Source organism: Scyliorhinus torazame, chromosome 5, assembly GCF_047496885.1.
Source record: "Scyliorhinus torazame isolate Kashiwa2021f chromosome 5, sScyTor2.1, whole genome shotgun sequence".
Taxonomy (NCBI): domain Eukaryota; kingdom Metazoa; phylum Chordata; class Chondrichthyes; order Carcharhiniformes; family Scyliorhinidae; genus Scyliorhinus; species Scyliorhinus torazame.
This window is the reverse complement of record NC_092711.1, coordinates 187,031,644-187,175,822: the sequence shown is the minus strand read 5'-3', so window position 1 is coordinate 187,175,822 and position 144,179 is coordinate 187,031,644. Positions and strand designations below refer to the sequence as shown.

At 47.7% G+C, this 144,179-nt stretch overlaps 2 protein-coding genes, 1 non-coding gene and 1 pseudogene across 5 annotated transcripts in view; 2 read left to right on the top strand and 2 right to left on the bottom strand.

The window, feature by feature from the left end:
* The window catches only part of trnai-uau (transfer RNA isoleucine (anticodon UAU)), a 95-nt gene extending 36 nt beyond the window's left edge, over window positions 1–59 (top strand). The window contains exons 1-2 of the tRNA in view: window positions 1–2; window positions 24–59. The exon at window positions 1–2 is cut by the window's left edge and continues 36 nt beyond it. This is a non-coding gene — a tRNA (tRNA-Ile). The remainder of the gene's footprint in view (window positions 3–23) is intronic.
* A 6,876-nt stretch (window positions 60–6,935) lies between these two features.
* LOC140420806 (uncharacterized) lies at window positions 6,936–10,003 on the top strand. 3 transcript variants are annotated; one of them, XM_072504854.1, is made up of 2 exons: window positions 6,936–7,047; window positions 8,799–10,003. In XM_072504854.1, the coding sequence occupies exon 2, from the start codon at window positions 8,901–8,903 to the stop codon at window positions 9,855–9,857; it is 957 nt and encodes a 318-aa protein (XP_072360955.1). In that variant the 5' UTR covers window positions 6,936–7,047; window positions 8,799–8,900; the 3' UTR covers window positions 9,858–10,003. The 3 variants fall into 3 exon arrangements, with proteins under 3 accessions (XP_072360955.1, XP_072360956.1, XP_072360957.1); XM_072504855.1 differs by having other exon boundaries at window positions 6,977–7,068; XM_072504856.1 differs by lacking the exon at window positions 6,936–7,047 and adding an exon at window positions 7,076–7,489.
* Window positions 10,004–38,919: 28,916 nt separating this feature from the next.
* LOC140418084 (uncharacterized) lies at window positions 38,920–143,648 on the bottom strand. Its single transcript, XM_072501506.1, is given in 7 exon segments — window positions 38,920–40,452; window positions 40,455–40,541; window positions 67,769–67,882; window positions 74,593–75,363; window positions 139,130–139,185; window positions 140,686–142,002; window positions 143,618–143,648. Coding segments are annotated over 6 exon segments (3,624 nt in total). The 5' UTR covers window positions 141,897–142,002; window positions 143,618–143,648; the 3' UTR covers window positions 38,920–39,067.
* Window positions 80,137–80,231, bottom strand: LOC140422857 (U6 spliceosomal RNA; annotated as a pseudogene).
* Window positions 143,649–144,179: the final 531 nt, after the last annotated feature.

The window sequence follows — 144,179 nt, the reverse complement described above, 5'->3', positions numbered from 1 at the left end:
TACAGCAGTGCAGACAGCGAGCTATGCCGAGGTTGTGAGTTCGATCCTCACCTGGAGCACAACTTTTGCTGGATCATGGGTGGGGAATGTACTGTTTGCAGCAGATAGCATTGCAATGGAAATGCACGGCAGACTTTGTATTGGTTTATTATAATCACCTATTCAGGGATGTACAGGGAAGTCGGGAAGACCAACAATGTGTCAGTTAATGTCTCTCCCATTGGCTGTAATTTGTTCTCGGTGACAGTAAACGTCAAGAAAAACTTGTGGGTGACGCACGGTGTTGTCTTTCAACCACAAATATCACCCGGCTGGAAGTGATTCATAAATTCTGCCGCCCAGTTTCCAGGGAGTCTGAACAGGCAGTCTGTTCTTTTAGGCAGTACTGATAAACCCATGGGGAAAGCCGTTACCAGCTGATGCATAAAACACACATGGAATAATCTGACCCTGAGGACCAAGCTGATTGTTTAGCGGCTCTGATTTCTCAGCACATTGCTGTGTGACTGTGAAACATCGGATTGGATTTGTTTATTGTCACGTGTACCGAGGTACAGTGAAAAATATTTTTCACATGGACCATTTACAGCTCTCAGAGAATCAGCTCAATCATTTCCATCTTGGATGTGTGTGCGGTGCATTGTGAGTATTCACTGACAGGACAAATTCAGGAATGAGGCAATCCTCTCAAAGGCACAACTTCCAACTAAATCTGTCAAACTCATCAGGTAGCTTCTTGGGTACGTGATAATCTTCCATCCCATGGACGGATCGGAGGAAGCCAGCTTCCTCCAACCCGTCCATGGGATGGAAAGTTATCACGTACCCAAGAAGCTACCATGTGCTGAGGTATCTGGAGGCAAACAACCAGTGCGATACCAGAAGATCCGCTTCAGTGATATTTGGAAAGTGACATGAGGGCGTAAATACTAATTTTCATACCAGAATGTTACTTACTGCACCCAGAGGAAAATGGCGACATTTCCTGTTGGCCATTGTGCATCCCCAGGAGGATTCGTGGTTACAGTGTCTTCATAATAGACACAATGAGGAAACATCAACCCACAACCACATCTATTAGCTTCATTCTGACTCTGACTTTGAGGCACAATCGGCCTCCCAGGGTTGACCTCCTCAGCCATCAGCAAAGCTGCGGAAAATGAAGACATGGAGCTATTTGCCTCACGTCCCTCATCTCATAAATAGAAGGAAGTCGGTCATGTTTATGAAATTAGTTTGCTAACAGTCTGATGTGTTTCACATTCACATAAGATCGCACACAGTCTGGCACACACACTCTCTCACACACAGGCGCGCGCGCACTCTCACACTCATACCGACACACACTAACACACAAACATATACACACTGTCAAACCGACACACATGCACAGACACTCTCTCTCTCACACACACATACACTCACGCACACTCACACTCATAGCACAGACAAATATGTCATCTTGTCTTAAGGCGGGTAGAACCTCATTTCAATTTACTTAACCCATTTTTGACGAGCTGGGAGGCTCTTTGGTATTTAAGAATCGAAGAAAATGTCCCCATTATCATTCCGGTCATATCATATGATCCAATAATCTCTCCCCACATCCTGTCTGTTGAGGTGTGAATTATAACTCACATGGTCCCCATAGAGTGCCCTGGCCAACATTCCACCCTTTAACCAGATGAGCAGTGACGGGAAACCAGGAATTGAAATTCTTTGCTCTATTGCTGACTTTGACCTGCGATATGTCTCGTTCATCTGGAATTAGTTCATCCGGCAATTTTGGCACTGGTTGCAGAAGGCGATTAAGCAATACATCAGCGGAAATTGATTTATGATCCATTAATATCACAGATAGTAACTGACATCAGCTTCACAGTAGCTGCAATCTCAATGTTTCGCCAGCAGATTGAAGTGAATCTTGATGGTTTACATCACACAAAACAATTAGTACAGCGATGGATCCTGTCTCTTTTCTTATTAATCTGTTCCTATCTATATCTGCATCAGACTGGATGGTATATTGGTTGGTGTTGCACATCACCCTGTTTCCACCAATATTGCATCAATCCCCATCTCTGATAAAATTAGGCAATCATGGTGGCGCAGTGAGTAGCACTGCTGCCTCACGGCGCCAATGTCCCAAGTTCAATCCCGGCTCTGGGTCACTATCCGTGTGGAGTTTGTACATTCTCCCTGTGTCTGCATGGGTTTCGCTCCCAAAAATGTGCAGGATAGGTGGATTGGTCATGCTCAATTCCCCTTAATTGGGGAACAAAAAATGAATTGGGTACACTAAATTTATATATTTTTTTAAAATTACACAATCACTTGTGTTCCCAAATCCAAAGGATCAGATCTAAGTTCTGCAACCTTGTAATGTCCAGCCATAAATGGCAGTGGACAAAACAACAAATAACCATAAGACATAGCTGCAGAATTAGGCCACTCGACCCATCGGGTCTGCTCCGGCACTCAATCATGGCTGATATTTTTCTCATCCCCATTCCCCTGCCTTCTCCCCATAACCCCTGATCCTGTTATTAATCAAGAACCTATACATCTCTGTCTTAAAGACACTCAGTAACACTCACTGGATGAGGCGGCTTTGCAAAATTCCCAACATCAATGATGGGGAGCCAAACCCAGCACAGCAGTGCAACAGACAAGACCGAAACATTTTCAACAATCTTCATCCAGAAATAATGAGTGGATATCCATCTCAGCCTCCCCATGAGGCTCCCAGTATCACAAATCCCTGACTTCATTGATATGGTAAGAAGTCTTACAACACCAGGTTAAAGTCCAACAGGTTTGCTTTGAATCACTAGCTTTCGGAGCGCAGCTCCTACCTCAGCTCAGAAAGCTAATGATTCCAAACAAACCTGTTGTAAGACTTCTTACTGTGCCCACCCCAGTCCAACGCCGGCATCTCCACTTCATTAATATGATTTACTCCATATGATTTCAAGAAAACGTTGATGGTATTGGATCTTGCAAATGCGAGAGGCCCAGACCATATTGTGACAATAGTACTGAAGATTTGTGCTCCAGAACTTGCTGCGCCTCTACCCAAGTTGCCCAGTACAGTTACAATACTGGCATCTGCCCGACAATGTGGGAAACTGCTCATGTATATCCTGTATACAAGGAACAGGGCATTTCTAACCCGGCCAATTACCACCCTCAGTCTACTCTTGGTCATCGGTAAAGTGGTGGGAGGGGGTCATCAACAGTGTTATCAAAAGGCACTTACGTAGCAATAAACTGCTCACTGACATATAGCTTCTATTCAGCCAGGGTCACTCAGCTCCCTATCTCAACACAGCCAGAGTTCAAACATGGATATGAACTCCAAAGCCGAGGCGAGAGTGATGGTGCTTGACATTAAGGAGGCATTTGACCGAGTGTGGCATCACTCCACTGAAATGGATTTCCTCATACCTGAACATAATTCAAGGCGGAGGATTGAGAGGAGATTTTGGAGAATGTTGCCAGTTGGCAGCTGGGTAAAATGGGAAGGAACCAAAAATGAAAACCTAGTCTCCAGCTTTGTGAATCTTTAGAAACTCTTTGGGAACCGGAATCCGAGGAGAATGAAGGATGATCTGTCCAAATGAGCAGAGACAGTCAAGGCACCTTTCCCTTCCTTAAGACGATGTAGCATTGACTCTGATGTTTCAGTGAAATTAACTGATCTGAGATGTTGAAAGATTCTCGCTGCTGCACACCAGGAATTGAAACCTAATATGAGCTTCGGAACTCAGAATTGGTTACAGATAAAGCACCAAAAGGCTCAAAGGGAGACGACAGTGGTTGTAGGAGAGCTGGTTCCCGGTGACATGGATGTGTCTGCAGTGGGGGGGGGGGGGGGGGGGGGGGATCACACTGTTCCCGTGTATCCACAATGAATTCCCCATCCTTTATTTTGGAAGAGCAAAACTGATAGAGAAAAATTGTCATTCCAGTAGAGGCAATCTGAAACTTTAATTGGCTGGCATCCTGGTTTAGGATATCTTCTGAGCTAAGTTTGCATCAGTCTCTGCTTCACAATTGATCAGCATGTTTGGGCCGATTCAGCAGCGTAGTTTTCACTGCTTTCTCCCTATGAGCATTCCTTATCTCACAGTTCAGGGTTGTTATTTACAAGAAACAATCCCAGACCTTTATCAGCTCACTTTTCCCAGACGAATTCCCACATGAATAACTTGTTACTTTCCAAATATTAATTTCTTAAGAATTAGAAAATAATTCGAGCTACCATGTACCTACATCAAACCCATTAGAAATCTATGCACCTTTTGGATTCAAACAAACCCATCAATTATTCTATTTTACCCAGCCACACAGTGACTGAGGCAGGAGAATGCAGCGATATTCCAGCCCCACACATTTTAAATACCTGCTGCCAGCAGAAAGCATGGACTACAGTTTCAATCAGTGGGTTACTGCCTATTCCTGGGACACAAAATATTCCAACCCGAGTCAAAACTCCCTGTTTCCAAGTGATGACAGTTTTCCCTGTGCATGTTAATTAACGAAATGTTTGTGAAAGGTAATGGTTGAAAAGGATTGAGAGATTTCAGTGCAGGACAGAAGTGAAATGGATCAACAGAGAAACAACACATTTCCAAACAGAGTACAAATTGACGGAAGCAGAATGACTCTCCCACATTTAGTTTGTTTACTAGTTCCATGCCCCGTCACTTCTGCCTTGCACCCTCAACCCTTTTGTTCTTTAACCTCTCAATTATTCACCCAATCAGACGCCTTCCTTCTCCCCCCCCACCCCCCCCATCCCACTTTCTTGTCTGTGAACTGTATGAAAACCTAGAGCATCTCTAACTTCTTTCCAGTTGTGAAAAGTTCACTGTTTCAATCTATATAAACGTGACCTGATCTGTTGAGAAAAGTTGTGGAAATTAGGGCGAAAGATGTATAGTCAATTACTCGCAGTTCAAGGGTTTTACAATTACTTCCTCAATGTAGTGCTTTGCATATCCTCTGTACAAGTGAATATTCCCGGATCCAATTCCAGGTGGAAGCAATGTGTTTTGAACTACGATAAATAAGCAATTGACAGAAAGGTAAGTTTCATGTGGAACAGTGTGTGATTGCTATCTTATTCTTTGAAAGCTGTGTATTTTTGTTCTTTAAACAGGGAACGATAAGTCAGAGAAAACTGATCTGCTGTGACCAAAAACAAGATACTGCAGATGTTGCATATTCCACCTCAAAACAGAAAATGTTGGAAACAGTCAGCAAGTCAAACAGCTTCTATAGCGAAGGAAACAGATTGAATGTTTCACGTTCTGACCTTTTATCCAAACTGGAAGAATGTAGATATTTAATGGTTTACAAGCAAGAACAGATTCAGGGAACAGAGATGAGGAAAGGAGGAAAGACCACCTTGTGAATGGATGGAAGGCTGGAGTGAATATACGTCAAAGGGGATGATCGTGCAAGGGAACACTGGATGATAATGAGAGAAGGAATTAAACTAATGGGACAAGAAAAGAAGCAAATGAAGGTGCAAAGGAGGGATGGGATTTGGATTGGGGTTTATTGTCACGAGTGCCAAGGTACAGTGAAAAATACTGTTCTGCATACAGTCCAGACAGATCGTTCCATACTTGATAAACATGGGACACATGATGGATACACAATGTAATACATAGACATCAGGTAAAGCATACGGAGTGCAGTACTACTCAGTGGAGAAGATGCGTGGAGAGATCAGTTCAATCCATAAGAGGGTTATTCTGGAGTCTGGTAATAGCAGGAAAGAAACTGTTTTGAATCTGTTAGTCTGTGTTCTCAGACTTTTGCATCTCCTGCCCGGAAGAGATTGGAAGAGAGAATAATCCGGGTCGGAGTGCTCTTTGATTATGCTACCCGCTTTCCCAAGACAGCGGGAGGTGTAGACAGAATCAATGGATGGAAGTCAGGTTCGCGCAATGAACTAGGCTGTGTTCACAACTCTCTGTAGCTTCTTATGGTCTTGAGCCCAGCAGTTGCCATGCAAGACTGTGATGCAGCCAAGTGGGATGCTTTCTATGGTGCATCTGCAAAATTTGTAAGAGTTAATGTGGACATCCTGATGAAGCATAGGCACTGTTGTGCTTTCTTGGTCTTCGTGTCGGCGTGGGTGGACCAGGACAGAATGTTGGTTATGGGCACACCTAGAAGTTTGAAGCTGTCAACCATCTCTATCCTCAAATGGGAGCAGTGGTTATGATCTGAGAATGTTGAAATGAGTTTCTTCTCTCGACAGACATCAACAGGTCTGCAGTGTACTTGCAGCATTTTCTGTTGTGGTTTCAGATATCCAGAATCTGCAGTATTTTGCTTTGATTTAGCTGAAAAGTGTTATGAATGTGGAAGCCATCATGATTGGTCTTTAGATTCATGTCTGAACTGGTAACCAGGGGATAAAATCCATCATGGAAAGAATGTTCACCGTTGAAAGTGGAAAGGGATTTACACGGTCATCCCATTTACTAATTAATCTATACAGTCACACTAGAGAGAGACTGTTCAGATACTTCATTTGTGCAGAGGGATATAGTCCCCCACCTGTTAATAGATCGGCTTTAAACATTCAAACAATTTGAACCACAATCGGCACATTCTAGTTCATAAGTCACAGTTTAAATTTTCCATGTGTCGATGTAAAAAGCCTTGTTCATTGCATAAACTGTGACTCCGGTGAGTTTACATTTAATTGTATAGGTTTGTTCTATTGTTAATTACGCCCAAACAGAATTGTGGTGTCTGCGCACTTTCGTGGCTGCATTTTAATAATTTTATATGTTGGTGGTATCGCTCCAATCGTAAATGACTTTCAATGGTGAGGATATGACCCAGCATTCGCAGCGGGTCAGAATGAACCCGATCCTCACAGCAGGAGTCGCTTGTGCAGACGCAGTGTCCGGTTGTGAAATGGGCATGCGCAGTGTGTGTTCTGATCTGCGCCTGTGCAGTGTTGGTGCTGCTGCGGTTATATCGGCTCCTGAATTCGAGGGAAACGGCTGATTCTGGAGGGTAATAAAGGCGGCGGATTAGGTGGGGAGTCTTTATAAACACCGAGTGGAGGACTCAAAACCCGAATTAGAACCGATCTGTCCCGCGATCGCACGAAACGGGCCTCGGTAGCAGCTGCTCAAAGGCCCTAAATTTCCGCATCTCCAGCAATGCGCAGGCGCAACCATCCTGCTCCAGGCAGCAGGAGGAGAGAATGTTGCACTTTCTATCTTCTACTGACACTGATGAATTTTGGAAATTCCTTTTACAGGGGATTAGAAGGGGAGAATTTACACACACAATTCAAATCCAGAAAAAATGTTTGTTTCCTCTCAACATCTATCCTGAACTGACACTGATCATATTTTTCTCAGGATATTAGAAGAGCAGAATTTGAAGGCGGAAAGCTCAAACCAAACATCGCATCAAAACCGAAAGTCATTCGATTAATCAGAACCTGAATGTGTGTGTCTCTGGAAAAAGATTCAAACATCTGTGTGACTGGAAATAAGGAAGAGCAAATTCATGGAGGGATTTGAAAAGGATGAGCATAAATTGAGCAGCTGTTTAATTGGGAGCCTCTATAGATCAGCAAGGACAGGGTGATGAATGAGTGAATGGGACTCAGTGCAGAGGACATAGGCAGCAGAGATGTCAATAACATAACAAGATTGTATGTTATGTCACTGGATGAGTTCAGTGGCCTGGAAACTTGGAGTCAAATCCCACTGCTGGTGGAATTTATTTAAAAAAAAAAATTTAGAGTACCCAATTCATTTATTTTTCCAATTAAGGGGCAATTTAGTGTGCCCAATCCACCTACCCTGCACATCTTTGGGTGAGACCCATGTAGATACCGGGAGAATGTGCAAGTTCCACATGGCCAGTGACCTGGGGCCGGGATTGAACCCAGGTCCTCGGCGCCACGAGGCAGCAGTGGTGACCACTAAGCCACCTTGCCGCCATAACCGGTGGAATTTAAATACAATTAATACTTTTAAAGAAATCTGGAAGTGAAACATAGTTTCATGATTGCCATTACGGAGACTATCTAAAATTGTCATAAAAACCCGAATATCCTTTAGGGAAGGATATCTGTCATTACTTGGTCTGGCTGACAAGTCACTCCAGAACCACAACAATGTGATTGACTCTAAACTGATATCATGGGATGGGCTACAAATGTTGACCTTGCCAGTGACGCTCTCATCCCATGAACAAATTTAAAAAAACCTTCTATTTTCTGCAGGGTTGAATGTGGGAAGCTGGTCAGGATTGTGATAGAATAGTTAAGTCTCGAGATAACAAAGAGATGAGAGTTCCAAAGACATGAACTGAGATGAGCAAAGTCGGCGACATTACTTAAATAATCACCCTCGCAGAGGACACAGATATTTGGTCGGAAACTCATGCTGCTCACATTAACCTGCTACACACGGACTTCAAAGTGGTGGAGGTTGAGGGTCTGGGTAATTTTTGCCTTAAAGTTCTGATCAAGTTATAGATTTATGAAAACGCTCTCCTTCAGCCACATTCACTCCTTCCATGGAGGCCAGTCTTGTGCAGGGCCAGACTGGGTGGCAGGTTCCCTTCCCTGAAGGATATTTGAGATCCAGTTGGGTTTTAACAACAATCGAGCAGCTTTCATGGTCACATTTTCCTAGTGCCGGCCCCACAATTGGCCAGATATGCAGCTCAATTTCACAATTTGTCTTTGTGTTTTTGTGGGTTCTCTCTCACTCCCTTTTTTCTGTTTTAAATCAATTTCACAGGATATTAGAAGGGGACGATTTGCAGTCAGGAAACAAAGCAAACCATCAGGATCTGACAGAGTTCTCCAATTTACCGTAACCTGAATATCATGGATTTTGACTATGGAAGGAAATAGCACAGTTCACACTGGGGAGAAACCATACATGCGTTCTGTGTGTGGACCAGGCTTCAGCCAATCATCTGGGCTCTTGAGACGCAAGTGCCGTCACACAGAGGGGGTGTGGAAATGTCAGGAATGTGCAAAAGTGCTCAGATCCTCAGTTGAGCTGAAAACATATCAGTGCGCCAACATTGGGGAAAGACCATGCACCTGCTCAGAGTGTGGGAAAGGATTCACTCATTTATCTCAGCTACTGATACACCAGAGAGTTCACACTGGGGAGAGGCCGTTCATCTGCTCCCAGTGTGGGAAAGGCTTTACTCAGTCATCCAACTTACGTACACACCAGCGAATTCACACGGGGGAGAGACCGTTCATTTGCTCCAAGTGTGGAAAGAAATTCACTCATTCATCTCATCTGCTGACACACCAGCAAGTTCACACTGACAAGAAACCTTTTAAATGCCCAGACTGTGGGAAGTGCTTTAAAAGTTCCAGAGAATTATTGTCCCATCAACGTGTTCACACTGACGAGAAACCGTTCAGGTGCTCTCAATGTGGAACTGGGTTCAGACAATCATCTCATCTAACTGTTCACCAGCGGGTTCACACTGGAGAGAGACCCTTCACATGCTCCGAGTGTGGGAAGGGATTCACTCAGTTATCCAACCTGCTGACACACGAGCGAGGCCACACTGATGAGAGACCGTTCACCTGCTCCCAATGTGGTAAGGGATTCACTCGATCATCTGACCTGCTGATACACCAGCAGCTTCACACTGGGGAGAGGGCATACATCTGCTCTGAGTGTGGGAAGGGATTTACTACCAAATCCCACCTACTGAGACACCAGAGAAATCACACAGGTGAGAGACCGTTCACCTGCTCCGAATGTGGGAAGGGATTCACTCAGTCATCTGACCTGCTGATACACCAGCAAGTTCATGATCAACTATAATGATTGGATTCTGATATTAAATACATCCAGAATGGACACTGTCCATTGGGGTCTGTTTGTGCTCATGTTAATCAACTCCAGCCCAGTTATACATGTTAATATTCAGGAAAAATGTGAAATAAATCAGTTTTGTCTTGAATACATAATGTGTGAGTCTTTATTATCATGAAAGCAATTTAGTTTAGCATTGCGCAGGTCAAGGAGACACAGCCTGAGTGAGTGAGACACAGACAGAGTGAGAATTTGGTAATTTGGTGCAGTGAGGTAATTCGGTGAAGAGTGGGAGAAGGTGCTTTTTCCCTACTGTTTTGTTCTCTCTCTTTCTTCGGGCCTAATTTCGGGAGCCGTTTGGAGGAGGAGCAGTCTCTGTGAGTATAAAAACCAAACGGTAACTTCCTGTTTTCCAGTTTTTTTTCCAAAAGTGACATCAGAGGGAAGCTGTGATCTGATTGGTTGATAGCAAATCGGCCCCAAATTTAAAAAAAACAGCTAAACTCGTAAACTTAAATTAAACTAATTAATTAATTAGTGATGGCTGGTCAGGTGATGTGCTTGAGCTGCTTGATGTGGGAGCTGGCAGATCCCATTGCGAGCTGCAGCGACCACATCTGCAGTAAGTGTTGGCTGCTCGAAGAGTTGATGAGCTGGAGTCTGAGCTTCAAACACTGAGGCACATCCGGGAGGGGGAGACTTACCTGGACACTGTGTTTCAGGAGGCAGTCACACCTGTCAGAGTAAGTAGTTTAAATCCTGCCAGTGGCCAGGGACAAGTCAGGCAGGTAAAGGGAACCAGCAGTCAGGAACTCAGGAGCCTCAGCCCTTGACCCTGTCCAACAGGTATGAGGCACATGCTCCCTGTGTGGATGGCGAACAGGGCAGCAGGAAGGATGAGTCAGCTGACCAAGGCACCATGGTTCAGCAGGTCATTCAAGGGGAGGGAGTAAATAGGCAAGTTGTAGTTGTAGGGGTTTCTATTATCAGGGGGATAGATAGTATCCTTTGTGAGCAGGATAAAGAGCCCCACATGGTATGTTGCCTGTCCGGTGCTAGGGTGCGGGACATCTCTGACCAGCTTGAAAGGATACTGGAGAGGGAGGGGGAGGATCCAGTTGTTGTGGTCCATGTAGGTACCAACAACATAGGCAAGCCTAGGAAAGAGGACCTATTTAGAGATTATAAAGAGCTAGGATTCAAATTAAAAAACAGGTCCTCAAGTGTCATAATCTCCGGATTACTGCCCGACCCACGTGCAAATTGGCATCGGGAGCCAAGAATAAGGGAAGTTAACACGTGGCTGAATGAGTGGTGTGGGAAAGGGGTTCCTTTTCATGGGACACTGGCATCAGTTTTGGGACAGGGGGACCTATACCATTGGGATGGTCTCCACCTGAAACAAGCTGGGACCAGTGTTCTGGTGAAAAGAGTAAATAGGGTGGTCAATAGGACTTTAAACTAAAGACTGGGGGAAGAGAAAGTCAGGGAACCAAGAGGTGAAGTAATCAGTGGGAAGCGTAGCTGCTTAGGAATACAAAAAAGCACGAAAAGACAAAACTCAGGAGAGGTTACGATAGTCCCCATCCCACAAAATATGATACAGTGTATGGAAAGGCTCAGTAAACCAAGGTCCACCACACTAAGAAAACAAAACGGGACGGTCAATAGAGAATTAAAGGTGCTATATTTAAATGCGCGCAGTGTACGGAGCAAGGTAGATGAGCTTGTGGCCCAGATTGTGACTGGCAGGCATGATGTGGTAGGCATCACAGAGACAGGGGGTTCAGGACTGACATTTAAACATCCAGGGATTCACAACCTATCGAAAAGACAGAGAGGTGGGCAGAGGGGGCGGGGTTGCCTTGTTAATTAGGAATGAAATTAAATCAATAGCACTAAACAACATAGGGTCAGATGATGTGGAGTCTGTGTGGGTAGAGTTGAGGAACCACAAAGGCAAAAAAACCATAATGGGAGTTCTGTGCAGGCCTAACAGTGGTCACGACTGGGGGCACAAAATGCACCACGAAATAGAAAGTGCATGTCAGAAAGGCAAGGTCACAGTGATCATGGAGGACTTCAATATGCAGGTGGACTGGGTAAATAATGCTGCCAGTGGACCCAAGGAAAGGGAATACATTGAATGTTTACAGGAGGGCTTTTTGGAACAGCTTGTGATGGAGCCCACGAGGGAACAGGCCATTCTGGACTTAGTGTTATGTAATGAGCCAGACTTGATTAAAGATCTTAAAGTAAGGGAGCACTTAGGAGGCAGTGAGGGAGCACTTAGGAGTAGTCTACAGGCCACCAAATAGTAACATTATGGTGGGGCAGGCAATAAACAAAGAAATAGCTGATACATGTAGAAATGGTACAACAGTTATCATGGGGGATTTAAATCTACATGTCGATTGGTTTAACCAGGTCGGTCAAGGCAGCCTTGAGGAGGAGTTTATAGAATGTATCCGCGATAGTTTCCTAGAACAGTATGTAATGGAACCTACGAGGGAACAAGCGGTCCTAGATCTGGTCCTGTGTAATGAGACAGGATTGATTCAGGATCTCATAGTTAGGGATCCTCTCGGAAGGAGCGATCACAATATGGTGGAATTTAAAATACAGATGGAGGGTGAGAAGGTAAAATCAAACAGCAGTGACAAAGGAGATTACAAGGGGATGAGAGAAGAACTAGCTAAGGTAGACTGGGAGCAAAGACTTTATGGTGAAACAGTGAGGAACAGTGGAGAACCTTCCAAGCGATTTTTCACAGTGCTCAGCAAAGGTTTATACCAACAAAATGGAAGGACGGTAGAAGGAGGGAACATCGACCGTGGATATCTAAGGAAACAAGGGAGAGTATCAAATTGAAGGAAAAAGAATACAAAGTAGCAAAGATTAGTGGGAGACTAGAGGATTGGGAAATCTTTAGCGGGCAACAGAAAGCTACTAAAAAAGCTATAAAGAAGAGTAAGATAGATTATAAGAATAAATTTGCTCAGAATATAAAAACAGATAGTAAAGGTTTCTACAAATATATAAAACAAAAAAGAGTGGATAAGGTAAATATTGGTCCTTTAGAGGATGAGATGGGAGATTTAATAATGGCGGATGAGGAAATGGCTGATGAACCGAACAGGTTTTTTGGGTCGGTCTTCACAGTGGAAGACACAAATAACATGCCAGTTACTGATGGAAATGAGGCTATGACAGGTGAGGACCTTGAGAGGATTGTTATCACTAAGGAGGTAGTGATGGGCAAGCTAATGGGGCTAAAGGTAGATAAGTCTCCTGTCCCTGATGGAATGCATCCCAGAGCGCTAAAAGAGATGGCTAGGGAGATTGCAAATGCACTAGTGATAATTTACCAAAATTCACTAGACTCTGCGGTGATCCCAGTGGATTGGAAATTAGCAAACGTGACACCACTATTTAAAAAAGGAGGTAGGCAGAAAGCGGATAATTATAGGCCAGTGAGCTTAACTTCGGTAGTAGGGAAGATGCTGGAATCTATCATCAAGGAAGAAATAGCGAGGCATCTGGATGGAAGTTGTCCCACTGGGCAAACGCAGCATGGGTTCATAAAGGGCAGGTCGTGCCTAACTAATTTAGTGGAATTTTTTGAGGACATTACCAGTGCAGTTGACAACGGGGAGCCAATGGATGTGGTATATCTGGATTTCCAGAAAGACTCTGACAAGGTATCACACAAAAGGTTGCTGCATAAGATAAAGATGCAATGCATTAAGGGGAAATTAGTAGCATGGATAGAGGATTGGTTAATTAATTAAAAGCAAAGGGTGGGGATTAATGGGTGTTTCTCTGGTTGGCAATCAGTAGCTAGTGGTGCCCCTCAGGGATCAGTATTGGGCCCACAATTGTTCACAAATTACATTGATGATTTGGAGTTGGGGACCAAGGGCAATGTGTCCAAGTTTGCAGACGACACTAAGATGAGTGGTAAAGCAAAAAGTGCAGAGGATACTGGAAGTCTGCAGAAGGATTTGGATAGGCTACGTGAATGGGCTAGGGTCTGGCAGATGGAATACAATGTTGACAAATGTGAGGTTATCCATTTTGGTAGGAATAACAGCAAAAGGGATTATTATTTAAATGATAAAATATTAAAACATGCTGCTGTGCAAAGAGACCTGGGTGTGCTAGTGCATCAGTCGCAAAAAGTTGGTTTACAGGTGCAACAGGTGATTAAGAAGGCAAATGGAATTTTGTCCTTCATTGCTAGAGGGGTGGAGTTTAAGACTAGGGAGGTTCTGCTGCAATTGTATAAGGTGTTAGTGAGGCCACACCTGGAGCATTGTGTTCAGTTTTGGTCTCCTTACTTGAGAAAGGACGTACTGGCACTGGAGGGTGTGCAGAGGAGATTCACTAGGTTAATCCCAGAGCTGAAGGGGTTGGATTACGAGGAGAGGTTGAGTAGACTGGGACTGTACTCGTTGGAATTTAGAAGGATGAGGGGGGATCTTATAGAAACATATAAAATTATGAAGGGATAGATAGGATAGATCTATCTATCAGTGGGCAGGTTGTTTCCACTGGCAGGTGAAAGCAGAACTAGGGGGCATAGCCTCAAAATAAGGGGAAGTAGATTTAGGACTGAGTTTAGGAGGAACTTCTTCACCCAAAAGGGTTGTCAATTGATGGAGTTCCTTGCCCAGTGAATCAGTAGAGGCTCCTTCATTAAATGTTTTTAAGATAAAGATAGATAGTTTTTTGAAGAATAAAGGGATTAAGGGTTATGGTGCTCCGGCCGGAAAGTGGAGCTGAGTCCACAAAAGATCAGCCATGATCTCATTGAACGGTGGAGCAGTCTCGAGGGGCCAGATGGCCTACTCCTGCTCCTAGTTCTTATGTTCTTATGTTCTCGACCACACTTGAAGTATAGTGTTTAATTCTTTTTTTTTTTTAAATCTTTTTATTGGCGTTTCCCATATTTATAAGCAGTTGTATATATACACATCACATTTTTCTCGCCCGCGCTAATTTCCTTTATTATACAGAGAGGTTTAATCTGTCCTTCTGTTGCCCTCTGGATCGGTTTTGCGCAGTTTTTTGGTACCTCATCTATATTGGTGTTTTTTGAAAAATTCTTATTAGGTTACTCCTCATTGCTGGCCTCGAACAGGTTTTGGAACAGCCCGACAAACTGCCCCCCAGTATCCAGGAAGCCTTTCTCTGACCCTCGGGGGGCATACTTAATCTTCTCCAGGTGGAGAAATTTTGAGAGGTCGGCGAGCCAGTCTGCAGCTGTGGGTGGTGCTGCCGATCGCCAGCCAAGCAGGATTCTCCGGCGTGCGATTAGGGAAACGAAAGCCCCCTTCCTCATGCGTAGCTCTGGCTGCTCTGATACCCCGAAAATTGTCGTTATTGGGCATGGCTTCACCCTCACCCCCACAACCCTGGACATTGCTTCAGAGAAGGCTGTCCAGAACCCAGCAAGCTTGGGGCAAGCCCAAAACATGTGGGTATGGTTGGCTGGGCCCCTCTGGCACCGTTCACATTTGTCCTCCACCTCCGGGAGGAACCTGCTCATTCGGGTTCTGGTCAGGTGCGCTTTGTGCACCACTTTGAGCTGCATTAGGCTTAGCCTTGCGCAGGAGGAGGTGGAGTTCACCCTGCTCAGTGCTTCGCTCCAGAGTCCCCATCCTACCTCTGTACCCAGTTCGTCCTCCCATTTTTGTCTGGTCTCGTCCAGTGGAGTCCGGGCTCTGTCCAGTAGCTGTCCATATATTTTCCCACATAGCGCCCCCCCTTCTCGTTGCTTGTGCCTATCAGGTCCTCTAGTAGCGTGTTTTCTAGGGCCACGGAGTACCCTACTGTCTCTTTGCGGAGGAAGTGTTTTCTTTGGAGGTGTCTCATTTCCTGTCCTTTTGCTAGCCTGCACTTCCTCGTCAGTTCATCTAGTGTCGCCAGTCTGTGCCCTATGTAGAAGTCCCCGACCATCAATGTGCCCCCGTCCCGCCTCCATCTTTTGAAGGTGGTATCCAGCATAGCTGGGGGGGGCGGGGGCGGGGGGCGGGGGGGGGGGGGGGGGGGGGGGGGAATCTGTGATTGCCGCATATGGGAGCCATGGGGGACATTTTGGCTATCCCGAAGTGTTGTCTCAGCTGGGTCCACGTTCTCAGCGTGGCCACTACCACTGGGCTCGTTGTGTACCTTGTTGAGGAGGATGGGAGTGCTGCTGTGGCCAGGGCCTGGAGGGTCGTTCCTTTACAAGATGCCTCCTCCATTTGTACCCAATTTGTATCGGGTTCTTGTACCCATCCCCTCACTCTTTCTGCCATTATAGGTTTGATAAGGACTGCCCCCCCACCCCGCCCCCCACCTCCACCCCCGCCGCCGCGCACACACACAAACGCCATGATTAGACTGTCTACATTTTGGAAAAAGGCCTTGGGGATGAAGATCGGAATGGATCTAAACAGGAAGAGGAACTTTGGCAGTACGTTCATCTTGATCATCTGCACTCTTCCCACCAGGAAGAGTGGGAGTGAGCCCCACCTTTGAAGGGCTCTTCTAACTTCCTCCACCAGGCTGGTCAGGTTCCACTTGTGGAACTGTGTCCAGTCTCTGGCTATCTGGATCCCCAGGTAGCGGAATCTGTTCTGGACTATTTTGAATGGGAGCCCCTCCAGCTCTCTCCCTCCCCTGTTTAGGCTCACTGGGAATGCCTCGCTTTTCCCCAGGTTACGTTTGTAGCCCGAAAAATTTCCAAACTCTTTCAGTATTTTCAGTATTGCCTTCAGTCCCTCCTGTGGCTTTGAGACATAGAGGAGCAGGTCATCTGCATAGAGTGAGACTCTGTGCTCTCTGTCTCCTCTCTGGATTCCCTTCCAGCTTTTCACGTCCTGCAGGGCTATCGCCAGGGGTTCGATCGCTAGCGCGAACAAGAGTGGGGACAGGGGGCAGCCCTGTCTTGTTCCTCTCTGCAGCTGGAAGTATTCAGAGCTGGTGGTGTTAGTTCGGACGCTCGCTTTGAGAGCGTTGTACAGGAGCCTTACCCAGGCGGTGAACCCCGCTCCTGGGCCAAACCGTTCCAGTACCTTGAGGAGGTATTTCCATTTGATCTGTCGAAGGCCATTTCTGCGTCCAGGGAGACGATCACCTCTGGTGTTCTCTCTTCGGAGCGGTCACTATTATGTTCAGCAGCTGCCTGATGTTCGCTGTGAGCTGCCTACCCTTGACAAAGCCCATTTGTTCCTCTGCGACCACCTCTGCTACGCAGCCCTCCAGCCTTTTGGCCAGGTCCTTTGCGAATATTTTCGCATCCACGTTCAGCAGTGAAAAGGATCTGTATGATCCACATTCCGTCAGGTCTTTATCTTTTTTGGGTATCAGTGAAATTGTGGCCTGCGCCAGTGTGGGGGGCAGGGTGCTGTCTGCCAGTGAGTCCGCTAAACATGTCCCTTAGGTGTGGGGCCAGGACTGGTGCAAACTTTTTATAAAAGTCCGCTGGGAACCCGTTGGATCCCGGTGCGTTCCCCGCCTGCATGGAGCTGATGCTGTCCATGATTTCTCCCAGGTCTATTGGTGCTTCCAGCTCCCCCTGTCTGTCTTCCCCCACAACTGGTAGTTCCAGTCCGTCTATGAACTGTTTCATCCCCGCGCCCCTGTTGGGGGTGTCGGAGGCATACAGTCCCCGGTAGAAGGTCACAAATGCCAGATTGACCTCCTTAGTTTCTGTTTTATTAAAAATATATTTATTAAAGTTTTTTAACACAATTTTTCTCCCTTACAAATAATAACCCCCCCCCCTCCTTTGGTTCTGTTACCAGTCTATTTCCCTTGTGGCTGCCTGCTTTCTCAGCTGGTGAGCCAATAGGCGGCCAGCCGTCTCCGCATTCGTAGAAGGCCCCTGTGTCTGGCGGAGTTGGTACACTGCTTTCCTCGTGGATGGCAGGCTAAAGTCCATTTGAAGCTTTTTTCTCTCCGCCAGCAGCTCTGCAGTCGGGGCCTCAGAGTATTTTCTGTCGACTTCCAGGATGGAGACCACCAGTTGTTGCCTAGCCACCCTCTCTTCCCTATCTCTGCTTGCCTTGTAGGCTATGATCTCTCCTCTAAGCACGGCCTTCAGTGCCTCCCAGAACGTGGAGGGTGAGACCTCCCCGTTTTGGTTGTTACTAACGTAGTCGCCTATGGCCCGCGATGGTTTTTGACAGAAGGCCTTGTCGGCCAGGAGGTCCGTGTCCAGCCTCCACGTGGGGCGCTGGGCCCAGCCAGTCTCCAACCTCACATCCATATAGTGTGGAGCGTGGTCAGAGATAACGATCGTGGGGTATTCTGTTCCCGTGATCCCTGGAAGCACCGATTTCCCCACTGCAAATAAGTCGATACGGGTGTATACCTTGTGTACTTGTGAGAAGTATGAAAATTCCTTCTCTCCCGGGTGCAGGAACCTCCATGGATCCATCGATGGTTCACTGCATTTTGTCCATTGTCTCCGCCAGCATCTCCCTCATTACTGTGCGGAGCTCCGTCCTGAGTGCCTCCCTCATGGCATATATCTCCGCTTCCTGGTTCGGCTGAACCTCCGCTTCACCCCGTGGGGTCATCTGCCTGCACGGCTGCAGCTCCTGCTTCTTTCCTTCGCCTTCGCTGCTGCTCCTTCTTACATCTCGCCGTCCCCCCGATTTATTATTATTTGCAGGCATATTCCTGTTATGTGCCTTTCTCTTTTTTTTCCTGGGTTTTATTGTGAAAAATAAATTCTTTTTTTCCCCCCCAAAGAAAAAAACCCCAAGGGTTTTTTTTCTCCTTTTAAAAACAGTTTTTTTTAATAAAAAGGAATTTTAAAAAAACAAAACGTTTTTTACATTTTCAGGAGAGGAAAAGAAAAGTTGAATAAATTTTTAAAATTTTTTTTTGTCTTAACCTCTCCGTGCTCCGACTTTCAGGCAGTTTCTTGTTGCGATCCTCACTCCTCCTCCATGTGCAGCTGCTCCGCTGACCAGGACCAGTCTCTCTTCTTTGTTTTGTCTTCAGCTCTGTGGAATGGAGCTTTGGCGCCTGGGCAGGGCCGATTTTGCAGGACTTTAATTTTTTTTTAAAAACCCGCCGGGAAACCCCCCCAAAAAAGGCGTGAGTTTGTGGACCTGCGGGAGCCTCTTTGCTGCGACCGCTCTGTTCGCAAACGCCACCGGAGGTCCTATAGAGTTCAATTCTGATCGCCACACTACCAGAAGGATGTGGAGGCTTTAGAGAGGGTGCAGAAATAATTTACCAGGATGTTGCCTGGTATGGAGGGCATTAGCTATGAGGAGAGGTTGAATAAATTCAGTTTGTTCTCACTGGAACGCCGGAGATTGAGGGGCGACCTGATAGAGGTCTACAAAATTATGAGGGGCATAGACGGAGTGCATGGTCAGAGACCTTTTCCCAGGGTAGAGGGGTCAATTATTAGGGGGCATAGTTTTAAGGTGGGAGGGGCAAGGTTTAGAGGAGATGTACCAGGAGATGTTTTTTACACAGAGGGTAGTGGGTGCCTGGAACTCGCTACCGGAAGAGGTGGTGGAAGCAGGGATGATAGTGACGTTTAAGGGGCATCTTGACAAATACAAGAATAGGATGGGAATAGAGGGATACGAACTCCGGAAATGTAGAAGATTTTAGTTTAGACGGGCAGCATGGTCGGCACAGGCTTGAAGGGCCGAAGGGCCTGTTCCTGTGCTGTACTTTTCTTTGTTCTTTGATGTGGGGGTGAGACCCACACAGATACAGGAAAAATGTGCAAACTCCACGGGGACAGTGATCTGGGGCTGTTTTCGAACCCAGGTCCTCGGCACCGTGATGGAGCAGGTCTAACCACTGTGCCACAGTGCTGTCCTTGGCACCAGCAATGTCTGACAGGACATTATCATTTGAAATTGAAAATATTCAATAGGAAAATTTGAGAGTTTTTGAAATAATTCTGAGGAGAAAATAACTTTGAGAAACACTTTCCAGTTGAAGTTTACAGCATGGGTAGTGAGGCCTGAATGCCATTGATTATATAAAAAACTCAGAATTTAAGGGCAGGATTCTTCAATAATGGGACTATGTCTCCCCGTCGGTGTGAAAAGCGGCGCCAACCACTCCGGCATCAACGATCATGGGCAATGCTCCCCTTCCTAGGGGCCCAGGTTGGCGCCGGAGTGGTCCCCGCAGCTCCAGCCGGTGTGGAACGGCCCGCGTGAGTTTGCGCATGCGCGGAACGGCTGGCGTGATTCCGCGCATGTGAGGGGCAGCCGCCGTATTTCTACGCATGCGCACTATGGTCACCATATTTCCAAGCATGCACGGGGGTTCCCTTCTTCGCGCCAGCCCCTGGGCAATATGGCAGAGCCCTACATGGGGCTGGTGCGGAGTAAAATAGGCCCCCACGGAACCAGCCAGCCCGCTGTTCGGTAGGCCTCGATCGCGGGCCAGGCCATCATGGGGATCCCCCCCAGGCATTGGATCCGCGCGTCCCCTCACCAGGCTGCACCCCGTACACATAACCTCCAGGTCCCACTGTGTGGGACCATACGTGACCCACCCACGCTGGCGGAACTCGGCCAAACTCATTGGCCACTCGGCCCACCGTAGTCCGGAGAATTGCCAGGTGGGGGGGGGGGGGGGGGCGTTGTCAACGGCCCCCGACCGGTGCGCCGGGAATCCCATGGGCGCCCGAGAATCAGCGCCGGAGAATGTGGAAGCTGGCGTCGGGGCAGCGGTCAGGGGCCGTTGGCTACGTCCCCCCAGGATTCTCCGACCCGCGCTGGGTCGGAGAATCCTGGCCAAAGTGTTTCACTTGAAGAACACTGATAAAATAACAGGAGATAAGGGAGGCACAGTGGCACAGTGGTTAGCACTGCTTCCTCACAGCGCAAGAGTCCCGGGTTCAATTCCAGCCCTGGGTGACTGTCTGTGTGGAGTTTGCACATTCTCCTCGTGTCTGCAGGGGTATCCTCTTGGTGTTCCGGTTTCCTCCCACAGTCCAAAGATATGCAGGTTAGGTGGATTGGCCATACTAAATTTCCCCCCTTAAGGAGCGGTTGCAGCAATAGGGGCAGGTGGGGTGGTCTTTTGAAGGGTCGGTTCAGACTCGATGGGCTGAATAGCCTCCTTCTGCACTGTAGGGATTCTATGATTCTGAAACGTGCAATAAGGCAATGAAATAGGAACTTGTTCCATTCGCACAAAGATAAAATAATGTAATGGTGAAAAATTCACTTTAATTCATTAAGGTATGCTAAAGTTACAGAATTCCTTAGTTTCTCATATCTGGATGAGTTAACTTCTGATATCATGGTGTAATGTGAAAACAAGTCAAAGGGGGAGAAAAATATATTTTAAAAAATATATAATTTTTATTAAGGTTTTCACAGAATACCAACAACAAAATGAAAAAGGAACCCAACAGGGTTAAGTACAAAACACAGTTCAAAAAAGCAACCCTCCATACCCCTGTAGCCACCTGAGTTGGCCACTTCCCGACTTAAAATGGCGAACCGCAAAGGCTGAAGGGAAATTCAGCCAACACAGGCAAAGACTAGCAAATACAGAAATCATGGGCGAGATTCTCCACTCCTGTGCGGTTGGGAGAATCGCCTGGGCCGCCAGAATTTCCCAGGACGCCGGTCCGATGCCCTCCCGCGATTCTCCCAAGCGGCGGGAACGGCCCCGTCGAGTTCCGCGGACCGCAGGCCGGAGAATCGCCGGAGACACCCATAATGGCGATTCTCCGGCAACCCCGCTATTCTCAGGCCCGGATGGGCCGAGCGGCCAGGCCAAAACGGCGGGTTCCCCCCGGCGCCGTCCACACCTGGGGCGAAATTCTCCTATCCGCCCCGCCACATTTCTGCCCCGACCGGCCGGCGGGAGTCTCCGTAACATCGGCCGGTCAATGGGGTTTCCCATTGTGGGGCAGCCCCACGCCGTCGGGAAACCCCCGGGCGCCGGCAAAACGGAGACTCCCGCCGGCGGAGAATGACGCCCCTGGTCGCTGCCGTTGGGAACAGCGGGGGAACGCTGGGGGGGGCGGCCTGTGGGGGGGGGGGATCCTGCACCGAGGGGTACCTCAAATGTGGCATGGCCCGTGATCGGTGCCCACCGATCGTCGGGCCGTCCTCTCTGAAGGAGGACCTCCTTCCTTCCGCGGCCCCGCAAGATCTGTCCGCCATCTTCTTGTGGGGCAAACTCAGAGAGGACGGCAACCACGCATGCGCGGGTGATGCAGTTATGCGGCGCCGGCCGCGTCATTTATGCGGCGCCGCCTTTACGCAGCGACAAGGCCTGACGCGTGTAGATGATGCGGCCCCGACCCTAGCCGATTGTCGGGGCCTGAATCGATCGGGATCGGGGCTGTTTCGCGCCGTCGTGAACATCGACGGCATTCACGACGGCGTGGGCACTTCGGCGCGGGAGTGGAGAATCCCGCCCCAGGTGTATTAAGACCTGTGGGGAACCAGACAGCACTGAAACCAGCAGCCATCTGCATAGTAATGTAGCAGCCATCTACATATTAATGAGCGATCCCCCTGGGGACTATAAAGCAAAGCCCCCAAGTTCAAATCGTCCTTCTTGACAGGGTCACTCAGCAACGCGAAGCAACCCCTGAGAGTGAACTGTCCAGCGGCCTCCAAGCAAGTAAGTCTCAAGTCAACGCTCGCTACGAGATAGACGCTCCTAGCTCCCAGTCCATACCAGCTTTTGAATCCCGTAGACTCAGGAACTGAACGAAAGGCCATTTGTTCCCCTGACCTGGTGGGCCAGTCCAAAGCTAAGTATAGGCCTGTTAGTTGTAGAGATAGTTTATTAAGTAGAATTTATGCATGAGTAGCGATTGACTGTGTATAATAAATGTGTTTTGATTTGAATCTTACTAATTGGTGTGTTGAGTTATTGATCATTACTTGAACTTGAACCTCATGGCGGTATCATAAAGATACCTGGCGACTCTAGAGCAAAGGTTATAAAACAGAGCAATTGAACCAACCAAATGTTAGCAACATATTACTGGCGACTCCGCCGGGACCCGATCTAGATGTGGCTTAACCACTCCGGGAGAACCCAAAATTTGAATTAGAAATCCAATTGGGAACAGAAAACACCCCACAAGTGTTCAAGCAGTTCTGATCAATCCTCATAATTCGGAAGTGTGTTAATGCATACATAATTAACAGGGCTATAAGGTAAACTGATAGATTTTTTGTTGCGACAAAACTGTCGGGAGTTTGTATTCCGGAAAATAGCGAAAGCCGTACCCGTAATTACAGCACCGCCTTAATACCCCTTGTTCCAGATTTTAAGAGAAGTATTCAGAGAGGAAAGATGGCAATGCAGGCAATGCAACGCCTCATGAACCCCGAAGAATTCGTGGTCGCAGTGACCAGCAGTAGAGTAGGACAGTGTCCCGTTTGGGAAGAGGAAATCAGAAAGTACCTCAAAGGGAAAGGATGGCCCCTTTGGACCGAATTCTGTGAAAATGAGGAAACAGGTCCCGGGAGTATAGGACATACTTGGTGGGAGAACCTGAGCAAAATTCATAAGAAGAGCTTGGGAAAAGCTCGCAAGCCAATGGCAATCGTAACCTGTTTGGCACAATTGCGAGGCACAGAGGAGGTCATTCGGACGCTCCGTAAAGAGATACAAGAGGCACATCGAATGAGTAAGGTTGATGTGAGCGAGATAAAGAAAGAGAACCTAGAATTAAGAAGGAAGTTAGAAGCAAAGAACGGAGAGGCTGATGATGCCAAGAGGGCACACCAGTCTTGTCTGGCGCACCTAAGCAGCTTCCAATCCCAGTACGAAAAGGCCTATCAGGCCATGCAACGTGCAGTCCTGGTAGGAGAGGAAACAGAGAAGCAGGTAGAGGCATTGCAAAGGCAGTATAGCGACCTGAAGGCAGCGTTAAGAGCACTCCATACTACCACCACGGAGCAAAGACAAAGCTCATTAGACCACGCAAAGTGCCGGAAGCAGATTGCAGAACTGCAATCTCTGCTTTCAGTTCAAAAAGGATTCCAGGAAACCTTTGGATCACAGTTAGATGAGGAAGACGGCCCTGATTGGGAAGAATTGAGTGAGACAGCGCAGAGATATGTTCAGGGAACATTTGCGCAGGGAAAGCCCCAGAAGAGAAAAGCACCCCAACCCCCCACAGAGCAGATAGTTCAGGCTCCAATGAACCCAGTCACCACCCACCGCACAGCCACATCGGACGACACGGAGTTTCTGTACACCACCCGCTTAACAGTGACCCAATTACTGGACGCGTGCGATAAAATCAAACCGTTCCTCCCCACCTCAGACCCCCACCACTTCTTTGCCAGAGTAAAACTGCAGGCTACCATGTACGGCCTGGATGAGCGAGAGCAAGTAAAGCTCACAGTTTTGAGTTTAGACCCTTCGTTCGTAGCAGCCCTTCCCGACCCACAGAATTTAGGACGCACCCTTGCAGAAATACATTCCGCGATCCTAAACGCGATCGGGTATAACAGGGGTGACCCTGTAGAAGGCCTCAATAAGTGCAGGCAAAAGAAAACCGAGCACCCCACAGCATTTGCTGGTCACTTGTGGATCCATTTCGCAGCAGTTTTCGGAGACTTAGACCGCGCCCATTTGTCCCCAGACAACATGGCCAAATGGACCCGCACCCTTATCTCCCATGCCACAGAAACAGGACAAAAAGCTTGTGCCAATTATGACCCCTCAGAGGAGGCTCATAATGAGAAATGGGTTGTAAAACGATTGTCCCGCGCCTGGGAGCAATCTGTTCAAAACAAACTCACGAATAACAATCCCAAAGACCAGCAGGCAGAAGCAGACATACACACAGTTAAGGCACACCAGAACCCCGCATGGGTAAATGAAGGCAGGAACAGCCCCCCACAAAAGCCACAGGAGTGTTACAACTGTGGACAGTTAGGACACTTTGCAAGAGAATCCAATGCCCCACGAAAGCCACAGAGAGCCCAGCAGGCAGGCACTCTGAATAAGAATAGGACAGAGCCCATACATAGTGTGAGCACCCGTTCAGATCAGACGGACCTGAACGGAATGGACTGATGGTGTTCGGGCTCCCCCAGTTGGGTCTGCGACACCCTTTGGGATAGGTCCGGCCGACCAGTAGTTGCAGCAAAGATACGGGGACAGCCCATCGAATTTCTCTGGGACACAGGAGGGTCCCGCACCACAATCAATTCCTCCACCATGTTTCAAAAGGATACGTGGCCCACTGCAGCCACCATCACCCTCAGCGGTTTTACAGGCCACTCACAGCAGGGTCACATCAGAGCCCCTGTACCCATTCAAATCGGCAACATCACCACCAGGCGCCCCATAGTTTTAGTCGATCTACCCCACACAGCAGAACACATTTTAGGCATAGATTTTATGAATTCCAACAACCTGTCCTTTGATCCAGTCAACCAATGTGTCTGGAAAATGGCAAAATCCGCAAGAGCCCCCGCAACGCTCACAATAGGCGAATACGCCAACAAGATTAGCGCAGTCGGCGAATTTTGGTTTGACCCGACCACAATTAGCACAGACAAGCAGGTTAGGGCAGTTCTGCAGAAGCACAGGACAGCATTCGTGACCCACAAACACGACTGTAGCCGGATGACTGGTTCCGTTCAAATCACAGGACCTGACCCTACACCCCAAAAGCAATACGGATTTCCCCAAGAGGCAGAGGGAGAAATCGCAAAAGTGATCCACAGCTTATTAGAGCAGGGCGTACTCAGATCAGTAGCCTCCACTAATAATGCCCCGATTTGGCCAGTGAGAAAGCCCGATGGATCATGACGACTGACCATCGATTACCGGGAACTCACCAAAGTCATCCCCGCAGCAGCCCCCATGGTAGCCACAAGTCCCAAGACCATGCTCAAACAGGGATTTAACTCACGATACTTTACGGTTTTGGATGTCAGAAATGGATTCTGGTCCATTCCATTGGCAAAGGCGTGCCAGTACAAATTTACCTTCACTTTTAAAAATCAGCGTGCCTTCCACAAGGGTTTCACAACTCCCCCTCCATTTTCCACCGACAGCTGGCAAATAGATTATCAACATTTTCTCGCCCCGAATGTCTGGTCCAGTATGTGGACGACCTATTACTGCAGACAGACACCAAGGCAGAGCACATCGAGCTTTTGGCCAAACTCCTGGAATTCCTACAGAAACATGGTTGTAAGCCGAACCCCAAAAAGGCCCAGATTTTGGAAAACAAAGTGATATATTTGGGTACAATTATCACACATGGTAAACGCGAGATCGAGCACAAAAGAATTGACTCGATTGCCAAATTGCCCCTTCCCCAGAATATTTCAGCCCTCTGGTCGTTTTTAAGACTGGTTGGCTACTGCCTAAACCACATTGACGGTTTCGCCAGCAAGGCAGCACCCCTCTCAGACCTCCTAAAGAAAGGAGCCCCCTGGGAATGGCTTCCACAGATATAGATAGCTAGCACCGACCGCACCCTTTCGGTCGTGCTCCTCCAGGAACGGCACGAACAGTTAAGGCCCATGGCTTACACCTCCAGAATCTTAGACGCTGTGGAGCAGGGATTTTCAGCCTGTGAAAGGCACCTGCTCGCAGTTTTTTGGGCAGTACGATATTTTTCATACATAACCGGACTGAACCCCATCACAATCCTGACGGAACACACCCCTACCCAACTTTTACTGGACAGACGACTTAAGGACGGTACAGTCAGTCAAATAAGAGCAGCCTAATGGACCCTTCTTTTGCGGGGACGGGACATCACTGTTAAAAGGACCAAGACCCACACTTTCTTAGCAGATACCCTACAGTACCCAGGCACCCCCCATGAATGTGAAATCATCTCACCTCACCACAACACAGGCCCCTTTATTGCAAAAACAACCCCCAGAAAGATAGGTAGTTCACCCCAGAGCCCCCAGCACACAGACGCGTGCGAACCTTTAAGAATATATGTGGATGGATCTTCCACAATATTAGAAGGGAAGCACATAACAGGATGAAGCATTTATGTCGAGGACGCGCAGGGACGCGCCCTAGAAGAAATATCACTAAAGCTACCAGGCCACTTAGGCGCACAGGCGGCAGAACTAGCAGCCATGGCGTACATTGTAGAACACCCAGATTTCTTTCCCAGCCCAGCAGACATATACTCGGACAGCCTTTATGTCTGCAATAACCTTACAGAATTCCTACCCCTGTGGAAAGCAAGAGGATTTGTTTCCGCAGATGGAAAGTCCCTCCCCTCAGCCCATTACTCCGTCACATTTTAGGAAAAGCCCAGGGCAGGACTTTTGGAATAGTTAAAGTTCGTAGTCACCATCGTTCCTCCACCCCCCCTGGAAATGTAAAAGCCGACGCACTGGCTAAGGCAGGTTCCAGGCATGGATATTTTTGGACACCCCCCGAAAGCGCACCAGTGAATGCAGTTCAGGTCTCACAGACTAATATTGAGGATTTAGTGCAGGTCCAGAAGCAGGATAACAATCTCAGGGGGATTTTGAAAGGAAAATTTACGACACCTTACGATAGATTTAAAAATGCTCTGACCACACATGATGGTGTGGTGTTAAAAGACACCCTTTATGTGGTTCCTGATCAGGAGAGGAATCAGCTCATTTGTTTGTTCCATGACAGTCATGGACATTAGGGAATTGATCCCACTACAGCCCACTACTGCAGCTCTATTGGTGGCCAAGTTTAAAAGAAGACGTAACGCACTACGTTGAGAATTGCCTTATCTGTGCCCAGAACAATCCGGACAGATACGCCAAGAAAGCTCAACTTAGTCACACCTGCCCCGTTAATGGCCCCTGGACTAACCTCCAGATTGATTTTATAGGACCATTGCCCCCTTGCAGGAATGGTTATAAGTATGTACTCGTTGTGATAGACACGTTTACAAAATGGGTAGAGGCATTCCCATACAGAACGAACATGGCAAAGACCACAGCCAAGATCTTAACCCACCACATCTTTACGAGATGGGGCCTCCCCCGCAGCATTGAATCCGACCAAGGTTCCCATTTTACGGGACGTGTCATGAAGAACGTCCTCACGGTATTTGGCATTACCCAAAAATTCCACATCGCATACCACCCCCAGTCAAGTGGTATCGTGGAGCGCATGAATCGGACCCTAAAATCAACCCTCAGAAAAATGGTCCAGCAAAACAACACCACTTGGGATTCAGTCCTCCCTTTTGCGCTGATGTTTTTGCGAAATACGGTTTCAACATCTACATGTTACACCCCACACACCCTCATGACCGGACGCCCCATGAAAGGCACAGAATTTTTATTGGGATTAGATTTGACCAGCCCCGAAGTGACGGCCCTCACACACGAGAAAGCAGTAGAACAACTGGTAGAGAATGTTAATACGGCTCAGCAAGCAGCCGCAGTACGATTAGGCACACGAAAGAAACAGAGCAAGGCCTGTTTCGATATGACAGTACATGCGACTGAGTTCAGTGTTGGACAGCAAGTCATGCTCTCCATATACAACCCCAGCACATTCCTGTCACCTAAATATTCGGGTCCATACTCCATTGCGGACAAAGTAAGCCCCTCCGTGTATAAAAGTAAGTACCCCAACGGAAAGACTGCGTGGTTCTACATTAACCAGCTTAAGGCATATGGCCCACAGTCCAACCACGCACATCACGTCATGCTCGACGCACCATACCACACCCCGCCCACAGCCAACATATCCCTACCCTCCCCCAACACGCCCACCACATCCATGGACTCAACCTCGACTCCACCCGCGAACTCTAGACTCCTCCCCGGAACGTCCACAGACAGCAGCAGCAGCGACAGCGACTGTGACTCAGACAATAGTCACAGCACGCCTCCCTACTATCCCCATGCAACAGGACCCACACCCAGTGAATCTGACCACGATTCGAGTGATCCCTTCCTCATCACATTCCTCAATAAACCCCACCAAAAACTACCGCCCTACGATTACGACCCCCATTCCATCTCCACAGAATTAGACACCACCTTTTGGCACCGCGATAACTCATACAGGCTCGTCCAGAACGACGCGATGGACCCCAAATTGCACCATGCAGCCCTATCAGCCCTGATACATTCCAGAGTATGGCATCCGGGAGAAGATGACGACTTTGAGTCTGACTCCCATAGCGAGAACCCCTTTGCGACCTTGTTCGCAACCGATAACTGAGGTGTCCAGATGATGTTTTAAAAAGGATCTGCTTGGGAGAAACGGAGTCCTTTCTGATGGAACCTGCCGCATGTTGTTTTATGTTGTTTGTTAGTGGTGTTGTTAAATGTTGTTTGTAAGATCAAAAAAAATTTCACGGCCCCAAGCCACCACCCTTCTGACGCCCACTGGTAGTCAGAGAAACCAGTTTGTCCCGGACGCTAGTTCAGAGGAACTAGTTTGTCCACAGAGACTTGTTAATGTCCCGGACGCCAGTTCAGAGGAACTCGTCTGTCGACAGAAAAACAAACCGTTCATAACTGCCCTTCAGGTTTAAAGGTAGAACCTTTACGGCAACCCCCCGCGATGACTACATTTTTGCCCATTCTTGCCGGTTGCTCAGGCAGTGGAGAAATGGCATTGGGACCCGCCCTGCCTGAGAACCCCCCTCTGGTCAGCTACGCTAGGGTAGAGCACACACGGCATTGGTCGCCGTCCTACCTGGTGATTCCATCCAGGGGCACCTGGAAGGACCCTGCTCCCATCAGCGAGTTCAACACGGTGAACACATAGGCTCCCACGTCCGGCCCCTCCAGCCCCTCCGGGAGGCCCAGAATCCGCAAGTTCTTCCACCTCGACCGATTCTCCATCTCCTCGAACCGCTCCTGCCATTTCTTGTGGAGCGCCTCGTGCGCCTCCACCTTTACCGCTAGGCCTAAGATCTCGTCCTCGTTGTCAGAGATCTTTTGTCAGGCCTCGCAGATCGCCATCCCCTGGGCCGACTGTGTCTTCAGCAGCTTATCGATGGAAGCCTTCATCGGCTCAAGCAGGTCCGCTTTAATCTCCCTGAAGCAGCGCTGGATAACCTCCTGTTGCTCCTGCGCCCACTGCAGCCACGCTGCCTGGTCCCCGCCCGCCGCCATTTTGTTCTTCTTCCCTCGCACCTTCTTCAGGTCCACCACCACTCTTTTAGTCGCCCCGCTCCTGGTAAAAGCCATATACTGTCGGGGAACTATTGTACTCTCCTTCCCACAGCGGGAAACGTCGATAAAATTCCGTTGGGGGCCCTGAAAAGAGCCCAAAAGTCCGTTTTTTGTGGGAGCTGCCGAATGTGTGACTTAGCTCCGCATAGCCGGAAGACGGGGAGAAAAATATTTGAACTGCACCAAGAGGGTGAATTTGAAAGATTTAGTCGACCTAAACACTGAGCTGGTGCAGATCATACCAGAGTCCCCTGTCACCATTTGTGGTGTGATTTTAAATAATATACACCTGTAAAAATCTGTGAACTCCTGACCTGAGCAATTCAAGAACCTTCTTTAATGAAGTGTTAATGCAACATCGAATCATCAACAATTCAATATATCCTCCAGCACATTAACAGAAGAAATAGGAGCAGGACATTCAGCACTTGAGTCTTTTCCAGCATTCATTGAGATCATTTACGGGGAGAATGTGCAAACTCCACACGGACAGTGACTCAGGGCCGGGATCGAACCTGGGACCTCAGTGCCATGAGGCAGCAATGCTAACCACTGCGCCACCGTGCTGCCCTTTCTCATTGTGCTTCCCACTGAACAAATCATTACTTTTCTTTCCTTCTGTTTATTCTCTCTCCACCAATCTATCCCTCTCATTGCCCAATCATTCTGTTTCCTCCCTGTCTGCTGCCCACCTGAAATATCACCCACAACGAACCAAGTGCTCTCTGTGACAAAGTCTACCTCCACACTGACCAGTCACTACTTCCTGTTCATTTGCAGACCTTTCCTGACAAGTCACATCGCTGTTCATTTACAGACCCTCCCTAACAAGTCACATCACTTTTCATTTACAGACCCTCACTAACAAATTTCATTGTTGTTAGTTTACAGACCATCCCTACAAGTCACATTGCCATTCATTTACAGAACTTCCCTAACAGTCACATTGTTGTTCATTTCCAAAACTTTCCGAACAACTCACATAGCTATTCGTTTACAGTCCATCCCTAACAAGCAACATTGCCGTACATTTGCAGACATATTTCTTCTCCCTTTACAAACGCTCCCTGAGCAGTTCCCATTGCTCCTCATTTACAGGCACTCCAGAATCAATCAAACTCTCTCCCTGATATCCCACTAAAGACATGGGAGATTCCAGTGAAACACATATGGTCACAATTAGTGGCTTCAAAATTCCAGTATTTCTTTCTGAAGAAATATGAGCTGTGCAGATAATCTGTCCTATACCACATCTTTACATTTATCCATCATTCAGGGAAAGACACAAATCCCGTGTGTCCACAGTCACTTACATGAGGTCAACCCATAGGATGGAACCCCGGGCTCCCTGAACTTGATCTCTGGTGTCTCCAGTCCCGACTTCCTTACATCAGTATCTCATCATTCACTTTTATATCCTCCAGCTCTGGCCCCTGACTTTTCTTTGTCTTCTCTGCTGGGTTTTGCAAGAAGTGAGGAAAAAAACAGCTGGAATTTCTCCAATCTGTGATTTACAAGGACACATTCCCGGGTTCCCAGCAGTTATTTTTCTTCAGGAATTTTCTCATTCTCCCTAAACTCTCCTGCCTGCTGTTAATTCTGATAGTTTCATAATTATTGGTATAAACATCACATATTATAATCTAATCTATTCTATTCCTCACCCTTGTTGTTGTTAACAATAGACAAACTGTCCTTTTCCCTGATCTGGGGCGAGATTCTCCGACACTCTGCCGAGTCGGAGAATCGCCGGGGGCTGCCGTGAATCCTGCCCCCGCCGGTTGCTGAATTCTCTGGCACCAGAGATTCGGCGGGGCGGGAATCGCGCCATGCCGGTTGGCGCCCCCCCCCCCCCCCCCCCTCCCCACCCAGCGATTCTCCGGCCCGGATGGGCCGAAGTCCCGCTGCTAGAATGCCTGTCCCGCCGGCATGGATTAAACCACCTCTCTTACCGGCGGGAAAAGGCGGCGCGGGCGGGCTCTGGGGTCCTGGGGGGGGGGGGGGGGTGCGGGGCGATCTGGCCCCGGGGGGTGCCCCCACGGTGGCATGGCCCGCGATCGGGGCCCACCGATCCGCGGGCGGGCCTGTGCCGTGGGGGCACTTTTTTCCTTCCGCCTTCGCCATGGTCTCCACCATGGCGGAGGCGGAAGAGACCCCCTCCACTGCGCATGCGCAGGGATGCCGTGAGCGGCCACTAACGCTCCCGCGCATGCGCCGCCAGGCAATGTCATTTCCGCGCCAGCTGGCAGGGCACCAAAGGCCTTTCCCGCCAGCTGGCGGGGCGGAAATCAGTCTGGCGCGGGCCTAGCCCGTCAAGGTTAGGGCTCGGCCGCTCAAGATGCGGAGGATTCCGCACCTTTGGGGCGGCGCGATGCCGGACTGATTTGCGCCGTTTTTTGGCGCCGGTCGGCGGACATCGCGCCGATTACAGAGAATTTCGCCCCAGATTTCCAATGAGTTGATTCTGTGCAATGGAATGTCTTATCTGTGTTGCCATGGTGACCTGTCTGCAATGAAGAGCCTGTTTGAGTTTCAAACTCAGACGAAACTTCTCTTTCCCAGAATAAACATTATATCAGACATTTTACGTCAGTATATTAACCATGTCACAATGGTTCAGATACACAAATCTTGAAATGTGAAGGACATGTTTAAAATGCTGTTTGAATCTGTTACCCCACTTGTCTTAATAACTGACTTGTAAATCATTAGTTCGGCCGCATTTAGAACATTGAGTCAAATTCTGGACATCTTACAACATGAATGATATCAAAGTCACGAAGAGGGTGCAGGAAAGATTCACAGATGATACCACAGATTAGAGGCCACAGCTCAAAAGGAGTCTATTCGGCCCATCATGCCGATCCTAGCTGTGGAAGAGCTATCTGAATATTCCTCTCCCCTGCTGTTTCCCCATGGCCTTGTCAATGTTTTCCTTCAAGCATTAATCCAATTCCCTTTTGAAAGTTGCTGTTTAATCTGCTCCTTCCAAACTTTCAGATTTGATAACAGCTGACTGGGGAATTAAATGTTTTCTCCACGTGACCTGTCTTGAACCTATTTGTGTTTCTACCTTAGTTACAACTTCTCTCTCCCGTGAGTAGAGACTAGAGAAACTGGGGGTCTTTTTTAAAATTAAAACAAAGCAGGATGAGAAGTGATGTGAGCAAGGAGTTTAAAACTGGATCAAGGACATGGTCAAAAAATTACAATCATTCTTTTTCCTTCAGGATCTGTGTCCAGGGAAGAAGGTGATCTGATCATCATCGAGGTGAAAAACTAGAACAAAGAACAAAGAACAAAGAAATGTACAGCACAGGAACAGGCCCTTCAGCCCTCCAAGCCCGTGCCGACCATGCTGCCCGACTAAATTACAATCTTCTACACTTCCTGGGTCCGTATCCCTCTATTCCCATCCTATTCATGTATTTGTCAAGATGCCCCTTAAATGTCACTATCGTCCCTGCTTCCACCACCTCCTCCGCTACCCTCTGTGTAAAAAACTTGCCTCGTACATCTACTCTAAACCTTGCCCCTCTCACCTTAAACCTATGCCCCCTAGTAATTGACCCCTCTACCCCGGGGAAAAGCCTCTGACTATGCCCCTCATAATTTTGTAGACCTCTACCAGGTCGCCCTACTGTCGGAATCAAACATTGTCCAATCAAATGCAACACGGTTTGGATACAGAGTAAATCTATCAGTCTGAGAATGCAAGCATGGAGAATTGGGACACCCGACTACAGATCTATCCACCGTGTTCGTACAGTTAACAATATCATGAATAGAACAAAGTTGAGTGAATCAGCCGTTTAGTCAGAATTCATGAAGCAAGAGGTGAGTCTCATGTACAAGTTAAGCATTGAGAGGACATGAGGAACTGGAGAAATGTGGATATGGGACTCATATAAGAGGAATATTAATGATTGTTAGACCCAGTGAGACAGGGAGGGAAGCAGCAGAGGCAGCTGATTGGATTGTCTCAATCTTAGTGACATAGAAGCTCCATGAGCTCCTCACATTTGATGTTGGAGGTGAGGATGGAGGAGACAGGGGAGAGGGTGAACCCTTCAAAATGAACTAAATTGTGTTAGAGATAGTAAAATGACTTGACACACAATGCTCATTTATTTGACTTTATCCAGAATATTAGCACCTATAACTGGGTTGGAGTTTATTAACATCAGCAGAAACAAACCCTAATGAACATGGTTCAGGCCTAAAAGTAATTAACAGCAAAATGAAATGATGAAGTTAATTATAGTAAGAAGTCTTACAACACCAGGTTAAAGTCCAACAGGTTTGTTTCGATGTCACTAGCTTTCGGAGCGCTGCTCCTTTCTCAGGTGAATGAAGAGGTATGCTCCAGACTGGGCTCACCCCAGTCCAACGCCGGCATCTCCACATCGAAGTTAATTATGAACTCGCTGGTGTCTGAGCAGGTTGGATGAAGTGATGAAACCCTCCCCACACTTGGGGCAGGTGAATGGTCTCTCCCCAATGTGACTCAGCTGATATACAGGTAGCTCAAATTATGTCTTGAATCCAGATTTGCAACAAGAGTATCTGAAAGGCCTCTTGTCAGTGTGAACACGTTGTAGGTTCCCTGAACTTTTAAAACAATTTAATAATAATCATCTTTATTGTCACAAGTAGGCTTACATTAACACTGCAATGAAGTTACTGTGAAAATCTCCCAGTCGCCACACTCCGGCACCTGTTCGGGTATACTGAGGGAGAATTCAGAATGTCCAATTCACCTAAAAAGCACGTCTTTCGGGACTTGTGGAAGGAAACTAGAGCACCCGGAGGAAACCCACGCAGACAGTGACTCAAGACAGCAATCAAACCCTGTTCTCTGGTGTTGTGAAGCAACAGTGCTAATCTGCCCATAGTCCGCGCATTTAAAAGGTCTCTCGTCAGTGTGAACCCGCTGGTGTCTCACCAGGGTGGATGTCTGAGTGAATCGTTCCCCACACTGGGATCAGTTGAACGGTCTCTCCCCAGTGTAGACTTACTGGTGGACAGATGATGTCTTGAACCCACACCCACAGTGAGAGCATCTGAACTGTCTCTCGTCACTGTTAACACGTTGATGGGGCATCAATTCACTGGAACCTTTATAGCACTTCCCGCAGACTGGGCATTTAAAATATCTTTCTCCAGTGTGAACTTGTTAGTATGGTAACAGAGCGGATAATTCAATGAATCCCATCCCACAGTCAGTGCAAACTCGCTGGTGCACAGTGAGCTCAGATGAACTTTTGAACCCAGACCTGCAGCAAAAGCAGCTGCCAAATAGGATGCTTTCTGTGGTGCATCTATAAAAATTACTAAGAGTCATTGTGGACTCTTGCCTTCAAGCCTGTTCGGCAGCTCCACAATCCGAAGATTGTTCCGCCTCGACTAATTCTCCAAGTCTTCAAGTTTTGACTTCAGGCATTATTGATTGTATGAACCCTTGCTACTTCGATTTCTAGTGATTCAAGGTGATCGCCATGTCTTGACAGCATTTCTCCCGTCCCCTTCAACACTTTTCCATGTCCCTGCACTGTCGCTGATGTCTTACTCAAAGCCTCCTTTATTGGGGCCTATCTTTTTTGCATTTTACTGTTCGTTCTTTTATTGCAGCACGGTAGCATTGTGGATAGCACAATTGCTTCACAGCTCCAGGGTCCAAGGTTTGATTCCCGGCTTGGGTCACTGTCTGTGCGGAGTCTGCACATTCTCCCCGTGTGTGCGTGGGTTTCCTCCGGGTGCTCCGGTTTCCTCCCACAGTCCAAAGATGTGCGGGTTAGGTGGATTGGCAATGCTAAATTGCCCATAGTGTCCAAAAGTGCCCTGAGTGTTGGGTGGGGTTACTGGGTTATGGGGATAGGGTGGAGGTGTGGACCATGGGTAGGGTGCTCGTTCTAAGAGCCGGTGCAGACTCGATGGGCCGAATGGCCTCCTTCTGCACTGTAAATTCTATGAAATTCTACTGTCCTTGTTTCTCTTTCCCTTGTCACCCTGCTTAGCTTCCCACAACCTGCCATTCTATTTATACTCTCCCCAAACATTCAAGCAAATACTCGCCCCAGGACATCAGTCACGGGCCTGCCCAGGTGCAAACTGTCCAGTTTGTGCTGGTTCCGCCTCCACCAGAACTGAACCCAATGTTCCAGGAATCTGAAACCATCCCCCTTGCACCATCTTTCCAGCCATGTATTCTTCCAATATATCCTGCTGTTTCTACTCTGACTAGCATGTGGCACTGGTAGTAATCCTGAGTTCACTACCTTTGGCGTCCTACAGAATCGGACATGACAACAATGGAGCAACTTTATTAAGAGGAAGAGCGGAGACACTGAGAGATTAAAGACAAAGTTTAGGCAGTGAGTTACAGAACAACATAAGCATTGTACTTCGCAGATCGTGTCTGGACAGCAGAGTGCATTTCTTTCCTCGTAGCTTCTGGTATTCTTACGGAATTTCAGCTTTCTTTCTTCTTTCTTTGTTTTCTTTCCTTTGTTCTTTTCTCCACCGCACCAACCCCGTGAGGACTGTTCTTACGCTGGTAACTCCCCAACTGGCTCCCTTGACACTACAATTAGAACTGTCAAATCATGTGACTCTTGACCAATGTCAATAATGTGTATTCAGGTGACTAATATTCACCTGTTAATGTGAGCTTTCCCAGTCCACTGTGATTGCATATCTCATGCACTTCCACTATTTCACAGTTCAACACTCATACAAGTTTGATCAAAGCAATGGCAAAGTCCACCGATTCTAATCTACAAATTAACACAATGAAAGAACACGGGCTGGATTCTCCGTATGGGAGACTAAGTCCCCAGGCCGGCGTGAAAACGGTGGTGTTTTACGGCAGGAAAGCTGGATTCAGTACTCGGGGGGGGGGGGGGGGGGGGGGGGGAGGGGGCGGCTAGCAGGGAGGCAGCATAGAGCTCCCAACTATAGCTGCCGATACGGCCCGGAGCATTGCAGGGTCCGTGGCCACGCATGCGCACACGCCGTGCTTCATGGCGGACTCAGCCCGCGGACCCGGACTGCAAAAATAATACCTCTCTTTGGTCACTCGTGCACCCCGGACCGCCCGCCACCACTTCCCCAGCCCTGAATGAAGCTCCCCCTGCCCGCGGATGGCCCTCCCCTGACTGTGGCGGTGCTGGACTAAGTCCGCAGCCGCCATCCTCAGTTCACGACGGGTGAGACCTTGAGAGAAATATTTTTCTTCAAATTTTTACATATTTTCAACAAACCCCTCCCCCTTACAGAAAAAAGAAAAACAAAGAACACATAAATAAACATCTTACAACTACATCACGAATTCCCCCAATATACCAACCCCCCATTAAGCAATAATAAACACAGTAGAAAACACAAACCACACACCCCCCCCTTTCCCCCCCCCCCCTGGGTTGCTGCTGCTGCTGACCACCTCCGCCCCGCTAGAAAGTCTAGGAACGGTTGCCACCGCCTGAAGAACCCTTGCACAGACCCTCTCAAGGCAAATTTTACCCTCTCCAATTTAATGAACCCTGCCATGTCGCTGATCCAGGCTTCCACGCTCGGGGCCTCGCATCCTTCCAATGTAGCAGAATCCTCTGCCAGGCTACCAGGGACGCAAAGGCCAGAATACCGGCCTCTTTCGCCTCCTGCACTCCCGGCTCGTCCGATACCGAAAATAGTGCTAACCCCCAGCTCGGCTTAACCTGGGTGTTCACCACCTTAGACATCGTCCTCGCAATACCCCTCCAGTGCCGGGCACACCCAGAACATATGGGTATGATTTGCTGGGCTCCCCGAGCACCTCCCACACCTGTCTTCCACCCCAAAGAACCTGCTCAGCCTCGTACTGTCATATGCGCTCTGTGAAGAACCTTAAATTGTATCAGGCTAAGCCTGGTGCAAGAGGAGGAAGAATTAACCCTACCCAGGGCGTCCGCCCATGTAACCTCGTCTATCTCCTCCCCAAGCTCCTCCTCCCATTTTCCCTTTAGCTCCTCCACCGAGGTTTCCTCCTCCTCCTGCATCTCCTGGTAGATCGCCGAGACCCTGCCCTCTCCAACCCATACACCCGAGAGCACCCTATGCTGGATCCTGAGTGCTGGAAGCAGCGGGAACTCCCTCACCTGCATGTACCTGAAGGCATTTCCAGGGGGGGAAGCCCAAATTTTTCCTCCAGCGCCCCAAGGCTCGCAAACATCCCATCTAAAAACAGGTCCCCCATCCTTCTAATTCCTGCCCTGTGTCAGCTCAGGAACCCTCCATCCATTCGCCCCGAAATGAACCGATGGTTCTCCCGGATCGGGGATCAAACCGAAGCCTCTACCTCACCCCTGTGGTGCCTCCACAGCGTGGAAATGTTGATGGGACATCAGAAACAGAGTTTTTATAATATTTCCCACAATCCAGACATTTAAAAGATCTCCCATCGTGTGAAGTCGCTGGTGCTGTGTGAACAGGTTCATTGAATTCCTTCCCACACATGGAGCAGGTGAATGGCCTCTCCTTGGTGTGAACTCAGTGGTGGTACAGCAGTATGAACAATCGCCTAAACCTCTTTCTGCAGTGAGAGCAAATGAATAGAGTGGAAACGGAGTGAATACACTGGTGACCCATCAGTGAATGTGGGTTTTCAAACCTCTTGTCACGGTCTCAGCATTTAACCAATCTCTCTGCAGTCTGAACTCACTGGTGTGTGAGGGGGCAGGATGTGAATTCAGGACTCAAGACAGGTCTAAAGGGGAACTTTAGAGACAGTTTGGCTGGTGGGAGGGAAGCATCAGGGACAACAAAAATGTTTCAAACTTAGTGACAAAGAAGCTCCTTGAGCTCCTCACACTTGTTGGAGGTAAGGATGGAGGAGACGGGAGAGCCCTTCGAAGGAAGCTTCTGTTAGAGATATTAAAAAGACTTGACACAGAATGTATTTCACACAAGGCTGATTTATGTTATATGTATCCAGAATATTAACACCTATAACTGGGCTGGAGTTTGTTACCATCAGCAGAAATGGACCTCAATGAACATTGTTCAGTCCTGGATGTGATTCATGGAAAAATGCATTTATTGTATTTAATGATGAATTTGTTGGTGTCTAATAAGGTGCGATGACTGAACGAATGCCTTCCCACACTCGGAGCACACGAGTGACTTCTCCTCATTGTGAATTCGCTGGTGTACAGTGAGATGAGATGATCGCCTGAATCCAGTGCCACAGTGAGAGCACCTGAATGGTCTCTCGTCAGTGTGAACACGTTGGTGGGACATCAGGTTCCCAGAACTTTTAAAGCACTTCCCACAGTCTGGGCATTTAAAAGGTCTCTCGTCACTGTGAACCCGCTGGTGTGTCAGCAGGCTGGATGACTGAGTGAATCCCTTCCCACACTCGGAGCAGGTGAATGGTCTCTCAGCAGTGTGAACTCGCTGATGTTCCAGCAGGTGGGATGATTGAGTGAATCCCTTCCCACACTCGGAGGAGACGGGTAGTGTCTCTCCATTGTGCACTTGCTGGTGTCTCAGCAATATGGATAATTGAATGAATCCCTTCCCACACTTGGAGCAGATGAATGGTCTCTCCCCAGTGTGAATTCGCTGGTGTGCGGTAAGCTCAGATGATCGCCTGAACCCAGTCCCACAGTGAGAGCACCTGAACGGTCTCTCGTCGGTATGAACACGTTGATGGAACAACAGTTCCCCGGAACTTTTATAGCACTTCCCACAGTCTGGGCATTTAAAAGGTCTCTCGTCTGTGTGAACTTTCTGGTGTCTCAGCAAGTTGGATGACTGAGTGAATCCCCTTCCACACTTGGAGCAGGTGAATGGCTTCTCCCCAGTGTGAGTCCGCTGGTGTATCAGCAGGTTGGATAAATGCAAGTATCTCTTCCTACACTTGGAACAGGTGAACACTCTCTCCCCAGTGTGAACTCGCTGGTGTACAATGAGGTTCGATGATCGCTTGAAGCCAGTCCCACAGTGAGAGCATCTGAACGGTCTGTCATCAGTGTGAACACGTTGATGGGACATCAGTTGCCTGGAGCTTTTAAAGCACTTTCTGCAATCTGGACATTTAAAAGGTCGCTCATTCGTGTGAATTCGTTGATGGGACATCAGTTCTCCGGAACTTTTATAGCACTTTCCACAGTCTGAACATTTAAAAGGTCTCTCCCCAGTGTGAACTCGCTGGTGTCTCAGTAGGTGGGATAACTGAGTGAATCCCTTCCCACATTCCGAGCACAAGAATGGTCTCTCCCCAGTGTGAATTCGCTGATGCTTTTTTAGGTCCGACAGGTCATTGAATCCCTTTCCACAGTCCCCACAGTTCCAGACTTTCTCTCCAGTGGAACTACACTTGTGTTTTGACAAGCCAGATGATCGGCTGAATCCTCGTCCACACACAGAACACATATACGGTTTCTCCCCATTGTTAACGGTACTTTCTCCTTCCATGTTGAATATCACTGATATTCAGATTATGGTAAATTGGGCGACTCTGTCAGATCCTGATGTGATGTTTGATTTCAGTTTCCCGACTGCACATTCTCCCCTTCTAATACCCTGTGAAATTGATTTAAAACAGAAAAAAGGGAGTGAGTGAGAGCCCACAAAAACTTGCTGTGAATTTAAGATGAATGAATCTGGTAATTTGTGAGACCGGCACAAACACCTTCATATTCAAATTCTCTAACAAGTCACACACTGTCCTGACCTGCCATTAAGTACTGGTTGAGCAGAAATTTCTTCCATTTAAATATTGGGAAGACTGAAGCTATTGTCTTCAGTCTCCACTACAAACACCATTCGCTAGACACTGATTCCATCTCTGAGACTTCACAATCAGGGTCAAATATTTCACCCCAAGATAAGCTTCTGATAACACATCTGTGGGATCTCCAAGAATGGGTTTCTATCTCAGTCATATCACTCAACTTTGCCATTTCTGATGTTTCTTAAACTCTCATCCATTCCATCATTACCACTACATTTGAATATTCTCAGAGAGTTCTAGAGTTTTTTACAGGACAGAATGAGGTCCTTAAGCTCATCATGTCTGCAATGGCCATCAAGTGCCTATTTATTTGAATCACATTTCCCAGCCATTGGCCCTTAGCCTCGTATGCTATGGCATTTTAAGTGTTCATCTAAATATTTCAAACACACTTCAGACTGGCTTCCCACATTCAACCTGTGATAAACTTGAGTTTATCCAGATCCCTGTCCTCTGCACTGAGTCCCATTCACTCATCCATCATCCTGTCCTCATTAAACTACACAGGCCCTCCTTTAAACATAACTGAATTTAAAACTCACATCTTTGTTTTCAAATCCCTCCATGACATTGCTCTTCCCTATTTCCAGTCACACAGATGTTTGAATACTTTTCCACAAACACACTTACATTCAGATTCTGATGAATTGAGTGACTCTGTCAAGTTTTGATCTGATGTTTGGTTTGTGATTTCCACCTTTAAATCCTGATTCTCAAATATTCTCTAAAAAATGTCAGCACTACGATTCTAGGATAGAAATTAAGAGACAAACATTTTTCTTGGTTTGGGTTCTCAGTATGTAAATGAAGTCTCTGTAAAGGAGTTTCCAAAATCCATCAGTCAGTCCAGGATAGAAATTCACAACATTGTTTCCTCCTGCTGACTGGATCAGATGGCCACGCATGCGCCCTGCTACACATTGCCCCAACAAAGCTGGCGCTCGTTAACTGTGGGGCCTCCAACTCAGGCTGCCGCGGCTCCTTTTGGTGCGATCGCAGCACCGGTTCTTATTCCAGTTTTGTAGCGTCCACTGGGTGCTTATGAAATCTCCCCACCCACTCCACCGCCTCTATTACCTTCCTATATTTATCCGTTACACTCGAATTTACAACCCAAGATACCCCCTTTGTGAAGCTGCTGTGCCCACACCGCGCATGCGCACACCGAACATCTATTGCGCATGCTCCATTTCTGAACCCACCATTGCGCCTGCGTAAAGCGCTCTTGTTCTGAGGATGGGACACATTCTGATTCGCCTCAAATCCTGGGTACGCAACCCACCATTGAAATTAAAGAAGAGCAAATTATATATATATTTTAAAAAAATATATTTTATTAAAGTTTTCAAACACAATTTTTTCCCTTACTAATCAAAGAAATAAAAATACAAGTAACATGATAACTGCAATATAACATTGTGTAACTAACATGGTAAACTAACCAAATAACACGAAGTAATACTCCCCCCGCCCCCTCTCCCCCTCCAAAAACCCAAACAATTTACCCCCCTCCCTCCCCCCCCCTCCCCCTGGGTTGCTGCTGCTGGTCATCTATCTTCCCTCTAACGTTCCGCTAGGTAGTCGAGGGACGGTGGCCGCCGCCTGGTGAACCCTTGAGCCGACCCTCTCAGCGCAAACTTCATCTGCTCCAGTTTTATGAACTCCGCCATATCGTTTATCCAGTCCTCCAGTCTGGGGGGTTTCGCCTCCTTCCACATGAGTAAAATCCTACGCCGGGCTACTAGGGATGCAAAGGCCACGACATCGGCCTCTTCTGCCTCCTGCACTCCCGGCTCATCCGCAACTCCAAATAAAGCTAACCCCCAGCCTGGTTTGACCCGGACCTTCACCACCTTCGAGATCACTCCCGTCACTCCCCTCCAATACCCCTCCAGTGCCGGACACAACCAAAACATATGTGTGTGGTTCGCCGGGCTTCCCCCGCACCTCCCACACTTGTCCTCCACTCCAAAGAATCTGCTCAACCTTGCTCCCGTTATGTGTGCTCTATGCAGCACCCTAAATTGGATCAGGCTAAGCCTGGCACACGAGGAAGAGGAATTTACCCTGCTTAGGGCATCAGCCCACAAACCCTCCTCAATCTCCTCCCCGAGCTCTTCTTCCCATTTTCCCTTCAGTTCGCCCACCAACTCCTCCCCCTCTTCTCTCATCTCCCGGTATATCTCTGACGCTTTGCCCTCCCCGACCCACACCCCCGAAAGCACCCTGTCCTGGATCCCTTGCGTCGGGAGCAGCGGAAATTCCCTCACCAGTTGTTTTGTGAACGCTCTCACCTGCATATATCTAAAGAAATTTCCCCGGGGCAGCTTATACTTTTCCTCAAGCGCTCCCAAGCTCGCAAACGTCCCGTCTATAAATAAATCTCCCACTCTCCTGATTCCTACCCGGTGCCAGCTCTGGAATCCTCCATCCAGCCTCCCTGGGGCAAACCTATGGTTGTTCCTGATCAGGGACCACACCGAGGCTCCCAGCACACCCCTCTGTCGCCTCCATTGCCCCCAGATACTTAATGTTGCCGCCACCACTGGGTTTGTGGTAAATTTTTTTGGTGAGAGCGGTAGTGGCGCCGTCACCAGTGCTTTTAAACTCGTCCCTTTACAGGACTTCATCTCCAATCTTTTCCACGCCGCTCCCTCTCCCTCTATCATCCATTTACGAATCATCGCCACATTGGCGGCCCAGTAGTAGTCACCCAAATTGGGCAATGCCAGTCCCCCTCTATCTCTACTACGTTGTAGGAACCCCCTCCTTACCCTCGGGACCTTCCCTGCCCACACGAAGCTCGTGATGCTCCTATCTATTTAAAAAAAAAAGGCCTTAGTGATCAGTATAGGGAGACATTGGAACACAAATAGGAACCTCGGGAGGACCATCATCTTAATTGCCTGCACTCTGCCTGCCAGTGACAGCGGCTGCATGTCCCACCTTTTGAAATCCTCTTCCATTTGTTCCACCAGTCGTGTCAGATTAAGTCTGTGTAAGGTTCCCCAGCTCCTGGCTATCTGAATCCCCAGGTATCGGAAGTTTCTTTCCACTCTCCTTAGTGGTAGGCCATCTATCCCTCTACTCTGGTCCCCAGGGTGTATCACAAAAAGCTCACTCTTTCCCATGTTAAGCCTGTATCCCGAGAAATCTCCAAACTCCCTCAATATCTGCATGACCTCTGTCATCCCCCCCACTGGGTCCGTCACATACAGCAGTAGGTCATCCGCGTAGAGTGACACTCGGTGTTCCTCTCCCCCTCTAATCACCCCTCTCCATTTTCTGGAGTCTCTCAGCGCTATGGCCAGTGGTTCAATTGCCAACACGAACAGTATTGGAGACAACGGGCATCCCTGTCTTGTTCCCCTGTATAGTCGAAAATACTCCGACCTTGCCGACCTGTGACCACACTTGCCGTTGGGGCCCCATAGAGGAGTTTAACCCAGTTAACAAACCCGTCCCCGAACCCGAACCTCCTCAGCACCTCCCATAGATACTCCCACTCCACCCTATCAAATGCCTTCTCTGCATCCATTGCCGCCACTATCTCTGCCTCCCCCTCTACTGGGGGCATCATTATCACCTCTAATAGCCGTCGCACGTTGACATTTAGTTGTCTCCCCTTTACGAACCCTGTCTGGTCTTCGTGCACCACCCCCGGGACACAATCCTCTATCCTCATTGCCAGCACCTTTGCTAGCAACTTAGCGTCCACATTTAGCAGTGAGATAGGCCGATAGGACCCGCACTACAGCGGATCTTTATCCCGCTTCAAGATTAGCGATATCGTCGCCTCCGACATTGTCGGGGGTAGGGTCCCCCCTTCTCTGGCCTCGTTAAAGGTCCTTACCAGCAGCGGGGCCAACAAGTCCACATATTTTCTATAAAATTCCACCGGGAACCCATCTGGTCCCGGGGCCTTCCCTGCCTGCATGTTCCCCAGCCCCTTGGTAACCTCGTCCACCCCAATCGGCGCCCCCAGGCCTTCCACCTCCTGCTCCTCCACCCTCGGGAACCTTAATTGGTCCAAAAACTGCTGCATCTCCTCTTTTCCCTCCGGGGGTTGGGACCTATAAAGTCTCTCGTAAATGTCTTAAACACCTCGTTTATCTTCCCTGCTCTCTGCACCGTAGCTCCCTTTTCATCCCTAATTCCCCCTATCTCCCTCGCCGCTGTCCTCTTTTGCAGTTGATGGGCCAACAGGCGACTCGCCTTTTCCCCATATTCATATCTCATCCCCTGTGCCTTCCTCCACTGTGCCTCCGCCCTCCTTGTGATCAACAGGTCGAACTCCGTCTGGAGTCGTCGCCTCTCCCTGTATAGTCCTTCCTCCGGGGCCTCCGCGTATTCTTTATCTACCCTCAAAATCTCCCCAGTAGTCTTTCCCTTTCCTTGGCCTCTATTTTCCCCTTGTGGGCCCTGATGGAGATCAGCTCTCCTCTGACCAACGCCTTTAGTGCTTCCCATACTACTCCCACTCGGACCTCCCTGTCGTCATTGGCCTCCAGGTATCTTTCGATACATCCCCGCACCCTTCCGCAGACTCCCTCATTCGCCAGTAATCCCACATCCAGTCGCCAGAGTGAACGCTGCTCCCTCTCCTCTCCTAGTTCCAGGTCCACCCAGTGTGGGGCATGATCTGAAACAGCTATGGCTGAATACTCAGTTCCTTCCACCCTCGAGATTAGTGACCTTCCCAAAACAAAGAAATCTATCCGGGAATACACCTTGTGAACATGGGAGAAGAAGGAGAACTCTTTGGCCTTCGGCCTAACAAATCGCCACGGATCCACTCCCCCCATTTGGTCCATAAACCCCCTAAGCACCTTGGCCGCTGCCAGCCTTCTTCCGGTCCTAGATCTAGATCTATCTAACCCTGGGTCCAACACGGTGTTGAAGTCCCCCCCCATTATCAGGTTTCCTACCTCCAGGTCCGGGATACGTCCCAGCATCCGCTTCATAAATCCCGCATCATCCCAATTCGGGGCATATACGTTAACCAACACGACCTCCATTCCCTCCAGTCTGCCACTCACCATCACATATCTGCCTCCGCTGTCTGCTACAATGTTCCTAGCTTCGAATGACACCCGTTTCCCCACCGGTATGGCCACCCCTCTGTTCTTTGCATCCAGCCCTGAGTGGAACACCTATCCCACCCATCCTTTCCTTAACCTAACTTGGTCCACCACCTTCAAGTGCGTCTCCTGAAGCATAGCCACGTCTGCCCTCAGTCCTTTCAGGTGCGCGAACACTCGGGCCCTTTTAATCGGCCCATTTAGGCCTCTCACGTTCCACGTGATCAGCCGAACTGGGGGGCTACCTGCCCCCTTCCCATGTCGACTAGCCATCACCCTCTCTAGGCCAGTCCCACGTCCCGGTTCCGCGCACCCACCCGTTCCCCAGGCGGCGCATTCCAGCCCCGACCACCCTTTCTTTTACCAGTTCCTCTTTGATTTCTGCAGCAGCAACCCAGTTATCCCCCCCCCCCCACTAGATCCCCATCTAGCATGATTGCTCCCCCCATATTCCTTCCGAAAGTCAGCTGACTTCAACTGACCCCGGCTTCTCCCGCTCTCTCCTTGACCCCCCCCGTGTGGGGAACTCCCATCTACCTTGCGCCTATCTTCCCGCCATCATCTTTCTGGCGCAGGAACAAGAACAGTAAGCCCCGTGTTCTCTATAGTTGTGCCGCCCCTTGTCGCGCAGCTCCCTCTGCCGCCCCACTCCCATTCCCCATCCCCCGCCTATGTCTCTTTTTCCCCCCCACCGGCGCCCACATTTCTTAGTGTCCCCCCCTCCCCAATTTACATCTCTGTATACATCGGCATTGTCATTTCCCCTCTAACATCAGTCCCTCAGTTCTGATCCAGTTTCTCGTTTTTAATGAAGGTCCATGCTTCTTCCGCCGTTTCCAAGTAGTGATGCCTCTCCTGGTGCGTGACCCACAGTTGCGCCGGCTGCAGCATCCCGAACTTCACCTTCTTCTTGTGTAGCACCTCCTTGGCTCGATTAAAACTCGCCCTCCTTCTCGCCACCTCCGCACTCCAATCCTGGTACACCCGTACCACCGCATTCTCCCATCTACTACTTCGTACCTTTTTGGCCCATCTCAGAACCACCTCTGTCATTGAAGCGATGAAATCGCACGATCGTCGCCCGAGGTGGTTCTCCCGCCTTTGGTCTCCTCGCAGGGACCCGATGAGCCCCTTCCACTTCCAAGGGGCCCGAGGGGGCCTCAGCTCCCATTAGCGAATGTAGCATTGTGCTCACGTAAGCCCCGCCGTCCGCTCCTTCCACTCCCTCGGGGAGACCCAGGATCCGAAGGTTCTTTCTCCGTGATCTGTTTTCTAGGACTTCAATTCTTTCAATGCACTTTTTGTGGAGCGCCTCATGCGTCTGCGTTTTGACCGCCAGGCCCAGCATCTCGTCCTCGTTGTCCGTCACCTTCTGCTCCACCACGCGGAGCTCCATCTCCTGGGTCTTTTGTGCCTCCTTAAGCCCCTCAATTGCCTGTAACATCGGAGCCAGCACCTCCTTCTTAAGCAGCTCCACACACCGTCTCAAAAATTCGTCTTGGTCCGGCCCCCATGTCGCCTGGGCTCTCTCCGCCGCCATCTTGCTCCTTTTTTCTTCTGCCCCTGTCCTCGAGGATTCTTCGCGATCTGGCCGCCGCCGCCGATATTTTTCTTTTTCGTTGGGGGGGACTCCCTGTTGTCTCACCCCACACCGGGTTTCGTCCCGAAGAAATTCCCCGTTGGGGCTCTTAAAAGAGCCCGAAGGTCCGTTCGAGCTGGAGCCGCCGAAACGTGCGGCTTAGCTGGTCATCGCCGCAACCGGAAGTCGCAAATTATATTTTTGAACCATAGGAGCAAGATATTATATTATTGATGCAACTAATACAGCAACCAAAGTGCACAGACACTATAACCCTGCCCTTGGTGTAATTGATAGCAGATCAAACCCATCCAGTTAAATATAAACTGACTGGATACTGAGACGGTTCAGTTAAACCGTCTCTGGATAATAATGCACTAATTGTAGATCAAAACCTTTAAGCGTTTAAATCTGTATTGTTAACAGGTGGGGAATCGTAATAAATCCGTTTGCACAGGTGAAGTATCTGTATAGTCTCTCTGTTTTGACTGTGCTACTGTGTCAGTAAGTGGGATGGACTGAACTGAATCCCTTTCCACTTTCAGCTGACAAATATTCTTTTCATGATGGGATTTTACTGTTGGGTTGCAAGCCCACTTGTGATGGATTCCACATGTAGTAGTAATAGTCTATTGTTGTCACAAGTAGGCTTCCATTAACACTGCAATGAAGTTACTGTGAAAATCCCCTAGTCGCCACACTCCAGCACCTGTTTGGGTACACTGAGAGAATTCAGAATGTCCAAATTACCTAACAGCACATCTTTCGGAACTTGTGGGAAGAAACCAGAGCACCCAGAGGAAACCCACACAGACAAGGGGAGAATTGTCATCGACTTCAGGAAGCATAGTGGAGAACATGCCCCTGTCTACATCAATGGGAACGAAGTAGAAAGGGTCGAGAGCTTCAGGTTTTTAGGTGTACAGATCACCAACAACCTGTCCTGGTCCCTCCATGCCGACACTATATTTAAGAAACCAACGACTACTTTCTCAGAAGACTAAGGAAATTTGGCATGTCAGCTACAACTCTCACCATCTTCTACAGATGCACCATAGAAAGCATTTTTTCTGGTTGTATCATAGCTTGGTATGGATCCTGCTCTGCCCAAGACCGCAGGAAACTATAAAAGGTTGTGAATGTAGCTCAATCCATCACGCAAACCAGCCTCCCATCCATTGACCCTGTCTATAATTCCCGCTGCATCGGAAAGGCAGCCAGCACAATTAAGGACCCCACGCACCCTGGATGTACTCTCTTCCACCTTCTTCCGACAGCTTGAGGTCACGTACCAACCGACTCAAGAACAGCTTCTTCCCTACTGCCATCAGACTTTTGAATGGACCTAATTTGTATTAAGTTGATCTTTTCTCTACACCTTGCTATAAATGTAACATTATATTCTGCAGCCTCTCCTTCCTTCTCTACGTATGGTATGTATTGTTTGTACAGCATGCAAGAAACAATACTTTTCACTGTATACTAATACTTGTGACAATAATAAATCAAATCAAAGAACATGCAGACTCCGCATAGGCAGTGACCCAAGCCGGGAACCGAACCTGGGATCCTGGCGCTGTGAAGCAATAATGCTAACCACTGTGCTACAGTGCCACCCACACTTCAAGACACTTCACGTAAAGAAAAGTGACATAATGCAGACCTTGGACATCTGAAATAACAAGAGAAAATACTATAAATACTCAGAACATGAGACAGTGTCTGTACAGATAGAGAAACAACATTTATGTGACCTTTCATCAGTAATGGATTATATCAGTGATATGACCTGTTTCTCAATCCAAGCATGTTGCCAGATCTGCCACGTTTTGGAAGCATTTTGATTTTTTTGATTACTCCTGAACTGTGGACTGATTTATTGGTGACCAACTTAGATTTATTCTCCTCCATCCACAAGTGGAAATGTCCACTTGTTTATCCTATCAACCCCGTTTTATTATCTGAAAAGGCCCAAGCAGGTCAAACCCCTCATTCACCAGAGAAAACATACTTGGTCTGTTCAATTGTTCGTTGCTGGGCCTAACCTGCCACACCTTTTTGAGCAAGTTAATGTTTCTGCCAAATTTTGAACTGACGACCTTTTGTGTGTGAGGCAACTATGATCCCCTAGAGAAACGCTGCGCTGTGAAGAACCCAATGGAGCAGTCTGGAATATTAAACTGTGACATTACGCAGCAGCTCTTTCACATTCCAGCATATTCCAGAAATGAATTGGCTGTTCTCATTAGGAATGCTAGAGATTGACTGATCAACAATGTGTGCACTAAATTTGAAATAAAAAAATTGTCAAACTAATTAACTAAGTTAAGTAGAGATGGCTGAACAGGTGATGTGCCATAGCTGAAGGGTGTCAGACCTGGTAGATCTCATTGTGAGCGGGAGGCACAGCGGCACATTGGTTAGCACTGCTGCCTCGTGGCGCCGGGTTTGATCCCGGCCCGGGTCACTGTGTGGAGTTTGCATGTTCTCCCCGTGTCTCTGTCGGTCTCACCCCCACCATAAGACCATAAGACATAGGAGAGGAATTAGGCCACTGGGCCCATTGAGTCTGCCCCGCATTTCAACCATGGTTGATTTTCTTTTCATTCCTGTTCTCCTCCCTTCTCCCCATAACCTCCGATCCCTTTATTAATCAAGAACCTTTCTATCTCTTTCTTAAAGACACTCAGTTATTTGGCCTCCACAGCCTTCTGCGGCAAAACAGATTCACCATCCTCTGGCTGAAGAAATTCTCCCTCATCTCTGTTTTAAAGGATTGTCCCTTCAGTCTGAGGTTCTGCCCTCTGGTTCTGGTTTCCCCTGCCAGGTCCCTTTCCTTCTCCATGTCCACTCTATCCAGGCCTCACAGTATCCTGTAAATTCCAATAAGATCCCCCATCATCCTTCTAAACTCCAATGGGTACAGAGTCAGAGTCATAAATGCTCCTCATCTGGCAGGTCCTTCATTCCGGGGATCATTCTTGTGAACCTCCTCTGGACCTATTCCAAGGCAAGCACATCCTTCCTTGTATACAGGGCCCAAATGCTCACAATACTCCAAATGGGGTCTGACCAGTGTCTTATGCAGCCTCATAAGTACATCCCTGCTCTTGTATTCTAGCCCTCTCGTCATGAATGCTAATAGAACATAGAACATAGAACGATACAGCGCAGTACAGGCCCTTCGGCCCACGATGTTGCACCAAAACAAAAGCCATCTAACCTACACTATGCCATTATCATCCATATGTTTATCCAATAAACTTTTAAATGCCCTCAATGTTGGCGAGTTCACTACTGTAGCAGGTAGGGCATTCCACGGCCTCACTACTCTTTGCATAAAGAACCTACCTCTGACCTCTGTCCTATATCTATTACCCCTCAGTTTAAAGCTATGTCCCCTCGTGCCAGCCATTTCCATCCGCGGGAGAAGGCTCTCACTGTCCACCCTATCTAACCCCTGATCATTTTATATGCCTTTATTAAGTCTCCTCTTAACCTTCTTCTCTCCAACGAAAACCACCTCAAGTCCATCAGCCTTTCCTCATAAGATTTTCCCTCCATACCAGGCAACATCCTGGTAAATCTCCTCTGCACCCGCTCCAAAGCCTCCACGTCCTTCCGATAATGCGGTGACCAGAACTGTATGCAATACTCCAAATGCGGCCGCACCAGAGTTTTGTACAGCTGCAACATGACCTCCCGACTCCGGAACTCAATCCCTCTACCAATAAAGGCCAACACTCCATAGGCCTTCTTCACAACCCTATCCACCTGGGTGGCAACTTTCAGGGATCTATGTACATGGACACCTAGATCCCTCTGCTCATCCACACTTCCAAGAACTTTACCATTAGCCAAATATTCCACATTCCTGTTATTCCTTCCAAAGTGAATCACCTCACACTTCTCTACATTAAACTCCATTTGTCACCTCTCAGCCCAGCTCTGCAGCTTATCTATATCCCTCTGTAACCTGCTACATCCTTCCACACTGTCGACAACACCATCGACTTTAGTGTCGTCTGCAAATTTACTCACCCACCCCTCTGCGCCTTCCTCTAGGTCATTGAGAAAAATGACAAACAGCAACGGCCCCAGAACAGATCCTTGTGGTACGCCACTTGTAACTGAACTCCATTCTGAACATTTCCCATCAACCACCACCCTCTGTCTTCTTTCAGCTAGCCAATTTCTGATCCACATCTCTAAATCTCCCTCAATCCCCAGCCTCCGTATTTTCTGCAATAGCCTACCGTGGGGAACCTTATCAAACGCTTTACTGAAATCCATATACACCACATCAACTGCTCTACCCTCGTCTACCTGTTCAGTCACCTTCTCAAATAACTCGATAAGGTTTGTGAGGCATGACCTACCCTTCACAAAGCCATGCTGACTATCCCTGATCATATTATTCCTATCTAGATGATTATAAATCTTGTCTAATGCAGCTAATATTTCATTTGCCTCCCTAACTGATTGATAGAACAAAGAACAAAGACAAGTACGGCACAGGAACAGGCCCTTCAGCCATCCAAGCATGTACCGACCATGCTGCTAAACTAAAATCTTCTACACATCCAGGGTCCGTATCCCTCTATTCCCATCCTATTCATGTATTTGTCAAGTTGTCCCTTAAATGCCACTATCGTCCTTGCTTCCACCACCTCCTTCTGCAGCGCGTTCCAGGCACCCACTACCCTCTGTATAAAAAACTGGTCTCGTACATCTCCTCAAAACCTTGCCCCTCGCACCTTTGATTGATATTTATTGTCACATTACCGAAGTACAGTGAAAAGTATTTCTGTGCAGTCAAGGGAACGTACACAATACATACATAATAGACAAAAGAATAATCACCATAGTACATTGACAATGGTACATCAACAAAAATTGATTGGTTACAGTGCTGAACAAGGGCCAAAGAAGAGTAGCATAGAGCGTTGTGAATAGTGTTCTTACAGGGAACAGATCAATCCAACGGAGAGTCGTTGAGGAGTCTTGTAGCTGTGGGGAAGAAGCTGTTCCTATGTCTGGATGTGCGGGTCTTCAGACTTCTGCCTAATGGAAGGATCTGGAAGAGGACAATGCCTGGATGTGAGGGGTCTCTAACAATGCTGATGCCTTCCTGAGATGGCGGGAGGTGTAGACAGAATCAATGGGAGGATGGCAAGCTTGTGTGGTGCATTCGACTGAATTCCCCACACTCTGCAGTTTCTTGTGATCTTGGGCTGGGCAGTTGCCATACCAAGCTGTAATGCAGCTGGATAGGATGCTCTCTATGGCACATCTGTAGAAGCGTGTGAGAGTCGATGCAGACATGCCGAATATCTTTAGCTTCCGAAGGAAGTAGAGACATTGTTGGGCATTCTTGACTGATGCATCAACGTGCGTGGACCAGGACAGACTGTTGGTGATGGTGACCTCCAGGAACCTAAAGTTACTGACCATCTCCACTTCAGAGCCATTGATGTAGACGGGGTGTTTGTCGTAGTATACTTCCTGAAGTCTATGATCAGTTCCTTGGTCTTTCCAACATTTAGTGAGAGGTTGTTTTCGGTGCACCACCCAACTAATGATCTATCTCCCTTCTGTAGTCTGATTTGTCTTGGTTTGAGATACGACCTACCACAGTCGTATCATCTGCAAACTTATAGATTGAACTGCAGTTGAATCTTGCCATACAGTCGTGTGAGTATAGGGAATACGTGGAGGACTGAGCACACATCCTTGCGGGGCCCAGGTGTTGAGGACTATTGTGGAGGAGGTGTTGTTACCTATCCTGATAGATTGTGGTCTGTTGGTGAGGAAGTCAAGGGTCCAGCTGCACAGGGAGGGGTCAAATCCAAGGTTGCAGAGTTTGGTTATTATGCTTGTCGGGGTAATGGTGTTAGAAGGCGGAGCTATAGTCTATGAACAGCAGTCTGACGTAGGTGTCCTTGTTGTTGAGATGTTCAAGTGTAGGGCCAGAGAGATAGCATCTGCTGTGGATCGGTTGCCACGGTAGGCGAACTGCAATGAATCGAGACCATCTGGGAGGCTGGTGTTAATCCGTCTCATGACTAGCTACTCGAAGCATTTCATGATAACAGACGTCAGGGCCACTGCTCAGTAGTTGTTGAGGTGTGCTACCTTGTTCTTCTTTGACTATCAACTGAACCTGCACGTTAACCTTCAGAGAATCTTGAACAAGGACATCTAAGACCCTTTGTGTTTCTGATTTCCTGAGCATTTCCCCATTTAGAAAATATTATGCCTTCATTCTTCCTTCCAAAGTGCATAACCTCACACTTTTCCCAGTGTATTCCATCTGCCACTTCTTTGAAAAATGAAAATCGCTTATTGTCCCAAGTAGGCTTCAAATGAAGTTACTGTGAAAAGCCCCTAGTTGCCACATTCCGGCGCCTGTTCGGGGAGGCTGCTACGGGAATCTTTGTTCACTCTCCTAGCCTATCCAAGTCCTTCTGCAACCTCCCTGTTTCCTCAATTCTACCTGTCCCTCTGCATATCATTCAGAGAGATGTCCATGGATGTCCAAAGAGACTTGAGGGTTCAGGTGCATAGATCCTTAAAATGTCACGAACAACTACATAAAATAATCAAAAAGGCTAATGGAATGCTAGCCTTTATATCTAGTGGATTGGAATAGAAAGACATAGGGGTTATGCTGCAGCTATACAAAACCCTGGTTAGATACCATTTGGAGTACTGTGAGCAGTTCTGGGCACCACACCTTAGAAATAATATTTCGGCCTTGGATGGAGTGCAACATTGGTTTCCAAAAATGATACCTGGACTACAGGGGTTGTTACGAGGAGAAATTACTCAAATTATAGTTGTTTTCACAATAATTTAGATGGTTAAGGGGTGATCTGATCAAAGTACTGAAGATATTAACAGGGAAAGACAGGGTAGATAAAGATAAGCTATTTCCATTGGTTGGAGATTCTAAAACTAGGAGGCATAGTGTAAATATTAGGGCTAGACCATTCAGGAGAGATGTAAGGAAGCATGTCTTCACTCAAAGGGTTGTAGCGCTTTCAAACTCTTTCCCACAAATAGCAGTTAAAGCGCGATCCGTTGTTAATTTTAAATCTGAGATAGATAGATTTTTGTTAGCAAAGATATTGAGGGATATGTGCCAAAGGAGATGGGTCATAAATCAGCCATTATATCATTAAATGGCGGGATAGGCTCAAGGGGCTGAATAGCATACCCCTGTTCCTATGTTATCATCAAATTGCACAGCATTATAAGAGGCCCTGCCAGCAGTTCTGTCCATAGAATTAAAGGAGCAGAGATGTCTCAGATGATTATGTGGTTTGAACAGATGGAGAGGAGAGAGGCCACAGAACATTTGAACATAAGGATAAGAAGCTTAAAATAAAGCCAGTACTTTCATGGGAGGCAATGTACGTCAGCGAGCTGTGGGGTGATTGGAGGAACGGGACTTGCTGTGAGTTATGACAGCGGTAATTTGGGATGACCCCAAGTTTACAGAGGGTAGAATTTTCACTTACACTCCAGAACTGAGATTCTGCAGCATCAGCACTACCCTATTTCCATGATCAATATTGATCATTGAAAAGGCACGAAATTAACTGCATAATTGAATATTGTTCTTTCCATAATAGTATAAGAATTTCCCATAACTTTTAATGTCACTTTAAGGAACAAAGAAGCTATGTTCCTTTTAAGCACTGTACATGGACACTTCAGAATCTCTTGCACCTCTTTCAATATTCTTTTTATTAACTCTGGGTATTCAAAGAGAATTGGACAATCATTTTGAATGAAAAGTGTAGGGTCAGCACTTTGAAAACATAGACATAGACAAGACACAATGGATCGAACAGACTTCTGATGAGCCATTAGACTATGATTCTAGTGCTAGATCAATTTCTCTATAAAATTCCTAAATATTCTGCGTGAATTCTATCTTTGTAGTGCCTTTGGGTTTCTTCCAGGTGCTCCAGTTTCCTCCCACAGTCCAAAGATGTGTGGGTTAGGTGGATTGCCCATGCTAAATTGCCCTTAGTGTCCAAGAAGGTTGAGTGGGATTACTGGGCTATGGGGATAGGTTGTGGGCTTGAATAGAGTGCTCTTTCCAAGGGCTGGTGCAGACTCGATGGGCCGAATGGCCTCCTTCTGCACTGTAAATTCTATGATGATTCAATGTTGGTAGTGAATGTTTCTGTAGGTTAGTGATTATCACATTCACCTCAAGGCTCCCAGATCGGATCTGTGCGGAACCATTATTGCACTGTTTTCATTTCACACTGAGGAAAAGTTCATTAATTCATGCATTTGTCGCTAAATATTAACTGAGCTGCTGAGCATTTCAAACACTTTCTGGTTGTAAAGTCAGGAGTCAATTCGTAAAAGGAATGAAAAGGACGTTCTGTGATCGAGAGCAGGGCAGGATGGATCAACTGACACAAGGAATGATGGACATCATTGTGCTGATGATGGTGGAACCCGGATGGTCAAGTGGTTCAGAGTCAATGGTTTCATTGGAATGACCATGGTTCAATGGCAGGTTACAAAAATAGAGCATTTCGGATGACAAATCTGTCTGCGGTGCAAGTGACCTGAAGTCACTCAAGGGGCTGTTTAGCACAGGGCTAAATCGCTGGCTTTGAAAGCAGACCAAGGCAGGCCAGCAGCACGGTTCAATTCCCGTAACAGCCTACCCGAACAGGCACCAGAATGTGGCGACTAGGGGCTTTTCACAGTAACTTCATTTGAAGCCTACTTGTGACAATAAGCGATTTTCATTTCAAGTAATAATAATAATAAACGCTTATTGTCACAAGTAGGCTTCAACGAAGTTATTGTGAAAAGCCCCTAGTCACCACATTCTGCCGCCTGTTCCATGAGATATAGTTTTGATGGTCAGCTAATTGGAAAAACATGAAGGTTGCAGCAAAGTTCAAAAGTTCTCAGTCCACCACCAGTCCTTTCCTTTTCGCGAAGTCCAGCGCGTCCTCAGGCGACTTGAAATAAAAGTGCTGTTCCTCGTACGTGATCCAGAGAAGGGCCGGATACAACAGTCCAAATTTCACCTTTTTCTTAAAAAGGATCGACCTAATCTGGTCGAAGCCTACTCTTCTCCTGGCCACCTCCACACTGGTAAACAGCAGGATACTGTCCCACTTACAGCTCATTGCCTGCTTGGCCTACTGTAGAATGTGCTCCTTATCCAAGTACCTGTGGAATCTCACCACCATTACCCTCGGGGGGTCTCCCATTCGCGGCTTCCTCGCGAGTGCTCTGTGTAGCCATCTGGGATGGCCACTTCCAGAATACAAAATGGACGCTCACAAAGAATGTAGGGAAATGTGGACAATGCTAGACGACAAGCAGGGACAATGCTAGACAATGCTAGACGACAAACAGGCATATTTTTGGGAAGCAGTTACCAGACAGAATTGAAACTCTAGGTCGATTAGCATATTGATGGCCAATCTCTGGGGAACAAAGGACTAACACTCAGGTAGTTGATACTGTTACAGACATCCCGGCACCAGAAAGACACAAACAAAGCAAGGCCAACGCCCACCGAAGTCACACCCAGCCATCAGGATACCCACCCCTTTTATTGGTTAAGGTCGATAACAATGATCGAGAAGCTTCCCAATTAATTGGGACCAAGTTTAAGGCCCGTCTAAAAGCGCGTGAAGCCCCTCCAGTATGAGAAGGAACCCCCACGATAGATTCGCTCTCTTGGACTTGGCTCTCAAAGCAGAGAGACCCATCCACCAGCATCACCAGAAGCAAGTAAGTTCAAGGTCAACGCTCGCTACCAGACGGACGACATTAGCTGTTCTCCTGTATCTCTTCGAACCCAATAGCCTCAGATCCAAACAACGGCCATTGTTCCTCTGACTGAGTGGGCACCCGAAGCTAAGTATAGGCGCTAGCATTAGAGATAGTTTAGTTTGTAGTATTTTGTGCATGAGTAGATATTACTGCGTGTGTAAATAAATAGCATTGACTTTGAACAGTATTCGGGTTTGAACCTTGTGGTAGATTCTTTTTAAAAATAAAATATATTTATTAAAGTTTTTTAACACAATTTTTCTCCCTTACAAATAACCCCCCCCGCCCCCCCCGTAACAAAAAAAACCCGAGAAATCGCGCAGAGCAAGATATATACATGGCAAAATGATATATTTACACAGCTTTGTACACTGGCCCTCACCCGTACGTGCCAGTTTCCCCAACCCTTCATGTTATCTCTTGCTCATCCACCCTTCCAGGCAGTCCCCCCTCTCCACCTCCCCCCCCCCCCGCCAAGGTTGCTGCTGCTGCTGACCGACCTTCCTCTAACGCTCCGCAAGATAGTCTAGGAACGGTTGCCACCGCCTGTAAAACCCCTGCGCAGACCCTCTCAAGGCGAACTTAATCCTCTCCAACTTTATGAACCCAGCCATATCATTTATCCAGGCCTCCAGGCTGGGGGGCTTCGCCTCCTTCCACATTAGCAAGATCCTTCGCCGGGCTACGAGGGACGCAAAGGCCAGAATGCCGGCCTCTTTCGCCTCCTGCACTCCCGGCTCGTCCACTACTCCAAATATTGCTAGCCCCCAGCTTGGCTTGACCCGGACATTCACCACCTGAGATATTGCTCCCGCCACTCCTCTCCAGAACCCCTCCAGTGCCGGGCATGAACAAAATATATGGACATGGTTCGCTGGGCTCCCTGAGCACCTTCCACATCTGTCCTCTACCCCAAAGAACCTACTCAACCTCGCCCCCGTCAAGTGCGCTCTGTGGACCACCTTAAATTGTATCAGGCTGAGCCTGGCACACAAGGAGGAGGAATTAACCCTACCGAGGGCATCAGCCCACAGACCTTCCTCAATCTCCTCCCCCAGCTCCTCATCCCATTTACCCTTCAACTCTTCTACCAGCACTTCCCCCTCTTCTTTCAACTCCTGGTGTATTTCTGACACCTTGCCCTCCCCGACCCATACACCCGAGATCACCCTATCTTGAACTTCTTGTGCCGGGAGCAATGGGAATTCCCTCACCTGTCGCCTCACAAAAGCCCTCACCTGCATCTATCTAAAGGCATTTCCCGGGGGTAACTCGAGCTTCTCCTCCAGTGCCCCTAGGCTCGCAAACGTCCCGTCGATGAACAGGTCCCCCATTCTTCCAATCCCCACCCGATGCCAGCTCTGGAACCCCCCGTCCATCTTCCCTGGGACAAACCGGTGGTCGGGTACCACACTGATGCTCCCATTGCACCCCGGTGCCGTCTCCAATGGCCCCAGATCCTTAGCGTTGCGGCCACCACCGGGCTCGTGGTATACTTTGTCGGCGAGAGCGGTAGAGGTGCCGTCACCAACGCCCCCAGGCTCGTTCCTTTACAGGACGCCATCTCCATCCTCTTCCATGCCACCCCCTCTCCCTCCATAACCCACTTGTGGATCATCACCACATTTGCTGCCCAGTAGTAGCTCCCCAGGTTTGGCAACGCCAACCCTCCTCGGTCCCTACTGCGTTCCAGGAACCCTCTCCTTACTCTTGGGGTCTTATTCGCCCACACAAACCCCATAATACTCCTGCCTACTCTCTTAAAAAAGGCCTTAGTGATCATGATGGGAAGGCACTGAAACACAAACAGAAACCTCAGAAGGACCACCATTTTGACCGACTGCACTCATGCCCGCCAGCGAGAGCGGTAACATGTCCCATCTTTTGAAATCCTCCTCCATTTGCTCCATCAACCTCGTCAGATTCAGTTTATGTAGGGTCCCCCAACTCCTGGCTATCTGGATCCCCAGATACCGAAAGCTCCCCTCCGCCCTGCTCAGCGGTAGGTCCCCTATCCCTCTTTTTTGGTCCCCCACCTGTAATACAAAGAGCTCACTCTTCCCTACATTGAGCTTATAGCCCGAAAACTCCCCAAACTCCCTTAGAGTCTGCATGACCTCCACCATCCCCTCCATTGGATCCGCCACGTACAGCAACAGGTCATCCGCATATAGCGACACCCGATGCTCTTCTCCCCCTCGGACCACCCCCTTCCATTTATTAGACTCCCTCAATGACATGGCCAATGGTTCGATCGCCAATGCGAACAACAGGGGGGACAGGGGGCACCCCTGCCTCGTCCCTCGGTAGTCGAAAGTACTTTGACCTCCGCCGGTTCGTCACTACACTTGCCATCGGGGCTCTGTAAAGGAGCTTAACCCAATTGATAAACCCTACCCCGAACCCAAACCTGCGCAGCACCTCCCAGAGGTACTCCCACTCTACTGAGTCAAAGGCCTTCTCCGTGTCCATAGCTGCCACTATCTCCGCCTCTCCCTCCTCCGATGGCATCATTATCACGTTTAAGAGCCGCCGCGCATTGGTGTTTAGTTGCCTGCCCTTTACAAATCCCGTCTGGTCCTCGTGGATTACCCCCGGGACACAGTCCTCGATCCTCGTGGCCAGCACTTTTGCCAGCAACTTTGCATCCACATTGAGGAGCGAGATCGGCCTGTACGATCCACATTGCAGTGGGTCCTTGTCCCGCTTTAGGATCAAAGAAATTGTCGCTTCCGACATTGTCGGGGGCAGGGTCCCCTTCTCTCTTGCCTCATTAAAGGTCCTCACCAGTAGCGGGGCCAACAGGTCTGCGTACTTCCTGTAGAACTCCACCGGGAATCCGTCCAGTCCCGGGGCCTTCCCCGCCTGCATGCTCTCCAAACCCTTGCTCAGCTCCTCCAACCCAATTGGTGCCCCCAAACCAGCCACCTCTTGCTCCTCCACCCTCGGAAATTTCAGCTGATTTAGGAATCGTCTCATCCCCTCTTCCCCCGCTGGGGGCTGGGATCTGTACAGCTCTTCATAAAAGGCCTTGAATACCTCGTTTATTTTCATCGCACTCCGAACCGTGGCTCCCCTTCCATCTTTGACTCCCCCTATTTCCCTCGCTGCCATCCTCTTACGGAGCTGGTGTGCCAGCATCTGACTAGCCTTTTCCCCATACTCGTAGGTCGCCCCCTGCGCTTTCCTCCACTGTGCCTCCACCTTCCCTGTGGTCAACAGGTCAAACTCCGTCTGGAGCCGTCGTCTTTCCCCAAGTAATCTTTCCTCCGGGGCCTCTGCGTATCTCCTGTCCACTCTCAAAATCTCCCCCACTAACCTCTCCCTTTCCATACCCTCTGTCTTCTCCCTATGAGCCCTGATGGAGATCAGCTCTCCCCTGATCACCGCCTTCTACACCTCCCACACCACCCCCACCTCCCCGTTGTCCTCCAAGTACCTTTCGATACACCCCCTCACCTTCCCACACACCACCTCGTCCGCCAGCAGTCCCACATCCAGCCGCCACAACGGGCGTTGATCCCTCTCCTCTCCCAGCTCCTGTTCCACCCAGTGTGGGGCATGGTCCGAAACGGCTTTAGCCGAATACTCCGTCCCCTCCACCCTCGGGATGAGCGCCCTACCCAGAACAAAGAAATCTATCCGGGAGTAGGCTTTGTGTACATGGGACAAGAAAGAAAATTCCCTGGCCTGCGGCTTTGCAGACCGCCATGGGTCCACTCCCCCCATCTGATCCATAAACCCCCTAAGTACCTTGGCCGCCGCCGGCCTCTTTCCAGTCCTTGATTTGGAGCGGTCTAGTGCTGGATCCAACACTGTATTGAAGTCCCCTCCCATTATCAGGCCTCCTATCTCCAGGTCCGGAATGCGCCCCAACATGCGCTTCATGAATCCTGCATCATCCCAGTTCGGGGCGTATACGTTTACCAACACCACCCACATCCCTTGCAGCCTACCGCTCACCATTACATATCGCCCTCCATTGTCCGCTACAATAGTCTTGGCCTCAAATGACACCCGCTTTCCCACCAATATTGCCACCCCTCTATTCTTCGCGTCCAGTCCCGAGTGGAATACCTGTCCTACCCATTCCTTTCTTAGCCTGACCTGGTCCGCCACCTTCAGGTGTGTCTCTTGGAGCATGGCCACGTCCGCCTTCAGTCCCTTTAAGTGCGCGAATACTCGAGCCCTCTTCACCGGCCCATTCAGGCCCCTCACATTCCACGTTATCAGCCGGATTGGAGGGGCTCTCACCCCCCACACGCCCCGCCGACTAGCCATCTCCTTTTCTGGGCCAGTCCCGTGTCCACGCCTCCCTCACCCTCCAGTCCCCCAGAGGGGGGGATCCCCGTCCCGCCCACCTCTTCTGTGTCCCATTCCCTTTCGGCCAGTGCAGCAGCAACCCTTTCGCCCCCCCCCCCTCCCCACCAGACCCGTCTAGCTTTTTTGCTCCCCCCATGTCACTCCCGTAAGTCAGCTGGCGCCTGCTGGCCCCGGCTTCCCCCGCTGTCCCATTGACCTCCCCGCGTGGGAGTCTCCCAATCCATATGCATTCCTTTGTTCCCCTTCCCGCCTTTCTTCCCGTGCGGGGGAAAACACCCCGCGCTTTCCAAAGCCCGTTCCGCCCCCTCTGGTGCAGCTCCTGTCGCGGCCTTGTCTCTCTCCCCCAGCCCATGTAACATTTCCTGCGCGTAATTGACCTCCTATATACAACAACCATCACACATCAAACCTCAAACATCCCCCCTACTCTCACAAAGAGTCCAACTTTTCGGCTTGTACAAAGGTCCACGCCTCTTCAGGCGTTTCGAAGTAAGAGTGTTGGCCCTTGTATGTGACCCACAGTCGCGCTGGCTGCAGCATTCCGAATTTCACTTCTTTCTGGTACAACGCCGCTTTGGCCCAGTTGAAACCCGCTCTCCGCTTTGCAACCTCCGTGCTCCAGTCCGGGTATATTCGGATCTCTGCATTGTCCCACTTACTGCTCCGCTCCTTCTTGGCCCATCTCAGGACCCACTCTCTGTCCGTGAACCGGTGGAACCTCACCACCATCGCCTTTGGCGGCTCATTTGCCTGGGGCTTCTTCGCCAGCACCCGATGTGCCCCGTCCAACTCCAGTGGCCTCGAAGGGGCCTTCGTGCCCATCATCGCCTCGAGCATCATGCTCGCGTATGCCCCGGCATCAGCCCCCTCCACTCCCTCAGGGAGACCCAGGATTCGCAGATTCTTTCTCCTCGACCTGTTCTCCAGGTCTTCGAGTCTTCCCGCCCACCTCTTGTGTAGCGCCTCGTTCTGCTCCACTCTCACCGCCAGGCCCACGAGCCCGTCCTCGTTCTGACTGACTCTTTTCTGTACCTCCTGGATCTTAGCTTCGTGGACCTTCTGGGTGATCCCGAGTCCTTCAATTGCCGAAAGCATAGGCGCCAATATCTCCTTGCGCACCTCCTCGAAGCAGCGCTTGATGAACTCCTGCAGCTCCCCTTTGTCCCTGGCCGCCGCCATTTTGTTTTCTTTCCCTCGCTTCTCCCGTTGCTCCAGTGCCGCTCCTTTGGCCGTTACACTTCTGGTCCGTTTAAAAAGTCTATGGAAACTCCTGAAAAAGGTCTGAGAGTCAGTTCCAGACTGGAGCTGCCGAATGCGCGACCTACTCCTCCATGGCCGCCACCGGAAGCCTCGTCCCTGCTTCTTCAATGGCCTTGGTAGATCTTTTCACAGTTGTTCCGTCTGCTGCTAGAATTCACCTTTGATAGAGTCAAGTCAGATTGCAGCTTTCAGCTTGCCCTTCCCCCGCCTGCATGCTGGAAGAGGTTTTTGTCTAAACCTGCAGCCAAATCTTTTACTGTTTCTGCCGGGTCTGGTAGCCAAAAGACATAACATTCCTGGGGGACACTGTCAGGGGAATGCTGCAGTCTTCTTGCCACACCGGGAAATGTCAAACAAATGCCGCGGGGGCCCTGTAAAAGAGCCCAAAAGTCAGTTCCAAGCGGGAGCTACCGAATATGCGACCTAGCTCTGCATAGCCGCACCCGGAAGTCCCTTGTGGCAGTTTCGAGAGATACCTGGTGACTCAAAAGCAAAAATAATTAGGATTAAGGAAGGTGACCATATTGACCGCCATAATCATAACCAGAGAAACAGAGCAACATTTGTGAGCCCTGTCCACCTCCAAGGGCCGGGAGAATGCCCCATCCCCCAGCAGCTTCTCAAACATATCTACGATGTATGCCCCAGCGTCCGTTCCTTCGGACCCCTCCGGGAGCCCAACGATTCTCAAGTTTTGCTGGCAGGACCTATTCTCTAGATCCTCCACCTTCTCCAGGAGCTTCTTCTGCTGGTCTCTCAGCATCCCCACCTCCAACTCCACCGCAGTTTGATGTTCCTCCTGCTCAGCCAGCGCCTTCTCTACCTTCTGGAGTGCCTGATCTTGGGCGTCCAATCTAAGCTCCAGCCGCTCAATTGACTCCTTTATCGGGTCCAAGCAGTCCCGTTTCTGCTTAGCAAAGCCTTCCTGAATAACTTGCATCAGCTGCTCCATTGACCGCTGGGTCGACAAACCAGAGGTCCGGTCCTCCGCCATGCTGTCTGCCATTGCAGCTTCAGCCCATGCCTTCTGTCTTTCCATTTCTGCTTTTACGAGCACTTCTAGTCCTTCTCTCCATGCACCGATGTGGGAATTCAGTACACAATTTCCTCTGTCATCAGTTTTACAATTCTAGTCTGGTAGAAAATTGGGGGGGAAAGGTCCAAAAGTCCGACCAGAGCGGGAGCCACCAAATGTGCGACTTACTCCTTCATAGCCACCAGCGGAAGTCCATGAGGTAGCAGTGTTAACTACGGTGCCACCCTAGTATTTACATTGTGTACCTATCATATGCCCTGTGTTTTTTCATGTATAGAACGATCTGTCTCAACTGTATGCAGAACAATACTTTTCATTGTACTTCGGTACACGTGACAATAAATTCAAATGTTCCATTTCTGTGCACATTTTGTATGTTCTCACTTAGGGCAACCATCACACTGTGCTCTGTGATAGCATGGCTGAGTAGCTTAAGGCTCTGAATAGAGACTCCAGACTCTGTGGAGAAAGTTTGAGTCCCACTGCTGCCAAAAGTTCAGCAGTTTTGACATTGCAGTATATTCAAGAAACCCCGCTTGTGTTAAAGGCAGCTGAAGTTTGCAATGCTGCGTTTTGGTCAGGAGAAGAGGTCATCAAAATTGTAGGGTGACCTCATCGGGTCGAATGTTCCCTTTATTTGCTGCAGCCATTCTATGATTTTATAAGTGCAACACTAATGCGTTAACACCAGCTGTTAACGATCGGTTCAGAGAGATGGATTTGAAATCCATGGGGATGTCTGCAAGCAGGTTTGAGCCTTCTCGGCTCTGCTGGTCACAGTTTCTTCCTTTTAAGGAGTTTTCGGAATTAATTACCGGTGAAATGAAATTAAAACATTCCAAACACTCGTGTTTTTCCTGCTTCAATTCCATGTTCCTTGCATTCATCAGCAAAAATTCACCAAATATCCAGTCAGAAATGGAACAAAACTGCGCTCATTGTATAAACACCCAAGTCTCTCTGAACATCATTACTTACAGCTTTCTCACCATTAAGCCATCTTTGGAGTATACATACACAAACAAGGCTCCACATTCTCATGAGGTAGAAAATTCCACAGGTTCACTACCTTCTGAGTAAAGAAATTTCTTCTCATCTCAGTCCTAAATGGCCTGAGACGGAGGCCCCTTGTTCTAGACCAGGTAATTTCAAACTCAGGGTCGCAACCCGCAGGTGGGTGTCGGGAGCGGTTGTTTGTGGCATTCCCGATTGTGGAAGAAGTTCCCAACTGCCGCGACTGGCTTTCAACAATGCCGGCTGTGGGCAGTCCCGGATTGGTTACGGTATTTGAGAGGGTGGGCAGCGCGAGGCTGTGTGATGGTCACCGCGCGCAGAGCAGAAGACCTGAAATAGGAGAATTAGGCCACTCGGTCCATTGAGTCTGCTCCGCCATTCAATCATGTCTGATACTTTCTCATCCCCATTCTCCTGCCTTCCCCCCATAACCCCTGATTAATCAAGAACCTCAGTGATTTGGCCTCCACAGCCTTCTGCAGCAATGACCAGTGGGAGGGGTGTGTGTGAAATGGGCTGACGGGTGTCCACGTGGACGTAATGCTAACAGTGGTGGCCCCAGCTTGGAGCTCCGCTCTACTGCTCGTCCTTTGCCGCTGCTGGGCTCGTCTCCCTCCACCGATCGGCAGAATGCAACAAGCGGCTACTTGGTCAATCCGTTCAATGGCGAGTACAATGTTTGTTTGCACTCCCATGACGCTAAGTTCTGGTCGGGAATTGATCTGTGACTGGGGCGGAAACAGTGAGAGGAAGCCAGCCAGGCTAGGTTTCTCAGAATACTGGTTAACCGAGGCCAGGCAATAGGGTTGACATATCTGAAGACAGGAAGAAACCTACAGTCATCACTTTGTGTCGACACTCTCTGGAAACCAGGAAGTCGGAGCTTTTGGTGAGAATGGAGCAGGAGGTGAAGTGGATGTTTGGATAGTGCAATGCAGTGGAACCAGTAAGAAACAGTGTGACATTGTGCACGGTTGACAAGTTACTTCATCTCCTCGAATGTCGTAGTTTGTAAAGGAAAAACAAGATTGTATTTTTTTCTATAATTGGTTAAATTTCTAAAGAAATGGGAATATATTTAAAACAAAGTTTGCGTATAAATGTAAGGATGCACATGATCAACTGAAGTAGTTTTAATTTTTAGCAGTAAAAAGTCATAAATTTGGAAAAATTATGTATTAGAAATAAAGTTTCAAAGTAAAAAAGAGAATGCCGGCCGCGAACGGCCTTTAAATATGAAAGATGAGTCTTTCCGCCCGAGGCAGAGAGAAGGTCATGTGCCTGGCCAGTCAATGCTTTGGGTGCAAAATCATAGAGGTGAGATTCCTCAATTTTGTCGCTGCCAGCAAGCAAGGACTGTGTGAAAAACTGAATATGGTCATTTTGTAATAAGGTAGAGAGGGCCAGATGTGCAAACAGAACAGGATCTCACTATTAAATCTGCTGGAGGGAGCTTCTCAGGAGAATTCATGAGGCAGTGCTGGTGTGAGCTGCATCCTGAGTTCCAAGGCATCTGGTGAACAAACAACTAATAAGAAACTGAAATCGGGAACAAAGCAGTATAAGATGATTTCTTGTGGTTTGGCGCTAATTGTGCCAATGCAAATCAGGATGCAAAGTCCACGTGTGTTATATGCAGGGAAGTACTGACAAATGAAGTTTAAAGCCCGCATATCTTCCATTTGAAGACTAAGCATGGTGACTTTGAGGAAAAACCTCTTGCGGAAGTCCTTAGCAGGAATGTAAGACTGAATGACGAAGCAAGAGAGATCGTGAGGACCAAGCAGCTCACCTGCCGCATTAAAACTAAGCAATAATGGTGTGTCATGAAGATCGGCCGGCATGGGTCGCTAACATCAGCTTGCATGTCTCGCGAACGCCGGCCAGCATAGATCCCGAATGTCCGCCAGTTGGGAAAAGTGGGTCCCGGGAAAAAGTTTGAAAAACACTGTTCTTGACCCCTCCCCCAGCCCACCAGAGGAAATGACATCCCTGTAACCAGTCTCTTCAACCCTGTCTGAATTTTATACGTTTCAATGAGATTCCCTCTCATTTTTCAAAACTCCAGTGTTTATGGCAGATTTCCAATGAGACAAGCTGAAACACATTAACGGTGTCAGTCCTTTACTGTAGCTCATCGCATTTAAATGGCGACATGGTAGCACAGTGGTTAGCACTGTTGCTTCACGGCTCTCAGGTTCGATTCCTGGCTTGGGTCACTGTCTGTGTGGAGACTGCACGTTCTTTGTGTCTGCGTGGGTTTCTTCCAGGTGCTCCGGTTTCCTCCCACACGGACGTGCTGTTAGGTCATTTGGACATCCTGAATTCTCCGTGTGCCCGACCAGGCGCTGGAATGTGGCGACTCGGGGCTTTTCAGAGTCACTTCATTGCACTGTTAATGTCAGCCTACTTGCGACAATAAAAATTATTTTTAAAAAAAGAGCAGTGTTAGCATCAGCCTGTTATAAACCTTCTTGCGGCACATCTGCTGAACAACATACTCTTATCACAGCTCTGCTTTTGCCACACTTCAAGCCAGTGTGAAAATATTGCAATTTCAAAGTTTAACGTGCACAAGATTGGAAAGAGATTGTGACTGTGGATAATCTGAACTGTGCACATTCCTGTAATCAGCATCTGAGATAATCAGGAAGATGAGATCCTGGTGTCTCTTTACTCTGAAATCTGGAAACTCCAACTCTTCTCAAAACGTTGTGACCTAGAATCCCCTTGTTCCTGCTTTCCAGGTAAAGCTCGTGATCACAAATTGTCTGTGTTTGCATCAAGCAGCTAATTGACCCTGGGAACAGGACAGCCAGCGGCGAGGCAGCGACAGAAGCAGAAGGAGATGTAACATGAAAGCGTTTCGAGTTTGATGTGTGTCAGTTACTGTCAATTTCATGGTCCAGCCAACAGTAACCGCTGTTTTGAATGGCCAAATAGCTCTTGTGTGTTCTTCGACATGACATTTTGTAGGATAAACTTGTCTCTGGTGAAAAAAGGTCTGAAATGAAAATAAAAGACAATGGGATCAGGTTAAGCCAGGTTGAAAAAAAACATGCCAGCAGCTTCCCTCATGATCAAGTCGTTCGCTTTTGGGGCTCTCACGGCCGCAGCCTTGGGTCGATTCCTGGTCAGTAAATTAAGATTTGTTGCTTTCACAGGAACTGTTAAAACAAACCCGAATTATTTGCTGATCGAAAACAGCTCTGCCAGAATCAGTGGAGTGAGAAGTATAACTTCTAGTCAGAGATGGTAATGTCATATGCACAAGAGATCGAGAACAAATACAGGGTCAGGACAAGGACACTGATAGGCTGCAAAGTGCTGATGATAAAGATGGTGATGCAAGGTAAAATATGGGTGCTAAACCTGTGATTGGTAGATCAGAAATGATATTTGTGCCAGTTTATACAGCAGGAAGAAAAATCTGTCCCATTCCGACCCACATTTTGCACCATCATCCCTTTCGTCGTTTCTCTCACCTGCCTTGCAACCTATCCTAGCCCTTCCCTGTTGTCCTTTCACTCCTTTCTCTCAGCCTCTAGACTTGTTTCCCACCTGTTACATCTCTGACTTTTCCAGCTTTGTTGAAAGATCATCCAGCTGGAAGATTAACTCACTCCACAGACGCTGTCAGACCCGGTTTCATTCAATGAGTTAACTTTTTGTCAGCTGTCAAAGATCCTGGGCCCTGCCGGTGAAGCATTGACTCTGAACCACTGACTCTGAACCACTGGACCACAAAGGTTCCACCACCACCAAGTCAACGTTGCCTTATTCATCATTCCTTGTAAAAAGACTTACAACACCAGGTTAAAGTCCAACAGGTTTGTTTCCTCATGGTCACCTCAGCACTTTGCTTTACCGCAAGCCCACGGATAACCTCACGATGCTCCACTTCTCCAGCTTCCATCCAAAACACATTAAAGAAGCCAATCCCTATGAACAAGCCCACCATATACACAGGATCTGCTCAGACAAGGAGGAACCTAATAGACATTTGCAGACACAGACAAATGACCTTGTAAGAACGGGATATGGTGCTCGACTCATCGATCGACAGTTCCAAAGCCGCACAGCAACCTCCTCAGAAGACAAACACAGGACACAACCGACAGAGTACCCTTTGTCGTCCAGTACTTCCCCAGAGCGGAGAAACTACAACATCTTCTTCACAGCCTTCAACACATCATCGATGAAGACAAACATCTTGCCAAGACCATCCCCACTACTTGCCTTCAAACAGCCGCGCTCAATTAGATCATTGTTTGAAGCAAACTACCCAGCCTTCAGAACAGCGACCATGACACCACACAACCCTGCCATGGCAACTTCTACAAGACATGCCAGATCAACATGGGTACCACCATTACACGTGAGAACACCACCAACCAGGTACGCGGTAGATGAGTACAAGACTCGGCAAATGTTGTCTAGCTCATACGCTGCAGGAAAGGATGTTCCGAAGCGTGGTACATTGGTGAGACCATGCAGACGCTGCGACAACGGATGAATGGACATTGCGCATCAATCACCAGGCAGGAATGTTCCCTTCCAGTCAGGGACTACTTCAGCAGTCAAGGGCATTCAGCCTCTGATCTTCAGGGAAGCGTTCTCCAAGGACGCTTTCAGGACGCACGACAACACAGAATCGCCAAGCAGAAACGGAAAGCCAAGTTCCACACCAATGAGTATGGCCTCCACTGGGGCCTTGGATTCATATCTCATTACATTCACCTCTCACCATCTAGCCTGTGCTTGCAAAATCCTACCAGCTGTCCTGGCTTGAGACAATTCCCGCCTCTTTAACCTGTGATTATCCCTCTCCAGTCGCTTCACCTGGACCTGTAAAGCCATAATTACCTGCAAAAACTTGCATTCAAAGTATCATTTTGCATCATTGACTTTGTCTATTTGTGTGGTTGTGGAATCCACCTCTTCACTCACTGAGGGAGCTGTGCTCCGAAAGCTAATGATTCAAAACAAACCTGTTGGGACTTTAACCTGGTGTTGTAAGACTTCTTACTGTGCCCACCCCAGTCCAACGCTGGCATCTCCACATCATCATTCTTGTGTCAGTCAATCCATCCTACCTTTCGCTCTATCACAGACCGTCCCTTTTGTTCTTTTTACAGTGATTCCTGACTTTGCAATTGGGAAATGCTAGAAATACTATGATCAGTTAATCTTTTGCAAAAAACATAAAGCATGGAACTTTTTCCTCAATCTGAAATGAAAAGCATGTGGAAATGTTTTAGACCGACCTGGCATGAAAGACGTGTTTCAAACCACTACACTACAGAAACGTTGCACTGGTCCATTTACTACGTGTTCAAACAGAATGTGCCATTTTGCAGGATAAACTTGTTTGTGGTGAAAGTGATCTGGCGTGAAAATTTAAATAGCAAAAGGAACGTGGAGGAAGCAAATTGTAAAACGTGCTGTAACCTACTGCTCTGGTAGTTAGTCTTTGGCACTTGCACTGCTGTTTGATTGTGCGTCAGGAAATGAAGGTTTCTTTCTCTGGTCCAAACCGTGAAAACAAATATAATTTATTTCTTGGTAGAACACATAAATCTTAGTTTCGGATGTTTGAAACTGGGAATAAATCTTAAAATTTATTTATCGAGTGCGAGGAAAATTTACCTAATTTCCATTTGCTGCTAATTATTAATGGAGTTAATTATCTCACAGCCATGTGACATTTACACTTCCAAGTTTCGAATGATATTCTGCAAAATGCACAGTTCTGGAGAAAGAGACAAAATAGTGAAGGGGTTATCACATCCGGTTTATACACAAAACTGGGCTACAACATTTAGTAAAACTCACTGTCCTGAAGTTCCCCAATTCAAGTTTGTTGTTGAATGCAACCGGAATATGGTATCGTCCCAAACATTGAATATTTACCCTTCACCATTTCTTAATAAATGCATTCAGCAAAATCGCAAATGCTTTCTGCTGGCAGTGGGTGTTTGGAGAATGTGAGGCTGGAATGTTGCAGCTTTTCCCTGTCTCACTCACTGTGGAGCTGAAGAAGAGAGAGTAATTGATGGGTTTGTTTGGGTGGAACAATTTCATAGATTTCTTTTTAAAAAAAAAAATTCCAATTAAGGGGCAATTTAGCGTGGCCAATCCACGTACCCTGCACATCTTTGGGGTTGTGGGGTGAGACCCATGCAGACACGAGGAGAATGTGCAAACACCACACGGCCAGTGACCCAGGGCCGGGATCGAACCCGGGTCCTCAACGTCGTGACAATTTCAGATTTCTAATGAGTTAGAAGTAGATAAAGGTGAAGTCATTCAGTATATTTGAAATATATATATCATGTATTATTATATGCTATGTTCAATATCAATATTTATTTCATAATGAAACAGCTTGGGAGATGTTTTCTTGTCTCCCATTAACAACTTGGAACTTTGTGACAATGAATCCTGATGTGGAAAAACAGTGAATGTTTTGTTCCTCGATGGTCGAGAACGAGCAACCTTTCACTTAATGCGCTGACCAATTGCGCCACAAAGACAAGTGCAAAAGCAATTCAGGTGACATCTTAAAACACGGTGAGCGATTTAAAGCTTTAGATTGCCGCTATTGGGATGACAATTCTTCTCTCTAAGTTTTACCCCTCGAAAATAAAGGATGCGACATTCATTGTCTACGGGCACCACTTCACTGTCATGACGAACAAGTCCCTTCTGGTTCTTCAAGGAAGGCTGTGAGATACCTCCTACAGCCTCCACTGCGTTTAGCACTAGGTGTTATTACTGGCAGTGTATGACTACGTAATGGAACACTATTCCCGGGCCCACATACCCCATGGGGATGTTTTGAGCAGCCTACTGCTGCCAACTCAGCCACCTACTCCCACCACGGCCAATGAGGTAATAGCTATCCACCATTGCGTAGACTCAGTCGGTCACAGCATCCTGCATCCGCAGCTGCACTCAGACCGACCTACAGCTCTCCCGTGTCACGTCTGCTGTCGCCCCATTCCACTCTTGGGACAAAGGTGGAGTGGGACAAATTCCCCACCCACCGTGGCAAAACACCAGATTTGCAGAACGCACGGAATCCCCGAGGAACTGATGTCCGATAACAGCACGGCATTCACAAGTATGGAGTTTGCAGCGTTTGCCTCTGCCAAATGGATTTGACATGAGAGGGAAGCTCCCTAACACCCGGTTTTGAACAGACTGGCTGAAAGAACAGTTCAAACATTTAAGCTGGGCATGAAGGAGCTGACAGCTGGGTCCTGGGACATTCGCCTAGTGCATTACTTCTTCTATCATAAGACATCACGTGCCATGACGGGCTTCGCATCAGCGGAGTTCTTGATGGGCTGTTGCCTCCGCACCCACCTGAGCATGGTCATTTCCTATCTAGGCAGGTGGGTCCACCAGAGCCAGTGCGAGAGAAACACCAGTCGCTGTCTGTAAGCCCGCACATTTAGCCACGACGATGCCATGCACATCAGAAACTTCGGCGATGGGGCCATTTAGCTCCCAGGCATCCTGTAAGGTCATGGCATAAGGTCGGGAATCCAATCGTCACGTGGATCATCTACAGAGCTGCGTGCTGAATATCCCCACTGAACAGCCCATCCCCCACGGCGTTCCCAACTCCACCAGGCTCGCCTCTGGCCCCAAAGCCATCAACACTGGCTCCGGTTGTGGCCGCAGACAAAAGCCCCCCGACTGAGGACACCGAGATGTTGGAAAAGATTCCACTCAGCTCTGACTCAGAGACTGAAATGGACACGCTGCCCACCGCCCAAGGTACCTGCACCGGCCGCCACGCTGCCAACACCATTGCCTCCAGCTCGGCTTTCATCCCGCAAGCGCCATTCTCCAGTCCGGGACACCCCGCCCCCCCCCCCCCCCCCACTCCCTGGGCCAACACAGACCACGCCAGAGCATCAGCACCGATATAATTGGATCAGAGATCCAGGACAGGTTCCAACAGACACCGACACATGTCCAGACTTGGGGGTGGGGTGTTATGGCCCCAGCAGAGGTCACGGAATACGAACCATCTGGTTTCCCGTGCGCTCTGGGGAATATGGACTTCCCTGGTAAAGTGGCGGGGCTTCCCTCTAATGGGTAACTAGTATAAAAGCCTTGACCTGGGTGCAGTTTTGGGAAGGAGACCCTCGGGGAGTGGTGGTGATCGGATTGTAAATAATAATAATTCTCTTTGTTCTCTAACCTACGGTTTATGCGTGGCTGCTTACCTAGGATCTAACAATTGGAGACAGGAGCTGTCATGGAGATTGAAATATCTGGTCTTAGTGATGGTGTGGTAAGTGGTCAGAAACTCATGCTGGGATTAAATATGATAGGATATGTTCTCAAACAGTCCCCAGGGGGAGGGTAGTTAGGGAACGGAATTTGTAGTGGTGACCGAGGATAATGGCTTCAGTCTTCCCAATTTTTAATTGGAGGAGATTACAGCTGACCCAGTACTGGATGTGGGATAAGCAGTTCAATAATTTAGTAACAGTGGAGGAATGGCGAGAGATGGTGGTGAGGTAGAGCTGGGCATTGTCAGTGTACCTGTAAAAACTAACATGGTGCTTTTGGATGACGTCACCTTGTGAAAAATAGGAGGGGCCAAGGATTGATCCTTGGGCGACACCAAGAACAAGGATTTTGGAGAGGAAAGGGAGGTTAACAATAATAATCTTTATTGTCACAAGTCGGCTTACATTAACACTGCAATGAAGTTACTGTGAAAAGCCCCTAGTCGCCACACTCCCCGCCTGTTCAGATACACAGAGGGAGAATTCAGAATGTCCAATTCACCTGACAGCACGTTTTTCCGGACTTGTGGGAGCAAACCGGAGCACCCGGAAGAAATCCACAGACAAACGGAGAACGTGCAGACTCCACACAGACAGTGACCCAAGCCGGGAATCGAATCGGTGGCCCTGGTGCTGTGAAGCAACAATGCTAACCACAGTGCTACCGTGCCGCCCAGACGGGCGGTAGTTCATAAAGACGATAGGACCAAATATTTCTTTCGATGGGTGATGACAGTGGATGGAAAAAAAAATGAAATGAAATGAAAACACTTATTGTCACAAGTAGGCTTCAAATGAAGTTACTGTGAAAAGCCACTAGTCGCCACATTCCGGCTCGTGTTCGGAGAGGTGAGAGCGACAGTGCCAGAAGAGAGAGAGAGAACAATTAAAAATATCAGTGAACAGGGAGGGGTGGGTTTGGGAGATCAGCAATTTAGTGGGAAGAGGTTCAAGGGAGCAGGAAGTGGGTCTCATGGACAAGATGAGCCCTGAGAGGACGTGAAAGGAGATGGGAGAGAAACTAGAGAAAGGTGTGGGTGCAGGGCTTGGACAAGTGGGAATTTTACAGAGTTTGCCCCGATGGGCGAGTGGAAGGGAGGAACGTAGCAGAGACAGCTGATCGGATTGTCTCGATCTTAGTGAGAAAGAAGCTCCATGACCGCCTCACACTTGTTGTTGGAGGTGAAGATGGAGGAGACAGGAGAGAGGGAGAGTCCTTGAAAAAAAAAAAACCAACATATGTTAGAGATATTAAAAAGATTCAACAGACACAATTTAGCACAAACTTGACTGATTTGATTTTTGTGCAGAATATTAGCCACTGTAACTGGAAGTTTATGAACATCAGCAGGAACAGACCTCAATGTCCTGGATGTGATTACAAGCAAAGCCCAGTGTTGTTACTTATGAACCCGCCGGTGCGTGAGGAGACTGGATGACTGAGGGAATCGCTTCCCACACTTGGAGCAGACAAACGGCCTCTCTCCAGTGTGAACTCGCAGGTGTACAGTGAGTTGGGATGATGTCTTGAACCCAGTCCCACAGCGAGAGCATCTGAACGGTTTTTCATCAGTGTGAACACGTTGATGGATCATCAGGTAACCGGAACTTTTATAGCACTTCCCGCAGTCTGTGCATTTAAAAGGTCGCTTGTCAGTGTGAACTCGCTGGTGCGTCAGCAGGCTGGATGAATGACTGAATGCCTTTCCACACTTGGAGCAGGTGAACGGTCTCTCCCCAGTGTGAATTCTCTGGTGGACAGTGAACTCAGATGATGTCTTGAACCCAGACCCACAGTAAGAGCACCTGAACGGTCTCTCGTCAGTGTGAATCCGTTGATGGGCCATTAGGTTCCCGGGACTTTTAAAGTATTTCCCACAGTCTGGGCACTGGCAAGGTCTCTCATCAGTGTGAACATCCTTGTGCCTCAACAGGTTGGATGAACGAGTAAATCCCTTCCCACACTCGGGGCAGGTGAATGGTCTTTCCCCAGTGTGACTGCGGCGATGAGCCTCCAGCACTGATGGGTAACTGAATCCCATCCCACAGTCCCCACATTTCCACAATCCCACCCGAGCGTGATCAGTTCTTTTTCTGACCATTTTCAAAGGCTGATGTTCCTCAGGTCCTGATGAAGTGAGAAACTCTGTCAGGTCTTGATGTGCTGTTTGATTTCAGTTTCCCGAGTGCGAATCCTCACCTCCTGATACTCTGTGAAATTATTTAAAACAGAAAAAAAGAGAGTGAGAGGGAACCCATAAAAACACAAAGGCAGGTTGTGAAATTGAGCTGAATGAATCTGGTCATTTGTGGGGCCGGAATTAGGAATAAATGACCATGAAAGCTGCTGGATTGTTGTAAAAACTCAATTGGTTCAGTAATGTCCTTCAGTGAACATAGAACATACAGTGCAGAAGGCCATTCGGCCCATCGAGTCTGCACCGACCCACTTAGGCCCTCACTTCCACCCTATTCCCGTAACCCAATAACTCCACCCAACCTTTTTTTGTCACTAAGGGCAATTTATCATGGCCAATCCACCTAGCCTGCACGTCTTTGGACTGTGGGAGGAAACCGGAGCACCCGGAGGAAACCCAAGCATACACGGGGAGAACGTGCAGACTCCACACAGACAGTGACCCAAGCTGGGAATCGAACCTGGGACTCTGTCGCTGTGAAGCAACAGTGCTACCCACTGTGCTACCGATGAAGGAAACATACCACCCGGTCAGGACTCGTAGAACAAAAGAAATGATGACAATGGAGGACAAAATAAAAAGTCTGCTCTATCATTCAATATAATAGTGGCTGATTGTTGACTTCAACTCCACTTTCCTGACCTCCCCATATCCCTCGATTCCCCAAGAGATCAGAAATATCTCAATCTCAGGGCAGCATGGTGGCACAGTGGTTAGCATTGCTGCCTAACGGTGCCGAGGTCCCAGGTTTGATCCCGGCTCTGGGTCACTGAACGTGTGGAGTTTGCACATTCTCCCTGTTTTTGCGTGGGTTTCACTCCCACAACCCAAAGATGTGCATTGGCCAGGCTAAATTGCCCCTTAATTGGAAAAAATTAATTGGGTACTCAAAATTTATAAAAGAAAAGAAATATCGCAATCTCTACGGGAAATTGAGGAGAAAATATGTAAGGAGATTACAGATGGTTGCAAGAAAAATAGGGTGGTAATAGTTGGGGACGTTAACTTTCCCAACATTGACTGGGACAGCCATAGCATTCGGGGCTTCGATGGAGAGAAATTTGTTGAGTGTATTCAGGAGGAAAGTCTCACTCAGTAGGTGGATGGCCCGACTAGAGAGGGGGCAATACTTGACCTCTTGGGAAGTAAGGGAGGGCAGGTGACATAAGTGTTAGTGAGGGATCACTTTGGGACCAGTGACCATAATTCCACGGGTTTTAAGATAGCTATAGAGAATGATAGATCTGGCCCAAAAGATAAAATCTAAATTGGGGCAATGTCAATTTTGATGATATTAGACAGGAACTTTCAATAGTTGATTGGGATAGTCCGTTGACAGGCAAAGGGACAGCTGGTAAGTGGAAGGCTTTCAAAAGTGTGTTAACCAGGGTTCAGGGTAAGTACATCCCTTTTACAGTGAAGGGAAGACTAGTAGAAGTAGGAAACCCTGGGTGACTCGGGCTATTGGCACCCTGGTAAAAAAGGAGGCATATGACATGCATCGAGAGCTGGGATCAAGTGGATCCCTTGAAGAGTGTAGAGGTTGTCGGAGTAGAGTTGAGAGCGAAATCAGGAGGGCAAAAAGGGGCCATGATATTGCTTTGGCAGGTAAGGCAAAGGTGAATCCAAAGAGCTTCTACAAATACATAAATGGCAAAAGAGTAACGAGGGAGAGTAGGGCCTCTTAAGGATCTACAAGGTCATCTGTAGTGCGGATCCACAAGCGATGGGCGAGATCCTAAATCAATATTTCTGATCAGTATTTACTGTTGAGAAAGGCATGGATGTTAGGGAACGTGGGAAAATAAATAGTGATATCTTGAGGAGTGTACATATTACAGAGAAGTGGGTGCTGGAAGTCTTGAAGCGCATCAAAGTAGATAAATTCCCGGGACCTGATGAAATGTATCCCAAAGCGTTGTGGGAGGCTAGGGAAGAAATTGCGGGTCCCCTAGCAGAGATATTTGAATCGTCGACAGCCACAGATAAGGTGTCTAAAGATTGGAGGGTAGCAAATGTTATGCCTGTCTTAAGAAGGGCCACAGGGAAAAGCATGGGAACTGCAGACCGGGGAGCCTAAGGTCAGTGGTGGGTAAGCTGTTAGAAGGTATTCTGAGAGACAGGATCTGCAGGAATTTAGAGAGGCGAGGACTGATTAGGGACAGTCAGCATGGCTTTGCGAGTGGAAAATCATGTCTCACGAATTTGATTTTTTTGAATGTGTAACCAAGGTAAATGAGAGCAGTGCAGTCGACGTTGTCTACATGGACTTTAGCAAGGCCTTTGACAAGGTACCGCATGATAGGTCGTTGCATAAGGTTAAATCTGACGGAATCCAGGATGAGGTAGCCATTTGGATACAAAATTGCCTTGACGACAGAAGACAAAGGGTGGTTGTGGAGGGTTGTTTTTCAAACTGGAGATGTGTGACCAGCGGTGTGCCTCAGGGGTCAGTGCTGGGTCCACTGTTATTTGTATTAATGATTTGGATGAGAATTTAGGAGGCGTGGTTAGTAAGTTTTCAGAGGACACCAGGATTGGTGGCATAGTGGACAGTGAAGGTTATCTAGGATTGCAACGGGATCTTGATCAATTGGGCCAGTGGGCCAATGAATGGCAGATGGGAATTTAATTTAGATCAGTGTGTGGTGATGCATTTTTGTACATTGAATCAGGGCAGGACCTACTCGATAACCTGCTGGCTGACAGAACATAGAACATACAGTGCAGAAGGAGGCCATTCGGCCAATCGAGTCTGCACCGACCCACTTAAGTCCTCACTTCCACCTTATCCCTGTAAAAGGGCAATTTATCGTGGCCAATCCACCTAACCTGCATCTCTTTGGACGATGGGAGGAAACCGGAGCACCCGGAGGAAACCCACGCAGACACGGGGAGAACGTGCAGACTCCGCACAGTGACCCAGCGGGGTATCGGACCTGGGACCCTGGCGCTGTGAAGCCTCAAGTGCTATCCACTTGCGCTATCATGCTGCCTCCAGAACTTTTTTTGATAAGAAAGGAAAAGCAGAGAAGAGAGGGAGAGACATAGAGGGGGAGTGAGAGGGCCAGGGGGTAAGGAGAGAGTTTTTATAGCCCTAAAGCTAAACCAGAACTTGGGCAGAATCGCCTGAACCACTATACGCCATGAGCCAGAAGGTCCAGGGAACAGATATGTGAAAACCATCACTTCAAGTTCCCCTCCAAGTCACACCCCATCCTGACTAGTCTGTGGATGATCAGACATTTCCTCTATTTAAACATTGTCTCCAGTCCCTGCTATATACCCCTGACAACTGTCTGAGACTGAACCAGACGGTTCACAACCAGGGTGAAATATTTCACCCCAAGATGAGTTTCCGATAACATATCTTCATCATCACCAAGACCTCAGTAACATCGCCCAACTCCATTCCAGTCTCATAGAATTTGCAGTGCAGTGCAGAAGGAGGCCATTCAGCCCATCGTGTCTGCAAAAGCACCCTTGGAAAAAGCACCCTACCCAATCCGACACCTCCACCCTATCCCCACCCTGCCACCCTATCCCCATAACCCTACCTAACCTTTGTTTGGACACAAAGGGCAATTTAGCACAGCCAATCCATCTAACCTGCACATCTTTGGACAGTGGGAGGAAACCCACGCACTCACGAGGCGAACGTGCAGACTCCACACAGACAGTGACCCAAGCCGGGAATTGAACCTGGGACCCTGGAGCCGTGAAGCAACTGTGCTACCGTGCTGCCCACCGTCTTTTTTTTCTGGAATTGGGAGGGAGGGGGAAGAGAAAAAGGGACCACGTGTCAGCTCATCTGCTCCTGAAACTCATCCATTCCTTCATTACTCTAAACTTAACTATCCTAACGCACTCCCAGCCAACATCCCACATTCAACTTCCCTGGAATCTTGACGGCATCCAAAGATCTGCTGCCTGTGTGCTTACTCACACCAATCACCCATCACACCCCTGTACTCACTGATCTACAAAGGCTCCAGGTGAGAATGCACCAAAATATCAAAATTCACATCCTTGCTTTCAAATCCCTCTATAGTCTCTCCCTCTCCCCATCTGTAATCTACTCCAGCCTCACACCCTCTGACCTATCAGTGCTCCTCTCATTCCAGCCTCCTTAGCGTTTCATATTTTAATCGTTCCACCATTGATGGCTGTTCTGTCAATTTCCAAGATTCCAAATTCCTCCTGAAGCCTCTCCACCTCACTTTCCCCCATTTCCTTACAATACATTTCTTTGACTAAATATTTGTTCATCTGCTCTGATGTTTCTTCATATGGCTCAAAGTCAAATGTGGCTTTATAACAGTCCTGTTAAATAATTTAGAATGTTCGACTACACAAACGGTGCTTTATAAATACAAATAGCTATTGTTGATTTGCACATATATCACTGTTCATTCATCATCGTTGAGTGAATAACCAGTAACTCCTTACCTAACTGCACTGTGGGATCACCTTCACCACTGCAGCGGTTCATGGTCCAATATCATCTTCTTCACAGGAAACTGGAGATTGACAATATATGTTTGTACTTGTGGAGAGAGAAACAAAGACAACTTTTCACATTAGTAAAAATGAATTTCAAGGAATAAAAATGGTGCAGAACTTGATGGTCAATATAAGGCCATAAGACATAGGAGCGGAAGTAAGGCCATTCGGCCCATCAAGTCCACTCCACCATTCAATCATGGCTGATTTCAACTCCATTTACCCGCTCTCTCTCCATAGCCCTTAATTATAAGTACGAATTTGCGTGTCATCGTTGCGCAGGGGCCATGCTAATCTTCTCTGTATCGTTCCAATTTTAGTATATGTGCTGCCGAAGCTCAGAAGCAGAAGAGAAATGTAATACAACATAGGAGAAACAATTCCAGACTATGGCAGACACAGTGGGAAGATAAAGCTGGTATGCCAGATGCAGATGGTCAGGGCCTGGGTAGTGGTGGAAATCTTATTCAGACACAGTCCGTAGAAGTCACAGTAAACTACTAAACAGAGTTATAATACACCCATTATTAGAGACAGAGGGAATTAGAGAATGGCAGTGAGGTGATCAGGGATGGCAGATGTGAAAAAGACCAATGGATGGATATGGATTCTGACCCATAGTAAAGGAGACTCACCAGCCTCAGAGTCATGAACCTCTTACAGATCATAGATGATTGGTTAGAAACGATCAGCCCTGAAACTATCTCATTGTTTTCAATGTTAAAATCACCTGCTGGAGCCTACAGCTGGAATGATATCAGAAGCTCTGGAGTCAGAGAAAAATCTCCCAGTTGAGGAAATACCCAGGGAGCGGGAGTGATGTCACTGTGCATTTGTCGATGTGTGATGATGTCACAGACATGGACACAGAACATCTGGCTCTGTGCAAACCAGTGATCACCACACATTGTGGAAGATGGGGGAAATCATTGAGAGGGTGCAGAGGAGATTTACCAGAATGGCTCGGGGGATGAGAGATTTTAATTGTCAGGTTAGGTTGGAGGAACTGGTGTGGTACAGGAGCAAATGAGATTGAGGGGAAATTTGATAGAAGTAAACAAGTTTATGAAAGATACAGCTAAGGTAGAAAAGAAAAACAGTTTCATACATTGATCACGGCAGCACAAATAGATAGCACTGTGGCTTCACAGTGCCAGGGTCCCAGGTTTGATTCCCCGCTGGGTCACTGTCTGTGCGGAGTCTGCACGTGTCTGCTTGGGTTTCCTCCGGGTGCTCCGGTTTCCTCCCACAGTCTAAAGACGTGCACGTTAGGAGGATTGGCCATGCTAAATTGCCCTTAGTGAGCAAAAAGGTTAGGAGGGGTTATTGGGTTACGGGGATAGGGTGGAAGTGAGGGCTTAAGTGGGTCGGTGCAGACTCAAATGGGCCGAATGGCCTCCTTCTGCACTGTATGTTCTATGACAGACTCAGATTTAGATCTTGGATAAAATATAGAAAAATGATATGTGGAAGAAATATTACAGAGTGAGTGTAATGAGCTGCAAACAAATACTTACACTCAAAAGCCAATAATATGCAGTTCCTGATCAGTCGAGTGATTCTGTCAGAATTTGGTGTGATATTTGCTTTGAGTTTTCAGTTTGCACATTCTTCCCCTTTAGTATCCTGTTTAATACAATATTGCAAAAACAATCATCAGTCAGTCCAATAATAGAATGAAGAGACAAACACTTGCCTTGGTTTTGAGTTTGCCGTGTGGAAATCTCCTAATCCCCTGTAAAAGGAGTTTCCAAAATCCGTCAGTGTCAGACCAGGATAGAAATTCAGAACATTGTCTCCTCCGGCTGCCTGGAGCAGGGTGACACAACTGCTCCCCCGGGTCGAGCAGACGGAGTGTTGCCTGGAGCAGGGTGACCGCCAATGCGCCCCGCTGCACAACTGCTCCCCCTGGTCGAGCAGACGGAGTGTCCCAACCACTGCCGGCCTGTTCGCTGCAATCGCGATGCCGGTAGTTTCTGATTCAGGGTTTGCGGCCTGCACTGAATGTTTATGAAGCCTCCCTGCCCATTCCGCTGACCCCATTCCTCCCGCCCGCCCCCACTAACTCTGTTATTCTGCTGCAGTCGCCATTTTCTCGCCCGCTCCCGCGGCTCCAGTTACAGAAAGGTACTACGCATGCTCAGGGAAAGACCGCAAGGCGCATGCTCCATTTACACTCCGTAATGCGCATGTGCAAGGACCACTTGTTTGGCTGGAACAGATTCTGCCCCGCTATGAATGCTGGGTTAGAGTTCCACCACTGGAAGCCGATATTGTTGCAGATAAAATTATTTTTTATGATCTGAGGATGATTGCAGTCTTACAGAAAAGAGGTAAAATTATTAATTACATTTCGACAACAAAGTGCACAGGTCTCTACCACTGTAGTGAAGTGTTCTGTCTGTAATCGAGAGCAGAAAAAACCCCTATAGTTAGATATGAATTCACTGGAGTTTGAGCAGCTCAGGTGAACAAAGAACAAAGAAAAGTACAGCACAGGAACAGGCCATTTGGAAGTCATCTTTTCCTTCCGTGTATGGAATATTTAAACTCTGTCTTGTCAGTAAGAAAGTGCCTTTCTGACTTCCAGGTGCGGCGATGACCAGCTGAGTTGCACGTTTCGGCAGCTCCCGGTGAAACGGACTTTGGGGCTCTTGATAGGAGCCCCAACGGCAATTTTGACGGCTAAAAACACTGTGCGGTAAACCAGAAGGGAATCCCCCCTGGATACGTATGAAAAAAGGAGGAGAAAGTGGCCGGATTGCAGTGGATCCTTTAGAACAGCGGCAAGGAAGGCAAGCAAAAACCAAGATGGCGTCGGAAGGTGGCAGTTTAACATGGGGCCCTGAACAACAAGAGTTCTTGAAATGCTGTGTGGAAGAGCTCAAAAAGGAAATGAAGAAAGAGCTGTTGGCCCCGATACTACAGGCGATCGAAGGGCTAAAGGAGGAACAAAAGACCCAGGAGCGGGAGCTTCGGGTCGTGAAGGCAAAGGCAGCCGAGAATGAGGACAACATACAGGGCCTGGTGGTGAAGACGGAGACGCATGAGGCACATCAGAAACGATGTGTGGAAAGGTTGGAAGCACTGGAGAACAACGCAAGGAGGAACAACCTGAGGATTCTTGGTCTTCCTGAAGGTGCGGAGGGAGCGGACGTCGGGGCATATGTGAGCACGATGCTGCACTCGTTAATGGGAGCGGAGGCCCCGGCGGGTGCGTTGGAGGTGGAGGGAGCATACCGAGTGATGGCGCGAGGACCGAGAGCAGGAGAAATTCCCAGAGCCATCGTGGTGAGATTCCTCCGTTTTAAGGATGGAGAAATGGTCCTTAGATGGGCAAAGAAAACTCGGAGCAGTAAATGGGAGAACGCGGTGATCTGTGTTTATCAAGACTGGAGTGCGGAGGTGGCGAGAAGGAGGGCGAGCTTTAATCGGGCCAAGGCGGTGCTTCATAAAAAGAAGATAAAATTTGGAATGCTGCAACCGGCAAGACTGTGGGTCACATATCGAGGGAGGCACCACTACTTTGAGACGGCGGATGAAGCGTGGACTTTTATTGTGGAAGAAAAACTGGAATGAGCGGGTTATTAAAAAGAACGTTTGAACAAAGTGGTGGGGCGAATGTGGGGGGCAAAGAGGGGGGTTAAAAAGGGGGGAAAGAGGAGTTTTATGTACTAATCCTGCGATGTGGTAACTTTTCTCTCTTCCACAGGTGGTGATGGGGGAGGAGGGGAGGTGGAGGAGATGGGGCGTTGGCCATTGGGGGCGGGGCCAAGGGAGAAGCGCGGGCTTGGTTCCCGCGCTATGATAATCATGGCGGGAATAGAGAAGCAGGAAGGAGGGGGCGTCACACGGTGCGAGCCGAGGTCTCGGGGGGAAGCCGAGGTCGGCCAGAGTTTGCTGACTTCTGGGAGCAACATGGGGGGAGTAATTACGCTAGCGGGGGATCTAGCGGGGGGGAGGGGGGAATTACTGGGTTGCTGCTGCTGGGGAGAGGGGGGAGCTGGTATGGGAGGGGATGGGCGGGGGGGCACTGCCTGGGGGAGATACAGCTGCGTGGGAAACGGGTGAGGAGCTGGAAAAAGGGGATGGCTAATCGACAAGGGGGGGGTAGGAAGCCCCCCAACCCGGCTGATCACGTGGAACGTGAGAGGGCTGAACGGGCCGATAAAGAGGGCATGGGTACTCGCACACCTTAAGAAACTTAAGGCAGATGTGGTTATGTTACAGGAAACGCACCTTAAACTGATAGACCAGGTTAGGCTACGCAAAGGATGGGTGGGGCAGGTGTTCCATTCGGGGCTAGATGCGAAAAACAGGGGGGTGGCTATATTAGTGGGGAAGCGGGTAATGTTCGAGGCAAAGACTATAGTGGCGGATAACGGGGGCAGATACGTGATGGTGAGTGGCAAACTACAGGGGGAGACAGTGGTTTTGGTAAACGTATATGCCCCGAACTGGGATGATGCCAATTTTATGAGGCGGATGCTAGTACGCATTCCGGACCTAGAGATGGGAAAGCTGATAATGGGGGGAGATTTTAATACGGTGTTGGAACCAGGGCTGGATAAGTCGAAGTCCAGGACTGGAAGGAGGCCGGCAGCAGCCAAGGTACTTAAAGATTTTATGGAGCAGATGGGAGGTGTAGACCCGTGGAGATTTAGCAGACCTAGGAGTAAGGAGTTCTCGTTTTTCTCCTATGTCCATAAAGTCTACTCGCGAATAGACTTTTTTGTGCTGGGAAGGGCGTTGATCCCGAAGGTGAGGGGAACGGAGTATACGGCTATAGCCATTTCGGATCACGCGCCACACTGGGTAGACTTGGAGATAGGGGGAGGAAACAGGAGGGCGCCCACCCTGGAGAATGGACATGGGACTAATGGCAGATGAGGGGGTGTGTCTAAGGGTGAGGGGGTGCATTGAAAAGTACTTGGAACTCAATGATAATGGGGAGGTCCAGGTGGGAGTGGTCTGGGAGGCGTTGAAGGCGGTGGTTATAGGGGAGCTGATATCAATAAGGGCACATAAAGGGAAGCAGGAGAGTCAGGAACGGGAGCGGTTGCTGCAAGAACTTTTGAGGGTGGACAGACAATATGCGGAAGCACCGGAGGAGGGACTGTACAGGGAAAGGCAAAGGCTACATGTAGAATTTGACTTGCTGACTACGGGCACGGCAGAGGCACAATGGAGGAAGGCACAGGGTGTACAGTACGAATATGGGGAGAAGGCGAGCAGGTTGCTGGCACACCAATTGAGGAAAAGGCGAGCAGCGAGGGAAATAGGGGGAGTGAGGGATGAGGAAGGAGAGATGGAACGGGGAGCGGAGAGAGTGAATGGAGTGTTCAAGACATTTTATAAAAAATTATATGAAGCTCAACCCTCAACCCCGGATGGGAGGGAGAGAACGATGGGCTTTTTGGATCGGCTGGAATTTCCCAAGGTGGAAGAGCAGGAAAGGGTGGGACTGGGAGCACAGATCGAGGTAGAAGAAGTGGTGAAAGGAATTAGGAGCATGCAGGCGGGAAAGGCCCCGGGACCGGATGGATTCCCAGTCGAATTCTATAGAAAATATGTGGACTTGCTCGCCCCGGTATTGACGAGGACCTTTAAATTGACGAGGACCTTTAATGAGGCAAAGGAAAGGGGACAACTGCCCCCGACTATGTCTGAAGCAACGATATCGCTTCTCTTAAAGAAGGAAAAGGACCCGCTACAATGCGGGTCCTATAGACCTATTTCCCTCTTAAATGTAGATACCAAGATCCTGGCCAAGGTAATGGCAATGAGAATAGAGGAATGTGTCCCGGGGGTGGTCCACGAGGACCAAACTGGGTTTGTGAAGGGGAGACAGCTGAACACGAATATACGGAGGCTGTTAGGGGTAATGATGATGGCCCCACCAGAGGGGGAAACGGAGATAGTAGTGGCAATGGATGCCGAGAAAGCATTTGATAGAGTGGAGTGGGATTATTTGTGGGAGGTGTTGAGGAGATTTGGTTTTGGAGAGGGGTATGTTGGATGGGTGCAGCTGTTGTATAGGGCCCCGATGGCGAGCGTGGTCACGAATGGACGGGGATCTGCATATTTTCGGCTCCATAGAGGGTCAAGGCAGGGATGCCCTCTGTCCCCATTATTGTTTGCACTGGCGATTGAGCCCCTGGCGATAGCGTTGAGGGGTTCCAAGAAGTGGAGGGGAGTACTTAGAGGAGGAGAAGAACACCGGGTATCTTTGTATGCGGACGATTTGCTACTATACGTGGCAGACCCGGCGGAGGGGATGCCAGAAATAATGCGGATACTTGGGGAGTTTGGGAATTTTTCAGGGTATAAATTGAACATGGGGAAAAGTGAGTTGTTTGTGGTGCATCCAGGGGAGCAGAGTAGAGAAATAGAGGACCTACCGTTGAGGAAGGTAACAAGGGACTTTCGTTACCTGGGGATCCAGATAGCCAAGACTTGGGGCACATTGCATAGGTTAAATTTAACGCGGTTGGTGGAACAAATGGAGGAGGATTTCAAGAGATGGGATATGGTATCCCTGTCACTGGCAGGGAGGGTGCAGGCGGTTAAGATGGTGGTCCTCCCGAGATTCCTCTTTGTGTTTCAGTGCCTCCCGGTGGTGATCACAAAGGCTTTTTAAAAAAGGATTGAAAAGAGCATCATGGGTTTTGTGTGGGCCGGGAAGACCCCGAGAGTGAGGAAGGGATTCTTACAGCGTAGCAGGGATAGGGGGGGGCTGGCACTACCGAGCCTAAGTGAGTATTATTGGGCCGCTAATATTTCAATGGTGAGTAAGTGGATGGGAGAGTAGGAGGGAGCGGCGTGGAAGAGATTAGAGAGGGCATCCTGTAGGGGGACTAGCCTACAGGCTATGGTGACAGCCCCATTGCCGTTCTCACCGAGGAACTACACCACAAGCCCGGTGGTGGTGGCTACACTGAAGATTTGGGGACAGTGGAGACGGCATAGGGGAAAGACTGGAGCCTTGGGGGGGGGTCCCCGATAAGAAACAACCATAGGTTTGCCCCGGGGGGAATGGATGGGGGATATGGAATGTGGCAAAGAGCAGGAATAACGCAACTGAAAGATCTGTTTGTGGATGGGAAGTTCGCGAGTCTGGGAGCGCTGACCGGGAAATATGGGTTGCCCCAAGGGAATGCATTCAGGTATATGCAACTGAGGGCTTTTGCGAGGCAACAGGTGAGGGAATTCCAGCAGCTCCCGACACAAGAGGTGCAGGACAGAGTGATCTCAAAGACATGGGTGGGGGATGGTAAGGTGTCAGATATATATAGGGAAATGAGGGACGAAGGGGAGATTTTGGTAGATGAACTAAAAGGGAAATGGGAAGAAGAGCTGGGGGAGGAGATCGAGGAGGGGCTGTGGGCAGATGCCCTAAGCAGGGTAAATTCGTCGTCCTCGTGTGCCAGGCTAAGCCTGATTCAGTTTAAGGTATTACACAGGGCGCATATGACTGGAGCACGGCTCAGTAAATTTTCTGGGGTGGAGGATAGGTGTGCGAGGTGCTCGAGAAGCCCAGCGAATCATACCCATATGTTTTGGTCATGCCCGGCACTACAGGGGTTTTGGATGGGGGTGACAAAGGTGCTTTCAAAAGTAGTGGGGGTCCGGGTTGAACCAAGCTGGGGGTTGGCTATATTTGGGGTTGCACAAGAGCCGGGAGTGCAGGAGGCGAGAGAGGCCGATGTTTTGGCCTTTGCGTCCCTAGTAGCCCGGCGCAGGATATTGTTAATGTGGCAAGAAGCCAAGCCCCCGGGGGTGGAGACCTGGATAAATGACATGGCAGGGTTTATAAAGCTAGAGCGGATTAAGTTCGTTCTAAGGGGGTCGGCTCAAGGGTTCACCAGGCGGTGGCAACCGTTCGTTGAATACCTCGCAGAAAGATAGATGGAATGGAAAAAAGAAGGCAGCAGCAGCAGCCCAGGATCGGTGGGGGGAGGGGAGGGGAGGAACCAGAAGGACTCTCAGGGTTGTTAATATATACTGTATAATATGTACAGGTCGTTGCTACAGATAATTATATATTGGACTGTTAAATTATATTTTTGGAGAGTGTTACTTGTAATAAGGCAGTTGCCAATTAGGGTTAGTTTTCATTTTTGTTATTTATTATTTATTCATTTTTTTTGTTTTTGTTTATAAAATAGGTCATTGTTATTTGTGTTGTTATAATATTGTGTAAAGGATGCACAATGTACTGTGTTGGTTGACCAAAAATTTTCAATAAAATATTTATTTAAAAAAAAGTGCCTTTCTATAGAATCCCTACAGTGCAGAAGGAGGCCATTCAGCCCATCGAGACTGCACCAACCCGCTGACCGAAGTAAACTGCCCGTTACCTCCCCTCCCCGTGACCTAATCTGCATGTCCTTGGTCACTGAAGGGCAACTTAGCGTGGTGAATCCCCCAAATCTGCATGTCTTTGGACTGTGGAAGGAAACTGGAGTACCCGGAGGAAACCCACGCAGAGATGGGGAGAAAGTGCAAACTCCATAGAGACTGTCACCAAAGGCTGGAATTGAACCCGGGCCCTTTGCGCTGTTAGGAAGAAGTGATAATCACTGTGCCACCGTAAGGCAGAGGAGCAGAATTAGACTTCCCGGCCCATCAAGTCTGCTCCGGCATTCAATCATGGCTGATATTTTTCTCATCCCCATTCTCCTGCCGTTTCCTCATAACCCCTGATTCCCTTATTAATCAAGAACCTATCTATCTATCTTAAAGACACTCAGTGATTTGGCCTCCACAGCCTTCTGCTGCAACGAGTTCCATAGATTGACCACCCTATGGCTGAAGAAATTCCACCTCATCTGTTTTAAAGGATTGGATTTGTTCATTGTCACGTGTACCGAGGTACAGTGAAAAGTATTTTTCTGCGAGCAGCTCAACAAATCATTAAGTACATATGAAGAAAAGGGAATAAAAGAAAATACATAATAGGGCAACACAACATATACAATGTAACTACATAAGCACTGGCATCGGATGAAGCATACAGGGTGTAGTGTTAATGAAGTCAGTCCATAAGAGGGTCATTTAGGAGTCTGGTGACAGTGGGGAAGAAGTTGTTTTTGAGTCTGTTTGTGCGTGTTCTCAGACTTCTGGATCTCCTGCCCGGTGGAAGAAGTTGGATGAGTGAGTAAGCCGGGTGGCAGGGATCTTTGATTGTGCTGTCCGCTTTCCCCAGGCAGTAGGAGGTGTAGATGGAGTCAATGGACGGGAGGCAGGTTCGTGTGATGGACTGGGCGGTGTTCACGTCTCTCTGAAGTTTCTCGAGGTCCTGGGCCGAGCAGTTGCCATACCAGGCTGTGATGCAGCCCGATAGGATGCTTTCTATGGTGCATCTGTAAAAGTTTGTCAAGGTTAATGTGGACATGCCGAATTTCCTTAGTTTCCTGAGGAAGTATAGGCGCTGTTGTGCTTTATCTTGGTGGTAGTGTCGACGTGGGTGGACCAGGACAGATTTTTAGAGATGTGCACCCCTAGGAATTTGAAACTGCTAACCATCTCCACCTCGGCCCCGTTGATGCTGACAGGGGTGTGTACAGTACTTTGCTTCCTGAAGTCAGTTACCAGCTCTTTAGTTTTGCTGGCATTGAGGAAGAGATTGTTGTCGCTACACCACTCCACTAGGTTCTCTATCTCCCGCCTGTATTCTGACTCGTCGTTATTCGAGATCCGTCCCACTATGGTCGTATTGTCAGCAAACTTGTAGATGGAGTTGGAACCTTTATTGAGCCTTTATTCTGAGATTGTGCCCTCTGGTTCTAGTTTTTTCTACTAGTGGAAACATCCTCTCCACGTCCACTCTATCCAGGCCTCGCAGTATCCTGTAAGTTTCAATAAGATCCCAACCCATCCATTGAAACTCCAACGCGTACAGACCTAGAGTCCTCAACTGCTCCTCATACGAACCTCCTCTGGCTCCATTCCAATGCCAGCACATCCTTCCTTAAATACGGGGCCCAATACTGCTCACAATACTCCAAATGGGGTCGGACCAGAGCCTTATAAGTACATCCCTGCTCTCGTATTATGGCCCTCTCAACATGAATGCTAATATTGCATTTGCGTTCCAAACTGCCGACTGAATCTGCACGTTAACCTGAAGAGAATCTTGAACAAGGACTCGTAAGTCCCTTTGTGCTTCTGATTTCTTAAGCATTTCTCCATTTAGAAAATAGTCTATGTTTCCATTTCTCCTTCCAAAGTGTGTAACCTCAAACATTTCCACATTGTATTCCATCTGCCACTTCTTTGTCAACTCTCCTTGCCTGTCCAGATCGTTCTGCAGCCCCCTGCTTCCTCAATACTACCTGTCCATCCACATATCTTTGTATCATCTGCAAACTTAGCAACAGTGCCCTTAGTTCCTTCTTCCAAATCGTTAATGTATATTGTGAAATGTTGTGGTCCCAGCACCGACCACTGAGGCACACCACTAGTCACCGGCTGCCATCCTGAAAAAGACCCCTTTATCCCCCCCTCTCTGCCTTCTGCCAGTCAGTCAATCCTCTGTCCATGCCAGGATCTTACCCTTAACACCATGGGATCTTAACTGATTTAACAGTCTCCTTTGCGGCACCTTGTCAAAGGCCTTCTGGAAATCTAAATAAATCACGTTCACTGATTCTCCTTTGTTTAACTTCCTTGTTACCTCCTCAAAGAGCTCCAACAGATTTGTCCGACATGACTTCCCCTTGACGAAGCCGTGCTGACTCAGTCCTATTTTATCATGCACTTCCAAGTACTCCACGATCAATCTTTAATAATGGACTCTAAAAATCTTACCAATGACCGAAGTCAGGCTAACCGGCGCATAATTTCCCATCTTCTGCCTCCCTCTCTTCTTAAACAGTGGTGTTACATTAGCCACTTTCCAGTCCTCTGGGACTCTCCCTGCCTCCAGTGATTCCTGAAAGATCACCACCAATGCCTCCACAATCTCCTCAGCTATCTCTTTTAGAACCCTGGGGTGTAGTACATCCGATCCAGGTGATTTATCCACCTTCAGACCTTTCAATTTCCCCAGAACCTTCTCCTTAGTGATGGCCACTACACCCACCTGAGCCCCGTGATTTTCCTAGAGCTCTGGCATCCCACTGGTGTCTTCCACCGTAAAGACTGGTGCAAAGTAACTATTCAGTTCCTCTGTCATTTCTGTGTTTCTTATTATTACTTCGCCAGCCTCACTTTCCAGTAGTCCAATGTCTATTTTTGCCTCTCTTACCTTTTATATGTTGAAAACTCTTGCTATCTTCTTTTACATTACTAACTAGCTTTCACTCATATTTCTTCTTCTTCCCCCTTATTGCTTTGTTAGTTGTCTCTGTTCACTTTTAAAGGTGTCCCAATCCCCTGGCTTCCCATTAAACCTCGCCACTTTTACGCTTTTTCTTTTTCTTTTATGCTGTCCTTGACTTCCCTCGCCAGCCATGGATTCCTCGTCCTCCCCCTCCCCTTATCATGTTACCTCCTCCTTGGGATGAATTTCTGCTGTGCCCCAGAATAACCTCCAAACACCCTTGCCATTGCTGTTCCATGGTCTTCCCTGCTAGTCTCCCTTTCCAATCAACTCTGGCCAGCTCCTTCCTCATGTCTTTGTGGTTACCCTTATTTAATTGCAATACTGTTACATCTGATTCCAGCTTCACCCTCTCAAACTGCAGGGTACATTTTATCATATTGTGGTCACTGCTCCCTCAGGGTTCCTTCATCTTAAGTTCCTTAATCAAGTCTGCCTCATTACACATCATCAAATCCAGAATTGCCTTTTCCCTGGTGGGCTCGCTGCTCCAAGAAAAATCTTAAGACATTCCACAAATCCTTTCCTTGGGATCCACTGCCAACCTGATTTTCCCAGTTCACCTGCATATTGAAGGCCTCCATAATCATTGTTTAAATACCTTTTCTGTTTCCTGGTTTATTTTCTGCCCCACATCCTGACTACTGCTCGGGGCCCGTACATAAGTCCCATCAGGGTCTTTTTACCTGATTCCTCAACTCTACCCACAGAGATTCTATGCCTTCTGATCCTATACCACTTCTTGCTATCGATTTAACTTCATTCCTTATTAACAATATAACCCCGCCCCCTTTGCCCATCTACCTGCCCTTTCGATAGGACACATATCTTTGGATATTTAGTCCCAGCCCTGATCCCCTTGCAGCCACATCTCTGTGATGCCCACAACATTGTACCGGTCAATTTCAATGTGCATAAACTTGTTCCCTATACTGCACACATTTAGGAACCACATCCTCAGCCCTGCATTGACCATACTTCTCATACTTGTCACCATTTTGGCTCTGCCTGAGGTTAGATTCCTGCCACCGTCTATTCTCTTCATTCTATTACGTGGTCTGGAAACTTTACAAACCTCTCCTGAGCCCTCAGCTCCTTTAACTAATTGAAAGTCCTCATCATTAACCTGCACTTCTACCCTCTCCTTTACTTTGATTTTCTAAATCTCCATCTCCTCTCCCCCACTATTAAAAATAAATAAATAAATAAATTGATTACTGTCACAAGGCTTCAAATGAAGTTACTGTGAAAAGCCCCTAGTCGCCACATTCCAGAGCCTGTTTGGGAAGACTGGTATGGGAATTGAACCGTGCTGCTGGCCTGCCTTGGTCTGCTTTAAAAGCCAGCGATTTAGCCCAGTGTGCTAAACCAGCCCCTCCATTTAGTTTAAAGACCTAGTTATACGATTCACCAGGATTCTGGTCACTGCATGAATCGTATAACTGGATGAAGACTGTCCCATCGGAACAGGTCCCTTCTTCCCCATTACTGGTACCAATGACCCATGAATTCAAACCCATTCTTTGAGCCACACATTTTCCTCAATCGTATTGAGCATGCCCCCATCCTTTGAACATTTAAAGCTGGATTGTCAGCAGATGACCAACTTGAGCAATTCCCTTTGCACACCCAAAGTATCTGATTTTCCCCATCAAGATGTGGCTGCTGCTGGGTCAACCAATCTGATAATCAAGTGAATCCCTTTCTACATTCAGCTGGTAAATTATGTTTTCACAGTGTGATTTTACAGTTCAGACTTGGACCTTTAATCCTTCTGTCAACGGGTTCCACATTCTCATACAAAGAACAGAGAACAGTGTATACTGTAAATCTGAAATAAAAACAGAACCTTCTGGAATTCTAAACAAGCCTGGTAGCGTCTACGGTGAGAGGTAGATCTAGCTTTCATTTAAATTCAGTGATATTTCAGCAATGAATCAGTGCACAGAATGTAAATTTAACTTTGGTTCTCAATCCACAGATATTCTCAGACATGCTGATAATTTCCAGCCTTTCTGGGTAAGACGTTGCTTCTGAGCTGGACATTAGATTTAATTTCAGTTAACTTTATACTTATTTTTATCTATCTGCAAAGAGGAAACATATTCCAAACTGTTTTATAATATGATCATGTCACCCTTCACTCTCCTTTCTAGGGAATGCCATTTGAACTTGTTCAGTCTTTATTGAATTGTATAACTTTACAGTTCTAGCATCATTCCATTATTCTTGTTCCCTTGCCAGTTCTTTATAATATGGATACTGAGTTAATCGGAGCATGAAAGTCATCATTGCCCACAAATGCCAATATATTGGAAGGATCAATATTTCATGGGGGGAGAGGAACTTTTATTCACGAGCCAGTTTCCCATCAGCTAAACTTAAGGTAAACTGGGTGAACACTGAAAACGGTTGAAAGTTGGTGTGACTTTTATTTGTGACTCACTCTCACATATTGTGTTGATGCTACTTGGAGGTTAGTGAACCGGATATCATCTACCTGCATTTTCTTGAGCCTGTGCCCGGCATTTGACAATCTTTGACCCAGGTTAGAGAATCTTGTGTCCCAGTGATGGGCAGTTACTTACTGATTGAAGCTACAGTCATCGCTTTCTGCTGGCAGTGGGTGTTTGGAGAGTGCGGGGCTGGAATATTGCTGCTTTTCTGAATTTCCATGTCTCACTCACTTTGGAACTGAGGAAAAGAGAATAATTGTCTTTTTAATTCAGTAACTTCATAACTTTCTAATGCGTTCAGTGGGTCAAACCAATTTCTCCTTATATTTCAAATAAATATTAATCTTGTTAAAGTTGAGCGTGTGTGTGGAAACTCATGAGGTAACAACAGAGTTTTAAACTTTGGGTGATATTTTATAGCAGATAAAAGTACCCATTGATACCCAGAACTGTGTTTCTAATTCTATTTCTGTGACTCTGAGCAGTATTGTTGGTTCAGGGGTTTGAATGGAACTTGGCACGTTTAAATCATCATCGTTCATTGTACAATAGGCCGCACATACAAACCCCAAAGTCTTCGGTCCTTGGCTGCCCAACGACTATATTCACCAGGATGGTAAATTTGAATACAAATTAATTTTATTAATAATGTTAACTATAATTAAATATGCAGCAAATACAACTGGTTAACTATTATCTAATTCCTAACTCCTCCTCTTTAACTCGCCCCACCCTCTGCACACACACTTACACACATGACAAAAAAAAAAGAGGGGAAAAGAGGAGTGTACTAAAAATGATGAAAGTAAAAGGATAAGAATCTTTTTTTTCAGACGGTTGTCTTCTACCACACCTTCCTTCAGTCCAGGGTTTCAGTTTGAGGTTTCTGCTTTCAATCTAATTAAATAGTTATGGTTTTTACTATAGATTCATCAAGATTTTCTGCGGGTTCAGAAATACAGCAGCTATGCAGGTTTTTTGGAGAAAGAGAAAGACAGTGATAGAGAGCTTCTTCTCTGAGCATCCAGGACCTGACTGTCCTTTCATTGGTTCTCTGAAAACCATGCCACTTGGGTAGGACCTGGTCACTACTGGTTGCCGAGCAGAATACGTCCGTTTGGCAAATTCACTGGTACAAAATAACCAATCGAACAAAGTTCCTCCAATCTCTCGGGTGCCAGAAAGTCTGAGATCTGCTGTTCAAAAGCTAGCATTGTGTACTATTTAGTAACTTTTAAGTTCCTCACTTGCTCTGCTCGACTGAAAGGTATATGTCCAATAAACATCCATGGAGCAAAGATTATAATGACAAAATAAAATAAATGGGCAATATGGGTATCAACAGGTAGGGCCCTACAAAAGTGTAGAGGTTAATCGATTCAAAAAGCTCACGTCTTCAATACATTCCTGTCAGTCATCAACAATATAATTCATATTCTCCACTTCGGACCTGCACATTCTTCCAAACATTGCAATCCATTTTCTGGAGCTGTTTCTGGATTTAATGTTGTAGATTCCTATTTTAAATTTGCTGCCATCACTTTTAAATAGACCATATTACTCTGAGACAGTATGTGAGATGGTGGATAAATATGTTAAGCTGCTTCAATAAACCCATTCATTTCTATTACAGACTGTAGGAAATGCTAACATGTCTGCCCAGTGACAGTCAACATTTTAATCACTTTACTTACTCTGTACCAGTGGCGGACCTACATTTTTGGGGCCCTGAAGCTTGAACTGTTATGGGGGCCCCTTTGCAACCAGCAACGAGGCCTGTTATCTTCTTCAATGGGGTTGTTCCATGACAGAACACCACAAAGTTAAAAAAAATTTAACCACTACATCTCAGATTTTGATTAAAATTGCTGCACTGGATTATCTCACATGTCAAAGTCACTGGTGTGAATAGAAATTTCCTATGCCTTATAGTTTTCGCGTTATGGGGGGGCTGAAAATTAGGGAAATGTTATATACATGCATGATGCATCATAGAATGATGAAATAAAATGTAGAAAAGACCACAGTCAATATAATCTTTTATTTTAGACACGTATGAGAATACATACTTCATGAAACACATTTTACAAAATACTATTTTTTCTGTTTTTTCTCGCAACATATTCACGTACAGTTTTGTCATATGAGAACTTCCTTGCAATGTCATTTTCTAGAGATAATATGCATAATGAATTTAAGCGCTCTTCAGTCATGGTAGACCAAATTTTGTTCTTTATAAAGTATAGCTTTGAAAAATTCCTTTCTGCTTCACAGCTCGTGATAGGCATTGTCAAGTACGGCTTAAGCGCAGTCATAATATTGGGGAACACTTCAATTAGGTGTTGCTCACAAATAAGCTGAAGAACTTCTGTGCATTGCATTTTAGATGGCGCGTTTTCTTGTGTTCTGGGATTTCCTAAGGTGCAAATATTCTTTGAACTGATAACACTCGTTTACTAATTTGTGGTCAATATCATCTTTGTAATACGATATTATAAGTTTAATACTGTCCTCATCAATTTCAGAATTGTTCACCAATTCTGAGAGGAACTTGAACCTTTTCGTAATCTGCTCATATGGGTCAATCCTCTTGCGTAACTGGATTATCAAGCAGTCATAGAGTTGATAAAGAACTTCTATCTTAAATTTGTCAGCTCCTCTCAAAGAAGCAATACCACTTGTTCCATCTGAAAATTTCCTTGTAACAATGCATTTGGAAGCATCAGAATAACTTGAGGTGATATCTTCACACAAACCATTTGCTTCTGATTCATAGTGTGCAATCCTATCGGCTGAATTTTCTCTGAGTTCTTTAACAAACGAAAGGAAAGATGATAGCAGAAGATAACCTTCAAATACATGTCCATAATGAACATTGGTGCTGTGAGACCTGTATCACTGACTCTACATATGAACACTGGTACAGTGAGACCTGTATCTCTGACTCTATAATGAGCACTGGCACAGTGAGACCTGTATGTTTGACTATATTATAAACACTGATACAGTGAGACCTGGATCTCTAACTCTATAATGAACATTGGTACAGTGAGACCTGTCTGTATAATGTTTCACCGGATACATTGTGGTTTGGTCTCAAGCACAGGACTGCAAAGGTTTTTTTTCTTTTGTCTGTTTATCATTGATTGTCAAGTGCAGCAATTACAACATGTTACGACAAACCTGAGAACTCATGAAACAAAAGCAGAGGCTGCATGGGCCACCGTACACACTCACAACATCCCAAGTGTCGGAGAACCAAATGAAATACGTGCATTGAAAAACATATCGAGGCATATTGGAGCTGACAGCACAGGACCAGGGTGTTAACACAGCACATCGCACTTGTATACAAATACACAGCAACAGATAGAGTTCTGCTGGTAAAAACTGAGATGAAGGCTGGGATAATGAAATAGCAAACCGGCAAAGGTGGACATCTGAATTCACACCGCGAGTTCCCAGGCTGAGTGAGCTTTGCGTTTCAAATGCAGAGAAAGGGCCTTGGGACAGAATGTATCAACACTATGGCTGAAGACAAAACTAGCCAAGCAGGGCGCCAATGTTTGTGCTGAGGTTTGGAGCCAGCTCTTTCTCATTCCTCCGATACACAGCTGCAAAATATGTGACCCGAGTGAAACTGACCAAGTGAACATTGCGTGAGGGGAGAGCAGTCCCGTGAGCCACGCCATATCAGCATTCTTTGAATAGGCAATCACACAGACACTGACATTAACACAAACACTTACGGCGGGTTACTCTTCATCGAGACACATCTGCATTAGGAAGAGGCGAATTTTGATCCTCAGCATTTCCTGATCGCATTTTTGCAGCAGAATAATCACTTTCCTTTTAACCTGGACGAAGCACTACTTAACTGCTGTCAGTGAAGTCCTGCCAATTAATTTATGACTGCCTTGTAAAGTCGCTTCTGGGGCCCCTCCGGGATTAGGGGCCCTGAAGCTTAAGGTTCATTAGTTTCATGGTTGATCCGCCCCTGCTCTTAACATCATTAATTTCTACCGCTTCTCATTTTGCTGATGGTATTTTAAGAGTTTGGTTGAAAGGACATGAAGAAACTGCTGCAGTTACCAAATATAAAATAATTTTAGTGCCTTTCAGACAAAAGAAATGTTCCTGAGGAACATGTTTCCACAAGGAACAGCTGAAGAACATTGCCCCATAAACATAGCGGCCGCGCACACGCAATACTGCACATTGCCACTCACAATGATGGCGCTCACGCATGCGTTCGGATGCACATTGTCCGTTGGAACATGGCGAGCGCGAATTTGGGTCTGTGACTGGGAAATGATCCGCCCCCGCTTCGTGCAAACGGGGAACAGGGACGTTATTTTCCGGGGTTTACGGTTTGCACAACATGTTTACGAAACTTTTCCGCACACTCGCCGGATTCATTACTCCCTCCGTCCCGACTTACTGATTCAGCATCACATCAGTGGCTCTTCATTATTCATACTGCGCATGCACCCCTGCCAACCCGACCCCTCATTCACTCCGATTGATTGGAGGACCAGCTGCTCCCCCTCGGTCCTCCAGTCCCGCCCTTCTCTTCCTATTGGTCCGGAGCTGCCGTCAATCAGCTAGGCATTGTGACGGTTACAGATTCAGCCTGACTTGCTGATTATTGGCAGCATTTTCTGTTTCGGAGTTAGAGCTCCGGGACATCAATTCCAGACCCTCATTTTTGTGAATGAGGGGAGGGGCTGGCTCATTGGGTGGCGAATATATCGATGGTCAGGAAGTGGGTAGTGGGGGAGGGGTCGGTGTGGGAGTGGGTGGAGGTGGCATCCTGTAAGGGCACGGGTTTGAGGGCATTAACGGCTCCTCTGCCGTTCTCGCCGGCTCGGTACACCACAGGTCCTGTGGTGTTGGCAGCCTTGAGGGTATGCGGACAGTGGCGGCAGCACATGGGTTTGGAGGGGGCGTCGGTGTGGACACCGATATGCGATAACCATCGGTTCGCTCCGGGGGGATGGGGGCTTTCGGAGGTGGCAGTGGACAGGGATCGAGAGATTTGGGATTTCTTCCTTGATGTGGGTTTTCTGAGTTAGGAAGAGTTTGAGTTGCCAGGTGGGAATAGGTTCCATACCTGCAAGGAAGGGATTTTGTATGGAGCTTTCCATGCCTTCTGCAAAGGGGGGTTACAGGATAAGGTGATGTCGAGAACAGGAATTGAGGAAGGGAAAGTCTCGGGGATCTATAAGGAGCTGATGGAGTGGGAGGGAGTCCCAATAGGGGAAGTGAAGAGAAAGTTTGAAGAAGAGTTGGGTAGGGAGTTGGAGGCTGGGTTATAGGAGAGGCCCTGTGGAGAGTTAACGACTGCTCGTCATGTGCCAGGCTCAGACTGATCCAATTCAAGGTGGTCCACAGTGTGGTGATGTGCATCACTGTAAATACATGTAAGCTAGACAGACACTAGAGGGAGCACCAGAAACATCACACACACACATTCAACCAATAGATATGACCAATGGACATTCACGATACACAAGGAGGTGACACGACCACAGGGGGGCATTACACCAACCCATACATAAAGGACACCACACACATGATCAGCCCTTTGGCCAGTGGAGACAGTCAGTGAGGAGAGGCACAGGGTTGATTCATTATCACACCCACTACGTGGAAGACAGCAGCTGGTTAGTCAGTTTAGGTAGCTACAATAGGATTAGCAGTAGTGTCGAACTCAAGTTATAAAAGTGTACATAGTATAAATAAATGAGTTGAAGTTATTTACACGTCTCGACCTTCCTTGACAAATGCAACACAAGGAAGCCGCTTATGTTACAAAGGAAACACAACAAAACATGGTACCAGGAGTGAACTGCTTAAATCCAGATAGCCATACCTCAGCGGACAGTGACAACCAGCAATACCCAGGCAAGAGGTACGAGCTCCCGGTTCCACAGCCGCTCCAGTGCCACGGCGATCTACGCGAAAACTGGCAGCTAATCCGGCAAACGTTTGAATTCTTCCTGGTGGCAGCCGAACTTAAAGACGTGGCCGATGGTGAAAAAACAGAACTTCTCCTCACCATCGCCAGTGCAAGAGCAGAAGAAATCTTTTAAAAATTCAAGTTCTCCAAGGGGCAAAACAGGTACGACTTCCAGGCAGTCCTGGACAAATTCGGCAAATACTGTGAGGAAAACACACTCCAATCGGCAAGGAAAGGTAAGAGAAGCGCCAGTACTCACCTCGAGGCCGAAATCCCGGACCAGAGAGCGATATGGGTCGAGGTCAGCGGCCATCTTGCTAAAGGGACTACACTAGCGCAGTTGCATGAGAAGTGCGCAGAACCGGAAGGTTTGTTTGCGCATGCGCGAGACGCCGTGCATGCGCAATCAAGAAAATGGCCATCGGTAAAGGAACAGCGATCTGCGCATGTGCAATCGCTTCCCACGTGCTACGTCACGCGCGTCATGACGTCAGAGGCCCCAGACCGCACCAATTTAAAGGGGAAACGTCCCAAATCCAATTTAAAGGGCAAACGTCCCAAATCAAAGAAAACAGCACAATGCCTCAAATTGAGCCAGGAAATGAATTTAACCTCCGAAGAACCCTGCAACAAGCAGTTACCTACGCACAAACCGATGATTCCGACTTCGATACCGACCTTTACATTTTTTCTGGACCTCGCGAGCCCAATGACAGCTCCATGGTCCTAGACGACTACGACTCGGACATTGAAAACAGCACGAGAGGAGAGAGTGCCGGGAGATTTAAAAAGCGCGGGAGATTTAAAAAGCGCGGGAGATTTAAAAAGCGCAGGAGCTGCGAGACAGAGCGGAGATTTTAAAAGATCGCGGCCTAGTTTCGGGAGCCGTTAGGAGGAGCAGTCTCTGTCAGGGAGAGAACCTGAGAACATCTAAGACACTCAGAAGGTAAGTAAGTGGTTTTTACTCATTTTTACTTTTATACCTTTTTCAAATTGTGTGTGTCGGGGGGAAACTGAAGTGACATCACAGAAAAGCTGTGACCTGAGTGGCTGGTTGGGAATCTACACTAAATTAAAAAAATTAAGCATTGGTAACTAATTAAACATAATTACTTAATTATAATTTAGAGGGGTATCTAAGCCAGAGATCGGAGAGTACTATATTTAGCTTTCGCATTTATATTCGAAATCTAGTGCTAGGAAACAGATCATTAACAGTAACTTTTTAAAAAAAAATATACATTATAAAAAAACTTTGAATTTTAATTAATTGACGCAATGTCAGTTAGAGGGGTGCAGTGCTCTGACTGTGAGATGTGGCAGGTCCGGGAGGCTTCCAGCATCCCGGATGGCTTCATCTGCAGAAAGTGCACCCAGCTGGAGCTCCTCACAGACCGCATGGTTCAGTTGGAGCAGCAATTGGATGCACTCAGGAGCATGCAGTTGGCGGAAAGCGTCATAGATCGCAGTTATATAAATGTGGTCACACCCAGAGAAATGGGTGACCACCAGAAAGGGCAGGCAGTCAGTGCAGGAACCCCCTGTGGTTGTCCCCCTCTCGAACAGGTATACCCCTTTGGATACTGTCAGGGGGGATAGCCTATCAGGGGAAAACAGCAGCAGCCAGAGCAGTGGCACCACGGCTGGCTCTGATGTTCAGAAGGGAGGGTCAAAGCGCAGAAGAGCAATAGTAATAGGGGACTCTATAATCAGGGGCACAGATAGGCGCTTCTGTGTACATGAAAGAGACTCCAGGATGGTATGTTGCCTCCCTGGTGCCAGGGTCCAGGATGTCTCTGAACGGGTACAGGGCATCCTGAAGGGGGAGGGCAAACAGGCGGAGGTCGTTGTACATATTGGTGCTAACGACATAGGCAGGAAGGGGCATGAGGTCCTGCAGCAGGAGTTCAGGGAGCTAGGCAGAAAGTTAAAAGACAGGACCTCCAGGGTTGTAATCTCGGGATTACTCCCTGTGCCACGTGCCAGTGAGGCTAGAAATAGGAAGATAGAGCAGCTAAACACGTGGCTAAACAGCTGGTGTAGGAGGGAGGGTTTCCGTTATCTGGACCACTGGGAGCTCTTCCGGGGCAGGTGTGACCTATATAAGAAGGATGGGTGGCATCTAAACTGGAGAGGCATAAATATCCTGGCCGCGAGGTTTGCTAGTGTCACACAGGAGGGTTTAAACTAGTATGGCAGGGGGGTGGGCACGGGAGCAATAGGTCAGAAGGTGATAGCATTGAGGGAGAACTAGGGAATAGGGACAGTGGGGCTCTGAGGCAGAGCAGACAGGGAGAAGTTGCTGAACACAGCGGGTCTGGAGGCCTGAAGTGCATATGTTTTAATGCAAGAGGTATTACGGGTAAGGCAGATGAACTTAGAGCTTGGATTAGTACTTGGAACTATGATGTTGTTGCCATTACAGAGACCTGGTTGAGGGAAGGGCAGGATTGGCAGCTATACGTTCCAGGATTTAGATGTTTCAGGCGGGATAGTGGGGGATGTAAAAGGGGTGGCGGAGTTGCGCTACTGGTTATGGAGAATATCACAGGTGTACTGCGGGAGGACACCTCAGAGGGCAGTGAGGCTATATGGGTAGAGATCAGGAATAAGAAGGGCGCAGTCACAATGTTGGGGGTTTACTACAGGCCTCCCAACAGCCAGCGAGAGATAGAGGAGCAGATAGGTGGACAGATTTTGGAAAAGAGTAAAAACAACAGGGTTGTGGTGATGGGAGACTTCAACTTCCCCAATATTGACTGGGACTCACTTAGTGCCAGGGGCTTAGACGGGGCGGAGTTTGTAAGGAGCATCCAGGAGGGCTTCTTAAAACAATATGTGGACAGTCCAACTAGGGAAGGGGTGGTACTGGACCTGGTATTGGGGAATGATCCCGGCCAGGTGGTAGATGTTTCAGTAGGGGAGCATTTCGGGAACAGTGACCACAATTCAGTAAGTTTTAAAGTGCTGGTGGACAAGGATAAGAGTGGTCCTAGGAGGAATGTGCTAAATTGGGGGAAGGCTAATTATAACAATATTAGGCGGGAACTGAAGAACATAGATTGGGGGCGGATGTTTGCTGGCAAATCAACATCTGACATGTGGAAGACATTCAAGTGTCAGTTGAAAGGAATTCAGGACTGGCATGTTCCTGTGAGGAAGAAGGAAAAATACGGCGATTTTCAGGAACCTTGGATAACGAGAGATATTGTAGGCCTCGTCAAAAAGTAAAAGGAGGCATTTGTCAGGGCTAAAAGGCTGGGAACAGACGAAGCCTGTGTGGAATATAAGGCAAGTAGGAAGGAACTTAAGCAAGGAGTCAGGAGGGCTAGAAGGAGTCACAAAAAGTCATTGGCAAATAGGGTTAAGGAAAATCCCAAGGCTTTTTACACGTACATAAAAAGCAAGAGGGTAGCCAGGGAAAGGGTTGGCCCACTGAAGGATAGGCAAGGGAATCTATGTGTGGAGCCAGAGGAAATGGGCGAGGTACTAAATGAATACTTTGCATCAGTATTCACCAAAGAGAAGAAATTGGTAGATGTTGAGTCTGGAGAAGGGTGTGTAGATAGCCTGGGTCACATTGTGATCCAAAAAGACGAGGTGTTGGGTGTCTTTAAAAATATTAAGGTAGATAAGTCCCCAGGGCCTGATGGGATCTACCCCAGAATACTGAAGGAGGCTGGAGAGGAAATTGCTGAGGCCTTGACAGAAATCTTTGGATCCTCACTGTCTTCGGGTGATGTCCCGGAGGACTGGAGAATAGCCAATGTTGTTCCTCTGTTTAAGAAGGGTAGCAAGGATAATCCAGGGAACTACAGGCCGGTGAGCCTTACTTCAGTGGTAGGGAAATTACTGGAGAGATTTCTTCGAGACAGGATCTACTCCCATTTGGAAGCAAATGGACGTATTAGTGAGAGGCAGCATGGTTTTGTGAAGGGGAGGTCGTGTCTCACTAACTTGATAGAGTTTTTCGAGGAGGTCACTAAGATGATTGATGCAGGTAGGGCAGTGGATGTTGTCTATCTGGACTTCAGTAAGCCCTTTGACAAGGTCCCTCATGGTAGACTAGTACAAAAGGTGAAGTCACACGGGATCAGGGGTGAACTGGCAAGGTGGATACAGAACTGGCTAGGCCATAGAAGGCAGAGGGTAGCAATGGAGGGATGCTTTTCTAATTGGAGGGCTGTGACCAGTGGTGTTCCACAGGGATCAGTGCTGGGACCTTTGCTCTTTGTAGTATATATAAATGATTTGGTGGAAAATGTAACTGGTCTGATTAGTAAGTTTGCAGACGACACAAAGATTGGTGGAATTGCGAATAGCGATGAGGACTGTCAGAGGATACAGCAGGAGGTAATGCATTTTGGAAGGTCTAATGCAGGTAGGGAATATACAGTGAATGGTAGAACCCTCAAGAGTATTGAAAGTCAAAGAGATCTAGGAGTACAGGTTCACAGGTCACTGAAAGGGGCAACACAGGTGGAGAAGGTAGTCAAGAAGGCATACAGCATGCTTGCCTTCATTGGCCGGGGCATTGAGTATAAGAATTGGCAAGTCATGTTGCAGCTGTATAGAACCTTAGTTAGGCCACACTTGGAGTATAGTGTTCAATTCTGGTCGCCACACTACCAGAAGGATGTGGAGGCTTTGGAGAGGGTGCAGAAGAGATTTACCAGAATGTTGCCTGGTATGGAGGGCATTAGCTATGAGGAGCGGTTGAATAAACTCGGTTTGTTCTCACTGGAACGAAGGAGGTTGAGGGGCGACCTGATAGAGGTCTACAAAATTATGAGGGGCATAGACAGAGTGGATAGCCAGAGGCTTTTCCCCGGGGTAGAGTTGTCAATTACTAGGGGGCATAGGTTTAAAGTGAGAGGGGCAAGGTTTAGAGTAGATGTACGAGGCAAGTTTTTTACACAGAGGGTAGTGGGTGCCTGGAACTCGCTACCGGAGGAGGTGGTGGAAGCAGGGACGATCGTGACATTTAAGGGGCATCTTGACAAATACATTAATAGAATGGGAATAGAGGGATACGGACCCAGGAAGTGTAGAAGATTGTAGTTTAGTCGGGCAGCATGGTCGGCACGGGCTTGGAGGGCCGAAGGGCCTGTTCCTGTACTGTACATTTCTTTGTTCTTTGTTTTGTTTGAACCTTTCGTGTTGCACATTGGCGACCCCCGCATTGAATCAGATGCGGATTCATTTTTCGGATTTGAGGATCTTCAACCCAGCAGATATGACGTCCCAACTCATCAGTGCAGGATGATGCTGCAGCCTGAAATTAAGAGACAGAAAGTGGTACCAGCCCACAGAGAGCGGCCTGCTGCCACACAGAGCGTGATCCACGCCCCGCTCAGGGTTCCCGACTGTACAAAAGAAGACATGCAAGACTCCACACTGCAGTCCTTGCAGGAACAAGACGTGACTCCAGTGTCACAAGACTCCATAGCAAGCTCATCGACAGACTCCACAATTGCAGAAATGCATGACTCCGATGCGCAGTCCTTGCAGGAACAAGACCATGAGGGTCTAGCAACCTCCTCTGACCAACTAGCGGCAGACGATGCAAGTCTGCCATGCTCACGTAAACAGCAAGAAGGCTATAACAGTCTACCATGCTCCACTGCACAGCAGGACGGCCATGACGTTCTATCATGCTACAATGAAGGGCACAGCGCTGATGACTGTTCAAGCCCAAATGAAGACAAGCCAAAGGAATCGCCTCTTCCAAGCCCGAAGAAAAAAGGATTATGCGCTGACCTTCAGGATCATTCTAGCCGAAGAGATATTAATAATGCTGCACAGTCACTGCACAGTCACAGAAGGATGCTGAGGATTTGCTGAAGAAATTGCTTGTATGTCTAACTTGCAAGGAGCAGACTGAAAATTGCCATTGCTTTAGTACGGATCGAAAAAATGAACAAGAGATTGATCCTCATTTAATGGAAATAACACAACCTGAATCATATCTACAGCAGGGACAACTGTCTCCCTTCAACAAAACCGCAAAGTCCCAACTACAGAGACCAGCAGTTAGTCAGTAATGACTCTTCAACCCCTGATGGGAATATTAATCGCATTGAACCTCTGCACACTCCACTGATAAATGAGCAGAACATTGGAGCAAGAATCCTGAGGACACCGACATCGAGTAGCTAGATAAAACACTTAAAACCCGCAGCAGTTTCAAGTGAACCAATTGTGCTTTCCAGTGATGTTGAAGATGCAGATAAGTTCGACCCGATTATCCATTGTACCACATTAACTCCAGAGATTAAGCATTTATGTTTGGGGAGTAGAATGTGGGCAATTGAGAACAGTAAAAGAGAGACTGTGACTGTGCCAGTCCCAGCAAAATCAGAGCCAGAGACTATGAAGGCATGTACATTAGAAAAGGATGCATATGAAGTAACTGAGAAGAAGATTAAAACGGACTGCTCTTGGAAACTAGTACAATGACGAAAGAAACATTGGATCTAACATTTGATGCCCTACATGTGGGAGAAATTGAGGGAAATGAACAAGGTTCTGTAATGTCTGGGGGAAGATTTAAAATTCCAAAGAAGAAAAGCCCAAATGAAGGACAACGGCAAGGCAATGACAGTCCACCCACATTGTTTGCACCACCAGATGAAAACTCTGACAATTTACCCAATCCTAGTGAACAGCAAGCAGCTACTGAGGATCTACCCACGGTATGTGAAACGAGTGACGACAGCATCCCACCTCCCATGCAAAAGGTGCAAAGTGACAGACCTCAGCTAGTGTGTACAGAGGCACTCGACGATCACGGTGAGACCACTGGTGACTCCGGTGACACCACACTACTTCCACCCTCAACTGCTCGAACCTCTCCACTAGTCAATGCATTCCTGCATGTTCCGACTCCAGACGTGCAGCTTCAAGAAATCTCAGCTGACTCCAGTGAACCTGCTAAGACTCCGGACGGGGAGCATCAACAAAAAACAGACCAGACTCCAGATGGGGAGCAACCAAACGCCGACTCTGATTCATGTAAGCCAGACTTTACTCCAGACAGGCAGTGTTGCAACCTCAGTGATGGCACGCTCAGGGTGACAGCAGATGCCACAACGGCAGGAGATGGATCACGTGACAATCACACTGGGTCAGCAATAACAAGCAGCAGCTACAGCCCAAGAGGAATACACCAATTTTCACCACAGCTATGTCCACACATTTGTTCCACACCGACAGTGCGGCCAATGACAGCTCATGCTGGACAAACCCAGCATTCAAGCCTGCAGCAGCCATCAGTCTATGCAGCATATTCTCAAACAGGCCAGCACTACGGATTGCCCACTAATGGAATCAAGACCGAAGGAGGACTACCGCCAGCGCAATCCGCACTACAGACTGGATGCCTTAGTTACTGCCCAGGATTTGCTGCACCACAGCCTGGCCAGACAGCATATTCCTATCAGATGCAAGGTTCTAGTTTCACACCATCACCAGACATTGATGCGAGCAGCAATTCTGTCTCCAAATCGACATGCTTCAACGCTTCTCAGCAGAATCACCCTTCCAGCACAGCATGTGGCCAGAACCAGTATGCACAGTCTCATCCGACTTCAACATCTGGCACATCCATGACCTCGAATGATACTGTTGATGTATGCTCAAGCCGTCAGGAGTCGCATCAATGCCAGATTCATCAGTCGCATTCACAAGACAGCCCTGAACATCACCCAAGCACAACGCAATGCCATCCGCGCTCTCAAGACCAACCGCAGCATCGTCATCAAACCAGCAGACAAAGGAGGGGCCACTGTTGTTGAATCCCAAGTTTCTTTACCCGTCAGTCTGGCCTCAATAAAAGTCGAGATGGATTTGCAGGTACAACATTAGTTATTTTATTTAGCTTGCAAGCTTGCTTCCTCTCACAGAAACATAGGACACATCCAGTCTCCTACATCCAGGAAAGCGAATGAACAAAGAGACCAAGGGATCTCTGCAAATCAATTCAAATGGTATCAGGTTTCACATACTCGACGCCCATAGGTCATCCTATATCCCTCCTGACCTGTTTGATCTATTCTGATTGGCTCACTTCCAATCCCTTCCTCTGGCCCTTATTATTCAGCATCACTCTCGTAGACACACCTCTTCCTGCCTTTCCATGTGGTCTGAAATCCTTTGTCTGTGAACTAACCAGAATCAAAGTGGCTTAGTTCTACATTACATTAACTAATATCTCTAAAGTAACTATTTTATATCACATTCGTCATTCCCTCCTTTTATCATTCCATGATAACCGGACTATCCAATCCATAGCTACGGTTCCTCATCTAAAAAGATCCGTCGCTGCATTTCCAATTCCTGGCTTAGCCCCCCCTCATCTGCTTCACCCTCATGGATTTTAACAGTTAAGTTTTTAGGGACATTGATCTGATCCAGTGCACCCCGCATTCTACCCATCACACATTTAAGGATGGCCAGGCCCACAAAGATGCAGCCGATAGCTACCACTAAATACATGGCCATATTTATCAACCAGTCCTTCCAACCTCCAAATCCCCAGTTACCCCAAGAGCCAGGATCCTGCATCCCGTCCAGGTGATCCCGTATGCGATCCATAAATTTAGTGATGTTACCGGTCAAGTCTTGAACTCCCATGATACACTTGCCCTGCACTATGGTGCATACCCCACCCTCACGGGCCAGAAGATAGTCAAGAGTATACCTGTTCTGCATTGCAAACAACCGTAGCTGAGACAATTCCTTGGTTATTGCCCTGAGGGCTCCCAAGGTTTCATTTCCCAAGATGGTAAGGCCACAAATAAAATAATTCCTATCACTGACAGCCAAGGAACCCCCCACACCTCCCAGTGTCAATACGCTCAGAATCCCCCACCCGGCTGAGTGGTCCCGGTTGGGTGCAAGAACCTGAGGTTTTTTCCAGTTCTCGCAAAATTCAGCAGAGACTGCCTGGCGTGCTAACTGATTATGCAGCTTCCACGCCGAAGGGCAGGGGACTGTGGTAGGGACTAGAGTCCCTATAGCAATTCGGCGGGGAAATGGGGGTGACAAAACGTTGGTCGCTGTACCATTAAATAAAAAGTAGTATCCTTGCTCCGTGTGCAGGCTAGCATCACAATCAGCATATCGGTTGCGTAAGGACCCCCCAGTAGCCCAGTTTATCCAACTTTGAAACGCCCATTCGGGCCGCCTAGCAATGCGGAAAGCCCTCATCCCAACAGTGATATGAGAGACATTCGCCCAGCCACAAAGGAGCTGGAGGCCGGCGTTCAATGGAACGCAAGGGGTGTTGTAACAAACGCATTGGCCAGACGCCTGGGTGATATGGCACCTCCTGTCCGTACAGGTGGGGAACAGACATGTTATATTCGTGTCCACCTCTACCAGCAAACAGCCGTATCCTTCACTGCTGAAACAATTCTCGTACGACCGGGAATCCCTATTGGGAGTGAAGTGGCTAGGTATGTACGCCCTCCACCGTTGCAGCCTATCGTACTGTGAATTGGAATTATCCCGAGGAAGGGGAAGGCAAATAGCCGGTGGTGCTGAACCCGGATCGTAAGGAAGAGTGACTTGCTCGGGCAGTGGCTCGGAATGCTGACAATGAACCACCGTTTGGGGAGTGCCCCAAAGCGGTGAAACAGAAAATAACCTAGACACCGCTGCGGGGTTCGGGTCGCAGACAACCCGTCCCTGGCCATACAAGCGGTGGTAAATCTGGTAGAAGAGATTCATACTACCCGGGTTTCCCTCAGTTTGGTCTTTAACTAACTTAAGTGTATCTCCCGGTAACCTACGTTCTAGCTGTACTTCCCTTCTCATACGCCCCGTCCTCTCTCTAGTCCCTTTCACTTTCTCATAGCCTCTTCCTACGCTCTTCTGACGGCCTGATGTTACCTTTATTGCACCACTCTTAACACATCCAAAATCGAATTTACATGTATTCCAAAAACAAGGCAATGTCCATATAATGTTCCCTTCCCATCGCCGGGGCCGGTGCAATTGCTTCAGGAGTCCCGCATTCTCCTTAACTTTGATGACCTTCCATGAGTCAATACCATGTCCTCGTATATGGGGGCAGCGAAGAACATCAGCTTTGCATAGGTGATGTATCCTTGTAGATTGGTTGGGGTTACAAAAATATATAATATTCCCCTTTTCCATGTCCATCACCAATAACACTCCAAGCAAAGTGAGGCCAAATATCACACAGACGGTGCGTAGCCACTCCATCATGCTCCACACCTGTAAAATAGCACTGGAGAAGGGAGGCAGGTTAGTATCCGACCTTTTACAGTAGTGGAGATGGACTCAATTTACAGTGATGTAGGTGGACCCAAGCACATCGCCCCTCCACTTTAACTGCTGTGGGGGTGGTAAGGAGAACTTGGAAGGGCCCGTCCCATCGCGGCTCCGACCCCTTCCTAGTCCAATTTTTGACCATGACATAACTGCCGGGCTGGACTGAAAGTGAGCTAGGTACTGGGGGCGATGGCTGGTGAGCCGTGCGGACCTGGCCATGGAGTTCCTTGAGCACTTGCGTGAGGGCTAGAACATAGGTGGTCATCTCTTCAGTCATCTGGTGAAACTGAACCAGTCTGGGAACCTGCAGGCTCCAGGGAGTTCTAAGAGGCCTGCCATAAAGAATCTCGGCAGGAGAGAGCCGGGCCGGTCCCGCAGGTGTAACCCGCAGCTGGAAGAGGGCAACGGGGAGCAACTTAAGCCATGTCAGTCCCGTGTCTGCTCTTAATTTAGCCAATTTAGTTTTGAGGGTCTGATTGTGTCTCTCAACCAACCCGGCCGCCTGCGGTCTAGAAGCACAGTGTAACTGCTGGCGTATGCCCAACTGGGAGCAAAACTCCTTGTTAATTTGTCCAATAAAATGAGGCCCATTATCAGAACTTAACTGAGCTGGTATACCGTACCGGGGAATGATTTCCCGCATCAAGACTTTAACCACAGTAGCAGCTTTATTATCGATAGTCGGATACGCCTCGACCCATCTGCTGAACACATCCACAATGACCAAAACATATTTATAACATTGACACCTTTCCAACTCAATGTAATCCATTTGGAGCATCTCAAAGGGACCACTGGGCAACGGGGTTTGCCCCATCCCACAAGGGATACCTTTTCCGGTGTTATATTGCTGACAAATCAAACACCGATTACTGATACTTTGGGCCAACCCCTGCATTTTAGGGTGCCACCAAGTGTCCAGCAACAAATCACTAGTCCCGCGAGCTCCACAATGAGTTGCAAAGTGTACACATTCAATGACCCATAAAGCCAGTACATCAGACATACAAGTCTGGTGTGCTGGCGTGGTCCATAAAGGGGAAACAGAATCATATTTACAATCTAACCGTTTCCACATTTGTTTATCACTCTCAGGAGCGTCCTCCTGTAACCTTATGACGTCTTGGATGGTTGGCATTGACTTGTCAGAAGCAGACATATTTATAGTAGATCGTTTAGTCTGACTTAACATCTTAGGCACCATCACTTGCTGAATTTGCGCGGCTGTTCGCGCTGCACAATCTGCTCGTTCATTGCCAACGTCAACTGGGGTCCTACCATTCGTGTGGGCAGTGCATTTAATAACGGAAATCTGCGCGGGCATAAGGAGGGCCTGCAGTAAGTCATTAACTAAACCCCGGTTGGATATTTCTGTGCCTGCCGAGGTAAGGAATCCCCTATTCTTCCAGAGTTGTCCGAAGTCATGAACTACCCCGAAAGCATATCGGGAGTCAGTGTAGATGTATATCCGACGATCTCCCCCAAGTATACATGCACGGGTGAGGGCAAAAAGTTCGGCTTGTTGAGCTGAATAAGGGGTCTGGAAAGCTGCCGCTTCTAGAATCAGACCATCCTGATCTATGATTGCATAACCGGACAGTCTCCGGCCAGTGGGGCTTACTAATGCACTGCCATCAACATACATAATCATGTCTGGTTGTTCTAATGGAATATCACTCAGATCGTCCCTTATTGTTGTAGTTTCCTGAATCAAGGCTAAACAGTCATGACCAGGCGCGTCCTCATGGACAGGGGGACCGCTAAGAAAACAGGCTGGATTGATAATGGTACAGTATTTGAATGTCAGACGTGGATTGTTCAAAAGGTATATTTCATACCTATTCTGACGAGCTGCGGTAAGATGCTGAGTCTGCAGTTGCCCCAATAGTGTGATTACCGAGTGGGAGCTATACACCGTAATATCCTGTTGGAGAGTGATATTGGCAGCAGCCTGCAAACTATTGTATATCGCTTCCAAGATCTGGGTGCAAACAGGGTGGCCCAATGCCACTGGGTCGAGTTTGGAAGAGTAATATGCTTGTCCCCATGTTGCTGGGTGAGTACCGCTGTTGAACATCCTTCCAGAACAGTACAGTATATCTGGAATGGTCGGTCGTATAGGGGCCTACCGAGGGCCGGTGCTTGTAACAAGGCCTGCTTCAGGCAACGGAAGGCCTCGAGTGCCTCGGTGGTGAGAGTAAACTTCCCCTCTTCACTAGTGTAAGGCGTCAGCAGCTTTGGAAAGACAGCAATGTTTGGTATCCACTGCCGACAATAATTCACCATACCCAGCCAATGACGAACCTCCTTGGCTATTGTAGGCGCGGGGAATTGGTATATTGGTTCAATCCTACTGGGTTCGAGACTTCTTTCTGTGGCTGTAAGTAAAACTCCTAAGAACTTAACTTTTCTCTGAGCCACCAAGACCTTTGCTTGTGAAACAACATAACCCAACGAGGATAGGTGGTTCAATAATTGGATCACATCATCCCTATTACTGGGCTCGTCAGGACTTGCCACCAATATGTCATCTACATACTGCACTAGAGTGGAACCATGCTCCAATGTCAAGGCCTGGAGTTGGGTCTGCAGACATCTGGAGAAGAGTGTAGGTGAGTTGACGAACCCCTGTGGCAGTCGGGTCCAGGTATACTGCTGCCCATTGTAAGTGAAGGCAAACAAATATTGACTTTCAGTCGCAAGTGGGAGGGCAAAGAAGGCATGCTGAAGGTCAATTACGGCGAAGACCCGGGCTTGAGCTGGAATTTGAGCCAGTATGTGGGCAGGGTTAGGGACAAGAGCATGTAACGGCTGTGCGATGGCATTGATTGAACGTAAATCCTGTACTAGTCTGGTTTGGCTGGTTTAGGCACAGCAAGTATGGGGGTGTTACATTCTGATTGGCAAGGGACCAAAATACCCTGTTTCAACAGCTCTTGAATTAATTTATCTATTGACGGAGCAGCTTGAGATTTCAGGGGGTATTGCCGAATGGAAGGTAGCTTTACATGATCCTTAATCATCACCTTGATAGGTGTAACATTTGTCTTTCCCACTTGTGATGGGTATTCCGCCCAGACCTGTGGATTGACATATTCCAACACATCATGTCCCCTGTGATGCTGCAGTCGAGTGTTAATCGTTTCAGGGACCTCAAAATATTTTATGGCAGTGCCGTCCGGCATGACTTGAAGTGCGTACTCTGTTGGATCCGAATGATCCACTGCCCTCCTGACCATTCGCCCCATATCCCTGGCATGGTACTGGTCGTGGACCTGACGTGTAATATGAGGGCTTACCGAAGCTGACTGTGGCCATAACTGTGGTGATATTGTAACAAAATCGGCTGTACCTTCTTTTCCCTTGACTGTGGCTGTAACCTTGACTGGCCATTCGGTCTCAATTAATGGCCGGTATTTGTCCTCCAACTCCCTGTTTTGTCCAGTTCTGTCATAGGCCAGGGAACGTGATGCAGTGACTGTTCAATGTCTAACGTCCACCACTGGGGGGGGGGGGGGGTGATAGAAATATAGCACTGTTGTCTCATCCTCCATGATGTAACCGTTACCCCCTCATCTCCGCACTCTAGCTGTAGCTGGAAGATACACAGTAAATCTCGGGCCAACAAGTTACAGTCCAATCCAGTAGTCACTACAAACTGATGATCTGCAGACTTATTATCGTAAGTGACTGTCACAGGTTCAGAAATAGGATACTCGCACACCTGTCCTTGGAACCCCGACAATTGCTGCGTGTGGTCGGATAATGGTAGTCGAAGTGCTGATTGCACAGAAGACATGGCTGCTCCAGTGTCGATTACAAATGGGTGATGTTGATCTCCTATCTGCAGAGAGGTAATAGGTTCCCTGTCCGATTGGCGAGTCCTTATGGCTAAATTAGCTAGTCAATCCTATGTTGGGAAAGGGTTTTCCTGGGAGAAGTCAGTGTATCTCGTCTGTCCTCCCCTCGGTGGGTACCCTCTCCTCTGGGTCGGATAATCTCCTTCTACTGCCTATCTTTTAAAGGGGCATTCCTGTTGCCAGTGATCTGCACGGCCGCAATTAAAACATGCATTGCTCCCTCTATATCTGCCTCGTCCTCTTCTCCCAGTAGACCAATGGCCCCTCAGAGGGGGCTGCGGTTGTAAAGCTGTTGATGCATTCGGTGGGCCATAAAAAGGAGCTGAGGGTCCCTTTGGGTGGGTTTGGTATCCTCCCCCTCGCTGATCCACCCACCCAAAGTCACAATATTGGGGCTGCTGGTGGTAAACTACCATTTCTGCCGCTTGTTGGGGTCGCAGATCATCCTTTTTCATTACATACTCAGTCTTAACCTTTGTAACTGAGCCTCCTTCCTGGCCTACACCCTCCTTCCAATAAAATCTGACTGCCCTTGCCATCTGGGAAGGGTCGTTCTCTGTCCAATTCATGTTATTACATTTCACAGCAGTAACCACAGAAGGTGGTAGGCAATGCATTAACATAGCACAATATTGAGGGGAATTCTGACCATTTTGATACAGCAAGTCGCCTGACTGCCCACGGTAGATTTCATTAAAACGCTCCAGAAATTCCTCTGGCTCTTCAATCTTCTTAGGTTTTAGGTCTAAGATAACAGAAAGATTTATGGGCCTTTGAAATGTGCTATTCAACGCATTCAGGATCTGTGTCCTTCTATCGTCGTCTAACGCATAGGCCTGCTGAAGTGCGGCATGGCTAGCATAATTCAAGTGGTTAAGATAATTGCGGTACTCTGCTGGGGTTAAAATCTGCTGGACTAGGGCCCAGAGGTCCCTTGAATCAGCTTGATAAATTGAGATGGTCGTTCTCAAAGAATCCACGAAAGCAGCAGGAGATTTTTTTCTATCTGGGATTGTAGACATAATAGCCATCATCTCACTGGGTGTCCATGGGAAGTAAATGTCTATCGTGGGGTTCGCTCCCGCAGTCGCCGCGTCAGGGTTTTGCATCTTCCTAATCGGTAACTGTCTCCGAATGTCACCAGGGGGCACTCTAGCTATTTCCCCTGGTTCTTCCAAGACTTCAACGTCTCTCCCTGTCACTAGGGGGAGTTCTTTCTCTTCAAAAGAATTTGTTGCAGCTTCCTTTGTTCCCGAACCTTGTGGTTTCTCCTTAGTTTGGAGAGACTTAGGTGGTATGCTTCATTGTTTCTGGTGAGGGTCAAGCCCCTCTCTCGCTGTCCGAGATCTTGTCCTAGAGATAACTGGGCTTGTGGAACAGAGCTCCTCTTGTTCTACTGATCGTGAAGTTGGTAAATCAGGACCCACACTATCACCCAAAAGGGCTTGAGTTACTGGCATATTTGGAATCTGGGGAGCAATGACTGGGTATATATTATTATACTCTGGTGGTTCTGGAATGAGTGCAGACCATGCTACAGGTGCAGAAGGAACTTTCAATGACTTTTCCAAATTATTGAATTTATCATTTTCTGTCAATTCAAGGCCAGCCATTGAACTACGTAGCTCATCTCTTGTTTGACCCGCGTCTTTCCTGTCTCTACTTGCGCTTTTTTTTAATGCACATTCCTTTTTCAAGACCTGTAATGTTTTTAGGTTACCCTGTTCACTAATTGGAATTCCCATTTTAAGGGCATTGTCCTGCCAACTGGACAACATGATCTTATCTCTTTCCTCTTGACAATATTGCCTGCATAATCCAATTAATTCTTTTCCTTTCATACTTTGACTCTTTTTCCAAATTTGTCCCTGGATTTTCTTAACCATTTCTAGGTCTTTGGTACCCCCTAGTGGCCATTCATCTCCCATTTTAGTTCTTAACTGTGCTTACAATTTTCTAAAATGCTTCGCTTTATCCGGATACTTATCACATAATATTTGCAGTGGCATGCCTGGATCATTTGTGCTATCCAAGGAATTCCCCATAATCTCAACTAGTCCTCGGAACTGCGTTTTTCGCCACTACAGTCCAAGGATACAATTTTAGCTTAATCAACTATATATTTAACACACTCACACATGGAGGTGAACCATTTTCAATTTCAAATGTCTCATCGACCTCCCATAACCTAACCCAAGCCGAATTAACTCACACATGAAGTTGAACCATTTACAATTTCAAATGTTGCATCAACCACATAACCTAACCCAAGCCGAATTACTCACACATGAAGTTGAACCATTTACAATTTCAAATGTTGCATCAACCACATAACCTAAACCAAGCCGAATTAACAATATGAGATCCCATCAATTAAAATGCTAATCCCCAGATTGACCTATGATTTCGTCGAGACGATCTTTCTGTGCCAACCGCGAGTGACCAGACTAATCAGACGATAAGAAGAGGGGAAAAATCAATGCGCGGTCATTTTCCAGCTGTACATTGAGGGCCCTTTCTTCCCCATCCTCCTGTTCATAATCAGTCTAATTCTGATTTCGCAGTTGGATCAGGACCGTCCTGAGAAATCCCGGGTTTACGGCACCAAATGTTGAATCCCAAGTTTCTTTACCCGTCAGTCTGGCCTCAATAAAAGTCGAGATGGAATTGCAGGTACAACATTAGTTATTTTATTTAGCTTGCAAGCTTGCTTCCTCTCACAGAAACATAGGACACATCCAGTCTCCTACATCCAGGAAAGCGAATGAACAAAGAGACCAAGGGATCTCTGCAAATCAATTCAAATGGTATCAGGTTTCACATACTCGACGCCCATAGGTCATCCTATATCCCTCCTGACATGTTTGATCTATTCTGATTGGCTCACTTCCAATCCCTTCCTCTGGCCCTTATTATTCAGCATCACCCTCTTCCTGCCTTTCCATGCGGTCTGAAATCCTTTGTCTGTGAACTAACCAGAATCAAAGTGGCCTATTTCTACATTACATTAACTAATATCTCTAAAGTAACTATTTTATATCACATTCGTCACTGTCGTACTGAACAGAACGGACCACTGCAAAGAAGTATACTGACAACTGAACAACCAAGAACACTACAGACAGTTACCCGCAGATCCGACCAAGGAACACATCCGCCAACTTAACAGACTGATCAAGACCTTGGATCCAGATCTTCAGAGCACCCTACGTGCTCTCATCCCACGTACTCCCCGCATCAGAGATCTCTACTGCCTCCCGAAAATACATAAGGCCAACACACCAGGCCGCCCTATCGTTTCAGGCAATGGGACCTTGTGTGAGAACCTCTCTGGCTACATCGAGTGCATCTTGAAACCCATCGTACAAGGTACGCCCAGCTTCTGTCGCGACACTACGGACTTCCTGCAGAAACTCAGCACCCATGGACCAGTTGAACCAGGAACATTCCTCGTCACAATGGACGTCTCGGCACTCTACACCAGCATCCCCCATGACGACGGCATTGCTGCAACAGCCTCAGTACTCAACACCGACAACTGCCAATCTCCAGACGCAATTCTGCAACTCATCCGCTTCATTCTGGATCACAACGTCTTCACCTTCGACAACAAGTTCTTCAACCAGATGCACGGAACAGCCATGGGGACCAAATTCGCACCCCAATACGCCAACATCTTCATGCACAAGTTTGAACAGGACCTACTCACCGCACAGGACCTTCAACCGACGTTATACACCAGATACATCGATGACATTTTTTTCCTTTGGACCCACGGCGAAGAATCGCTGAAACGACTACACGATGACATTAATAATTTCCATCCAACCATCAGGCTCACCATGGACTACTCTCCAAAATCAGTTGCATTCTTGGACACACTCGTCTCCATCAAAGATGGTCACCTCAGCACTTTGCTTTACCGCAAACCCACGGATAACCTCACGATGCTCCACTTCTCCAGCTTCCACCCTAAACACATTAAAGAAGCCATCCCCTATGGACAAGCTCTCCGTATACACAGGATCTGCTCAGATGAGGAGGAGCTTAACAGACATCTACAGACATTGAAAGATGCCCTCGTACGAACGGGATATGACACTTGACTCATCGATCGACAGTTCTAACGCGCCACAGCAAAAAACTGCACCAACCTCCTCAGAAGACAAACATGGGACACAACCGACAGAATACCCTTCGTCATCCAGTACTTCCCTGGAGCGGAGAAACTACGTCATCTTCTTCACAGCCTTCAACACGTCATTGATGACGATGAACATCTTGCCAAGGTCATCCCCACACCCCCACTACTTGCCTTCAAACAACCGCGCAACCTCAAACAAACCATTGTTTGCAGCAAACTACCCAGTCTTCAGAACAGTGACCACGACACCACACAACCCTGCCATGGCAATCTCTGCAAGACGTGCCAGATCATCGACATGGATACCACTATTACAGGTGAGAACACCACCCACCAGGTACGCGGTACATACTCATGCGACTCGGCCAACATTGTCTACCTCATACGCTGCAGGAAAGGATGCCCCGAAGCGTGGTACATTGGCGAGACCATGCAAACGCTGCGACAACGAATGAACGGACATCGCGCAACAATCACCAGGCAGGAATGTTCCCTTCCAGTCGGGGAACACTTCAGCAGTCAAGGGCATTCAGCCTCTGATCTCCGGGTAAGCGTTCTCCAAGGTGTCCTTCAGGACGCGCGACAACGCAGAATCGCCGAGCAGAAACTTATAGCCAAGTTCCGCACACACGAGTGCGGCCTCAACCGGGACCTGGGATTCATTTTGCATTACATTCAGCCCCCACCATCTGGCCTGCGAAATCCTACCAACTGTCCTGGCTTGACACAATTCACACCTTTTTAACCTGGGGTTACCCCATCTCTGGATCTGTAAAGATTTAATCACCTGCTAATGGTCGCATTCCAAGCATTGTTTGGCATCTTTGAATCTGTCTATATTTGTGTTTCTGGAACATACCTCTTCATTCACCTGAGGAAGGAGCAGCGCTCCGAAAGCTAGTGACATCGAAACAAACCTGTTGGACTTTAACCTGGTGTTGTAAGACTTCGTACTGTGCTCACCCCAGTCCAACACCGGCATCTCCACATCATGGATACTGTTGATGGTACCTCTTCAATGTCAACGACCTATCAGCTACAAGATGCCATCCGACAGCTCCACCACAAACATAAAAAGAAAAAAGAAAAAGACTCCAAATCGGATAGCGCAGTGATTCGACCACTTCCTGGTTCCTGTTGATGGCGTTCATAACCAAAAGAGACATATGACCATGATGATTGATGGTTTATGGACTCACATGAATGATTTGGACTTATTGTTTAATCACCGTTCCCATGACTTGTATATACCTTACCTTCTCTACCTGTTCTTTGTTCAGTTTTTCTTAAAGTGTACAGAAAATATGAACATATAAAAAAGCGAGGATGTGGTGAGGTGCATCACTGTAAATACATGTAAGCTAGACAGACACTAGAGGGAGCACCAGAAACATCACACACACACACTCAACCAATAGATAAGTTAGATAGGAGGCGACCAATGGACATTCACGATACACAAGGCGGTGACACGACCACAGGGGGGCATTACACCAACCCATACATAAAGGACACCACACACATGATCAGCCCTTTGGCCAGTGGAGACAGTCAGTGAGGAGAGGCACAGGGTTTATTCATTATCACACCCACTACGTGGAAGACAGCAGCTGGTTAGTCAGTTTAGGTAGCTACAATAGGATTAGCAGTAGTGTCGAACTCAAGTTATAAAAGTGTACATAGTGTAAATAAATGAGTTGAAGTTATTTACACGTCTCGACCTTCCTTGACAAATGCAACACAAGGAAGCAGCTTATGTTACAAAGGAAACATAACAAAACACACAGGGCATACATAACTGTGGCCTGGATGAGCAGGTTCTTTGAAGAGGGGGAGGACAGGTGTGGGTGATTGGGTGGGGTGGGGGGGGGTGGCCTGCGAATCATGTACACATGTTCTGGGCGTGTCCGAGGCTGAGGGACTTTTGGGAGGGATTTGCGGAAGTCATGTCAGAGGCCCTGCAAGGACCCTGGCTCCGAGTCCAGAGGTGGCTATATCTTTGGCATGTTGCAAGACCCGGGAGCCCCAAAGTCTGGAGTTTGGGTTAGCGACATTGCGGTGTTTCTCAGGCTTGAGAAAATTAAATTCGCCTTGAGGGGTTCATCACAGGGGTTTGCTTGGAGGTGGCAGCCGTTCAATGACTTCTTCGAGAAAAGTTAGACTGGCAGCCGTGGAGGGAAGAGGGGTGAGGAAAGAGGAGGCATGGACATGATGAATAAGGGTAGGAAAACCAATGACGGGAGGGCCGGGAAGGGCTGGCGGTGTGTTTTTATAAGACATATTGGTTGGGGTTGTGTTCATGGGGGATGATGATTATTTTGTTGTGGTTCTGTCTCTGTTGGTTGTTGTTGTTGAAAAGTGTTCACATTATGAATGCCTCTGATGCATGATCAATGACCACTAAAACGAGGTTGTAGTCCAACTGAAGGCTTTAATAAGCTAGATGTTTCCCCCAGCAGCTCAGGTAAAGAATGAGGGCTGCTGGGACGGCACGGGTTCTTATACCCTGCCTATCAGGGCAGAGCTATTATACATTCTAGCCAATAGCAAGCATACAGGTTCTGCCAATGGTACTTCAGCCTCTCGGGTACCATAATACCTATAATACTACAGCCTCAATAAAATATTTTCTAAAAATAAAGGCTACCTTGTGAATTACTGGTGACCTCTATTTGCGGCTATGAACTGCTCCAGGTTTGGGAGTCGTGTGAATTGTTGATGCTTTATTATTACTTGATTATATTTAATGTTCGGTAGTTGTATGGGATCTGAGTATGAGGATCCGGGTACGAAGACACACTGAGTGCTGGGCATACCGAGCGTGAGGGACAATTTTAACATTAGCTGGAGGGCAGACCGAATGCGGGGGCCTTATTTACATGTATTTGTTTACTATGTAATTGCTTTCTTCGTGTAACTACAATGTTGTGTTTTCTGTTGATAACAGGTATTTTGTCGTGTATCGGTGTCTGTGTGTATAGCACGATGCAGTTTTCTATGGATTTGTGGTCCTTGTGTTATGAGGATGGTTCATGAACCAGGTTTGGTCTGTTCCCTTGTAAAGGTGAAATATTGGTGACTTTTGCCTGTTTACTGTTTCATGTTGTTGTTTTGTGCTTTGTTTTTGTGTACAAAGGAACTGTTAGTAAATTAAAATATGCTCAGCCTGACTTGCTGAAAATTGGCAACATTTTCAGTTTGGGAGTTTGAGCTTGGAACATCTAGACCCTTTTCATCCTGTTTGGACTGTTTTCTAGCTTTTGGGCTTGGTGTGAGGTTCTGCTGCTCATCTGGCTGTCTGCTGCCTCTTCCAGCATGTGTTTACTGCTTTATCTGCCTGATTGTGTAGGGACGGAGGGAATGAAGGATGGAAGAACGGAACGAGCGATACGTCAGGGAACATGATCTTCTGTGACCCAAAAATGAGGTACCGCGGATGCTGTGACTCCCATTTCAAAGTGTAACATGTTGGCAATACTCAGTGGGTGGATTGTTTCCTGCTGCCTCCTTTTGTTCCTGTGGTTCGGACTTTGGACAGGGAGGTGTTCAGTGACAGATGCCAGTGCTGCAGGAGTGGAGGGTCAGCGATCCAATTCAACTGTGCAAACTGGAGGTCGTATCAGGATACCTTGTGAACTGTTGATAACCAAGGTCATGTACTGATCCCGGTTTGGGAGCTGTGTGAATTGTTGTCGTTTTATTATTGATTGGTTTGTATGGGCATACTGAGTGCTGGGGCATACAGAATGCATGGAACAACATCATGCCGAGTGCGATGGCATGCCAAGTGTGAGGAAAAACATTTAAAAAAAATTAGAATACCCAATTAATTTTTTCCTATTAAGAGCCAATTTAGCATGGCCAATCCACCTAGCCTGCACATCTTTTGGGTTGTGGGGGCGAAACCCACAAACATTGGGAGAATGTGCAAACTCCACACGGACAGTGACCCAGAGCACGGGATCAAACCTGGAGCCTCGGTGCCGTGAGGCAACAGGGCTAACCCACTGCGCCACCATGCTGCCCCAATAAAAACATCTTGCTGAGTGCGAGGGCCCTGTTTATTATATATTTGTTTACTATGTATTTGTTTTCTTCATGTAACTACAATGTTGTGTTTTCTAAATGATTCACACTCATTTCCCTCATGCACCGATCATCACCTTTACATGAGAAAGTCCCCACATCAAACCTGCCTGGAAAGTCTGTGTTTCAAATTTTTGCTGAGGAGGAATTAACAGTGTGTTTTGTTTCATGTTGAACAGGGCGACAGTTATTGTCTGTTTCTTTAAAAACTCCTTCTTCACCTTTAAACCGGGAAAGATAAGTCAGAGAAAACTGATCGACTGTGACCCAAAAACACGATCCTGAAGATGCTGCAAATCCCACCTCAAAACAGAACATGTTAGAAACCCTCAGCGGGTTAAACGGCTTCTATGGTGAGGAAAACAGAGTGAATGATTCATCTAACCCAGTCTGATCCCTCTGTCCCAGGCTTGCTGCACTGTTACAATGCCCCCTGTTCAACTCAAAACAAAACTCAGTTAATTCCTCCTCAGTAACAATTTGAAAAAAGTCACTGACCTATTATCCAAACTGGAAGAATTTAGAGATTTTATAGTTTACAAACAAGAACAGTTAGGAAAAAGAGAGGGGAAGAGGAGGAAAGAACAAACTGTCTTGTGATGGGATGGAAGTCTGGAGTGATTAAATGACAAAGGGGATAATGGTGCAATGTAACATTGTGTGATAATGAGACAAGTAAATAAACAAATGGGACAAGTGAAGAAACAAGAGACAGTTGCAGCAGAAATATCACAGTATCAACTCTGAAAGGATTGGGAGGTGGTGTGTTGTGATCTGAAATTGGTGAAATGAATGTAGAGGTCGAAAGGTTCTTAATTGACTGATGAGCTGCTGTTTCTACATTTCTATCAAGCTGCATTGTAACAGTGCAGCAAGCCTGGGACAGAGGGATCAGATTGGGTTAGATGTGGAGAATTAGACTAGTCAATAATTGTAAGTTCAGGATCACACTTGCAAACTGCATGATAAAATTCCATGAAGTCATTCAATCAGGATTTTGTCTCCTCAGTGTCTTACACAATACTGAATTGCAAGAAGTACAGGTTAATCACAGTGCCACCTGGAAAATATGTTTGCAGTCCTGGAATGTGGGGAGGACGTGAAAGTGCGGGTGCTTCATCTGCTGTGGAAATGATTAACAGTGATGTTCATAAGAATTAGGAGCAGGGGTAGACCATTCAGACTCTTGAACCTGCTCCACCATTCCAGCTCAACTCCATTTTTCTGCCCTGCCCCCATAGCCATTGATTATCATGGACCTTTGTCACAAATATACACAAGACAGTGAGTGATGGATTTAACCTGGGAAATACACAGAAGAGATGCACCAAGTTCTCGCTATCACTGCTCACCAATCATATTAACTGAACCTGAACTTTACCACTGTGTCCTATCATTTTCTAATACATTATTCTGAATGTTCTAACTGATGGATTAAGAGTGAAACAGCCACCGTTTCATTGTAAGAGGAAGTGATTACTTTGTAGATGCTCCATAGTGTTACAAATTGACATATGCGTCTGCTCGATCCTGCCGCCTTGTATTTACCTCAAGAGAAAATGACTGAAATACTGAAACAGATAGACAGGCGTTTGAGGAGAATAACAAATTTGCTGCTTAGAATAGCTTAGGTTTTTTAGTAACTTGAGGAAGCCAGCGGTAGTGGGACAAAGATTTATTGAGCTATGGCAGTAACTCTCTCCCAGTTCAGTCCTTGCTGGAGGACTAACCACAGTAGGTCCTACCTGGATCGGCTTCCATGTGCAGACTTAATGAGTTCCAGCTGTGTGGTCTGCAACCCCTACCTGAGAAGCTCATACTCCACGAATCCCATGGAGAGGTCAACAATTGTTACTCCGTGGTGGTCCTCATTGGGGTTATAAAAGTTTCTATTTTACAAAAGTAATTTGGGACTACAGTAGATGCAGGAAGGAAATACAGGAATGTTGCCAAACTGGGAGAATTTCACCTCAAGAAAGATTGAAGAGGCTCTAAATATTTTCATGGAAAACATAAGAAAATTATTAAAATTATGGAAGGGTTTGGCAAGGTAGACAAGTGGAAGATATTTCCACTTACAGACAGACAAGATTAAACATGTAGTAATAAATAAATCTAATGTGCAGACCAGGAGCAACTATCTGAACAAATTAAAGCAGAGAATGCTGGAAATACTCAGCATACGTGGATGGAGAAATAAAGTCCATGTTTCAGGTCTGTACAAGGATGCAGTGCAGTTCTGATGGGGCTGGTTTAGCTCAGTAGGCTAGAAAGCTGGTTTGAGATGCAGAACAAGGCCAGCAGCGCGTACCAGCTTAGAATTCTGAATTCTCCCTTTGTGTACCTGAACATGCGCCGGAGTGTAGCGACTCGGGGCTTTTCACAGTAACTTCATTGCAGTGTTAATGTAAGCATACTTGTGATAATAAAGATTATTTATTTTATGAAACGTCATGAAACTGAAATGTGAACTCTTATATGAACCAGACATCTTGAGTATTTCTGGAATTTTCAGTTTTTATTTCAGATTACCACCACTTTGCCTTCTTTTAATTGGAGAGTACTGAGAATGTGAAATTCATATGAGACGGATTTGGGATTTGCATCTGTCCTGGAAACATCCACTCACCTATAGAAATATAAAAAACTGTTTGAAGAAATGCCAGAGACAGACTGGTCTAATAATATCATCATCAAATTGCACAGCACTACAAGAGGGCTTTCCAGCCATCATATCTATTCAAACTCCGAGCTAGCAGATGAATCTCAATTTTTTTCTCTCCATGAACGCATTTATTCTCCTTTTCAAGTCATTGCCAAGTTCCCATTTGAAGGAGTTTCTGACGAAACCATTGTGACAATTGGAAGATTTTAAGAAATTGGATTATAAATGTAGTGGGAAATTTAAGGGTTAAAGGCCTGGGGTTAATGTGTTTGACTGGGAAGCGAGTTAATGATTTGCAGCCTGCAGTGACACTGGGTTCTTTCAACTTGAGATAAGGTCAGTGCTGGGTGAAGTTCAGAGAGACACGCAAGCCATTTTGAAAGCATCAGAAGTTTGTGTTTTGGGAGCAAACGGAAAGAAAGTAAGCTCTGGGGCGAGATTCTCCGACCCCCCGCTGGGTCGGAGAATTGCCGGGGGCTGGCGTGAATCCCGCCCCCGCCGGTTGCCGAATTCTCCACCACCGGATATTCGGCGGGGGCGGAAATCGCGCCGGTTGGCGGGCCACGCCCCGCCATTCTCCGGCCCAGGTGGGCCGAAGTCCTGCCGCTAAAATGCCTGTCCCGCCGGCGTAGATTAAACCACCTACCTTACCGGTGGGACAAGGCGGCGCGGGTGGGCTCCGGGGTCCTGGGGGGGGCATGGGGCGATCTGGCCCCGGGGGGTGCCCCCACGGTGGCCTGTCCCTCGATCGGGGCCCACCGATCTGCAGGCAGGCCTGTGCCGTGGGGGCACTCTTTCCCTTACGCCTCCGCCACGGTCTCCACCATGGCGGAGGCAGAAGAGACTCCCTCCAATGCGCATGCGCGGGAATGCCGTCAGCGGCCGTTAACGCTCCCGCGCATGCGCCGCCCGGAGATGTCATTTCCGCGCCAGCTGGCGGGGCACCAAAGGCCTTTTCCGCCAGCTGGTGGGGCAGAAATTCGTCCAGCGCCGACCTAGCCCCTTAAGGTTGGGGCTCGGACCCCAAAGATGCGGAGCATTCCGCACCTTTGGGGCGGCGGGATTCCCGACTGATTTGCGCCATTTTGGGCGCCAGTCGGCGGACATCGCGCCGTTTCCGGAGAATTTCGCCCCTGATCTGGCAATCCTTGTGTGATTGCAGTTTTCTTTTCCAGTGAGAAAGCTTAAAATGTGATAATATTTAAAAGCAGAACAGCCTTGTCTAGAGACAAAGAAAAGTTTAAAAGAACCCAGCTGATGCAGCCATTTGAAAACATTCAGATAGAGTCTGGAGGGATTCTCACATGAGCCAGGATCTGATTTGGAATGCAAGTATCACTTTCAACCTTACCATTTAAGCTGGATTGAGAACTGTATATTTATTTTCTTGTTTAATGCAAAATGGAGTAGTAGTGTTCGGGTGTAATTATAAACTGTTTGTTTTGGGTTTGAAGTTAAAAGCAGTTCAATATTATGATTCGTAGTAAAATTTTGTTTTAAAAATAACCAAGCCATATTTTTTCATGCAATTATTCCTGGAGCGAATCATTCTTTGCACACAGTCTTACAAAACAAAATAAAATATCGGAGTTTTGGTCCAGTATCCTAGCTACTGTTGGGGTCAGGTCGGGGATCGTAATACCATACACAGTTTGCTTTAACTAACAGATTTTCCCTGGCTCAGATGACAGGAAGAGTTGAACTTGGGTTATCTATACCGATATAAACATCATTTATTTAGGGAATTGATTTCACATCAAATTTACAAAAGTGTGATCACCATGTCCTCACTGTTTCTTGTCAGGTTGTCTCAATCTTGGTTACAAATAACTAGCAGGTGAAAAAAATAGGAGGATCCAAACATCATGCTCCAGTTGGTCATGGGTTTGGCAGGTTACCAAGATCTTGGGAGGGGGAAGGGTGGTTAGAGACGGGCTGCAGGTTTGCCAGGACATCGGGGAGAAGCATGTACTAGTGAAAGGGAGGGTATCAGCTGATCGGATTGTCTCAATCTTAGTGTCAAAGAAGCTCCATCAGTGACTACACTTGCCTGAGGTGAGGATGGAGAAGACAGGGGAGAGGAAGAGCCCTTCAAAGGAGCTGAATTGTGTTCGATATTTTCAAAAAACCAAATGCTAAGCTGATTTATTTGACATTTCTCCAGAACATTTAAAAAAACTTATTTTAAGCTGGAGTTTAACATCTGCAGAAAATGACCGCAATGAACATGGGTCAACCCTGGATGTGATTAACAGAAAAATCAAATCACTGTAGTTTGTTATGAACTCAGTTGTGCAGAAGGTGGGATGATTTAATCAAACTTTCCCCACAATTGTTTCAGGTGAATGGCCTCTCCTCAGTGAAAGAGTGCTGTGTTGAGAGAGGCGAGATGATTGCTTTAACCCAGTCCCACAAAGAGGTCAGATGAATGATCTCTCATCAGCGTGAACACATTGATGGTGCATCAGTTCCTGGGAACTTTTAGAGCACTTCTCTCAGTTGAAGTTTCTTGTCACTCTGAACTCTTTGCACACTCAGGTTGGATGAATAAATAGATCCCTTCCTACACTTGGGAGCAGGTGAGCGACCATTCTGAAGGGTGAACCCGCTGGTGTTTCAGCAGGTGGAATGTCTGAATGAATCCCTTCCTCACTCTGAGCAGGCATGTGGTCTCTCTACACTGTAACTGTGCCATGAATTTCCAGCTTTGATGGGGGAATTAATCGATTCCCACAATCCCATTTCTCCAGCTTCTGCCCGTTGTGAATGCTTTTATGTTTTGACCGGGCTGATGATTGGTTGAAGCCTCATCAATGCACACAACATGTGTACTGTTTCTCCCCACTGTGAATGCTGCATTTTCCTTCCATTTTCAACATCCAATGGTATTCCGGTTACAACACATTCGGCAATTCCTTCATGTTGATGTTTGGTTTCAGCTTCCTGACTCCAAACCCTCCCTTTCTAATACTGTGAGAAATTGAATTAAAACAGAAAAAACGGAGTGAGAGAGAACCCAGAAAAGCACAAAGGCAGCTTGTGAAATTGAGCTGAATGAATCTAGTAATTTGTGGGGCCGGCATGAGGAAAATGTGACCATGAAAGCTGTTGAATTATTGTGAAAACCAAACTGGTTCAGTAATGACCATCAGTGAACAGCATCTGCCTTCTAGTCTGAGGCCACACAAGATTTTGAATTCTAGGAAGGAGAGACAATGAGAGAGAGGGGAGATAGGGAGTGGTGGTGGGGTTGTGGTATGTCAAGATCTCAACAATAAATTTGACAGAGCCGCCCAAGCCCTCAATCTTCCCACTTGGAAGGAACAACACGTTCATGTTCTCATCCCAGTCCCACACACTGTCTTGACTTATATGATATCTGGAAATGGATCAGTAGAAAATTCCCCCCTTCTACAACCTCCACTTGGAGCCAACATTGTCATTGCATTCTCTTGGAACTGTTTCACGCTGAACCAAACTGTTCGCAGCAAGGACAAAATATCTTACCCCAATAAAATTATCCAACCACATATCCACACCATCACCAAAACTGCCTATTACCACTCAGTAACATCGTGCAAACCAACCCAAGTCTCAGCTCATCTGCTGCTGAAACTCTCATCCATCCATTTTTACCTCCAGACTTAACTATTCTAGTGCACTCCTGGCCGACCTCCCAAATTCAACCACCCTGTAATCTTGAGGTCATCCAAAACTCGGCAGCAGAGTGATTACTCACACCAGGCCTTGTTCACCCATCACTGATCTACAAAGGCTCTGCGTTTAAGGAGCACCTGAATCTTAAATACCTTGTGCAGCTCTTAAAATCCCTAACTTTGTAATTCCCCCTCCAATATTTTTCCCTCTAAATTCCCACCTACCGCAGTTTTATTCCACCACTGCAAACTAACTGCCCACGTGCTCAGACTCCTGTTTTATTATCCTTCTCCTCCTCCAGCCCCCCCCCCAAAAAAACACAATTCCCACCGATTGAAAGATGTAAACACGATGGAAGTGTAGCCACCTAAAATGGCTGATTCCCTATTAATTTGGCCAAAACCCGATTTAAAATGGCTAACCGAAAAGGCTGATGGGAAAAGCAGCCAACAGGACACAAACGGACAGCTGCAGACAGAATAGCGTATTCGGCTCTGGGGAATTCGGCCCAGATCGATACTCAGGACTATTAGCAGCACATTAACCCAGATATCTGCAGTTTAATCGGCTATCCCTGGGAACAATTGCAACATATTAGCAATTGAATGCTGGGCCAGACCTGTCGGTGCCTGCAGTGGCCGAAACAAAGACAGGTGAACGACCACCCCCCGATCGAGGAATCGCCCCATTATTGGAGCATATCGAACCCAGTGATTGGGAACAAGTCCAATCACTTGGAACTCAGGGTCAAGGGCTGCCCCGATAGGCGGGAAACCCCTGGGCCCTATAAAGTGAGGGGCCAAGTTCAGGTCTCTCTCTCTCTCCCTTCTCTTCCTGCTTGCAACCTTCGCAAGAACCTTCGACAAAGAAACAGTAAGTTTGACTCCAGCGATTGCTACCCGATAGACACTCCTAACCATCGACCTTTATCAGCCTTTGAATCCCACGTGCTCAGGACCAATTCGGAAAAACCATTCATTTCCCTGACCTGGTGGGCCATTCCTAAAGTTAAGTATTGGCCTGTTAGTTATAGGTATTAGTCTAGAAGTAGCATTATTGTATAAGTATTAATTGCTGTGTATTATAAATGACCGTTGATTTAATTCTTACTAAGCGGTGTGCTGCATTATTAATCATAACTTGAACTTGAACCACGTGGCGGTATCAGAAAGATACCTGGCGACTCGTGAGCAAAGGTGACAGAATTAGAGCTAATAAAACTAAGGCTAATAAGAGCAACATAATTGGCGACTCTGGTGGGACCCGACATAGAAGTGGAAAACCACTCCGGGAGAACCCCAACAATTTGAATAGAATCCAATCGGAAACAAAACCAAAACAAAAACCACAAGTGTTCAAGCGGTTCTGGTTAATAATTCGCAATTCGGAAGTGTGTGTATGCATGTGTAACTAACAGGGTTATAAGGTAAAACTGATAGATTTTTGTTGCGTCAATACTGTCGGAAGTCTGTATTTTCAGAAATTAGCGCAAGCCGTACCCGCATCTACGACACCACCTTAGCCCCCTGTTCCAAATTTGAAAGTAGCGAGCAGATAAGAGAGATGGCCATGCAAGCAATGCAGGCAATGCAACGCCTCATGAACCCCGAAGAATTTGCGGTCGCACCGATCAGCAGCATTAAAGTGGGACAGTGTCCCATTTGGGAAGTGGAAATTCGCAACTTTCTGCAGGGCAAAGGATGGCCCGTGTGGAGCGGTTTCAGTAATAATGACGACTCAGGTCCCGGAAGTATAGGGCATACTTGGTGGGAGAACATGAGTGAAATTCATAAGAAAAGCTTAGCGAAAGCGCGCAAGCCGATGGCAATCGTGTCCTGCATGGCACAATTGCGAGGCACAGAGGAGGTCGTCAGGACACTCCGAAAAGAAATAGAAGGCATACATTGTATGAGTAAAATCGATGTATGCGAGATGGAAAAAGAGAACCTGGAATTGAAAAGACAGTTAGAAGCCAAAGACGAAGAGGTGGCTGACGCCAAACAGGGTCCAGTCTTGTCTGGCGCATTTAAGCAGTTTTCAATCCCAGTATGAGAAGGCTTATCAGGACACGCAGCGTGCCGTCCTGGTTAAGAAAGACAGAGAAGCAGGTGGAGACGCTACAGAAGCAATGTAGTGATCTCAAGGCAGCCTTGCGAGCGCTCCACTCTGCAACCATGGAACAAAGGCAGAGTACCTTAGACCATGCAAAGTGCCGAAAGCAAATTGCAGACCTGCAATCAATGCTTTCTGTCCAAAAGGGATTCCAAGACACCTTTGGGGAAAGTTTAGAACAGGAAGACGGCCCTGATTGGGAAGAACTGCAAGAGACAGCGCAGAGATATGTTCTGGGAACATGTGCACAGGGAAAGCCCCAAAGGAGGAGAGCACCCCCACCCCCCACACAGCAGGTTAATCAGGCTCCCATGAACCCTGTAACAACCCACCGCACCGCCACAGCAGACGAGGCGGAAGTCTTATATTCCACCCCCCTCACAGTGACCCAATTACGGGATGCGTGCGCTAAAATCACACCATTCCTCCCCGCTTCAGAGCCACACCATGGGCGAAATTCTCCCCCAATGGCGCGATGTCCGCCGACTGGCGCCAAAACAGCGCCAATCAGACGGGCATCGCGCCGGCCCAAAGGTGCGGAATGCTCTGCATCTTTGGGGGCCGAGCCCCAACATTGAGGGGCGAGGCCGATGCCGGAGGGATTTCCGCCCCGCCAGCTGGCGGAAATGGCATTTGTTGCCCCACCAGCTGGCGGAAATGGCGTTTGGTGCCCCGCCAGCTGGCGCGGAAATGCGGCGCATGCGCGGGAGCGTCAGCGGCCGCCGACAGTTTCCCGCGCATGCGCAGCGGGGAGAGTCTCTTCCGCCTCCGCCATGGTGGAGGCCGTGGCGGAGGCGGAAGGGAAAGAGTGCCCCCACGGCACAGGCCCGCCCGCGGATCGGTGGGCCCCGATCGCGGGCCAGGCCACCGTGGGGGCACCCCCCATGGTCAGATCGCCCCGCGACCCCCCCAGGACCCCGTAGCCCGCCCACGGCGCCTGGTACCGCCGGTAAATACCAGCTTTGATTTACGCCGGCGGGACAGGCAATTTCTGGGCGGGACTTCGGCCCAGCCGAGCCGGAGAATTGAGCGGGGGGTCCCTCCAACCGGCGCGGCCCGATTCCCGCCCCCGCCCGATCTCCGGTACCGGACACTTCGGCGGGGGCGGGATTCACGGCGGCCAGGGGCCATTCTCCGACCCGGCGGGGGGGGGGGGGGGGTCGGAGAATGACGCCCCATTTCTTTGCCACCGTCAAACACCAGGCGACCATGTACGGCCTGGATGAGAAAGAGCAGCTAAAGCTCACGGTCCTCAGCTTAGACCCATCGGTTGCAGCAGCCCTCCCCGACCCACAGAATGTAGGAGGAGGCACCCTTGCAGAAATGCATACCGCGATCCTGGATGCGATCGGGTATAACCGGGGCGACCCCGTAGACGGCCTAAATAAGTGCAGACAGAAAAAGTCTGAACACCCCACAGCGTTCGCAGGACGCTTGTGGATTCACTTTGAAGCCGTTTTCGGAAATGTAGACCGTGCCCATTTGTCCGCAGACAATATGGCCAAATGGACCCGCATCCTTATCTCCCATGCCACGGACGCAGGACAGAATGCCTGTAATAATTATGACCCCTCGGAGGAGGCTCATAATGAGAAGTGGGTGGTCAAAAGATTGTGCCGTGTTTGGGAACAACCAGCTCACAGTAAAGCCGCAGCTAGAACCCCCGAGGAAAAGCAAGCTGCCGCAGACGTGCTGGCAGTAAGAACCACTCTTCACAACCCCACCTGGGTAAACGAGGGAAAGAGCAGCCCCCCAGCAAAACCGCAAGAATGCTACAATTGCGGACAGTTGGGAAGTTTTGCCAAAGAAAGCAATGGCCCTAAAAAGCCACAGGGAGCCCAACAGACAGGCACTATCAATAAGAAAAAAGCAGAACCCCTACATAGCGTTAGCACCCAGTCCGATCAGACAGACTTGACCGGAACGGACTGACGGTGTACAGGTTCCCCCAGCTGGGCCTGCGATACCCTTTGGGCTAGGTCAGGATGACCCGTAGTCGCAGCAAAGGTTAGGGGACAGCCGATCGAGCTTCTCTGGGACAAAGGAGGGTCCCGCACAACCTTAAATTCCTCCACACTTGGTAAGGACACGTGGCCCACCACAGCCACTATCACCCTCAGCGGCTTCACAGGCCACTCACAACAGGGACATATCACAACTTCTGTACCCATCCAAATTGGAACCATTAATGCAAAACACCCCGTAGTGCTAGTCGACCTGCCCCCAACAGCAGAGCACATTTTGGGGATTGACTTCATGAATTCTCATCACCTCTCTTTCGATCCAGTCAACCAGTGTGTCTGGAAGATGGTGAAATCCGCTAGAGCCCCCGCAACGCTCAATATAGGGGATTATATGAACAAATTTAGCGCAGTAGGCGAGTTTTGGTTCAACCCCACCACACTCAGCACGGACCGACAGGTTAGGGCAGTCCTGCAAAAAAACAGGGCAGCATTCGCGACCCACAAACACGACTGTGGACGGATGACTGGCTCCGTACAAATAACAGGACCGGACCCTAGACCCCAAAAGCAGTACGGATTCCCCCTAGAAGCAGAGGGAGAAATTCTAAAGGTTAAAGAAAGTTTATTAGAGCAGGGTGTCCTAAGATTGGTAGCCTCAACTAATAATGCCCCGATTTGGCCAGGAAGGAAGCCCGACGGATCATGGCGCTTGACCATAGATTATCGGGAACTCAATAAAGTCACCCCTGTAGCAGCCCCCACTGTTGCAACAAGTCCCAAGACCATGCTCAAACAGGGACTCCATGCCCGATATTTCACGGTTTTGGACGTCAGTAATGGATTCTGGTCCATTCCATTGGCAAAGGCGTGCCAGTATAAATTTGCCTTCACTTTCAGAGCGCAGCAGTACACGTGGACATGCCTGCCACAAGGCTTCCACAACTCCCCCTCCATTTTCCACCGACAGCTGGCAAATGGACTAGCAACATTTTCTCGCCCCAAATGTCAGTACAGTATGTAGACGATCTACTACTGCAGACAGACACAAAGGAAGAGCACATTGAGCTTCTTTCCGAACTCCTGGAATTATTACATTCCATTGGCTGTAAAGTAAACCCCAAAAAGGCTCAGATATTGGAAGAGAAAGTGGTATATTTGGGTACTGTTATCACACACGGCAAATGCGAGATCGAGCGCAAAAGAATTGACTCGATCGCTAAATTGCCCCTTCCCCAAAACGTTTCAGCCCTCCGGTCATTTTTAGGACTGGTTGGCTACTGCCGAAACCACATTGACGGTTTCGCCAGCAAGGCAGCACCCCTCTCAGAGCTCTTAAAGAAAGGAGCCCCCTGGGAGTGGCTTCCACAGCATACGGATGCTGTGGAATCATTAAAACAGGTGCTCATAGCCGCCCCGCACTACACGTTCCCGACTCGCTTTCCCCTTACGCAATAGAGACCACAGATCGCACCCTTTCAGCCGTGCTCCTGCAGGAACGGCACAACCAGCTCAGACCCGTGGCTTATGCCTCCCGAATTTTAGATGCTGTGGAGCAGGGATTCTCAGCCTGTGAGAGGCACCTGCTCGCAGTTTTCTGGGTAGCCCAGTACTTCTCATACATTACCGGACTGAACCCCATCACCATTTTGACCGAGCACACCCCTACCCAACGTTTACTAGACGGACGACTTAAAGACGGTACCGTCATCCAAATCCGAGCTGCTAGGTGGACCCTTCTCTTACAAGGACGGGACATCACAGTCAAACGGACCAAAACACACACATACTTAGCGGACATTCTACAGTACCCCGGAACCCCCCATGAGTGTGAAATCATCTCGCCCCACCATAATACAGGCCCCTTTATAGCGAAAACACCCCCCAGAAAACTAGCCACTCCATCTCAAAGCCCCCCTCACCCGGACACGTGTGACCCCCATTAGGATCTATGTGGATGGATCTTCCACAGTCCTGGATGGACACCGCATAATAGGTTGTGGGATTTATGTGGAGGACGCGCAGGGACGCGCCCTTGAGGAAATCGCATTAAAATTACCCGGACACTTAGGCGCGCAGGCAGCAGAGCTTGCGGCGATCGCTTACATTGTAGAGCGCCCAGATTCCTTTCCCAGCCCAGCAGACATATATTCAGACAGTCTATACGTGTGCAACAGCCTCACTGAATTTCTGCCCCTCTGGGAAACAAGAGGATTTGTTTCCGCGGATAGGAAACCCCTCCCCTCAGCCCCATTACTCCGCCATATTTTGCAAAAAACCAAGAACCGGACCTTTGGCATTATAAAAGTCCGCAGCCACCATCGCTCCTCCCCCCCTGGAAATGAAAAGCCGCCGCACTAGCTAAGGCAGGATCCAGGCATGGGTATTTTTGGAAGCCCCCCGAGAGCGCCCCAGTGAGTGCAGTTCAGGTCGCGCAGACGAGGATCGAAGATCTAGTAGAGGCCCAGAAGCAGGATAGCGCTCTCACTGAAATCGTGAAAGGGAAGTTTCCAGCCTCATACGAGAGGTACAGAAATGCAATAACCACACATGACGGTGTGGTGTTAAAGGACACCCTTTATGTAGTTCATGAGCAGGATAGGAATCAAATAATCTGTTTATTCCATGATGGTCATGGACACCAGGGAATCGAACCCACCGCAGCCCACCTCAAACAGCTTTGTTGGTGGCCAAATCTCAAAGAGGATGTATCCCATTACATTGAGAATTGCCTCATCTGCGCTCAGAACAACCCAGTTAATTATGACAAAAAGGCACATCTCAGCCACACCCGACCCGTTAACAGCCCCTGGACTAACCTCCAGATCGATTTTATAGGTCCATTGCCCCCTTACAGGAATGGCTATAAATATGTTCTGGTGGTCATAGACACTTTTACAAAGTGGGTGGAAGCATTTCCAGCCCGCACCAACACCGCGAAAACCACCGCCAAAATCCTAACCACCACATCTTCACAAGGTGGGGACTCCCCCGCAGTATTGAGTCGGACCAAGGTTCTCACTTTACGGGACGGGCCATGCAGAACGTCCTCATGATATTTGGCATAACCCAAAAATTTCACATTGCGTGCCACCCTCAATCGAGTGGTATAGTGGAGCGCATGAATCGGACCCTAAAAACCACCCTTAGAAAAATGGTCCAGCAGAACAACACCACTTGGGATTCGGTCCTCCCCTTTGCGCTGATGTTTTTGCGTAACACTGTTTCCACCTCCACAGGTTTCACCCCACACACCCTCATGACCGGAAGCCCCATGAAAGGGACAGAGTACTTGTTGGGTTTAGACCTGACCAGCCCTGAAGTTACGGCTCTCACCCATGAGAAAGCCGTTGAACAATTACTTGTAAATGTTAAAACGGCTCAGTTAGCAGCCGCTGTTAAATTGGGCATTAAAAGAAAACAGAGCAAGGCCTGTTTAGATAAGGCAGTACATGCAACGGAGTATAATATAGGACAAGTGATGTTGTCTGTGTATGACCCCAGCACATTTCTGTCTCCGAAATACTCGGGTCCGTACTCTATTAGGGATAAAGTAAGCCCATCGGTATATAAAATCAAATACCAAAATGGTAAGACTGCGTGGTTTCACATAAACCAGCTTATGGAGCAGTCAAACCACGCCCACCACGTCATGCTTGACGCAGCAGACCAAACCCCGCCCACAGCCAACGTGACCACACCAACCCCCTCCACGTCCAGCCCACACACGGACTCGCCCCCCCGACTCCACCCACAAACTTTACACTCCGCCCCGGAACGCCCACAGACTGCAGCAGCAGAGACAGCGACTGTGACTCCGACGACAGCCACAGCACGCCTCCCTACTATCCTGGTCCCACACCCAGTGACTCCAAGTTCGACTCCAGTGATCCCTTCCTTCAACAAACCACACCACTGACCACCGAACCACACGGACGACCCCGACTTTGTCCTCACAAAACTTGACGAACGCCATTGGCACCGCGACAACTCCTAGACTCGTCCGCAATGACGAAAGCAACCCCAACTCACACCACGCAGCTCTCTCAACATTAATTCACTCCAGAATTTGGCACCTGGGAGAAGGGGACGACCCCGACTCAGACCCCCCAATCCGCCAACCCCTTTGCGACCCTGTTCGCAACAGAGAACTGAGGTATCCACATGATGATTTAAAGGAGGCACTTGGTGAAAAGTGTTGTCCTTCCTGATGGAACCTGCAGGATGTTTTATGTTGTTTGTCTGTTTGTTTAAGTGTTGTTCGTCCGACAGGAGAATTTTTCTCACACGCCCGTTCTGCCGAAACCTCTGAGGACTTGCCTCAGGGACCCACCGTGGCCAGACGCTTGTTCAGTGGTACCAACTTATCTGCAGATACCTGGTCAACAGACCACACGCCCGTTCAGAGGAACTAGCTTTTCAGCTGGTACGGGTCCAAGTGCCAGACGCCCGTTCTGATTCGATGGTAGAAGCACAGCACCAGCTTTTCAGCTGGTACTGGTTCACGGCCAGATGCCCGATCTGATTTGACGGGAGTATCACAGCAGCAACCCCACCATGATGACTACATTTTTGCCCGTTCTTGTCGGTTGCTCAGGCAGTGGACAAATGGCGTGAGACCTGCCCTGCCTGGGGAACCCCCCGTTGGGGAAAAACGCTCGGGTAGGGGAGATACGGTATTGGTAGCCGTCCTACCCAGGGACTCCATCCAAATCTTACCCGTCGCGGCCCATACGCACCTCATTCGACCTTTTCCTTTCAAGAACAGTTTTATTTATTTAGGCAACCTTTGGGTTGCTGCCAAATGCTATTTACATCCTAGAACATTTGTATGATAAACTTAGCACTGGTCCCCCATTGGGAAGTGTGCCGTGTCCTAACATTTGTTTTGAAAAAAAAAATGAGGGAGTCACATAGAGTGACCAATTATAAGGGAATAATTGGCCCCGAAGGACAGATACACGAACATACCGGATATTATACCAAGGTATTTACAGATACTATGCTTGTTTTACAGAACTCCAGAACCGGAGAAAACAGAGAACACAAAGACAGAAAAATAAAGGACAGCCATGAGGACTTCTTTCATCGTGATCAAGATTTTTATACTGAACATTTGGTTGCGCGGGAACGCGGACCCCATTACTTCAAACCCCCCTGCCGTTAATGTTTCATTGTCCCGCAGTACTGAGGGCCCAGTCACCAGCCACGCTGCACTATCCTGGTGTGCCAAGTTCATAACTCCCTGTCGTACGTTATTGAAGCACTTTTAGCGTTGGCAATACTCTGCTGTGCAGTACAGACTATGCGCCTCCGCAAATGGAGGAGAGCGTACCGCGCTCGAACCCCGGTATATTGGATCCAATCCCCTATGTTCGGTTATGACCAGACCCCAGTCCCCCACGACCTATAATACAAAAATAAAGAACAAGCACTTGTGTTTTCCTGTAAATAAAAGATGTACAAAACTGCCTTATAACAAGAATAAATGTATGATCCTGAGCTTGACTGCCAAGCCAGGAAAGAATATATGGAATGTTATGATTGTTGCTATATGTTTTAGAGAGATAGGATGATGCAATGCTTAATGAGTGTATTTAGGTAAAATTAGAGGTTCCAATTTTTTATTTTTTAGATACATGCCCCTGCCTGACATAGCGCCCTCAAGAATTGTTTAGGTAAATTTTTGTGCATAGCTAGGGTCAGAATAGTGGCCATGGAGGAGGTATCCCCCTCGGTCAGGGGACGGAAAGGACAAAATTTATGTGATCCTTCACGCTTCGCGTTAGGATCACAAGGAGGGACTGTAGCCACCTAAAATGGCTGATTCCCTATTAATTTGGCCAAAACCCGATTTAAAATGGCTAACCAAAAAGGCTGATGGGAAAAGGAGCCAACAGGTCACAAACGGACAGCTGCAGACAGAATAGCGTATTCGGCTCTGGGGAAGTCGGCCCAGATCGATACTCAGGACTATTAGCAGCACATCAACCCAGACTTCTGCAGTTTAATCGGCTATCCCCGGGAACAATTGCAACATATTAGCAATTGAATGCCGGGCCAGACCTGTCGGCGCCTGCAGTGGCCGAAACAAAGACAGGTGAACGACCACCCCCCGATTGAGGAATCGCTCCATTATTGGAGCATATCGAACCCAGTGATTGGGAACAAGTCCAATCACTTGGGACTCAGGGTCAAGGGCCGCCCCGAGAGGCGGCAAGCCCCTGGGCCCTATAAAGTGAGGAGCCAAGTTCAGATCTCTCTCTGTCTCCCTTCTCTTCCTGCTCGCAACCACCTTCGACAAAGAAACAGTAAGTTTGACTCCAGCGACCGCTACCCGATAGACACTCTTAACCATCGCCCTTTATCAGCCTTTGAATCCCACGGGCTCAGGACCAATTCAGAAAAAACATTCGTTTCCCTGACCTGGTGGGCCATTCCTAAAGTTAAGTATTGGCTTGTTAGTTATAGGTATTAGTCTAGAAGTAGCATTATTGTATAAGTATTAATTGCTGTGTATTATAAATGACCGTTGATTTAATTCTTACTAAGCGGTGTGCTGCATTATTAATCATAACTTGAACTTGAACCACGTGGCGGTATCAGAAAGATACCTGGCGACTCGTGAGCAAAGGTGACAGAAGTAGAGCTAATAAAACTAAGGCTAATAAGAGCAACATAATCAGTTCAAAGGTTTGCCACACTAGTACCTGGAATTGGCGAGTTGTCGTCTGAAGAATGTTTGGACAGGTTAGATTTATATTCGCTGCAGTTTAGAAGAGTAAGAGATGACTTGATCAAAACATTTAAGGTCCTGAAGGTTCGTAACAGGTTAGATGTGGAGAGGGCGTTTCCTCTTGTCGGAGAATCTAGAATGAGGGGTCACTGTTTAAAAATAAGGAATCATAGAATTTACAGAGAAGGAGGCCATTCGGCCCATCGAGTCTGCACCAGCCCTTGGAAAGAGCACCCTACTTAACCCACAACTCCACACTATCCCGGTAACCCAACCTAACCGTTTTTTTGGACACGAAGGGAAATTTAGCACGGCCAATCCACCTAACCTGCACATCTTTGGAGGAAACCGGAGCACCCGGAGGAAACCCACGCAGACACGGGGAGAATGTGCAGACTCCGCAGACAGTAATCCAAGCCAGGAATCGAACCTGGGACCCTGGAGCTGTGAAGCAACAGTGCTATCCACTGTGCTACCCTGCTGTCCTAAAATAAGGAGAATTTAATAATAATCTTTATTGTCACAAGGAGACTTACATTAACGCTGCAATGAAGTGGGCGGCATGTGGCGCAATGGGACTGCGGCGCTGAGGACCCAGGTTCGAATCCCGGCCCTGGGTCACAGTCAGTGTGGAGTTTGCACATTCTCCCCATGCCTGTGTGGGTTTCACCCTCACAACCCAAAGATGTGCAGGGTAGGCAGTTTGGGCACACTAAATTGCCCCTTAATTGGGAAAAAACTAATTGGGTACTTTAAAAAAATAATAAAAACAAAAAACCCACTGCAATGAAGTTACTGTGAAAATCCACCAGTCGCCACATTCCGGCACCTGTTTGGATACACAGAGGGAGAATTCAGAATGTCCAAATGACCTGACAGCACATCTTTTGGGCCTTGTGGGAGGAAACCCACGCAGACACGGGTAGAATGTGCAGACTCCACACAGTCAGTGACCCAAGCTTTTTCTCGCAGAGGGTGGTGAATATTTGGAACTCTTCTCCTCAAAAGACATGAGAAGGAGAGTCTTTGAATATTTTGAAGGGAGAGGTGGATACATCTCTGTTAAACAGGGAGGCAGGAATGTGGAGTTGGGATTCAATCAGGTCAGCCAGGATCTTATTGAATGGTGGAGCGGCTTGTTGGGCAGAGTGTCCTACTCTTGTTCCCAATTCAGATGTAACTTGGGTTGAAGATATTAAAAAGAATTAGCACACTGTGTGTTTAACACAAAGCTAATTTCTTTCACTGTAATCCACAGTATGAACCATGATCATTGGACTGGAGTCCATTACCATCAGCAGAAACATACCCCAATGAAAATAGACCAGACTTGAGTGTGATTAATACAAAATCCACAGATTTACAATCAGTTGTGAATCCGCTGTTCTGACAGCAGCTATGAGAAATCAATGAATCTCTTCCCACATTCAGAGCAGGTAAACGATCTTCCCCAGTGTGTAGTTGCTCATGTGCAGTGAGGTGAGATGATCGAGTGAACCCTGTCCCACAGTGGGAGCACTGGAAAGGTGTCACTCGTCAGTGTGAATATGTTGATGGGACATCAAGTCCTGGAACTTCTTGTAGCACTTCCCACAATTGAGGCATTTAAAAGGTTTCTCATCAGTGTGAACTCTTTGGTGTATCTTCAAGTTGAATGACCGAGTGAATCCCTTCCCACACACTGAACAGATGAAGGGTCTCTCCCCTGTGTGAATTCGCTCGTGTGCAGTGAGTTGAGATGAACGCTTGAACCCAGTCCCACAGTGAGAGCACACAAACGGTCTCTCATCACTGTGAACACGTTGATGGGATGTCAGTTCCTGGAAACATTTATAACACTTCCCACACTCTAGACATTTAAAAGGGTTCTCCCCAGTGTGAACTCGCTGGTGTACAGTGAGATGAAAGGAGTGTCTAAACCCAGTCCCACAGTAAGAGCACCTGAATGGTCTCTCGTCAGTGTGAACCCGCTGATGGGACATCAGTTCCCTGGAACATTTATAGCATTTCTCACAGTCTGGGCATTTAAAAGGTCGCTCATCGGTGTGAACACGTTGATGGGACATGAGTTCCCTGGAACATTTATAGAACTTCCCACAGTCTGGACATTTAAAAGGTTTCTCATCAGTGTGAACTCGTTGATGGGATATCAGGACCTGAGAACTCTTGAAGCACTTTAAACATTCAGGACATTTAAAAGGTCTCTCATCAGTGTGAACCCGCTGATGTTTCAGCAGTGTAGATGATCGAATGAATCCCTTCCCACACTGGGAGCAAGTAAACGGTCTCTCTCCAGTGTGAACGCGCTGGTGTATTGCAAGGTCAAATGAACGCTTGAAACCAGTGCCACAGTGTGAGCACCTGAACGGTCTCTCTCTAGTGTGAACAATTTGGTGTCTCATCAGGGCAGATGAATTAATAAATCCCTTTCCACAATCAGAGCAGGTGAAAGGTTTCTCCCCAGTGTGACCTCGCTGGTGTATCATCAGATGGGATGATCGAATAAATCCCTTCCCACACTTGGAACAGGTGAACGGTCTCTCCCCAGTGTGATTGCGACGATGAATTTTTAGCTCAGATGGACATGTGAATCCCTTTCTACAATCTTCACATTTCCACGGTTTCGCCGCATTGTGACAGCATTTATGTTTTGACAGGCCAGATGACTGGCTGAAACCTCGTCCACACACGGAACACATGTACAATTTCTCCCCACTGTGAATGATGCTTTTTCCTTCCATGTTCAAAATCCAATGATATTCAGATTACGATGAATTGGCGACTCTGTCACATCCTCATTGATGTTTAGTTTTAGATTCCGACTGCAAATCCTCCACTTCTGATACCCTGTCAAATTGATTAAACACAAAAAAAAGGGAGTGAGAGAGAACCAACAAAAACACAAAGGCAGGTTGCGAAATTGCATTGAATGAATCTGGTAACTCGGGGATCGGCACTCCGAAAAAGTGACCATGAAAGCTGCTGGATTGTTGTAAAAACCCAACTGGCTCATTGTTCTCTTTCAGGGAAGGGTACCTGACACTTGGTCTGGGTGTACACAGGTTCCTGTCCTCTATAAGAGCAGAGATGGAGAGAGAGAGACAGACAGACAGACAGAGTCATCAACAGGGACAGAAAGACAAAATATGAGGGTGGTTGGGGTCAAAGGTGGTGGACTAATTTTCAGATTACAACCCTACCAGAACTTTGACGGAATATACCAAATGTTCAAACTCAACCACCTAGAAGGATCGAGGTAACAGGTGTATGTGAAAGCCGACACCTCCATGTTTCCCTCTTGGTCACACACAATCTTTATTTATCGGAGATCCAGTACTGGATGAACAGAGACTTCCTCCATTTAAATATTGGGAAGACCGAAGACCTTGTCTTCAGTCCAAGCTACAAACTTCATTCCCTAAACATAGGCTCCTTTGACAATTGTATGGCACTGAACCAGACTGTTCACAACCGGGGTGAAGCATTTCACCACCGCTTGAGCTTCTGACCATAGATCTGTGCCATCTCCAGGAACGGGTTATTTATCTTGGGTACATTGCTTGACTTGGCCATCTCACATTTCTGAAAATCTCATGCAGTCCTTAATTACCTGCAGAGTTGATGATTTGAAAACCCTTCTGACCGGCCTCTCTATCTAAATCCTTGTCCTCTGCACTGAGTCACATTCATTCACCCACCAGAATGTCCTCATTGACCTACACGGTTAATTAGCAATTCAATTTAAAATTCTCATTATATCAGTTGTGCAGTAGGGTCATTTGCTACTGCTAGACCTGCTGAGTTTACCCTTTTATATTTCACTGTTTTATTTCAAACATTCATCCTTGCTTTCAAATCCCTCATGATGTTGCTCTTCCCTATTTCCAGTCACACAGATGTTTGACTCTTATTCCACAGATGCACTTATATTCAGGTTCTGATGAATCGAGTGACTTGTGTCAGGTTTTGGTCTGGCATTTGGTTTGAGTTTTCCACCTTTAAATCCTGACCTTCAATTATCCTGAAAAAAGTCATTAATGTCAGTCCAGAAAAATAAATTGAGAATCGACAAACATTTCTCTTGGTTTGAGTTTTCTGTGTAAATGCTTCCTTTCTAAACCCTTGGAAAAGGAATTTCCAAAATCTGTCAGTGCCAGTCCATGATATTCACATTGTCTCCTGCTGCTGCCTGGAACACGTGCCCCACTGCTCTTTGCACCCCGCCCCCCTCCCTGCCCCCCCCCCCCCCCGAAAGATGGCGGCCGTTAACTCGGGCCTCCAATTCAGGAAGTTGCTGCCGCGGGCCCGTTTGGTGCAAATGCAGCACCGATCGTTCGTATTTTGGTTTAACGGCATCCACTCGGTGTTTATGAAGCCTTCCCACCCACTCAGCCGCCCCCATTACTCTCCGACAATCCGGCCATTCGTTTTTGATTTTAGAGGTGACGTTCCACCTTCCTACCTCTGCAGCGCCCACACCGCGCATGAGCATTTCGCAAACCATACTGCGCATGCTCAACTCACTATTCACCAATGCGCCTGCGGAGAAGGCTGTCGTGAGGATTGGACAGTAAGAGGTCTTGCAACACCAGGTTAAAGTCCAACAGGTTTGTTTTGAATCACTAGCTTTCGGAGCACTGCACCTTCCTCAAGTGAATGAAGAGGTAGGTTCCAGAAACATATGTATAGACAAAGTCAAAAATCCAAGACGATACTTTGAATGCGAGTCTTTGCAGGTAATTAACTTAATCTCCACATTGTGAGGATAGGGCACATTCTCGCTTGCTGCAAATGCTGGGTCACCGTGCAGCCATTTAATGGAGGTAGGTGAAATAAATAATTATGTTATTGCTGTTGGAGGTGTGGATGGAGGAGACTGGGAGAGGGACATTATTTAAAAAGGATATCTAAAAAGATATTAAAAAGCTTCACTGTATTTAATACCAAGCTATTTATTTGAATTTTATCCAGAATCTTATCACTTATAATCGGACTGCAGTTTATTCACACCAGCAGAAACAGAC

Excerpts from the sequence above, each read along its gene's own strand:
- LOC140420806 (XM_072504854.1), top strand. The coding sequence starts at position 8,901 with ATGGAAGGAAATAGCACAGTTCACACTGGGGAGAAACCATACATGCGT.